Genomic DNA, 120,739 nt, shown 5'->3' with positions numbered 1-120,739 from the left:
GTGACTTGCCTAAGGAACACCAGATGTGCATGATAGAGCTGGATACTGAACACTAGTCTCCTATACCCAGGCTAGTGCCCTAACCAGCAGATCATGGTTCCCCTCAAAGGGCAAACTACACACATAGGGAACTTTTTCAGAAAGATGACCATTCTTATTTTGGTTTCACATAGCTAAATTGCCAAGAATGTATTGTTGATTCATGGATCCAATAAGAGACACAACAGGGGACAGATTAACGTGTCTGCCCTCTGACTTCAATGGAGCTCCTAATACAAGTACTAGATTTGGCAGCAAGTGTTCCCGGAAGACATATGCCAGATGTTAATCATGTTGCTTAGTGCACTACTGGCATATGCTCAGCTACAATGGTGATGAGGCTGGTATAAGAACCTGAATAAAACAGAATAGGATTGGGCAAATAGGTTGTAAATTGATTGGGACAGAGACTTATCAGTATTCAAAGCACCATGCACATGTAAGGTGCTCTATAAGTAAATAATAATATCCTAACTTAAAAAAAAGAGAGTTGTCCTCATTCTTTCCCTTTGCACTTATATACTTCTGAAATTTGGCCCCGTTCTGGATTCTAAATTGAAATGAAAATGTAGATGCAAAAACTGAACAACTGTCCTTATGTTAAAAAAATGTGGATTTAATTTATAAACTGCACAAGATATTTTAATACAGTTTCACTTTCTCTGCCTCTTATCTCCATCTTTGGCAGTGTGCTTTCAATAATCAGTATAAAAGTGCTTCTATATCTAAGACACACTTTGGTGTTAGGCTAGTTCCTAACTATGTGTATATACAGCAGCTAGCACAGTATGACCTTGTCCTTGGTTATGGATTTTAGGCATTACTGTAATACAAATGACTAAATAAGTATTTAAAGCAGGCCTGGTAATATTTTAGTAAATAATTCAAGTCAGATAGAAATTATAATTTGTCACTGCATAGGACACAGCTGATACAAAAGTACTTTGGACACTGATTTTGAAAGAAGATTTAAACCGGAGGAGCTGCCGGCATAGGGTTGCCCGTTAGCTCCATAGTCTGCTCCTTTTGCCACTGCAGTTCCTGGAAGAGCCCTGCCGTTGAGGGCTCTCCCGGGAACCACAGCGGTTAAAGGAGCAGAACGTGCAGCTCTAGGGTGTCCAGACGTCCCGATTTTATTGGGACTGTCCCGATATTTCCTTGTTTGTCCCGCGTCCCGACCGACATGCGGTCGGGACACTGGACAAACAAGGAAATGCTCCGGAGCCCGGAAGTGCTCGCACCCCCCCCGTGCCCCGACTCCGCCCCCTCCTCCCCCGATTGGCTCCCTCCCCGAATCCCCGCCTCTTCCCCGGGCTCACCATTCCCCCTCCCTCCACAAGCGCTGGAGGGAGGCCCGGGAGACACAGGGGAAGCGCGGGGCCGGGGTGAGTAACAGTCCGGCCTGGCCCCGAGCAGGCAGGACTCAGTTGGGTGGTTGGGAGAGGAGGGGGGCGACCCGCGGGGCCAGGCAGCGGCTGTTGTTGTCCCCCCAGGCAGCAGGACTCGGGAGCAGCCGCTGCTGCAGCTCCCACTGCCGCGGGGGAGGAAGCAGCCATGGCGCTCCGCGGCTGCGGCGCCTCCGAACCCCCCGAGCCGGGGCCTGCTGCAGGGACCCAGCAGCGCGTACGCTGGGCCCAGCCCCTGGCCAGTCGCATCTGGGCTGCTGCCCAGCTGGTGCTATCCCGCGGCGGCCCCGGGGCAGAGGCATCGGCAGCCCAGCCCCGTTCGTTCCCCTGCGGGACGGGGGGGCTGGGGCCTGCTGCCCCCACTCCGGGGCTGCCGCGGGATAGCACCAGCTGGGCAGCAGCCCAGATGCGACTGGCCAGGGGCTGGGCCCAGCGTGCGCGCTGCTGGGTCCCCGCAGCAGGCCCCGGCTCGGGGGGTTCGGGGGCGCCAGAGCTGCAGCCGCGGAGCGCCATGGCCGCTTCCTGCCCCCGCGGCAGTGGGAGCTGCAGCAGCGGCTGCTCCCGAGTCCCGCTGGCCAGGGGTGAGAACAGCCGCCGCCTGGCCCCGCGGGCCGCCCCCCTCCTCGCCCTACCACCCAACTGAGTCCTGCCTGCAAGGGACCAGGCCGGACTGTTACTCACCCCGGCCCCGCGCTTCCCCTGAGTCTCCCGGGCCTCCCTCCAGCGCTTGCGGAGGAAGGGGTTGTTTTTTTTTGCCCCCCCCCCGCCACGCCCCCCCTCCCCGCCCCCCCCCCCCCCCCGCGCCCCGATATTTGTCTTGGGTGATCTGGTCACCCTATGCAGCTCCTCCGGCATGGCTGTACCGCCCCTTGCCCTTCCATGCAGCTGCGTGCCTGTGTCTCCTGTCCGGGGTCTGTACAACAGCCCCACCAGAGGACAGGGCTGGGAGTAGTACAGCTGTGCCAGAGGAGCTGCCAGCATGGGGCCACCCGGTGGCCCCACTTCTGCTCCTTTTGCTGCTGCAGTTCCGGAGAGCCCTGCAGTTCAGAAGTCTCCAGTGCAGCGGGAGGACAGAGCCTCCCCCACTAGGTAACATGGGATGGATCATGGGAGGAGAGAAAAGCATGGGGCCCTGAGCTGGGGGTGGGGCGGGGTCATGTAGGGGAGGTCATATGCCTCCCCCCCTTTAGCTGGTGCAGCATACCGGTAATAAATGATTTCTACTTGCACCACTGATTATAGCCAATATTTATACACAGTGGAACAGCTTCAGCAAGAGAGCACCCCCACCTCCCCGCCTACTGATTAGGGTACTTTACTGAGAAGTGAAAGACCCCTGTTCAAATCATATCAGATGCAGGGGGAGGTGCAGTTGAACCTTGGTCTCCCACATCATAGGTGAGTGCTCTAGCCACCAAGCTGAAAGTTATAAAGGAGGTACCCCCTCCTCTGGGATTTTGAATGGTCTGATCCAACAGACATGGTCTGAGCACATCTACTAGGTCAGGCCCGACAAGAAAGACAGGAGGTTGGAACACCTATCTTCCCCTACTTTGAGGATCCCTCTAGTCCTTAGGTGTCTGGATGCCCCCTGAGGCTGCAGTGACTGTGCTCAGAGGCAGAAACTTAGGCACCTAAGGAACTTCTACAGTGAAAATTTAGGTGTTGAGCAAGTTTAGGTGACTACAGGTTTAGGCAGCAACCAAGCAGAGGTTTCGACACTTAAATCTGGGGATTAGGGACCTAAATCACTTTGGGGATCTGTTACCCCAGAAACTGACAGTACTGCAGTCAGCAATTGTGTATGTTCAGCCACTGCTGCTGAAGATAAACATCATAGAGGTAGGAAAATCTTAGGCCCTGACAGGCACGGCCACACAGCTGCATGTTTGCAGCATTGCTGTCAGAGTGGGAGGATGGAATAAGAAGTGAAGGTTTAATGACAATAGGAGCACTTGGACTGCCAACCTTGGTCTTGAGTGCTTTTGAAACCTTTTATATGTACATTTTATTATTGTTATGACTAGAACTATTTTGGTAACAGAAAATGAATAGTTTTGCTGAAATCAGGAGAACTGGTGACCTACTAGGAGTCACTATAGGTTATATGCTTTGTTTGAAGTCAGCGATAAAAGATTAGAGAAATGAATTTGCTTTGCAGCAGTCTGAGGAACCTTTCTTTGGGCAAGGATTTGACAGCTAAGTTCCCCAGTAGTCAGACAGAAGGAGAGGCCTCCCCAGAAGCCTGGCTACCAATCCCTCAGAACCATTTCAAACTTTTTGGATAACTGTAAATATTTTGAAATGCTCTAAACCCTACTGTGACAGCATACGTGTGTGCATGTGCTTGAGTTCTAATAAAAAGTAGTTTTAGGTGAAAGCACTTTTGCTTGTGCCAATTATTTATCAGAAGGATGGGTTCTGCCCCCATTGATTTATTCCTGACACTGCCTGGAGAGAAACAGTAGAAGTACCACTGCTTTGGGTTCTGAAAACCCTGGGTAACAGATCTGTGCTATAGTCCCTTCAGGGGAAAGTTGAAGCACACTGATAGGAATTTGGGGAAACTTACAATGACCTGTCCTGTGGGTAAACAGGATTTCTTAATGCAGATCAAGAAAGGAAACCCAATGGAGAAGTGTGATTTACCCTAGACACCATAATCACACCCCTCATTAACAAGCTCTGGATAGGATAATCACATAGCAGAAGAGCAGGAGTTATCAGCCTTGATGGACTATAAAATAAAGGGAGAAGTACAGAAAAACGGTCTCATTTAAACATAGGTGTGAAGACAAAATCTCAATCTCATAATCCTTTGAGAGCAACACTGTTGATGTTCAGGAGACCCAAAGCTTCAAGGAGCATGAAAATTCCATGGAAAGTGAGAATTTATGGTGCATGCCCTTTGGACCAGAGATGTATCACCACACCAAATATTTACAAAATACAAAACTGACTTGTCCAAGGTCACTCTGCAAGTTGGAATCAGTGGCCATGGTGTGTAGAGTATGGTGACAATTCTTAAGTCATGGCACCCATGAATGTATTAAAAGTATGTGTATTACACCTAAGTGGGGTGAAACAGCAGCAGTTGAAATGCTAAAATTGGTTTAAGAGGAATAAACCTTACCTCATAAACAATTAATTTGGTGCCCTATCTCTAGGATTCATTGCCGCCAATGATGAGGGAAAGGGGTGACTCAGAGGCTGCCCTTTATCTGGTGCATATCAAGGCCATTGCAAAGAAGCTAAATGAATTCTTTGCATTGGCATTATATTTAGGTGACAAATCTGAGGAACTGTCCCAGGTTGAGGTATCAATAAAGGAGATTTTGGAACAAACTGATACATTAAACAATGATAATTCACTAGGACCAGAGACAATTCATGCCAGATTCTGAAAAAACTCGAATATTAAATTGCAGAACTACTAGGTGTGGTATGTAACCTATCACTTAAATCAGCCTCTGTACCAGATGAGTAGACGGTAGCTACTGTAATGCTGATTTTTTAAAAAGGCTCCAGAGATGATCCTGGCAGTTACAGTCCGGTAAACCTCACTTCAATACCAGGCATATTGTTTGAAAGTATAGCAAAGAACAGAATGATCAGAAACATAGATAAATAATGTTAGGAAAGAATCAACATGACTTTTGTAAAGGGAAATCACGCCTCATTAGAATTCTTTGAAGTGTCAATTAGGGTGACCAAATGTCCCAATATTATCAGGACCGTCCCAGCATTAGGTGCATTGTCTTAGATATGCAACAATATCCCGCCTCCCCACCCCAAAAAAGTGTCTATTTTTCACACTTGCTATCTGGTCACCCTAGTGTCAACAAGCATGTGGACAAAGATGATGCAGTGCATATAATGCACTTGGACTTTCAGAAAGCCTTTGACAATGTTCCTCACCAAAGGCTCTTAAGCAAAGTAAGCAGTCATGGAATAAGAGGGAAGGTCCTCTTGTGGCTCAGTAACTGTTTAAAAGCTAGGAAACAAAGAGTAGGAATAAATGGTCAGTTTTCACAATGGAGAGAGGTAAATAGTGGTGTCCTCCAAGGACCTGTACTTGGACCTATGCTGTTCAACACATTCATAAATGATCCTGGGAAAAGGTAGTGACCAGTGAGGTGGCAAAGTATGCAGACAAAACAAAATTACTCAAGACAGTTAAGTCCAAAGCTGTCTGCACAGAGTTACAAAGGGATCTCAAAAAACTAGGTGACTGGGCAACAAAATGGCAGATGAAATTCAATGTTGATAAACGCAAAGTAATGCACATTGGAAAACATAATCCCAACTATACAAAAAAAATGTTGGGAATCTAAATTAGCTGTTACCACTCAAGGAAGAGATCTTGGAGTCATCATGGATTGTTCTCTGAAAATATCCATTCAATGTGCACCAGCAATCTAAAAAGCTAACAGAATGTTAGGAACCATTATGAAAGGAATAAATGATAAGACAGAAAATACCATAATGCAACTATATAAATACATGGTAAGCCCAAACCTTGATTACTGTGTGCACTTCTGGTCGCTCCATCTCAAAAAAGATATATTAGAATTGGAAAAGATGCAGGAAAGGGCAACAAAAATGATTATGGGTATGAAACAAGCTGCCATATGAGGAGAGATTAAAAAGACTGGGGCTGTTCATCTTAGAAAAGAGACGACAAAGAGGAAATACAATAAAAGTCTATAAAATTAGGAATGGTGTGGAGAAAGTTAATATGGAAGTGTTATTTACGCCTTCACATAATACAAGAACTAAGGGTCACCTAATGAAAGTAATAGGCAACAGGTTTAAAACAAACATAAGGAAATACTTCTTCACAAAACACATAGTCAACCTGTGGAACTTGGTTGTGGGGGGGTGTTGTGAAGACCAAAAGTATAACTGGGTAAAAAAAAAAATTAGATACATTCATGGAGGTTGGTCCATCAATGGCTATTAGCCAAGCTGGTCTGGGACACAACCCCCTGTTGCAGGTTCTCCTAAACCTCAAACTTCCAGAAGGTGGGTTTGGACAACAGGGATGGATCACTCAAAATTTTCCTGTACTGTTTATTCCCTTTGAAGCATCTGGCACTGGACACTGCCAGAAGACTGGATACTAGGCTAGCTGAACTATTGATCTCACCCAGTATGACTGTCCTTATAAATAGTCATTTTATACCTTGGTATTTCACCTTTGGCATTTACTCTGCTGAGCTCAAAGGGTGGCAGAAAAGGGGCACGACATTGAGGCATTTATGGTCTCAGTCCCACTCTTAGACTAGCCCAGAAACTGACCTCTCCCCAGAGACAGACTGCAACCCCCATACACAGTCCCCCACCACACTCCCAGCCTCCCAGGAACGTCGAGTTATACGGGCCCGTGGTGCCCGTACTCCAGAAATATTCAGGGCCCGGCTCAACCAACGTTCGGGGCTGGGTCCGTCCCCCATCCCCACCTGCCGCCACCGTGCGCCTCCCCCAGATCATCTCCCAGCCCCACCTGCCGCCCCCAGGTGATTTAAAAGGGCCCAGGGGCTGCCATCACCACCGCCAGCACAGTGGGGCTAAGGCGGCTTCCTGCCCACCCCCGCTTCGCACCACTCCCGGAAGCGGCCAGCACGTCCCTGCGGCCCCAGGGTGGGGGTGTCTCTGTGTGCTGCCTCCGCACCCCTCCCACACCCCAACTCCCTCCCAGAGCCTTAGGCAGGTGGGGGGGAGAGGGCAGGACTTGGACCCATTCTGGGCACCACCAAAAATTATATAAACCTGCCGCCACTGCCAGGAACCCCTCAGCACTGAACACCCTTCCACAAGACATGACCACCCTGACTCCTCCAGCCCATGCACCCTCGCCCCGCAAACTCCACACCCTCCCCAATGCCCGAACCCCTCCTCAGCCCCATTCCTCGCATACCCTGCCCCAATGCCCATACCCCTCCTCAGCCCCATTCCTCGCACACCACTGCCCGTACCCCTCCTCAGCCCCATTCCTCGCACACCACTGCCCGTACCCCTCCTCAGCCCCATTCCTCGCACACCACTGCCCGTACCCCTCCTCAGCCCCATTCCTCGCACACCACTGCCCGTACCCCTCCTCAGCCCCATTCCTCGCACACCACTGCCCGTACCCCTCCTCAGCCCCATTCCTCTCACACCACTGCCCGTACCCCTCCTCAGCCCCATTCCTCGCACACCACTGCCCGTACCCCTCCTCAGCCCCATTCCTCGCACACCACTGCCCGTACCCCTCCTCAGCCCCATTCCTCGCATACCCTGCCCCAATGCCCATACCCCTCCTCAGCCCCATTCCTCGCACACCACTGCCCACACCAACTCCAAGCAGCCATCACGCCCCATCTCGCCCTCACACACTGGATTGGACTCACAGGACTATACAGCCAACTCCCCTCGCCCCTCCCCCCCGGTCACAAGGTTTCTCCAGCCAATCCCCGCGGTGGAGGCAGCGACGTATACACAAGGACAGTCACTCCCCCCCTCTGACAGTTGCGGAAAGGAAACCTCCAATATCCCAACAATCCCCGCGCAAACACACTGACTGAGCAACCCCGTGGCGCAGGCGCAGGGGGCTACGATGGCGGAGCTGGCGATCGGGCAGCACTGCGGGGTGGAGCACTGCGGCCAGCTGGGTAGGTGAAGGGGCACTCGGGGTCCCCGCTACGCCCGCCTGGGGATGGAGGAACCACTTCCGCTTGGGCGGTGCCGCGAGCCCGAGCTGCCTGTGGCTGAGCTCAGGAGGCGGGACACGGCGGAGAGGGGCGGGGCTTGTCAGTGTGGTGCTATAAAGGGGTGTGGCCCCCCTCTGAAAGGGGGTACGGCAGGTAGTGAGGGCGTGGTACTAATTGCGAGAGGCAGGGCCTGGCGGGAGGAGGCAGTGACCATGTGCGAGCCACTGACCCTTGTTGGCTCATCTCAGCCAGGCAGGGCCCGCTCCAGGCACCAGCCCACCAAGCTTGTGCTTGGGGCGGCACCTGGAGGTGCTCCAGCTCCGGACGCCGGGGAGAGCGGAGCCGCAGTGGGCTCGCCGCCCTCCCCCAGCGCTCTGGCCGCCGGGGAGAGCGGAGCCCCGGCCGGGCTCTACGCCCTCCTCCTGGGGCTCTGTACTCCATCAAACGATAACTGGGGTAATGATCAGAGTGATCTTGTCATAAATAATAAATTGGCTGACACTGATAAAATACAGCTTGCTTTTATTCAGGTTTTTAAGTTGATTTTATATAAAAAAAACCTGTTAGCACTGCTTACAGAAGTACACTTCAAATTCCTACTCGTAGAATATACATGAATGCACTTCATTTGACCTCTTATTTTTTTAGTAGCAGTAGCAAACTAGAGTATACTGTGCTACAAAAAAAACAACAATATTGTTAAGTAGATTGAACTTTTTGAGTCTGTAGAATTAGCAAATAAGACTTGGTCCAAGTTCTTAAATATTAATGCAGGCACTGTATGAAGGGCTGAATGTAAATTGGTTTGAATGCTTTGGTAGGGAAGACATTTTTGCATTTATTTCTTTGTGGGCATTGGTAGTTAACCTTATAAATATTTAGATTAAAAACTATTAGCTAAATAATTACCTTAGCTAATTAAAAAAACCCTCTCTTTTGGTTTCAGATTTTCTGCCCTTTGTATGTGATGGCTGTTCAGGAGTTTTTTGGTAAGACATCATATAATATAAGACCTTGGACACACTTAAACTTGAATCCAACTACCAAAAAGGAAATGTTACAGTATTTTAAGCCGAATAGAAAAATCAAGGAGGTGTCACTTTTGATTTAATAAAAGAGGAGATTAAAAGTTATTTGTTGCATAAATTCAGGAACAGATATCATGAATTCTTATTAATGTCCTATTTTATTTCTGTGGGTCTTTTGTGAATGAGTGCAATTAGACAAAGAAGATGGCCATACTCCATAGGGCATATTTGGTCTTCAGCTTGTGCTTTTGGTACCTCCGATTTAAGTCAACAAGAAGACTATTTTTGTACGCAGCCAGATCAAAACAGAGCTGTCTCACTTAGAGTTCCCTACGTTGGAGTTAAAATTCTTGGAATGCGTACTATAAATTTAGCTCTTTTCTTTCCCAGTTAAGCTGTCAGATAAAGCAGCTCACTGCTCATAGGCTTCCTACGCTTCTTATTGCTTTCTGGTAATATATGGTCAAACGAACTCGTTTAACTTTCTGCTGCCAGTTCTGAGAATCTTGATAAATAAATGTTCTATATATATATATTTGATGGGACACTCAAATTAGATTAGATTCTGATGTGAGTCTTCCTCAGTCTCTCCTGTTGAAGATGTTCTACTTTGGAGAAATAATTAAATAGTCATTGGGTCAGAGAGAGGGAGTGAGAATGTCTCTCTAGCCTGGTAATCAGAGCACCCATCTGGAAGATGAGACCCAGGGTCCAGACCCTCTGCTCTGTTGACTGGGTCTGCTACATCCTGGATGAGGGCTCTAGCCACTGGGCTGAAAGTTATAAGGGAGGCACACACCTCCAGCCCCCTTCCTGGATTTTGAATGTGTCTCAGGCTGGTAGGCATGCTTAGAGCATGCTTACCGGATTGGACTATTCAAGAAAGATAGGTGCTCCTCCATTACCCCCCGTTTGTGGATTGCGCTGGGGTTTAGGCATGAGATTGGATGCACATGTCTAGAGGCAGAAACTTGGGTGGCCAGGGAATTTTTACAGCAAAAATGTAGGTGCTGAGCGAGTTTACGGTTAGGCAGTAGCTGAGTGGGATTTTATGGATCACTGAGGGGCTTAAAACTGGGACTAGATTGGGGGCTTAGCCAGCTAAATTGATTTGTGGATCTGGGCCTTAGTTTTAAGCATGTGAGTAGCCCCTTTCACTAAAAGTACTTTGCTGAATTGGGGCCTAATTTTTGAGAACTAAACCATCATACGCTGTCAAGAGCAATATGACACTTTTAGTTTTATAACCAATCCCCTTGGTGATAAAAATCTGTATGCTGGTACAAGTTTTGGAAGAGAATGGTGGTTATTTAGTTGAAATTTGATCATGATGAAAGCCATGCTACATTACAACTTATCAAACACTTATATGGGCTCATGTTTTCTTTTTGCTTTTTTGAAATTTGGATAGTGATGGGGACTTTTTTTCTTTTAACTTTAAGCCTTCAACATAGAAGCCGGGATTCTCATGGCTGTTCTGAGGTAAGTTAATTTGTGATTTCTTTGCAAGACATCAAAACCCCCACAAAATCTGGTTATTGGGGATGTTCAATTCACATAGCTGCAAGTGGAGAACTTTTGTGTTTGTTTGTTTAAAGCTTGCAGGTCTCCCTTAAAGCACTCTAAATTAATATCCTGTTTTTCTGTAATGTCAGAATCAAAGCACTAAAGCAAGTTGGATAAGGATGCAAATTATTTTTCATTACATATGTGTATTTACACTGCATGTTTCATAATAATGTTTAGGTGAATATAAAAAGCGAGAGCATGAAATTGGACGAACATCGATCTTACCCATGCACGTATAAGGGCTGCAATGGAAAAGAGCTTTTACCAGTTTTATGCCCCTATTGCAAGAAACGGTTTTGCTTAAGGTGAGCAGAGCAAAATGTTGAAACACCTATGCTCTGTTGTTAACATATGGAACATCTAATGAGAGTTTGCTGTTCTATTGTTTATAGACACCGTCATCAGTCAGACCATGAGTGTGAGAAACTGGATACCCCTAAACCTCGCATGGCTGCTACTCAGAAGCTAGTTAAAGATATTATAGGCAAGTACCATAGGATATTTATTTTCTTCAGTGAGCTGTTTTGATCTTTAGCACTAGTCTAGAGGTCTAAGCTTGTCAAAAGAATGAAGGCTCCTTGAATGGATAACGCCTGCCTGTGAGTCCCCCATGTATAGCCCTGCTCCTATATTTGGAGACATGATGCACTATGGCAGATGTCCCTAAAGTCCAGATGTGGCCCAGGCTGCCCTTTCCCTGCAAATCCAGGATGAGGACAAAGCTGATGGAGACTGGATTTTATTGCTAATCAAGTCTAAATAGCAGTTTCTGTTACGATGAAAGGTAAGTATTGTGATTAGGTGGATTAGTAAAAATATTAAGTAAAAATATATGCAGATTGGGTGCAAACCTTAGGCTGCTGGCATGTTGCCCGGGCAGCCCTCATAGTAGCAAAGTTTGGCCACAGAGTGGGCACTTTTATGGCCTTGTGGGCTAGACCTACACTAAGGAGCACTGCCAGACATGGCCACATCATGTTTGTGTAGAGGAGGGGCTGGAATAGTACCTCAGGGATGTTGTGGTGAAGCACATTTAGAAGTATCACTTACTACATCTGTTCAGCTCATGTAGCTTATGCTCCCCCAGTGCTGCTCTGCAGCCACAGATCAGTGCAGAGGACGTCGTCTCTGTCTGCTCCATCCCAGCACATTTCTCTAGCCCAGTTACTAATAGGGCTGTCGATTAATCGCAGTTAACTCAAGCGATTAACTCAAAATTAATTGTGATTAAAAAAATTAATCGCAGTTTTAATTGCTCTGTTAAACAATAGAATACCAATTGAAAATTATTAAATATTTTAGATCTTTTTCTACATTTTCATATATATTGATTTCAATTACAACACGGAATACAAAGTGTAAATTATTTTTATTACAAATATTTGCACTGTAAAAATCATAAACAAAAGAAATAGTATTTTTCAATTCACCTCATACAAGTACTGTAGTGCGATCTCTGTGTCATGAAAGTGCAACATACAAATGTAGATTTTTTGTTTGTTTGTTAAATAACTGCACTCCAAAGCAAAACAATGTAAAACAAGTCCATTCAGTCCTACTTCTTGTTCAGCGAGTTGCTAAGACAAACAAGTTTGTTTACATTTACAGGAGATAATGCTGCCCTCTTCTTATTTACAATGTCACCAGAAAGTGAGAACTGGCTTTTGTAGCTGGCATTGCAAGGTATTTACATGCCACATACGCTAAACATTTGTATGCCTCTTCATGCTTCGGCCACCATTCCAGAGGACATACTTCCATGCTGATGACGCTAATTTAAAAAAAAAAGTTAATTAAATTTGTGATTGAACTTCTTGGGGGAGAATTGTATGTCTCCTGCTCTGTTTTACCTGCATTCTGCCATATATTTCATGTTATAGCAGTCTTGGATGATGACCCAGCATATGTTCATTTTAAGAACACTTTCACTGCAGATTTGACAAAACACAAGGAAGGTACCAATGTGAGATTTCTAAGAAAATGCTTTTTAAAGCACTCGACCCAAGGTTTAAGAATCTGAAGTGCCTTCCAAAATCTGAGAGGGACGAGGTGTGGAGCTTGCATTCAGAAGTCTGAAAAGAGCAACATTCGGATGTGGAAATTACAGAACCCGAACTACCAAAAAAGAAAATCCAACTTTCTGCTCGTAGCACCTGACTAGAGGATGAAAATGAATATGCATCAGTCCACACTGCTTTCGATTGTTATCTAGCAGAACCCGTCAGCAGCATGGATGCATGTCTTCTGGAATGGTGGTTGAAGCATGAAGGGACATATGAATCTTTAGCGCGTCTGGCATGTAAATATCTTGCGATGCCGGCTACAACAGTGACGTTGTAAACAAGAAACAGGCACCATTATCTCCTGCAAATGTAAACAAACTTGTTTGTCTGAGAGATTGGCTGACCAAGAAGTAGGACGGAGTGAACTTGCAGGCGCTAAAGTTTTACATTGTTTTGTTTTGGAGTGCAGTTATGTAACAAAAAAAAAAATCTACATTTGTATGTTGCACTTTGACGACAAAGAGATCGCACTACAGTACTTGTATGAGGTGAATTGAAAAATACTATTTCTTTCATCATTTTTACAGTGCAAATACTTTTAATCAAAAATAAATATAAAGTGAGCACTGTACACTTTTTGTATTCTGTTATATTGATTTCAATTACAAATTTGAAAATGTAGAAAACATCCAAAAATATTTAAATAAACGGTATTCTGTTATTGTTGAACAGTGTCATTAATCGTGATTAATTTTTTTAATCACTTGACAGCCCTAGTTACTAATTCCAATAGGACTGGCCAGACTCCCTAGTACTCAGAGTACCAGCAATTGTATGATGGCTGCCCGGATGCATGGAAGAGAAGGGGATCCACTCACAAAGAGTATGTCTCAAACTTAGGGGGACAGGTGGGGTTGAGGGTCCGAGCTGCCATGTCCATACCGCTATTTTGGTGCGCTAGCTCAAGCCCTGCTATCGTGAGTCTGTCTACTTTGGCTGGGAGGCTCGCCTCCGCTGCAGTATGGGCACACCCATAGAGGCAGATCTAAATTATTCCAGTGCACTGAACTCTAAACTTTTGTGACAATAGACACAATGGTAATTTCGTTTGTAACAGAGTGAAAGAAAACGTGACCTGGAGTAACATTCAGAAATAATATTTTCCTCAGATTCTAAAAAGGAGGAGGCAGTAAGAAGCAAAAGACGGAAAGGAGCAAAAAACAGTGAAACAGCAGCAAAGGTGGCACTAATGAAACTGAAAATGCATGCGTGTGGGGATAAGTCCTTGCCACAGGTCAGTCATACACAGTTGCCTTCAAAGCACATACGTGTTTCTGATTTACTCTATTTATTTAAGGATATAAACAAATTTCTAGACTTTTGTTGTTAATTTTACTCTCTCATTTAGAGTAAAACAGAATATTAAAAAAAAAAAGTATTCTGTTTATTTATTTTTGTTTCTGAATTAGCCCCTGAAAACACAATCATTTACACTCCTGCTTAACTTCACACACAAGAGTAGTCCTATTAAACTCAGTGGAGTATTCGTGTGTAAAATTCAGCATATGCAGGATCAGGGCCTGAATCTCCTGCCTGAAAGCAAATTCTCTTCTATTGTGCGTGAGAGAGAAAATGGACATGTAGTTTGCTATTTAAACAGCAAATTAATCTGCGACACTAACCATGAACAAATTGCAGTCCAAAAGAAGGCCTGGTCTACACCACTAAGGGCTGTGAAAAATGTTGTGCCCTGTGACATAGTTAGTTCAGCTTAATCCCCACTGTAGACATAATTGACTTAGGTACTGCCTCTCAGAGAGATGGATTACTTACATTGACAGAAAACCCCTTCCAACAATAAAGGAAGCATCTATGCTACAGCGGCACAGCTGCAGTACCATAGCTGTGCCACTGAGGCATAGACATGACCTAAGTCTTAAAGCCGATAACCCCTGAGAGAGGCTCACAATTGAAGCACTGCCTGCCCTCTCATGTGGATGCAGTGACCCTGGTTGGTGCATAGAGGGTGCAATTTACATACCTTTGTGCCAGCCTGGAGAAAGCTAGCTCATACTTGGCCTGAGCTTTGAATGATAAAACAAGATTTGTTCACACTTCTTCTACAGTTTAGCTGAGCTACATATTTCACCATAGCCAAGGTCAGCAGCATCCATTACTTCACTGATTCTTCATTGTTTCTCACTATGATCATTCAGAACAACAGCTCCATTTTTTTTTTCAAGCCAGGGTGATTTTTAGTTTGTAAATGTCTTTCTATTTCCCTCTTGCAGGATTTGATTCTAGACCAATTTGTAATTTTATATATTGGCCACATCATATACAATGCATTTCATCATTTTTACCATTAGGCTTTGTCTTGGTTTACATTTAATTATTGTAAAACAAACGTAGCTCTTCCATCTCTGAATCCTATTATGACTTCTTTTTCTCTACTACAAATCTCCACATGCTTGGAGTACAAATTAAACATTCCTGTTTAGGTAGCAATCTTAATGTGAAGTCCTGCTTGCCGCACAATCCTTAGATTATGCCATTTTAATAGATGTACGAATGGAGACAGTGATTAACGTCTTGAGATGCAGGAGGTAACATAATGAGTTTGGGTTTTTTGGTTATAAGGAAATTAAATTGCTGTTCCCTAACTCTAAAGATTGTAACCCACAGCGCAAGTGGCTCTGTTAATTCCTTTCATTATTCATTTGCTTAACTGGAGTTTAATTGTTTAATCATGTAGAATAGTGATAATCTATCACAGATGTAATTAAACTCCAACCCACAATTCTACTCTCTTTTCAGTTCCCTTCTCAAACTCTCTTCCCAGCCCTCATTCTGTGCTATTCTCACCAACTCTCCCTTCAGCTTTGTGACAGATGTCCCTTGGATCCCTCTCTGCTGCATCACTTTTCACAGCTGGAAAGTTGGTCTAGTTAAGCCCTCAAATTTTTGTCGAACCCTTTCTAGATTGTTTCCCAGGATATGTCTTGATTTCAGAATAAACTCAAGTTACTCCTCTTGAGTTTGCCTGGCTTGAGTGAGAGTAGCCAGATTGTGAAATAACAGTCAAGTTGCTATGTCTGCCCTGGCACTGTACTCACTCAGCTGTTGCAGAGACTTATGGAGGCATATCTCATGATTAGTATAGCAATATGCTGAGCCACTGTTTGAATTCTGTCCCAGTGAATTGTGAGAGAACTTGTCTGTCCGTTCTTGGCACACAGTAGGAATTGTGGGAAAGCATTGGAGGACTATTGGCAGTAGAGTGGCACTATCCTGCGTCCAGCTATAGAGTGGTCATGTTAGTAGGTTATGAGTTGCGCTTGTTTGAGTTTCAGCCTATATCCCCTCTTGGGCCAGCTAACTTGAGTTAAAAACATCACCACGCTTGAGTTAAAGGTTTTTGTGTGTGGATGGAATTCAGGGTTAGGGTCAGTGCTCTAGTTATTACTTGAATTAACTGCAGTGAAGACAAGCCCACAGACTTAGGGGTGGTGAGGGTGGTGAGGTATGAATTCTTTCTAGGGAAAACCCAAGTAAAACCAATGAAAAGAAGAAATATTTTTTTATCTTGCTTACTTGCTTTCAGCTGGCCCCTGGCAAAGGCGAACCTATCTATTGTGTTTATAGAACATAAAATAGAAGTTGATGAAACCTTCCCCTAGCAGTATGAAGGGGAAAAAAACAGGTGGTCCCTACTTCATATTTAAAATATGCATCTTTTAGGCAATAAAGATGGTAATAGTACCCTCTCTTATAAATGTTTCAGTCATGGGGAAGGCCACAAAGCTTTTGGTACCTACAGGGAGGAGGGATGGGATGAAGGTTGAGAAGCTGGCCTAGACAAAAGTGCTGGCAGGCACCTCTGATATCACTGATTGCTCTTTATCATCAGAACTCAAGCACATCAGCTCCACAGTGTACATGACTACCAGTAGCCTTTTGTTTGCTTTCCACCTTGGGACTTCCACAATATTGTGACATATCGTATTCCTGACACACACCAGCACGGGAGCCCAACCAGCATTACCTCTTTAAACTACACCTCTACCTCTATATAACGCTCTCCTTGGGAGCCAAAACATCTTACTGCGTTATAGGTGAAACCGTGTTATATCGAACTTGCTTTGATTCACCGGAGTGCGCAGCCCCGCCTGCCTGAAGCACTGCTTTACCAAGTTATATCAAAATTCGTGTTATATCGGGTCACGTTATATTGGGGTAGAGGTGTACCTTCTTCCTCTTCAAAGCGACCATTATTGTCTGATAGCCAGGGCAGGGACTTTCTCTTCATAGGTATTTGTAACAGCATCTAGCACAATGGGAGCCTAATCTCGACTGAGGCCTTTGGGGAGTACTGCAGTATAAAGTGATTAATAATAATAATAATTAATAATGTACATGTCAGCTTAATTCTCTTCAGACCAGCAAAATTAATTGATGTGTGTTTGTGATTGTTCGTTTCTCCTGAGTGTATGTTTCTCTGTTTCTTACTGTAGACAGAAAGAATTTACTTTCAAGTGTTTTTACCTAAGGGAAGCAAGGAGAAGAGCAAATCCATGTTCTTTTGCAGTAAGTGGAGTATTGGCAAAGTAGTAGATTTTGCAGCTTGCTTAGCAGACCTTAAAAATGACAACAACAAATCAACAGCCAAGGTAAATCAGTGGTAGCAATTTTCATTTAATGTTATAATTTTTTTCTGTCTTTCATGCATGAATATGAATTAACAACAAGATTTTTTTTGCGGGGGGCATTTCTTGCAGAAATTAAGGCTGTGTCATACTGCATCTGGAGAAGCTTTGCCATTGGACCACACGTTGGCTACTTGGCTATCCAATCAAGAGTGTCCATTATATAATGGTGGAAACATTATTCTGGAATACCTTGATAATGAAGATCAGTTTATAGAAGATACAAATTCATATTTAGAGTAGCTAATTGGTGAACTGGATGGAATCAAAGATAAAGCCAAACACAACTTACATTTAGAATGGGTTCAGGCCTGATTTGGCCCTCAGCCACCCAGAAACAATTCCCACCAACTTCAGTGGGAGTTGCATCTGCATAACTGTGGGTAGAATTGAGCCCTATCTCTAAAAATAAATGTATATTTTTAATGTAGAACAGTTGTGGTTACTTGAAACAATAGTTTAACCCATTTAATAAATATTTGATGTCTGTCAATTTTGAAATATTTATAAGACAAAGTATTCCAGTCACAACTGGCACAGTATGCCTATGGCAAGTAAACTAACTAATCCACCAGCTACCAAAACTTGGGAGTGGTTGATACTGCTAAAAAGAGAATGGATTGGTAAGCGGACATCACCTCTGTGACATGAATCTTTCCATTTATTTTATTCTATTGCCATTATGCAACCAAATGAAATTTTTATCTTTGGTTTTGTATTTTAAAGGGTTTTTTTTGTACATTACAAAGTATTGATGAAAACAATAAATGAATTAATAATGTAAGCCAGCAGAGTGAACCATTAACTAAAGAGATAAGAAGCTGCTTATATTATTGGAGGGGATACCTGGTTTGACCTAGAACCCTTCTTCATTCTACAGCTCGCTCTTTTGTGGCTAAACAGAGTGACAGCCCTACAGAACAGTCCAGTACCTTTCTAAAGCATGACAGTAATGTATGTTTTATTCTCTATTTCTTCCTTTTAAGAATGTACAGGACAGAGTTTGAAAAAAAACCAACCCATGTTTTACAAGCTCACATGTGAGGCAGTATTGTCCAGTGGTTAGGGAGCTAACCTACGACTTGGGAGACTTGGGCTCAAGTCCCTACATGGTCACAGACTTCCTATAAGACCTTGGACTTAGTCTCTCTGTTCTTCAGTTTTCCATCTGTAAAAAGGAGATAATAGCATTTTCCTACATCTCAGGGGTATTATAAGGATAAATATATTAAAGATTATGAGGCACTTAATTACTAAGGTAATTGGGGCCATATAAGTACAAAAGACAAGCAAGTTTTCATAACATGTAAAATGCTATTTAGCTAATGAGAGTAGATATTTGAGTTTAAACAGGTGTCTTCTCCCAGACAGGGATCCATGTCCCATGCTGCACATTCAACACAATAATGTTACAGGCAGCACTGCAGGTTTATGCAGCAGAAAGCTCAGCTTTCTACATTTTCATACATATTGTGTTGTAATTGAAATTAAAGTGTATATTATCTTTATTACAAATATTTACACCGTAAAAACCATAGACAAAAGTAATATTTTTCAACTCACCTTATACAATCTGTAGTGCAATCTCTTTGTCGTGAAAGTGCAGCTTACAAATGTAGATTTTTCTTTTATTTTTTTGTTTTGTTACAAAACGGCACTCTAAAACAAAACCATGTAAAACTTGAGAGCCTATAAGTCCACTCAGTCCTACTTCTTGTTCAGCCAATCGCTAAGACAAACAAGTTTGTTTACATTTACAGGAGATAATGCTGCCCTCTTCTTATTTACAATGTCACTAGAAAGTGAGAACAGGCATTTGCATGGCACTTTTGTAGCTAGCATTGCAAGGTATTTACGTGCCAGATATGGTAAACATTTGTATGCCCCTTCATGCTTCGGCCACTGTTCCAGAGGACATGCTGATGGCGCTTGTTAAAAAAATAATGCGTAAATTAAATTTGTGACTGAACTCCTTTGGGGGAGATTTGTATGTCCCCTGCTCTGTTTTACCCGCCTTCTGCCATATATTTCATGTTATAGCAGTCTCGGATGATGACTCAGCACATTTTGTTCATGTTAAGAACACTTTCACTGCAGATTTCACAAAGTGCAAAGAAGGTACCAATGTGAGATTTCTAAAGATAGCTACAGCACTCGACCCAAGGTTTAAGAATCTGAAGTGCCTTCCAAAATCTGAGAGGGACGAGGTGTGAAGCATGCTTTCAGAAGTCCTAAAAGAGTGACACTCCAATGTGGAAACCACAGAACCTGAACCACCAAAAAAGAAAATCAATTTTCTTTTGGTGGCATCTGACTGGGATGATTAAAATGAACATGCATCGGTCCGCACTGCTTTCGATATTATTGAGCAGAACCCATCATCAGCATCAATGCATGTCCTCTGGAATGATGGTTGAAGTATGAAGGGACATATGAATCTTTGGCACATCTGGCACGTAAATATCTTGCAATGCCAGCTACAACAGTGCCATGAGAACACTTGTTCTCACTTTTTCAGGCGACATTTTAAACAAGAAGCGGGCAGCATTACCTTCTGCAAATGTAAACAAAGTTGTTTGAGCGATTGGAAGTAGGACTGAGTGGACTTGCAGGCTCTAAAATTTTACATTGTTTTATTTTTGAATGCAGTTATTTTGGACATAATTCTACATTTGTAAGTTCAACTTTCATGATAAAGAGATTGCACTACAGTACTTGTATCAGAGGGGTAGCCGTGTTAGTCTGGATCTGTAAGAAGCGACAGAGTCTTGTGGCACCTTATAGACTAATAGATGTATTGGAGAATAAGCTTTCATGGGTGAATACCCACTTCGTCAGACGCATGTAATGAAAATTTCCAGAGGCAGGTATAAATATGCAGGCAAGAATCAGGCTAGAGATAACGAGGTTAGTTCAATCAGGGAGGATGAGGCCCTCTTCTAAGCATCATCAGTGATCTACAACCCATCCTGGACAATGATCCCTCGCTTTCACAGGCCTTGGGAGGCAGGCCAGTCCTCACCTACAGACAACCCGCCAACCTTAAGCATATTCTCACCAGCAACCACACACCGACCATAGTAACTCTAATTCAGGAACCAATCTATGCAACAAACCTCGATGCCAACTCTGCCCACATATTTACATCAGCGACACCATCATAGGACCTAACCAGATCAGCCACAACCTCGCTGGTTCATTCACCTGCACATCCACCAATGTAATATATGCCAGCAATGCCCCTTTGCTATGTACATCGGCCAAACTGGACAATCCCTCCGTAAAAGGATAAATGGACACAAGTCAGATACCCCTCTACCTCGATATAACGCTGTCCTCGGGAGCCAAAAAATCTTACCGTGTTATAGGTGAAACCGCATTATATTGAACTTGCTTTGATCCACCGGAGTGCGCAGCCCCTCCCCCCCCGGAGCACTGCTTTATCGTGTTATATCCGAATTCATGTAATATTGGGTCACGTTATATCGAGGTAGCAGTGTATTAGGAATGACAATATACAAAAACCTGCAGGAGAACACTTCAGCCTCCCTGGAGACACAATAGCAGATTTAAAGGTAGCCATCCTGCAGCAAAAAAACTTCAGGACCAGACTTCAAAGAGAAACTGCTGAATTCAGTTCATTTGCAAATTTGACACCATCAGCTCAGGATTAAACAAAGACTGTAAATGGCTAGCCAACTACAAAAGCAGTTTCCCCTCCGTTGGTGTTCACACTTCAACTGCTAGAAGAGGGCTTCATCCTCCCTGATTGAACTAACGTTGTTATCTCTAGACTAATTCTTGCCTGCAAATTTATACCTGCCTCTGGAAATTTCCACTACATGCATCTGACGAAGTGGGTATTTACCCACGAAAGCTTATGCTCCAATACGTCTGTTAGTCTATAAGGTGCCACAGGACTCTTTGTCACTCACTACAGTACTTGTATTAGGTGAATTGAAAAATACTATTTTTGTTTTTTGTTTTTTTTTGTAGTGCAAATGCTTGTAATCAAAAATAAATATAAAGTGAGCACGGTATACTTTGTATTCTGTGTTGTAATTGAAATCAATATATTTGAAAATGTAGAAGACATCCAAAAATATTTAAATAAATGGTATTCTATTATTAACAGTGCAATTAATTGCAATTAATTTTTTTAATCACTTGACAGCCCTACTAATAAATATAGTTCATTGTATGGGGAATTTGGGGACCAGTCCTATATCTACTGAAGCCAGTGGAAGTTTTGCCACTGACCTCAGTGGAAACAGGATCATGCCCTTAAGGCTAGATTGTGGCTTTTCAGCTACTGGTCTGAGTAGGTGTCTGTGTGGAACAAGGGTTGGCAACGTTCGGCACGCGGCTCGCCAGGGTAAGCACCCTGGCGGGCCGGGCCAGTGTTATTTACCTGCTGACGCGGCAGGTTCGGCCGATCGCGGCCCCCACTGGCGCGGTTCGCTGTCCCGGGCCAATGGGGGCGGCGAGAAGTGGCGCGGGCGAGCGATGTGCTGGCCGCGGCTTCTCGCCGCTCCCATTGGCCCGGGACGGCGAACCGCAGCCAGTGGGGGCCGCGATCGGCCGAACCTGCCACGTCAGCAGGTAAATAACACTGGCCCGGCCCGCCAGGGTGCTTACCCTGGCGAGCTGCGTGCCAAACGTTGCCGACCCCTGGCGTGGAACAAGCAATCTGGAGAGCTCAGAGGTGGTTGTTGTAAGTTGCCCCAGCACAGCCATACAAGGAGAAGAAGCTTCTTGCTCACAATTTGGGCCTTACAATGTGGATTACTGAAGTCAAAATAGATCCAGTAAGTCTCACGGTGGATGAAGAAGTGATAGGTCAGGGAAGTAGGCAATATGAAGTTGTGAGATCTAGAATGTACAGGTTTTATCAAGAGGGCTGCTTTAAGTTACTGTTCATGAAACCAGAGGGATATATGGGGATGAGGGGGAGGGGAGAGAGGTTGGGGGATGAGGTGAGGGAGGCATGGCACACTCCAGCTCTGCCACTGCACCCCAGTCTTCATGCATCCACAGCTCTGCCAATGTACCCCAACCTTTTTCCCCCTCAGCTCAGCCAGTGTACCCCAACCCTGGACCCACACCTCTGCAGGTTCATCCCAATCCCCTGCACCCCACAACTCTGTAGGTGCACCCCAAATCCCTTCACCTATAGCTGACAGTGCACCCCAATCTTCCTGCACTTTACAGCTCTTCCAGTGCACTCCAACCCTGCACCCGAACCCTCCTGCACCCTCAGCTCTGCGAGTGCACCCCAACCCATGCATAAGCCCTGCACACATCCACCAATTCACGTTGACTGAATTCTTTGAGGCAGGGAGTATCTCTGTTATTATAGTGGTGTGGGAGTGCCACTATAGTTAAGGCTGCATCACAGCTAAAAGGACAACTTTTCTAAGTCCTCTAAAATCAACAAGCTTAGCTGGATTCCTTTGAAACGTTGACAGCAAGAAAAGGGACCAAAAGGAGAACGCGGCACACTAGAAAGAAGCCACGGACAGCTCCTAACAGTTATGGAGCACCAAGTAGACACTCTCCAGGCGATACTAACTCTTCAAACCAAGCAACTCTGTGCCCGCCCTCCCCTGCAGCCACTGTCGCAAAACTCTTTCCCATGCTCCCCACACACACCTGCCAACACACAGTTATCAACCTCCTGGCTCCACTCTCTACCCGCAGCATTCCATTGCTCCCTCCTCACAGTCCAGGAGTGTGGACTCCCACTACCCACTGCACTCAACACCCATCCCTCAGCAGTTTGGCCCTGCTGAAGTACAGTACCTGCTTCACTGTACTCTAAAGGAGAAGGTTGGATATGATAGGAGCTAATAGAGGAGGTATCTGAGCCTCTAGCTATTATCTTTGGAAAATCATGGGAGACAGGAGAGATTCCAGAAGACTGGAAAAGGGCAAATATAGTGCCCATCTATAAAAAGGGAAATAAAAACGACCCAGGAAACTACAGACCAGTTAGTTTAACTTCTGTGCCAGGGAAGATAATGGAGCAAGTAATTAAGGAAATCATTGCAAACACTTGGAAGGTGGTAAGGTGATAGGGAATAGCCAGCATGGATTTGTAAAGAACAAATCATGTCAAACCAATCTGATAGCTTTCTTTGATAGGATAGGTTTCAGAGTAGCAGCCGTGTTAGTCTGTATCCACAAAAAGAAGAACAGGAGTACTTGTGGCACCTTAGAGACTAACAAATTTATTAGAGCATAAGCGAAGTGGGCTGTAGTCCACGAAAGCTTATGCTCTAATAAATTTGTTAGTCTCTAAGGTGCCACAAGTACTCCTGTTCTTCTTTTTTTGATAGGATAACGAGTCTTGTGGATGTGGTATACCTAGACTTTAGTAAGGCATTTGATACGGTCTCAGATGATATTCTTATCGATAAACTAGGCAAATACAACTTAGATGGGGCTACTATAAGGTGGGTGCATAACTGTCTGGATAACCGTATTTAGAGAGTAGTCATTAATGGTTCCCAATCCTGCTGGAAAGGTATAACAAGTGGGGTTCCGCAGGGGTCAGTTTTGGGACTGACTCTGTTCAATATCTTCTTCAATGACTTAGATATTGGCATAGAAAGTACGCTTATTAAGTTTGCAGATGATACCAAACTGGGAGGGATTGCAACTGCTTTGGAGGACAGGGTCATAATTCAAAATGATCTCGACAAATTGGAGAAATGGTCTGAGGTAAACAGGATGAAGTTTAACAAAGACAAATGCAAAGTGCTCCACTTAGGAAGGAACAATCAGTTGCACACATACAGAATGGGAAGAGACTGTCTAGGAATGAGTACGGCAGAAAGGGATCTAGGGGTTATAGTGGACCACAAGCTAAATATGAGTCAATAGTGTGATGCTGTTGCAAAAAAAGCAAACATGATTCTGGGATGCATTAACAGGTGTGTTGTGAGCAAGACACGAGACGTCATTCTTCCGCTCTACTCTGTGCTGGTTAGGCCTCAACTGGAGTATTGTGTCCAGTTCTGGGCACCACATTTCAAAAAAGATGTGGAGAAATTGGAGAGGGTCCAGAGAAGAGCAACAAGAATGATTAAAGGTCTTGAGAACATGACCTATGAAGGAAGGCTGAAAGAATTGGGTTTGTTTAGTTTGGAAAAGAGAAGACTGAGAGGGGACATGATAGCAGTTTTCAGGTATCTAAAAGGGTGTCATAAGGAGGAGGGAGAAAACTTGTTCACCTTGGCCTCTAAGGATAGAACAAGAAGCAATGGGCTTAAACTGCAGCAAGGGAGGTTTAGGTTGCACATTAGGAAAAAGTTCCTAACTGTCCGGGTGGTTAAACACTGGAATAAACTGCCTAGGGAGGTTGTGGAATCTCCATCTCTGGAGATATTTAAGAGTAGGTTAGATAAATGTCTATCCGGGATGATCTAGACGGTATTGGGTCCTGCAATGAGGGCAGGGGACTGGACTCAATGACCTCTCGAGGTCCCTTCCAGTCCTAGAATCTATGAATCTATGAATCTATACCTAGACATACACAAATCTTTACCGACTCCGGGACCCCACCACCTCCTGAGACCCTCCCTTTCCCTATTCCCCTCAGTGCTAATGTGTTTTTTCGTTTGTCCCTCTCCTCCGGTTGTTGTTTTTTTTAAAAAGAATTGTTTTGATTTGAAAGCAATCTTTATTCCATTAATTGAAAGCAAACAGAGCCCTGCAAAGCAACAGGTAATTTTCTTAAACCTTCATAGTGCATCGTCTGCACCAAACCAATATGAAACGTACAGCACGCGGCTATAAGCATAGGAATATTGTCATCGACCAGGTCCAACCTCCCATATAGGCAGCACTAGCGGGCCTTTAAACGGCCAAAAGCACACTCAACAGTCATTCTGCACTTGCTCAGCCTATTGTTGAACCACTCCTTGCTGCTGTCAAGGTGCCCCGTGTATGGCTTCATAAGCCACGGCATTAAGGAGTAGGCAGGGTCTCCCAATATCACAATGGGCATATCAATTTCCCCTACGGTGATCTTCTGGTCCGGGAAGAAAGTCCCTGCTTGCAGCTTCCTGAACAGGCAAGTGTTCCGAAAGATGCATGCATCATGCACTTTCCAGACCAGCCTGCGTTAATTTCTGTGAAATGCCCTCAGTGATCCACAAGCACCTGGAGAACCATTGAGAAATACCCCTTCCGATTAATGTACTCGGCGGCTAGGTGGTCTGGTGCCAGAATTGGAATATGCGTGCCATCTAGCGCCCCGCCGCAGTTAGGGAAGTCCATTTGTGCAAAGCCATCCACAATGTCATAGACGTTGCCCATCGTCACAATCTTTTGGAGCAGGATGCGATTAATAGCCCTGCACACTTTTGTCAGCACCAGTCCAGCGGTCCACTTTCCTACTCCAAATTGGTTAGCGACCGATCGGTAACAGTCTGGAGTAGCCAGCTTCCACAGTGCAATCGCCACGTGCTTCTCCAACGGCAGGGCAGCTCTCATTCTCATGTCCTTGCACCGCAGGGCTGGGACGAGCTCATCACACAGTCCCATGAATGTGGCTTTCCTCATCCAAAAGTTCTGCAGCCACTGCTTGTAATCCCAGATGTGCATGACGGTGTGATCCCACCAATCAGTGCTTGTTTCCCGAGCTCAGAAGCGGCTTTCCACTGTGGTCAGCACCTCCGTGAATGCCACAAGCAATCTCGTGTTGTAGCTACTATAGGTGGTGAGATCAATGTCGAACTGTTCTTGCCTTTGTAGTTTAAGGAATAACTCCACTACCACTTGTGATGTGTTAGTGAGAGCGAGCAGCATATTGGTCAACAGTGCAGAATCCATTCCTGCAGACCGAAGAGTGTGCAGTACACAAACTGTTGAAAGATAGTGCCAAATGCGGACGGAAGCCAAATGCTGGGATGCGAAGCAATGCATGATGGGGACAGGACCCAGGATGCCCTGCAATCCCATTCACCTTCCCCCAACTCTTAGCGGCAAAAGAGGAAGAGATGCTCTGTGGGACAGCTGCCCAGAGTGCACTGCTCTGATTACTGCTGCAAGTGCCGCAAGTGTGAAAACGCTATTGCGCCGGCAGCTGACAGTGTGAACACACAACAGCGGTTTCCCTTCAGCACTCTGAGTGGCGCTGTAACTGCCGGTGCTGTAACTCTGCCACTGTAGACATACTCTTAGAAGTTCATTGTATTCAAAAGGCAAATTTTTGTTGTGGGACTGTATGTAATGTCTCCAGGGAGGAGACCTGACTAATGTAAACCCTAGGAAGTGCTGTGAGCTTCAACTGTTTGAAACTGTGAACTTTTAAAGTGAAGCGAGTTTCTTAGGAAATATCTGGAGGGAGGGAATGTAAATTTCTCACCTCTGAACCCAATCTTTTGATGCTACCTCTTGAGGAGGGGACCTTTTGTCTTCTGATCACCTGTTATGTGAGGCCAGATCAAATACCCAAAGGGTATAAGGAAGGGACTCTCAGATTCATGGGCATGATTGTTCCAAGGTAACAGTGTTATGAACCTGTGACCAAACAGAACCGCCAGTGTGGGGGTTGAAGGACTGTTCACCTGCTAGAGCCCTTGTTGAAGTGGGGAGTGATCTAGCTTATTGGCATGGGTGTAGGTTCTTTTATTGTTTTTAATGTGTTTTCTCTCTAATGCCTTTACCTTAATAATAAATGTGTTTGCATAGAAAGAACTGTGTGGTAAACTGTGTGGGCGATTACATTGTTTGTTATCTCTGGGAAGGCAAAGCAGGCCTGCTGAGGCAGTCTGATTTGCTGGGGAATTCACCTTGTAGGCAGGGAACTTTGCAGCATGGAAATACCCTGATTAGGAGGGAGAAAGAGACATGGATCTGCACCCAAAAGAGGTGCTGGCCGGGGAGCTTAGAGTGGGTGCCATTACTGGACCATGGAAAGGGAATACAGCAGCATTATCCCTGAATTGGGATGGCAATGAGGTAGGTAGACCATGGGAATGCACTACAGCAGTGGCGGATTAGCCAATGGGGCCTGTGCCCAGGGGCCCCAGCCAATTGGGGGTGCCCTTGTGCCTCAACCCACTCTGCCCGCCTAGACTCCTGCTAGGGAGCGGGGTTGGGGCATGGCCCCACTCCTGCCGGATTGGGGCATGGGGGCTTGCCCCACTCCCTGGCAGGAGTGCCGGGTGGGCAGAACAAGGTAACTCCCCATGCCTTAACCCCATTTCCCTGGCAGGAGCGCAGGGCCCCCACTTGCTCTGGCCCAGGGCTCCACAAAGGCTTAATCCACCTCTGCATCACAGAAGCAGGAATGAAAGCTAGCACAATGATCAGGAAGAGGGGAGGCCCGCAGAGATGGAGAGCACTAGTGGGGGTCCGCTGGGCCACAGGGAACAGCGAGAGCGCGCGCTGGATAAATGCCTCTGCCCCAAATCTGCCCGGCCCCAGAATCTGCAGAGTCCCCGCGTGTCATGTCCCCTGAAATCCCCACTGTCCCGCCAGTAACGTTACAGGGAGACCGGGTCTAAACCCCCTCGTCCTCCGCCACCGAGAACATCCCTCTCCCCGCTGTGCTGCGGGCACCGACAGAATGCGGGGCGGGGGCTGCACAGCACTTGCAAAGCGGGGGAGAGGGACGCCTATTGGCTGGGTGCTGTCGCCTCGCGCAGGCGCAGAGGGACAGCCGGTCAGACCGCGCGGGGAGGAGAGTAAATCGAGCAGAGGGGAGGGAAGGGTTAACACTTACCGCAGAGGCCGGCGAAGGGCTTCCGCCCGCTCGCGCATGCGCACTACCTCGGGATGGTTCTGCGGGGGTCACTGACTCACCACCAGCACGGATAAGGACCCCGGCACGGGCTGTGTGAGGTAAGGGGGGGACGGGACTCCTCGCCAGGGGCTACTCGGCATCCGATTGCTGCGGGCGGGTCGGTGTCGGAGCCGGCCCAGCCCCGCGTCCCCGGCAGCGGCCGAGCCCGGGGCGGCGCCCGAGGGGCAGAGTGTAGCGGCACAACCAGCAGCAGCCCTCCGCTTTTGCTACTAGTCGCAGTTCCCGCCACGCGGACGTGACCTTCTTGGCTACTTCCCAGGACTTGCTACCGCCTGGTCCGGGGGTTGCGGGTTAGGCGGGATGGGGCTTTGGGTTGAAAACTGTCACGATTTGCTTCCTCCTTGTGTGTCGTCACCCCGGCCCGGCGGTGTGTGGGAGCCCGCTCCGGGCGGGGGCTGCGGCGCTCCGGGGTTGCTCCGTAGCGAGCCCCAGCCGTTACTCGGGGTTTGAAACCCTTCGTGGCTGCTCCCCGCTGTGACTGTTGCCATCGGGCGGGCGGCACCTGGATCCGCGGTGGCTCCGAAGTGGATTGAAGTAAATCAGAAGAGGGCGCTCCCGTTGCACAACAAGTGCCCACGCAGGGACTTATGCCGAGCTCATTATCAGAACAGTTATTTTGGTCAATTCCCATTTGTAGGCAAGTCCTCACTCCCAGTAACACATGCACCCCTCTAGTGTCTCCCCAAATACCCCCTCCAGCTGCCCCCTGCCCGCCCCCGCCAGTCTCCTCTCTTGGGGAACCTGAAATATAGTAACTTCACCCATTATCCTGATCCATCTTTACTGGCTATATAACCTTATTCTACTTAATGCCGTTCTTACTAAATCCAGTAGCCTAACATGATTATTTGTACATTTCTACAACTGTTTTTATTATAAGTGCTATGATATTTAATGACAATGCCAGAATGCTCTTAATTCAACAGATCCTTCTGCCATGGAGAGAATACTTTGCATTGCATTGCATTGCTTTTTAGCAATCCCTTTTTCAGTTTCAGGAGCAGTATTGATGGAGTGCTGTGGTGGATCCATCAGGTTTAAAGCACTGTTCTCCAGAATAGGTTTTGGAGTACTAGGACTCTACTCTCTGTTTTAAATAAATAAATAATCCCTGGAAATGCCAGAGGTTCCTACAGTTCACTTAATCTAGTGGGTCATACACTAATTTTATGTCATTAAAATTAATCTTATCTAAAAATATTGCGTAGTACATTATATAGTACACTGCTTGTGCAAACTAACCTAAATTATAATATTGATAATGTGTTTTCATACTGGTGCAGAATATCTTGAGGATGTAAAAGCAAGTGTGTACTAAATAACTGTGATATTCTGTAACTTTTTCTATGTGGAATTAACCATTTTTGAGGGGTCTGAGTGTGAAATGTATCTCCAAAATAGGACAGTTACTTATTTTGCACTCTGGTTTTAAAATGTCTGAAACAATTTAACCCAAAGTTGGTTTAAAAATAGTCAGCCAGTTTTTCATCCAAAGCAAATTATAGTGAAAATTCTAACAATTTGACTGAGCATTAGACATTGTCTAAAAACATGATCATAACACCACTATGGCCCTGATCCTGCAAAGCCATATATTAGTGCTGAAGTTTACACATGGTGAGTATTCCCATCAAAGTTGCTGACTGCCCACCGTATGTAAAGTTAAGCACGCATGTATGTCTTTCCAGTTTCAGGGTCTATGCTTAATAGTGTCTTGGATTTAATCTTGCCTGCTTGTTTTTAAAAGTATAGAAAAATAATAATAATGATATAAACTTTAAATTACCCAACAATACACGAACAACGCAAAGCTTTAGTGTTTTCATGAATTAACCCCTGTACTGTGGAGAACAGGCAAGCTTTCATTGTCCAGCATTTTTGTATGAGCATAAATTCCAGCAGAGAGGGGATGTTGAAGTCAGAAACAGGTCAACAATTTTGGAGGACTTGTAAAACTTTCTATATATAGTAAGAGCTTTATCTGGCATGTTGGGGAAATGGCAGGTGCTGGTTAGTCAAAAATTCCGGTTAACTAAGAGTTATACTTACCAATGGAAGGAGGGAGTTTGGGCGTGGGAGGGTACTCAGGGGTGGGGGTTGGAGTGTGGAAGGGGTTTCGGAGTGCCAGATCCAGGTGATGGTCACCTCAAGCGGCGACATATCCCTAGGCAGAGGAGCGGCCTGGCGGCTCCGTGCGCTGCCTCTGCCCACAGGTGTCACCCTCACAGCTCCCACTGGCCATGATTCCTGGCCAATTGGAGCTGCGAAGCCAGCGTGTGGGGTGGGGGTAGCACACGGAGCCCCTGTGGCCGTTCTTCTGCCTAGGAGCAGCAGGGACAACCAGACCTCTGGCAACCCCATTGAAGATTTGTATTGGGAGATATCAGAAATGCCTATTTCTAGAGCTTTCTGGTTGATGAAGTGCCAGATGACACAGCTTTTACTGTATTAAGTATCTGTGTTAACAAATCTACCCAATAGGTACTGTACCGAGGATAAGATGGCTGATCCTTGGCAACAATGCATGGATTATGCAGTTACTTTAGCAAGAAAGGCTGGAGAGGTATGTAAACTTACTTACAAATTACTGTCTGTTTCTAGAGAAACTCATGTATGTCTTATAGGGGAATTTTACTTTTAGGTTTGCCCAGATATTCCACCTCTATATTTTGTCAAAAACAAACATAAATTAGCGTAATCGTCTTAAGCAAAATGACATTAAGTTCGAAATAGGAAGGTATCCTGTTCTCGATTGGGCTAATTTAGGAAAAAATCTTTGCAACGCCTGAGGCTGATACTGAGCAATGATTTGTGGTTTATCCTTTCTCCTTGTTGCACAAACGCTTTTGGTACCTTAAATTTGGTTAAAAGTGTTTCCCTTTAAGTTCCCTTGCTGCTGTAGCAGGCAGCATCTCATTTGTCCCTCATACCACTGTCTTTTTGTCTGAACAGTTTTGTACTGTACTTCAGTGTGCATGGCTACTGGCAGCATTTTCTGAGTGGTTTTTCCATAGTTCTGTGTCTCTTCTCACAGGAAGCCTGCTTCCACTATGGTGCCTCTCTAGCCCTTGGACAGACAATTTGCCTCCTCCTTCCCTCCTCTCCCTTTCATTGAGGCTCTCTCCCTTGCCAGGCAACAGCTCCTACTCTCTCACTATAGGTGGTTTGCCTCTCCGGCTGTGGTCTAACATGGCAGGAGAGCAAGAAAAAGAGCTAGCAGATCTCTGAGGAGCCATGGGGTAGGGTGGATGGCCAGGTCTCCATTTCCTGCCTCTGCTTCTATACAGTAGCCTCTTACTGTGTATCCAAGTAAGACGAGGGCATATACCAGCCACACAGTCTTCAGAATCACAGTAAATATTGAAGTCCCTTCAACTGCCTCAGTAAACATTCCCTCAAACAAAGGTTCATCTCATTTCATTAGAAGTCCTCAATAGGATTTTCTTGGCTGGGAGGTAGAGATTCAGTCACATGTGCATGGCCTGGCCTGAAAATAACTTACCTAGGTGCAGCGTTTAGTGTTTCATTACAGCTTTGTAGCATTGATAATACTCTTACAATATTTTAGCAAGAAATTTTAAAACAGCTCCTAAGAAAACGGAGCCGACTGATGTTCCATCTTTAAATGAGATTACTTGCAGTACATAAAGTTAAGCACGTGTGTAAATTAGGATCAGATTATTACAGTCAGAAAAGAATAATGATGTGTTGAACTTTCCTGGAAGCCGTAATAATAATAATAAATATTAAATAATAATAATAATTTCCTGAAGTTTCTTATAAACAAAATAATATTCTTTACAGGTAGTCCGGGAAGCATTGAAAGAGGAAATATCCATTATGGTTAAAAGCTCACCAGCAGATCTAGTGACAGTCACTGATCAAAAAGTGGAAAAAATGATTATTTCTTCTATAAAAGAAAAATATCCTTCTCACAGGTACATCTTCTGTTGATATTTTAATTGCTACTCATGGGAGAAGAGGAAATGGTGGGTGAAGGGCTAAAGTATGGAGTCTTTTTTTTTTTTTTTTTTTTTTTTCTCAAGGAAATTTAATATGAGATTGCCGGGAAGTTAAGGAAGAACTCCATAACTTCAGATGTGAAATATTTAAGTGGCACTTACTATAAGGTCCGTAGACGTACTTCTGATTTTCTACTTGTACCTGACAGTGTGTAGTCATAGTACACTTTGGCACAGGAAAAGGCCTTCTGGTCATACATGACCAATAGTTGAACATATTCTCTTCAGAGTTTTTAATTATATCCCTCAACCTTCCCAGTTCTTCAGAAATAAATGGTTTATTGAATGGGAATTTCATATATTTTGCTTAATTGACGATCCTCCCCAAGGCAGCCTCCCAATTGACTTATTGCTTATGTTTAGTACAGTTTACATAAAACAATTTTGCCAAAATTCCCTGTTGTCCTCTAGTTTCTTACATCCTTATGTGGTACTATGACCTCATGACACTGGATATATTGAAAAATGGTAAACCAGATTGCTCTAATAAGACGAGAAACTTCAATGTTATGTCTAAAATAATGCTAAATTTTGTAAACTAATATTAAAGGATAGAAACATTTTTACTAGCTCTACCATTGTGCCTCCTTATCTCTAATACCACAAATATCATTCCTCAACAGGCAGCCCTCTAGCTTGCTAAGATACCAGTTGCAATTTAGCTGTTTTCAGATAAATTTCAGATTAATAATTGCTGTTTAATTTTCAGGTTACATCTGGTTTTCTTTTAAGAATGATAAACATCACCCACTGCAAAGTTAAATTCTAGCCTCTTAAACTATTCGTGTTTTAAATATATTTTGGCTACTCTAGTTTCATTGGAGAAGAATCTGTTGCAGCTGGAGAAGGCAGTACCTTGACAGACAATCCCACGTGGATTATTGACCCTATTGATGGAACTACTAACTTTGTACACAGGTATATCTGTTTATTTTGTCCATGATTACTACTTAAATTGGGCAACATTTAGACTAGAATTTTTTTTGCTGTTTCTTTGGAACCATTTAAGTAACCATGTTTAATGGTGTTTCCAATTGTATTCATTGCATCTCTTTATAGATCTTGAGTTTCTTGCTTATATTTGATTAGAAACAGCCAGGCAAGTATTACCAGAGTAGCAGTGCTTCTGCAAGTACTATAATGCTCTCAAATAGAATGTTTTCCAGCTGTAACTAACAGTTGGCATGCCTTGAGAGACTAGCATTATATAGTATAATTAGTACAAAGTTAGAAGAAAACACCCATTTTGCTGCAAATATCAACCTGAAAGTTTGAAAGCAAAAGATGCAGTATTAACAAATAAACTCTATGTAATTACAGTTGGCATTGCTGAGCCTGTTTGGTGACGAAGGGTAGCTTACACCCTCCATATTTCCTCTGTTATTACATGGCTGGAATACAACTAGGACTTTAAAAAATGTATAGTAACAAAAGAAACATAATATCTCAATTATAAATTAGTAAAATATTTTGTTTTGTTTTGAAGGTTTCCATTTGTGGCAGTTTCGATTGGCTTTGTTGTCAACAAAAAGGTATATTTATTTTATTAACATCCAACAGAGAAATAAAATCAAATTCATAACCTATTATTAACCACTACTCTCTTTATGTAAAACTGGCATTTCCACACTAATGGAAAAGAAACCTTTCTTCTTTGCAGATTGAATTTGGAGTTGTATACAGTTGTGTGGAAGACAAAATGTACACTGGCAGGAAAGGAAAAGGTGCATTTTGCAACGGTCAGAAGCTTCGAGTATCAGGACAAGAAGGTGAGTTGAACTGAGTAGCTTATTTTGGGAAGGGGAATGAGGATGGAAATTCTTACATTTATTTTTTCCAAAATATAATTATTAGAAACCATTGATGTATAATGTCTCCTTTTCTCATAGCTATTCCTCACTCACATACCTGCACAAATGTACACTTATTTACCCATAGAGTGTAAGCCCTTTGAGGAAGGATCCCATATTTTGTTTTCTTTGAAGCACATAACATGCTTGTGAATGTTATAAAATAAAAGTAAAATTAAGAAATTTGGGAGTTTTATCTATATTTGTTAAACTGGTCTGTTTAGAAACAGTGACAAATCTACCAAAAAATTAGTCTTATTTCAGCCCTGAACCTGCGAAACATTTAAATTGTAGGCCTAACTTTAGTTGTACCACTGTTCACCTGTTTCTCAATTTACATGAAATTAAGTCCATGTTTAAATACTTGGCTGCATTAAGACCTTAACGATTTGAAAAATGTTCTGATTCTTACCAAGAATCGCAATTTGCGATTATAAGTAACCCCAGTGAACACACTCACAAAGTGAGACTGGATAGTGCTGCCTTTTTTTCTTCCTGTTAGTGTCTAGCCAAAAGTAGTTAATTCTATGCTATATTGAATATAAAGTGAACATGTGAGATGAATGTTTATTACAATGAGCAATCAGTGAAAGTGCATGATATGCTTAAATATTGTCCTTATGTAAGTCAAAGTGTTGGGAAAAAAATTGTCACTTTTTCCCTTCCCAGATATTACAAAATCACTTTTAGTAACAGAAATGGGATCTAACCGTGAACCAGAGACTTTAAAGATAGTTCTTTCTAACATGGAAAGGCTTCTCAGTATTCCTGTTCATGGGTAAGGTATTTTTTAATTTGTTTTTCGTCTTCTGCTTGAAGCTTACACCAAACATGATTTTTAGAAAGGAAAATGGCAGTCAAACTCAGCTTTCTTTGCTGTAATTTTAAAAAAAAAAAAAAAAAAAAAAAAAAAGGATGATACAATTTAAATCAAGCTGTCTTGTGGCTTTTACCAAGAAACTGTACGTAAGAGACAAGATTTACGCAACATTGTTATTTATCATGATGAGAGAGAGGCATGGAGGTAGTTTGACTTCTATATTTGGAGGGGGGGAGGCGGCTCCAGTCAGGCCAGTGGGGTTGCGCGTGGACAGGGAGCCATTTCCGATTGGGTGATTCCAGGGGCTACTTAAGCAGCTGAAAACTCTAGCTTTTTGCAGATAACTTAAAAATTAGCTGACAAGAGCACTATATCTAATTCCTGTATAAAGAAAGAAAATTAAATAAAGGGACAGTGGTTAGGTTTAAAAATTTTAATGTATATTCTTACTTTGTTACTACTCTTGAATACAGCAGTTGAAACAATTGTAGAAAAATCTGATTGTCTATCATTTATGCTACTTACTTTTTTGCAGTTCACCAAGCGTGGAATAGATAATTTAACTTTTGGAAACACCCTACTAGGGCAAGGCCCTGTGAGTTTATACTGCACCTGCCTGGAGCTCTAGATGTGTTACCCTAATACAAATAATAATAGACTAGAAACTGACTTTAAACAGGAAAGTGTCAGTTTCACTCAAGTCATTTTCATTTCAATTTAAAGTCAACTTACTTTCCAGAGGCTCTTAAACACAACGTTGCAGTGATTGAGTTGCAGTTCTCACAGGAGAATATTTAAAACCAAACACCGAGAAAATTCCATATTTTAAAGTTGAGAAAAAAACAGACTTGTTTATTATTTAGAGTTTGTGTATGTATATATACATTTTTTTGAAGTACCATTCTGTGTTTGGACACTGCCTCAGTTCCCATTGCTGTAAAATGGAAAAAACAACACCTGCCTGCCATATGGAATTAAAAGGATTAGATTGATATCTGTGGAGCAGGAACTGGGTGGTCTTAATGTTTTGTATGATGCCTAGCACAATGGGGGACTCCTACTGGTTTAAGGTCTTTGGGCGCTACCATAACATTAGTCAGCTTTTGAGATGCCCACTGGTGGTATCTGAAGGGAATTTACTTGGTGAGTTGGATGTCGGTGGAGTACAGGTCAATCTCTAGGTTGGCCCAAATAACAGCTTTCATCCCCCACAAGCTCAGCACCTATTAGCAGAATTTGCAGCATAGCATGGACACCTACGTGTCCTTGAAGCTGCAACCACTAGTGGACATGATGGCTCTGGACCAGAAGGGTCTGTTCCCGGCCTCTTCCCATGGAGAGGAGAGGTGACTCCCTGCTTCTCTGAGGGCAAACTGACCCCAAGACCCACTTAGCTGCTCCTAGCCCCCCAGCCTTCTGCAGCTCCCCCTCCCTCAGAATCCTTGCACTAGGGACTGTTCCCTCTCAGCTGCTCCTCCCTCAGGACACAGCCCTATGCCCTCTCCTCTCCCTTCCCCTGAAGATTGACTGCCCCCCCCCTCCCCACGGCTCCAATATCCCCATCACTGGAGGCCCTGTGCTTTCCGTTTCCTTCCCACCACTATGCTACCCCCCCACCACCACTGTAGACCCTGTGCTCCCCCTCCTTGCCTGCCCCACCCTCAGAGACCTGCTCACTGCCCCGCTACTATTGGTTCGGAGGATTGTCATTCCATATAGTCTCAGCTGCTGATTGGGACGGGATGGGTGAGCTAGTGCAGCAGAGGAGGAAACTGACAGGGGTGAATCCCCGGCTCCTGGAGGAAGGGACCTGACTGCACGGTGCTGCAGCGAAGAGCTCTTCCTGGGGCTGGGGTGTGCACCACGAGCAGACTTCTGGTACAAAACTCAGGGGTGAGCAGGTGTCCCCCCACCCACCCTGTCCCTCTTAAACGGTGAAAACGGTGGCCCTGTGTGGAGGAGGGAAAATTCTGCACCTACCTGATTTTGCAGTTTGGGGGGTGCAACGCCCGCACCTCCCCAAATTATGCCCATGGAGAGAAGTACTAAACTTTGTAATCTCAGCTATTCTTACAGATCCTCGTGGCTTTGTTTAAACCCAAGGCATTGAATGAAAAAAAAAATGAATAGGAATTTACCTTGAAAAACCCGCTTAATTAACTATTATTTAGAAAGTAGGATATATAGTACAAAACCATGCCAATCAAAACACCATTGAGGATTTAAAGACTTTGGTATATGCTTTGAACTAAACGTTAGTTCTTTGGTCTAAAAAGTATCATTTTATACTGGGTTCTAAAAACGAAGTCTTCTATTTTTTTCTGAAATCATGTTTTCTACCTTCTGGTACAGAGACACTTGAAAAAGTCATGTGAAATCATAGAAACTAGATACAAAGAAGATCTATCAGGTTATCTAGGTTCCCCTTCTCTGATGTAACTAAGGAGAAAAATCAGGAGGTAAAAAACTGTAACTATTATGTAGAGCTTTTCAGAGTTGTTTCTTTTTTTTTTTCTTTTTCCTGCAGACAAAAAAAATTCAGCCATGGACTGTATTTTTTTTGGTTTTTGGCCAAAAAAAATTTCCACAAAAATCCAGTTTTCCACAGCCAATTTTTTTATCATAAACACAGTTTCAATGGATACTTTTTGACCAGCCTTACTTGTGTGTGTATATATGTGGCTTTAAGGGTCCAGTCATGCACAGGGCCGTAACCCAGGTGGGGCAAGAAGGGCAGCCGCCCAGGGCACAAAACAGTGGAGGCAGAAAAATGATGATGGAAAAACGGTAGTGGTGCAAATATGCTTGTTCACCCAGGGCGCTAAAATGCCTAGTTACAGTTCTGGTCATGCAACTTTTATTCACACAAGTACTCTTACTGAGTTTAGTGGGAATATTTACATGAGTAAGGATTGCAGGATTGGGCCCGACGAGGAAATATCCTTTCTTCCAGGTTTCTTAGACTCCTTTCTGGTTCCTTGAGCACATATGCCATTCATACTTCCACAAAGATTTTTGATATAATGAAACAAGGTATCACCTGTCTATACTTGAATTCAGATTTTACATTTTCTGTGAAATGAAGAGTTAAACTACCTTTGCTCAGGGCACAGTAGTATCATCTGTTCCATTTTGAATCTTCACTTTGAAGTTCTAAGCTGCCAGCTATATGCTGTTTGTAAATCAAGGGTCACAGATGATTAACTGGCTCTTGCCATGACTTGAGCACCACCCTGCTTTATATAACAATTCAATCTATATTTTATTGATAACTGTCTGATATATGAAAATATGTGATGTCTTTTAGTGAACTTGTCAGATAATTGTACAACTTGTTCAGGGGCAGTAATGCTGATAAGAGCACTGTGAATATGAAACAGAAAAGAATATTGAAAATGTCCTCTTTATAGCTGATTTACATTGCATAGTTGTTTATTTTTTGTGAGAATTACATTTACGTTTTTGTAAAAGTCAAGAAAGCTGCTTATTGACTCAGTTGTGAAAGCTAAGTAACTTTTCCAATCAGACAACAATTTAAATTGCACATTAATTAGCACTCACAAAGCAAAGTGGACTATCCATTATTTCAAAGATGGATATTTTTAATAATGTTTTTCTTGGATTATTTAAACACACCTCAAGCTTTCACCTTGAAAGCAATTTTGAAAGTGATTTCCTTTAAATTACTTTATTACTCTTTCTTTTTAACACTAGTTAACTGAAATCTGGGAATGAATGCATGCATACTTGTTTGCAATTAGGATAAAAAATAAGCAGGAGAAAACAGAGGAACTGGCTTATGTCTCACAAGTAATATGCCTTAACATTAGCCTTAGTTTCCTTCTTTGCTTTATTCACGCTGGCTGGTATACACTGTTTGGTTAGTTTTAATATTTTGATGTTCCCGTAAACTACTCTCAATTAATGAATCTCGTATCTGTTTTAGGATTAGAGCTGTTGGTACAGCAGCTGTAAACATGTGCCTTGTGGCAACTGGTGGAGCCGATGCATATTATGAGATGGGCATTCATTGCTGGGATATGGCAGGAGCTGGAATTATCATTACTGAAGCAGGTGGAGTGCTGCTGGATGTATCAGGTAAATGAAGGGGAACCTTCAGGAAATTGTGTGTTTTTTTTTTTTTTTTTTTTTTTTTTTTTAAATCAACCACCTGGCAAACCATAACGATGACCCATATCAGTAAGATTTTCAGCCATCCTAGTATCTGGGTGGTTCTTAACTCTATTAAACAGTGTTTCCATCAAATTAATGCACAGAGATAGTTGTCACTTGTTTTATCCTTTAGTTCACTTAGCAGAAGTTCTTGCTCACTAGCATTGAGTCTCTTGCAGTAGAATCATTCCCTGTTAGGATATGAAAGTCAATAATAAGTCTGAATTCTTCTCCCAGATATTAATGTTAGGTACCAGCTGAACTCAATGAGACTTGTGCATGCTTATCCAGGGACAGAACTTGATCTGAACTAATTACATTAGCTAAATACACCTCTACCCCGATATAACGCTGTCCTCGGGAGCCAAAAAATCTTACCGCGTTATAGGTGAAACCGCGTTATATCAAACTTGCTTTGATCCGCTGGAGTGGGCAGCCCCGCCCCCCTGGAGCACTGCTTTGCCGAATTCGTGTTCTATCAGGTCGCGTTATATCAGGGTAGAGGTGTACTTACAATTTTTCTGTGCCAGTATAACAAATTTTTAATTCTGCCAAAGTGGTGCTATACATTCAACCACAGACAGTAAAACCCTTCCATGTTTGGGTAAGTGATGGCAAAAAGAGGCTTCAAAGAAAGTGGAGACTGTCTAGACCCACACTAAGGGATAATAGAGCTCCCACCCACCTCCATGGTCCTGGTGGTCCCCATTTCTGATGGCCATTCCCTGTGCAGTGCAAGGGTCAATTTCTAGTTTTACCTCAATGATAGGGTCAAATTGGAGGCATGCAGGATTTACATCAGCCACAGGGCTGAAGTCACCCCAGTGAAACATCTCTTCAGCCACTCTGTGGGTTCCGTGGAGGATGCCTTCCCAATCTCCTTCAGCACACAGCTTTGTTATTCTGTCTTTTCCCTGATTCATTTCTCACCAAATCCTTTACTGTTTCTCCAAACTAAAAATCAAATGTATGTGTTTTTTAAGTGAAACATGTTAAATGTCTGCTGCTTCCCTTATGCAACCATTAATATAACACATTTCTAGTATTGTTAGGGGGTGCGCAGTATAAACCAAGTAGAGTTAGGAGCCTGTCCCCTTTGGCAGCATTTCCTAAGGTTGGGTAGCATGAAGAATTTGGTTGCTATATACATGAATGAGCTACTGGATTGTGTTTTACATTGTTAGTGTTGAGAATTTGATTTTACACACTGTAAAATATTTTTTTTTAAGATTTGGATTTAATACAATTTCTGCTAGACTAAGTATTGCATTTTGACAGTTGATCTTAATTCTCATTTTTGTCAAGATTAAAATTCTTCTAAGACTATGAGCCAGTTACGTTGTTGACTTTGTTTCTAGGAGGACCATTTGATTTGATGTCACGAAGAATAATTGCTGCAAGTAGTCGAGCCATAGGAGAGAGAATAGCCAAAGAGCTTCAGATAATCCCCCTACAAAGGGACGATGCCACAAATTGAATACCACAACTACACTTAAGTGTGGTAATACTAAGTTTGTCAACAGTTGTCACATACTCTGGGAATTTAGAAAATAACGTCCCATGTAAGGTCACATGTTGCACTTAAATGGGTAGTAATATACTTCTGAATATATCTTATTACAAATTGATTTCTAAATAGGGTTTTGAAATCAGACCCATTTGAAACTGTTATAGAACTGGTTCTAACAAAGTTTGTGGTTTGTGTAAATAAAACATCAGTTTTGCTGTAAATTTTATTTCCTGTGTAGTATTATGGCTGCTTAAATGAGTTAAAGGAAAAAAGGACACAATCCCATAAAAGTGATATTTAAAATTTATATAGCACACTGGAAGATAGAGAGCAACTAATGCTCTAAGTCATATGTTACAAAGAGAAAGTTTATTGCTCCTGGTTCCAGTTTTCTCATGGTTTTCCCCCAATGTGATCAAGGTTGATTGTTGCTTATGAGATTTTCATATAAAGCCTCTAAATTGTTACAGTGCTATCAGTCTGTCCAGAAGTTCTCACCAGTGAAGGAAATGTAGAAGTAGATCACATGATCCCAGACCTCACTTTGGAGACAATCACATTTAGTTTTTGGCACACTTCAGGACACTTGTATGTTATCACTGTGCAAGAGTGATTCAACAATGATTTCAGTTGCTATTGCAGGGAATGTTTAGAGAAATACCTAGAGAAAAGAAGACACATTTATTTTTTAGACTTATGTGCCCATTACTTCTATAGACCTAACTGACTGCTGTTCCTAAAAAATAAGATGTAATGTGGAAGAAGAAAACTCTGTACGCACCTCCTGTCATGCCTTCAGGCAAAAGTCTGAGAAATGAAGTGGGTTTTATGCTAAATAGTTAAAAGCAAGACCATAAGCTAAATGGGTCCATTGGTTTCAGTTGATGCTGCCTCCTGCATATTCTCTACTTGATGTGTGTGTAGCTCCCATTAACTGTTTAGGGGATTTACTCATACATTTCCAGGAGAGAATCTACCTCAAAGTCTAAATACAATTTGAAATCCAAAAGATTCTCATAACTCATTGACCTACCTCCCAAAAAAACAACCCTCCCCACCCATTTTAATTAAAATTAAGACAGTAGTCCAGACTTTCATCTTAATTATTATTTGATAGTTATGACAGTAATGACCAGTCAGGATCAGGGTTCTATTGTGCTACATACTGTATAAGCACATATGAGGGCACAGGTCAAGCTCTAAAATTTACAGTTAAAGAAATTACAGTATTTTAAATCTTAATGCTAATTTTTCTAATTTCAAAGCCTAAAGGTTAGTTGTTCTTTGCAGTCTGAGTTATTTTTAGAATTATGTTGATATCAGTGGGTACATTGAACAGTTACTGTACATTTTAGAGTAAAAATTAGTCAGTTTAGGGACTGATTAGTAACTAGGGCCAAAAATTTCAGAAGTGTCCTCTAAATTTGGATGTCTAATTGAGACACCAAGTTATGATCACTTTTGAAAATACGTGGTTGTTTTTTATTTCTTACGCGCTGGTTCGGCGGCTGGCAAGACGCGATAAATCGAACCCAGAAGTGCTCCCCGTCGACTCTGGTAATCCTGCTCGGCGTGAGGAGTACGCGGAGTGGACGGGGGAGCCTGCCTGCCGCGTCTGGACCGCGGTAAGTTCGAACTAAGGTACGTCGACTTCAGCTACGTAATTCACGTAGCTGAAGTTGTGTACCTTAGTTCGAATTGGGGGGTTAGTGTAGACCAGGCCTTAGTGTGGAAAAAGGTGTTTTGTATCTTAAAATACAAGCACCAGCAGGTATCTTGATAAATTTCCTTGGAACAGTTATATTTTGCTAGTTTTACAGAAATGTTTAATTAGAAACTCCAGTGCCAGGCCAACTTTAAACAATTAGCCCTAGTGGAGAAAAAGAATTGCATGATAATTCAGGGGCTAAGGAGAAGGAACTCATTAGAGTTTCATTTCTTGGGGGCCCTGTAGGAAAAAAATAATCAAAACCTTTTGAACTTCACCACAGCTTCATTGTTTTTAAATCTAAGATATGAATGTGATGTCTTAGCAGGTCTGCCCAATATATTTTCTCTATGGGTTTTTGTGAGAAGTTTGAGTGTGAAATATGAACTGTGCAGAAGTTCTGATGTTAAACTGATTTGTTTTGTAAAATGGAAATGTATAAACTAGTACTTGATGTGAGAGATGTCTGCAATAAAAGAAAAAACATTGCTTTATTAGTGGATCGTCTGAAAAGTTTCTGTACATATTTGGTTTGTTAGATATTTTCATTCTGTCTTTCAAAATGCTAAAGGCGTTTAGACCATATTACACACACAATTGCTGCTGGCCAATTTTGATTAATATTAAAACTGTTTTTAATTATTAAAAAAATAAAAAGTCAAACTAGCAAACTTTGTATTCTGAAAAAGACAACGAGGAGTCCTTGTGGCACCTGATGAAGTGGATTATAGCCCACAAAAGCTTATGCCCAAATAAGTTTTAGTCTCTAAGGTGCCACAAGGACTTCTCATTGTTTTTGCTGATACAGACTAACACGTCTACCCCTCTGAAATTTGTATTCTGATTATACCTTTAAAACTTAGGGGTGTGTGTGTGTGTGAGAGAGAGTCTGCCTACTTCACACACAATCTATCACATATTTACAAGAGATAGCAACTGCCTCCTTGCAACTACCAAATTTGTGACTCCATTTCCTCACTCTTAGTTAGAAGGAATACACTTCTGTTCCCTCACTCCCTGTCCAAATGTCCCAGTTGCAGCCACAGACTTTCAATTAGGACTGCATGACTACTCCTTCATGCAAATATTTACATCTTACCATGGGTGGGTTCCTACACAGTTGATCAGTTAAGCATAATACCAATCAAAATCATTTTGCCTGAAATAAGCTTAAAGATGTTGCACAGCCCGTGCTTTTTTATTGGGTAACAGTTTCACTGTGGAGAACAGTAAGGCAAGTGAAGCATCCCTTACACTAGAGTTTCCCATGCCAAATGTGATGCTGGGTGGGGAACAAGACTTCCTCTCTCACAGCTGGGCAGGAGGAAGGGAAAACCAAAATACAACAGCAACACTGAGGTGTAGGAGCAAATCCTTTCTTATGAGAAGGGATGAGGTAGTTTTTATTTGAATATTCCTGGCTCGATGAGAGCCATTCTTCTCTCATGTGACTATGCAGGGGAAGTTACTTCAGAAGATGAAGTTCTGCTGCTGGAGGTGGAGGGCATAGAGCTATATACAAATTCCCTGTGTTAAATAACCCACTTCCCTATTTTCCCTTGGATGGTAGGCTGGTGCTATTCAACCAGCCTGTGTCATTTTGTGACCTCAGAGGTGCTAAACACTTTTTCTGGATTGGGTCATAAAATGACTTGCACCTGAAGAAAAAAGGAAAATCTTTATAACTCTAGCTCATGCTCTTTGTATACAGTATTTGAGTAATATATAGACAAATACTATGTGTTTCAATGTGCCTGCCTGAACGCTAGATGGCAGCTGGACCCAGAAAATCCACTATAGTGCAGGGTACCTTTTGAAAGACAGATTTTTCCTATTTCTGCTGTCCTTAAAGTGGTGGTGAATGGAAATAAGAGCATTTCTGAACCCGGACCTGAAGAAGAGCTCTGTGGAGCTTGAAAGCTTGTCCCTTTCACTAACAGCTGTTCAATAAAAAAATATTACCTCACCCACCTTATCTTTCTCATGATAGTTATTCAAAATACCTAGAAATCAAATAAGTGAGGATTTGGACCATGTGTGTTGCTGAGGAATATGGAAAAATAATTCTTTCGCAATACTAGCATGAACACACACATCCCCCTGCCTGTTTTAAAAAAGTACATGTATTGATATATTGAAAGACAGTGACTATTTTGCAAATAATCAACTCTATCTTAAAATAAGAAACACCTTTGATCCACACTGTATGTACATAACCTCAGGACATAGATCTAGGGACACAATGCAGATATAAATTATCAGAACTCAATTCATTATATCCCATGTGGAGATGTACCTGTTAAGTTGCCCAAAGGTCAATAGAGAGCATCAAACTCGAGAAATATTTAGCCAAAAATATGCTGTAATGAGTTAACACTAGTTCCTACTATCCTTGTCTGTGCCCCTTCATGTACCCTGTTTCTTGCTGGGCTGTCCCAGGACTATGTCTTTGGGGTTAGTTCTGAGCAATTTTACTCTTTCCCCACCCGGTAGTTCACTCTGAAGTTCAAGCCTCTGCAACTTGTAAAAATTTCTCCATGGCTATTTGAAAGCTATGAGGGAGAAGAGGTGGGCTGGGGATTGTGGGCTTAAGACCCCTTGGGCTCAGTTTGTCTGTGTCTGAGTGAAGAAATGGGCACAGGGTGCTAGTTATGGCTCCCTGATCCTGCACTGCCCAGCCTTGCTTGAGTTAGAGCTGCTCAAGAGCTACCTACACGACTTTAACCCAGTGAGTATCAGCATAGTGGAACTCTGTTCCACCACAGCCTCCCTCTGCCCCTAACTCTTCCAACAAGACCCCTATACTTGGGGTGGGAGTGAAGAGCTGGCACAGAAAGCAGCTAAAGCACTCCCATCAGCTTTTCTCCAGCAATGAGTGCTCCTAAGACAGGGAAATTAGTCGCTATTTCTGTCCCCTTTGCTCTCAGCCGTGTAAAGTGTAGATAGTGAATCAGAGGATCTGGCCCCTGGACTCAGCAATTGAGTATTTTTGGCTGAGCAAAGCATGGCCCTAAATTCAACTTGATGGCATTTGTGTTTGTATGTACGTAACAAAAGACCTTTTAAAATTACCTGTTTCTGAGTCACTGACAAGTCATAAGAAATGCTTATGAGTCAATGTCCTAACAGATAATGCACAAGAAGGGAAACACTTTTGTGTCTTGCCACAGACCACCAAATCACACTAAGAAATAAGATGACCAGTTCCATAGGGGGGAAAAAGTTGAGTGACCATTGGGGACTTTAATCTGAGTGATATATGTTGGAGGTCTCATGCTGCCAGTACTAAAACATCCTTGGAAATTGTAAATATTATAGATGACAGTGTCCTAACTCAAAAAGTGTTGCATCCAACATCGGGGAATTTGATATTAGACCTTATCTTGACAAATAAAGAACTGATCATAGTGGTAAATTAGTAGTAGCTTGTGTACAAGTGATCAGGACATGTGAATAGAATAAAGTCCCAAACCAGTAATATATGTAGAGAGAGAGAGAGAGAGATACTAGGTGCTTTCAAAATGCCAATTTCATAAAGGTGAAAACAACTATGAGCCAAATCATTGAGAGAGAGAATTTAAACAGAAAAATGTGAAAGATAATTGGGAATTGTTTAAGAACGTTTTACTAGGTGTCCCAAAAGCTAGAATCAAGAAGGAAGGCTGCACTGGTTAAAAAAAGCCAACCTGGCTTAGAAGACAGTTATTAAAAAACAAAAAACCCACCAATATATAACAAAAGAAATGGGAAATTAATGGTAATGAATATAGATCAGAAGCTAGGTACTAAAGCTAGGTACTTAAACAACAGGTACTAAAGATGGACATTTTTAAATCAGCACATCTGGATAACTTATGTCCAAGAGTTTTACAAGAGCTTGCCAAGGAACTCACTGGACTCTTAATGTTGATTTTCATTAAGTCTTGGAACACTGGGGAAGTTCAAGATGATGTTGTGCCAATATTTAATAAAAGGTAAATGGAATGATGAGGATAATTATAGGCCTGTCAGTCAAATCAATTCTGAACAAAATAATGCTGATGCAGGACTTTATTAAAAATAATTAAATTAGGGTAATATAATCAATGCCAGTTAACATGGGTTTATGGAAAGTAGAGCCTGTCAAACTAACAAAGTGTTTTTGTGATGAGATTACAAGTTGGTTGATACATGTAACTGTGTGGCCCTTATAGGCACTTGGCTTGGTATCACATGACATTTTGATTAAGAAACTAGAAAGAATTAGCATGGTACATGTTAAATGGATTAAAAGCTGGCTAACGCATAGCTCTTGAAATGTAACTATAAATGGGAAAATCATCGAGCCGGTGTGTTTTTAAAGGGGTCCTGCAAGGTTTTGTTTTTGGCCCTAGGCTATTTAACGTTTTATCAGTGACCTGGAAGAAAACATCACTGATAAAGTTTGCAGATGACACAAAGTGATAAAGAATGAAAAGAACAGGTCACTGACAGAATGATCTGGATCACTTGGTAAGGTGAGCACAAGCAAACATGACCCCGATCCACAAAGGTGCTTGGGGGCTAAAGCCCAGACTTTGGTGACTAAGTCTGGGGTTTTGGTCCCAAAGTCCCAGTTTTGGCTCCATTGTGATTTACGAAACTCCAGCTGCAACCTGTAAATGTCTAAACTCACTTGGCGCCTAAGTTTTCAGAGTAAAAGTCCCCTCAGCACCTAAGTTTCTGCCTCTGCATATGAGAGAATGACTGTGTTGTCCAGTGAGTAGGGAGTACTGTCCAGGGAGGACGAGAGACCCAGGTTCCAGTTCCCCTGCTGCAATCAAACTAATGAAAATTAGTTATCCACAGAGGAACAGCTTCAAGAGGAAAAACTGAGGGAGCCTCATGTCATGTACCTCTTGTACGCAATAGGTCTCAAGGCTGCTACAAGCAGGTCAGGCTCCTGTACAATTGATATGGACTGACTACAGAACTTCCTTGTCAGAGAGAGACACACCAGATGTGTTCAGTGTAAGGTTCTTCAGTATTCTGCCAGGTCTGGCTGCAGTTAGCTTACATAAGGCATGATGCACATGGCACCATCTAGTGGTGGAACAGTATTATACCATTTAGCATTCCATTACATCTCCCCCTTTGGCTACCTATGTGCTACATATCACTTTCGGCAGCATGCAGTGAATGTGCATCACAGTGAAAGCACACTGCATCCGTACTATGGTGTGAAGCTACATGTCACTGAAGGTTCTGGCAGAGGGGAGGCAGCGGGGAAAGGCTTCAGCTGCCCACCACTGCCAGAGCCTTTCACTGTGGTGAGGAAAGGTTCTGACAGGGCAGAGGCTGAGCCTTTTACCCACTGCCTTGCACCTGCCAGAGCCTTTCCCAACTGCTGGAGTATTTCTGAGAGTCTTTCCAGCAGCGGTGAGGTGGCAGGACACTGCACTACTAAAAATAGCAGTGTAGATGGGAGGCACGGCAAGGGTCAGTAGAGAACGTGTAGGTTATGTACACTGGGTACGTACCCACACCTTTCAGGTGTGTTTGTATTCTACTGGCTTAATCCATGACCCCCCATCTACATTGCTATTTATACCGGTGCTGCGGGGGAACAGGACACACAGGTACACATCTATGTATGCTACATACTGCTGAAAGAATTCTGCAGTGTAGTTACACCCTTTAAGTTCAGTATGTATCAGTTTGTTAAGTGTCTCTGAATCGTTTCTAATTACATGAACCAAACCCATAACAGCTTGGTCATCTGGCTGTCCATTAATTGCAATGACTGGCTGTGGTTGGTCTGGAATCACTGTGTCTTCTTGTTAGGCATCTGCCATCTGTAGCATTTGCTCTGTTGATTGTTCTTTCTGAGGAACAAACTGTAGGTGTTAATAGTTTCTTTTGAACTTTCCACACGATTACATATGATCTAGACGCTGAATTCTTTTTCTTTTCAACATCTGGAGTTGTCCTTTATCTCCATCCAATTTGATACAAACACGATCACCAGGTTCTAGACTCAGCAGTTCTCTGAGTGTCATCTGTTGTAGAAGTGATAATAAGCTCTTTTTGCCTTTTTATCTGATTTGACTACTGTCTTCATGTCTGGCCACTTTGTAGATAGATTCTTTCCAAAGGTGGAACACTAGTGCTGAGTTGTCTTCCCCTCAGGAGTTGTGCAGGATTATAGCCAGTAGCTACTATTGGTGCTGATCTGTGACTCAGAAGAACAAGGAATGGATCTTCCTGCCATAGGATTTTCTTGGCTGTCTGTACAGCTCTCTCAGCCTCTCATTTCGCTTGTGGATACTGTGGGCTGCTAGTGTGAGCAGGGTCTGAATGAATGCTTCCCTGACAGCTAGCTTGGTGGGGGAGAGACTTTGGCTGTGTTTATGTAAATACAGTTTGCTCCTGCTTTGCTCAGATACTCAGCAGACAGAGCGGTGTCAAAGTAATCAATTTTGGCTTGTGTTGGGTTACAAATCACTTTAGTACTGAATGCAGGGGTAGTGAAATATTATTGTAGGAATACAGGGAAGCAGGACTGTGCTCAACCTGTCCCAAATGAGGGGGTTACCCTCAGTGGAAAGAACCTCATTAAGCCAGGGGCTTGAATGCCAGAGCCCTGTGAAAGTAAGGGGAGGGGGAGATAGATGTCCTAGTTAGGAGGATTGTAAGCCTTCCCCAAGGGTTGTCTGGTTTAATCTGTTTCTTCCCACTGTTCAAAGAAAAAGCTAAATAGGTGTCATTAGGAGCCTCTTTTGTTATTTTAAATGCTCAATCAGAGCTGAAATCACTTGAGAGGGGGCAACATCTCTACCCAGCCTGCAAAGAGCTGAAAATCACCGAGAGACTGATGTGCAGAGGTCACAGCAGAGAGACAGGTGGCAGCAGAAGGTGACTGATAGTCAGCTGGCAAATGAGTGGCTGGAGAGGCACAGCAAGCAAAGTGCCTCCTTACCTCTACACAGGATGGGAGGTGAACTCTGCAGCTACACCTTTGAACTCTGGGTCTGTTCTGACCAAGGACAGTGACTGTGAGTGGGGTGCAGAGAAGGGACGGGCACGTTAAAGGGATGTTTGGGTTGATGGACTTAAGAACCTGAGGGAAAAAGGACACTGCCCAACTTACTTGGGGGTGGGTTTTTTGCTCATAGTTTATGACCCCTGTTTGCAGTATTTTCCCAAATTAACGTTGAGTTAATTCTCTCCTTTTATTAAAAGTTTCTTTTCTACACTCAGAGACTGTGCTTGCGAGTGGGGTAGTATTGCCTCTCAGGGGTGCCCGGGGTGGTGTGTAATTGTCCCAAATTACTGGGTGGAGGCTTGAGCCAGTTCTATGTTGTATCAATGGAAAGGATCCCCTAGATATTGAACCTGGCCCTGTTGCTGCTGACTCTGCCTGGCAGAAGGGTTACACTAGTAATATGATCAAAATCCTGCCTAGAATGACTTAAATTCTGTTGCAGTGAATTGTGGTCCATTGGCTAGCTTTGTTGCCCCCTGCCTAGCATGCTGAATTTTGTGGATCCCATTCTAAAGCGCCTATCTCTCCTCATTCATTATATAGGAAGCATATGTGCATACCTACGTACCTAGGTTATACATCTAGATTCAAAGAATGGAGGCCAGACTGACAGGACGGGCAATTCTATCCTGGGACACAGTGATTCTGAAAATGACTTGGGGTCATGATGAATGATCAGCCAAACATGAGCTCTTAGTGTGATGCTGTGACCAAACTGGCTAATGTGATCCTTGGATGTAAAAACAGGGGAATATCATGTAAGGGTAAGGAGGTCATATTTCTTCTGTATTTGGCATAGGTGTGACTGCTACTGCACTACTTTGTTCAGTCTGGTGTTCACAATACAAGAAGGATGTTGATAATTTGGAGAGAGATCCAAGAAAAGCCACAAGAACAATTCAAGGTTTGGAAAATCTGCCTTATAATGATAGACTCAAGGAGCTCAATTTATTTAACTGAACAAAGAGAAGAGTAGGGGGTGACTTGATCTCAGTCTTTAAGTAGCTACACGAAGAACAAAATTTTGATAATTTCAATCTAGCAGAGAAAGGTTATAATAAATTTATAACTGTGAATAAATCAAGAAGGCTTTACCAGTCTTGGGAATCTGTTATAAATGAGTAACAGACTCCGATTACTAGGGCTTTGCACTAGCCTCTGTGGGCGAAGGACAAAGAAATGTTTGTTGGGTTTGCACCAGTACCGAAAGGTGAACATTATAAAAGTTCCCTTTACTTCTGCTTCATTGTACATGTAATTACAACCAGCATTCTGAACTCTCACATAGGAAAACACATTTAGAAGATAGCAGTTCTTAATAGTGTTAGAGATTCCTGTTTCAATATTTACTCTAAGGCCATTAGTAATATATTAGCACAGAAGGGCCAATTGTACTGCCCCTTTATTCATGCACCTCAGTTGGCTAAACATGTATAAACGTGATTGTTAATGACAAACTACTATAGCAGAGAGAGAGAGAGAGGTTAAAAGCCCTCATTCTGTAGATACTTAGCTCTTAATATGCCTTTTTGTTGGAGACAGAACAAACACTAATGTAATGTTGCCCATCAAAAGCCATTTAGCTGTTTGAAACTGAAAAAACATTGGCATTCAGTCCGATAAATATCAGTTACAAAAGAAAATAAAATTTCCACTCTCCAGTATTTTTGTCTATATAGTCAACTGGGCCTCTTGCCCCCACTATGACCGGCCACCCTCCACCAGGCCCTCATCCCCTACTCTGCCCAGCATCCCCCACCTCCAGCTGTGCCTTTCATCACAGTAGCTAAACACCATGGAAAATGAATACATAGTGGAGTCTATAACAACAAGGGTGTTAGTTCTTTCTGTGCCCCAGTGTCTGAAGTGTGTAGTGCCATTCGGCACCTCCAGAAACTGCAGCCTAGTTCTAACCTGAACCCAGCCCTTCCTTGTTCATCAGATGGCATTGCCAGTGGAACTGGTAGGAAATTCTACAATCAGATGGTTTTCCATCTGCAAATGCTGATTTGTCAAAAGCAAAATCTTTCACAGAAATGTGCCGATATCGATGACTCTTCTTACAAATCACAGACAGGGTTTGAAACTTGCCTGCCTGGTTTTCTGCCAGCTTGCCTGTCAGGCTCATCAGCAACCCACCCGAAGGACTGTCCCAGGGCCAGGGACTCTGGGCTTTCTAGGGTCTACAGCTCTGTGGCAGCCCATCATGCCAGTTGCTTTGGGGTTGGAGACCCTAGAGCTTACAGGGCTCCCTGCTGTGGCTTCTAGGCTCTCTGTTGAAGAACTGGGAGCTTGGGTATCCCAGATCCCAGGCCTGCAGTTCAGACATGACTCCCAAGACATCCAGGCTCCCTTCTGTGAAGCTAAGAGCGAAGAAACCCTGAGGGGCCCACCTGAGTTTGGGTTCCCAAGTTTGTGAACCCAAGTGGCATTTCATTTTGAAATTTTCAAAATGAAGCATTTTGATTTTTATTTAAACATTTTTTTTCTTGCAACTTCCCTTCCCTGGGAATTTTAAAATTGCTACTTTTTGTTCTGAAACAGAACATACTGTATTTCAGAATTTCAGAATTTTTTGCAGACTGGGAATATAGCTCCATTAAACCAACATAGCTCCATTAACATCAATGGAGGTGTGCCAGTTTCTACCAGCTGAGGCGCTGACTAGAATCTTAGTTCATTTCAATCCATTTGGCATTTGTCAGTGGTTGTAAGGAAATAGGGTACACATCCTAGAAATTAGAGATGGAAAAGCCCTATGCAGTCATTATTCCCTTACCAATACAGAACTGTTCCCCATATTTTTCTAGTGTTGTCCATTTGTAGGTTTGGGAACGGGTACTGAATACATTCCAGACTGGAATATCATTAAAGTAATTTATCAGTTTGCACCCTTTTTATGCTGATGATATTGAAGATTGTGTAGACTATCCAAAAAGGATCTGAATGTCAGCTTGCAAATACTGTGAATGATTTTGTGATTTACTGCTACTTTACATGTTTATTTTTCTAGCCGTTCTGAACGAGGCATAGAACATGAAATGGGAAACTGCCTTGGGTATCTAAAGTCATTTCACCAAAGTTTACTCCTCGGCATTCTTTATCCACTAGAGCAGTGGTTCTTAACCTTTACTGCAGCCTGCACCCCTTTGGTTCTCAAAATATGTTCTCGCACCCCTTATAAAAAATCATTGAAGTAGGTCAGTTTTTTAAACCTAGATATATTTTTTTGTTTGTATATTACAGTAATCGTTAAAAATGTATAATGTTAATAAATACATAGGTTTGATGAAACAAAGTAGTTGTACTTACGTGCCTGTGCTTAATTTGTGGTTTCAATGAGATACCTTCTAAAAAAATCTGGCATGTCTCCCACCCCCAGAAAGGGCATCTCGCACCCCCAGGTGGTGTGTGCACCCCAGGTTAAGAACCACTGCACTAGAGGGATTCAGTTCACTACATTAAATTTTGGTGTTATACCAAAATACAGTTAGTAAATCACACCAATGCAATGCTATCATCTTTACATTTATAAAACTGATAACTTAAGTGAAAGTACAGCAAATCAATCTCCTTAATTAGCCAGTAACAACCAGCTTGCCAATAGCATCAGGATTCACATGCCAAGACAGATTTGCTTCCTTCCACTTATACAAACAAGCAGCTGTATTGAGTACAGCAGAGATGCCTACACTGCCACTCAGTGGTGCAGGTAGAGCATTATCTGTACCCATGGTTTGCAGAATAAATATAACATGAACTGTTGTGTGGTGGTGGGTTGTTGTTGTTGTTTTTTTTAAATGAGATCACCTATCTGCTGGGAACTGGAGCGAGATCACTATTTCAGGGCTTGATCCTGCATCATTGAATTTAATGGGGAGGGGGGATAGCTCAGTGGTTTGAGCATTGGCTGCTAAACCCAGGGTTGTGAGTTTAATCCTTGAGGGGGCCACTTAGGGATCTGGGTCAAAATCAGTACTTGGTCCTGCTAGTGAAGGCAGGGGGCTGGACTAGATGACCTTTCAGGATCCCTTACAGTTCTATGAGATAGACATATCTCCATATAATAAAAAAAAATGGGAACTTCTCCATTGACTTCAATGGGCACAGGCCCCCCTCCAATAAAAATTCATGCACATGCTTAATTTAAACTGATGAGTATCCTCACTGAAGTTAATAGTGCTACTCTCATGATTGAAGTTAATGTGCATAACATTGCAGATTAATTTGGATTGCATGCTCTACATGCATCCAAAGAAGTGGGTATTCACCCACAAAAGCTCATGCTCCTATATGTCTGTTAGTCTATAAGGTGCCACAGGACCCTTTGCTGCTTTTACACATCCAGACTAACAGGGCTACCCCTTTGATAATTGCAGAATAAGGCTCTTGTTTTACGGACTAGTGGTCTATGTGAAATCTCTTGGGAATTTTGTTATTATTTAATTTTAATATTATAGTGCGGTGGGACCTAAAGGCTCCATTGTGCTAGGTGCTGTACCAGTATGTACTAAATGACAGTCCCTGCCCTATGCACTAAAGTTTAGTTTTGAAAGTTGTAGGGTTCTTGTTGCGTTTCAAATTTTGGGTGGAACTCAGAGGAAGGATGAGCACCAGAAAAATACAATTACAAATAAAATGCACAGCCATCAGAAAGTAACAACTATTCAGCTCTCATCCTACAACAAAGCAGTCCCTCTACTCAATCTGAAGCTGATTGCTCTACTGAGGTACCTCAGCAGCAGTGTTGTAACCATGTTATCTAATCTTGGTATCTAAGATATTTGTAGAGTGTCAAGATTTCACCCACAGTCACCTTAGTATTTAATGTCAGGGCCGGGTCCTGGGTGGCCAGACCTAGTAGTCAGAGTCAGAGTTCAGGGTGATAAGACAGGAGTCAGCTGGGTCAGGACACCAGGAGGTCAGAAGCAGGAGACAAACGGGAGATCAGAACCACAAATCAAATGCCAGGAGTCATGCTAGGTCAGGATGCCAGGGGAGCAGGAGACCAGAACAGGGTGGAGCCCAGTTATTCAGACAGCTTCCTGTTCCTGATGCTGGCTTCAGTAGAGGCAGCCGGCCAATCAGCTGCTCCAGGACTCTGCCAATAGGACTTCAGGGGGCGGCACCTCAAACTGGGGTTAGGCTTCATGGGTGCCAGGTAAGCAAGCATCAGTATACTGCCAGATAGAGGGTTGGAGCATGGTTGCTCCTACAGACCCCAGTGTGAGACCCCTGGGTCATGGCATCACCCTCTCCTCTCTGGGTGACATGGGTCCAGGTTTCTCAGGGTGTCTCCTATTGAAGGCCTGAACCAGGGCAGGAGTATGAACAAGTGCATTCCTCTGGGCCATAACCTTCCTCATTGATCAGGTACCATAATTTGCCCAGTTACACTGGCAGACCAGGTGTCAGCTCCTGCCAAAGCCCCAGGCCAATACACTTGTTTATTAGTATAGATCACAGTGATTGTTAATTGTATAAGAATGTATTTGGTGTTAAAACTTAATGAAAATGAATGGGATGTTACATGCCCGGTTTTCACTTATCTCATTCTGTTATAATGTAATAGCAAACATTTACATTGTATATACACCTGTAAATAAATAGCCCATCAAATGAGAAAGAAGCCTTGTGTAATGCAAATGAAGAACTTTAGCAGGAAAGTGCTAATTGGTATGTATTTGAAGGCAAGTGGTCACTGTGTGTGATGATCAGAGATCTGAGGCCTTGTCTACACTGCCAGTTTACAGCGCTGCATCTTTCTCACTCAAGTTTCAGCACTGGAACGTGGCAGTGTAGACAGTGCTACAACGCTGGTAGCTACTCCCCTCATGGAGGTGGTGTAACAGGGCTTCTTCTCCACCTCAGTGGGTCCTGCACTTCCTTCTAGTGGTGGGTCAGGATAGCGTCTTGTCTCTCAGAATTCCCCCCCCCCTCTGTTTATAGTGGGTGGGGAAATTCTGTCTCCAAGTGGCCTTCCCATTTCTGGGCCCCTTATCAAAAATCATTGAAGTAGGTTAGTTCTTTAAACCTAGATATATTTTTTGTTTGTATATTACAATGGCCAGCTTGTCAGATGGAATTCCAGAGACGGAGATGAGTGTGAGCAGGTCTTGGAAGTAATTTGCTTTAAGAAAATTATGGCATTTGAGACTGTGGTCTGGTTCCAGACTGGAGCCTTCTGGGTCAGGCCCATATCTTTGGGACAAGGCACTGGCCTTGCCATTCCTGATTCCAGGGTGGTAGATCAGGGTAAATTGAACTGGGAGAAAAATAGGGCCCATTGGAGCTGTCATTGGTTTAAGGCCTTAGCCCTGCAAAGGTATTCCAGGTTCTTGTGGTTTGTAAACACTTGGACTGATGATAGGCCCTTTCCAAGTGGTGTCGCCGCTCTTCAAAGGCAGTCTTAATTGCCAGGAGCTCCTTGTCCTGGATCTCATAGTTTCACTCAGCAGGTGTGAGCTTCCTTAGGTAGTTGGCAATGGAATGCAGTATTTGCTTGGGTCCCTGGCTTTGGGAGAGGACTGCCCCAATCACAGTACTAGAGGTGTCTGCTTCCACAGCAAAAGCTTGAGCCATGTCAGGATGGGCCAATACTGGGGCGGTGGTGAAGGCAAGCTTCAGTTGCTCAAATGCTTGCTGGGCCTTGGGTGACCAATGGAACTTGGCATTTTTTTGGAGTAGGGCAGTAAGGGGCTTGGCTTGTTTTGAAAATTTTGGAATGAACCCCGGTAGAAGTTTGTGAAGCCTAAACAATGATGTAGGGGGGTTGCCCAGTTGCAGACAAACTAGACCTTGCATGGACCTTCCATCTTGGTGCCTTCTGGGGACAGGACGAAACCCAGGAGCTCTGTTGAGGTCTGATCAAATGCGCACATCACTAGTTTAGTGTAGAGACCGTGTTGTCATAGTCTCTTCAGGTCTGTGCAGACATGAGTGGTGTGTTGGTCCAGATCATCTGCGAATATCAATATATCATCTAAGGACACTACCACAAACTGGTCCAGTAGGTCTCGAAGCACATTGTTAATGAAATGCTGGAACGTTGCTGGAGTACTAGTCAGTCCGAATGACATAACTAAATATTTGAAGTGGCCGTAGGGGGTCCCTTGCCATGCTGTCAGCAGAATTCTGATGGGAAGGTAACTTTCTGTTCTCGCCAGTGAACAAAGAGGTCATGAAGGGTCAGCCAGGAGATGCCAAAGATTGATGGAAAATGCGGGGAATGGATCATGCCAAATTGTATCATTTTTCTGTGTCCCTGAATAATGGCCTCCAGGGGGACAGTCTCCTCCACAACTGGATCTGAAGACAGCAGAGAGCTGTCAATAGATTTGGTTGTGTCGGGCATGGTCTTGTGTAGCAAGGGGAACTGTAGGGCCTGAGCTGTAGCTGCATCCATGAAATTGTCTGCTGCTCCTAAATCGATGAGGGTCTGTTGGAAGGGAGTCTGTCAGGGGGTCCCCCAGGATGTGCAGCTGGATAGTCACCTGCTAATGGGAAGCCTGTGGATGGGGCTAAGGGTGTGCCTCAGTGAGAACTAGGGACCTTCTTTCAAGGTCCAGTCTGGTTCCCCACACCAGGCCTGGGTTGGCTTGTTTCCCCATGCTCTTTGGCATTTGTACTGGGCAGGCCGAGATGCCATGGACAGTTTCACCACAGTAGAAGCACAGGTGGTGCTGGTGGGACCGTTGGTTTTTTCAGGTGTGAGTCATTGGCGAGCTAGATTGGCTTGCATGAGTTCAGTGGGTGATACAAATATTGGGGTCATGGGTACATGATAAGGGAAGCTACAAACAACCCCCTTTCTCCTCCCTTTGTTCTCACAGATGATTATCTATGTGGATCGTGAGGTGCACAAAGGCATCTAGGCCCGTTGGCATCTCTATACGGGCCAGTTCATCTTTGATTTATTCCTGTAAGCCCCATCGGAACTGGTATAGCTGTGCTCCTTCGTTCCACTCTGTATTTGCTCTGAGGTAGTGGAAATGCTCTGCATAGGAGGCCACTATGCGTTGCCCCTGCTGGAATCCCATCAGTGCGGGTCATTGAAGATGGTGGACATCAATTGGAGAAAAGCATCCCAGTCTGACAGAACTGGCCTATTGCCTTCCAGCACGGGGACGACCCAGTCTAAAGCATCTACTGTCAGCAGGCTGCTATAAATCTATCGTAAATGAGGAAAAAATTGTATTGAATATTGTAATGAGTAAAAAAATGCTAGGATGGATTTCATTTCTGCCAAATGATCAATGACAGGGTAGTTGGAGAAGCTAAAATTCATGTAACAACGAGACTGATGAGTAATGGTTTCTGAGCTGTAGCATTGTATGACATAAAACGTTAACCAGCCCATCCTCTTTTGACAGCCTCACATAAATTTACCGATGGGAGTTACTGAAATTAGTTGCATGTCAAAGCTTTGCTTGGATTGTAGAAATGCTGTGGAAGTTTGGTTTTTTTGCTCTTGCTCTTCTAGGTTCTGAAGCATGTGTGTGAGAGCTTTGCTGAATCAAGGCCCTAATGCTAGCTTGAGATCACTTGAAGACAATTCTGAAACATTTCTCAGATTGAAATGTTTAGCCATTAATCTTCCAAATTTGCATGGTGGATTCACAGTAGCCATTCCCAGGAATTTTTGCTTCCTTTGGTGCTAGATATTTTTATCCAGCTATTACTCAGGGTTTGTCTATACAAACGCTTAGTTCGTGACAAGCTGGGACATAAATCTACCCTGCATTAAGTGTCTGTATGGAACCTGCTGCTGCACATTAAAAGTTTCTGAGGCTACATCTACACTATGGGGGGGGTCGATTTAAGATATGCAAATTCAGCTACGCGAATAGCGTAGCTGAATTCGACGTATCGCAGCCAACTTACCCCGCTGTAGGGACGGCGGCAAAATCGACCTCTGCGGCTTCCCGTCGACGGTGCTTACTCCCACCTCTGCTGGTGGAGTAAGAGCGTCGATTCGGGGATCGATTGTCGCGTCCCAACGGGACGCAATAAATCGATCCCCGAGAGGTCGATTTCTACCCTCCGATTCAGGCGGGTAGTGTAGACCCAGCCCTAGTTCACTTTAATCTACTTCTGTTTCAAAGCAGGTAGCTGAGTGCACACTCTAGAACTTTTTACAGTAGATTTACACCCCAGTTTGCCATTAATTAGGTGTTTGTAGAGACAACCCCTTAGCAGCTACCATGGAACTGCTAAAACCAATAACTTTAATTACATAGGATCAGCTTTAAATAGGCCAGTGAGTGACCTGTTGCTGCTCCACTGAAGTCAGTGAGTGTATTGTCATTGACTTCAATGGGAGCAGGAGCAGGCACAACATTTTATTATTTGTTCAGCTCTATCTGCAAACTGTAGATAATTGAGATTTTGATTTTAGAGGCTGACCCGCCAGCTTTGCACACCAGTTCTTTTCTGCTCTCCAGGGATTAACAGCTTGATGACGGAAGGGGACAGACTTTGTTCACTGGCCCACTGTTTTCTTCTTCACTGAGTTCTGAGGGTAAGATTCCAGAGTACAGAAGCCCCTGTAGCCCCGGCTGAACTTGGGAGCAGCTGCATGCTTACCAGCCAGCCATTGCTTTTCACTGTGCTCCAGGTTTGAGTGAAGAAGAGCACAGGACAGTGTCAGAGCATGTAACTGAGTTTTGAATAACAGGGGGTTCAGTTAACAGAAATTATAGTGTAAAATATTTTTATTTTGTTCTTTTTACCTGGATCAGTAAAGTTGCTTGTGAATGAGCTATATTCCCTTTTTAATCATCACCTGGGACCTAGTCCAGCAAAGCACTTTAACTCATGCTTTAATTTTATGCCTGAATCGTCACATGACTTCATAGAGTATTCTGTGGGACTACCCACATGCTTAAAATTAAGCATGTGCTTAAGTCCCATGTTAAATCAGGGCTCTTTGCTTGACACCCAAATGGAAATTCTGGACGGGCAGCTTCACTGAGTTTTAGGGCCTCATTAGATGAGACAAACATTATTTTAATAATTGGGTTTGTTGAATCCTCCTTTGTCTAATTCAGTAATAGGAATTATGTTCTCAGCCGCTTTTGTTGCTGACAAATCCCTCCATTTTGCTGCAGCACTTTATCTCACACAAAAGCCATTTACTGCTTTTTATACTTCTCCGCCACAAATGTTAGCCTTGTAATTAACAAGCTTTTGAGAATGATTAATGCCTCAGCTAAGATTCAGAGTGTAATACATCTCAACAGCTGTTTCTGGTATTGCAAAGCAATGTGATTTACCTTAATCCATATACAGAAGTGTTGAAGGTTAATTGCAATCACCATTAGGTCTGCTAGAAACAAACAAAATACACAATATAGATTAATAGATGAGTTCACAAACATTACTAGCATTTCAAGCAATAGAAATGATTATGTTTAGTATATTCAGCATATCTAGCAATAACTCATGCTGGCTTTTCCTGGAGAAAAGTCTGTAGCAAACTACCAAGATTAGATAAAAATTCTTATGACTAACAGTACAAGGTTATTTTAATTAAATTGTATCATATGCACAAAGATACAGAATAATAATTTTTAAGTAGCACAACATGCCTATGCTATATTACTGTATAATAGAGCAATGGGAGTGTTTTGGTTAAGACACTGGACTGGATTTTGGGAGACCTGGGTTTAATTCTCAGTTCTGCTACAGACTTGCTGTTTGGTCATGGGCAAGGCATTGAATCTCTCTGTGTCTCAGTTCCCCATCTGTAAAAAGTGGGGATAATAATAGTTGCTTTCTCCTATCCTAGATCTTTCTTGACTATTTAGATTGTAGAGACTGTCTCATCCTATGTGTATATACATACATCACCCAGCACAATGGGGTCCGGATCTTGGTTACAATGCAATACAAAACTATTGTATCATTTGTAGTCTCACACTTCACTATCAGCTTGAATAGAGAAGTTTATGTCTGGTCAACAGGACTGTACTGGAGAGCTAATCGAAAATTCCCATAACAAATGGATGTTAGTCCTGGGTCCAGGGAGCACATAAAGCCATACTGGAAAAGATAACTAAATCTGTTCAGCACTGGCAATGAAATTTTCAGCTTAGTCAGAGAAATGCAGACAATAACCAGCCACCTCCACCTTGATACAGCTGCTAGGACTGTTATCAGCCTTTCACTGAACTGACTGATTTATTTCAATGTACACGTTTCCTTTATCTGAACTCTAAGCACATTGCAAATTTTTACAACTTTTGGGCTATCAACAGAAAACTTCCAACTTCACTCAGTGTGGTCAGAACAAATGTACTCGCTGTGCAGAGGAAATGCTGGACTGCTTTAAGAACATAGCTGTCTCTATGTGGAATCTCCCCTATTCCCCAGATATATATTACAGGATCAGGCTGAAGCAGTACAATATGTCACCTAATCCTGCAGCCGTTACATCCACAAGTAATGATCCTTACTTATGTGAACAGCTGATTTCAAACTGCCACTGAATGTCTTGTCATTGTGTGTTCATAAGACTTCAGAAGGACTCCTCACATGTGTCCAGCAATCCCAGAGTCAGAGGCTTACATCTTCAGTGGTATTTAAGCTTCCAACTTCCACTGAAATCAAATACCTAAGAGTAAATAAAACTTTAGCCATAGTCACTCTGACCATACAGTTAATGCATGAGAAACCTGACTCTCCAAATCCCCTTTCAGCTTCCTGACAGTGATTCTATTTCTCCTTCCTACTTCTATGGGACAGTTTATTTTTTCTCTGACAGATTTAAGACAATGATACTTTGCCTTTACATCCTATTAGCAGAGTTAGGGGCCCAGGCACAGTATTGCTCTTCTTTCTTCAATTTGTTTTTAAATTTATGGAGAGTTGTGGGTGGTGGTGGAAAGAGCCATTTTCCTACAGCGAGGATGACAATGTAAGTACCTGGAAAGAAAGATACAATAACCAAGTTAGTAGCAATCACCTTGCTGAGAAATGTATACACTCCAATTTAAATTCAAGGGGCCGAGCACTCTGGCTCAGTACTTTGCATGCTCAAGCCTGATATGATTTAATAACATATTAAGTAATGACAATTTGCGTGACCAAGACACAAATGTAAAGACAGTCCCTGCCTAGAGGAGTTTATCAGCATCACCATATTTGTGGTGAGAAGGAGTTTTCCCCCAGGTCAGTTTTCACCTTCCTCTGCAGCATGGGGCACGGGTCACTTGCAGGTTGGCAAGTGCAGGGGTTGGCAACCTTCGGCACGCGGGCCAATGGGCAGCATCAAGATCAAGCCCTTAGATATTAGTTAAGCGCTTGTAAAACCTTGAACAAAATGTGTTGAATTGAGACAATATACGGTACTCAACATCCAAATCTTTTAGAAGGGCATAGTGTGCGATCCGTGAATTGTCTTTAGTCTGGTAGGAGTTGTCAACATTTTTGTCAGACGTTCAGAATGACAGCCTCAGGGGATCCACAGATTTTCACAGATTTCATTCTGATCTGTTAAACACACTCTTGATAGAACCAGCTAGGAGCTATTAGAGCTCTTAGTGCTGCTGTGTGTCTTCTTTGTAGTTGCTGCACGGTTCATCTCTAAGGGTGTAATAAACTCAGCTAGCCTGTTGAAACATGCACTGTCATATTCTGATCTCAGCCTTACAGATGTTCTCACAGATACTCTTTTCTCTCTCCACATTCAGTACAATCTGCCCAGCCCAAATATTTCACAGTGCACTTAGCGTGCTTCCTGCTTTGTGGCCATGAGAAGAGTAAAAGAGAAGTCTCAATTAAAAATAACATATTTCGACTAACACAACACTAATTTGAAAAATACACTTAGCTATTTCCTGTTGGTGGCACCATTAGTATTACCAAACCCCTGGGATGAGGAGGTTTCATGCTGCTCTCCCCAAAGTAAACAATCCGAGAAATAAGAAGCAACATACAGAGAACTACATGGACTTTTTCAAACATGCAAGGGGAAAAAAAGGAGAACAATTTTGAAACCACCCTGTAGAATTCTATAGCTGCAGTATAATCCTCTCTTAAACTGTATACGTGAATTTTAAAATTCTAAGAAAAAGATATAATTGCTATTAAAAGTCAGGTCTCTTCTAAGTCCTGTGGTAAGTGAGGCTCAGAAAAGCCTCCAGCCCCTGCAATTACAGGGAAATGATTAAATGATATATGTCCTGTCGTCAGATGTCACCGGTATGGTGCTCTGCTCTTGTTCAATGTTGATAACAGTCGGCTGTGTGCGTGTGTTCCCTCTGTGTGCTGCCCCGGCTCTGCAGATCGCTGGCACCGCAGACCCCAAGAGACCACAGACTCCGATAAGGTACGAGGACACCCGGCCATGTTTATTGTCAAACGAAGCACAGTAATAGTTTCCAGCAGACTCTAAGGCCATACTACGAATACGTGCTCCCTGACAATGGACAGAGCTCAGTCAGTGGTGGGACACTCCATTGCCCCCTAGGCTGGACAAAGACACTGACCCAGGGATGCATTCTTATACACAGGTACAAACAAGTTACACATCACTCCTGATGTATTGAGGTAAAACCCCTCTGCATATTGGGGTGCTGCCTTTCTCCTGGTATGTTGGTTTGAACAAACAAGTCTATCCATCATATTATCCTTTTGACCCTGTCTTTTAGGATGGGTCATTATTTCTGTGGAATGTGTTTGTACCGGACTGTTCTGGTGCCATCCTGGTCCATGTTTATCCTATTAGTGCTTGATACCCTTTAGATATGTGTATACATCCAATTAGCAGCCTTCCTCTTGCCAACTTTTGTGAGCAGGGCCTGCCTCTAGTTCACAGCTTAACTTTGCTTTATGTTAGCAAAGTCTTAACCATGCCTTTGGTTCAGGCCTCAGGCCTCATACCAGGCCTCTGATACCAAAGGTTTATGTTTCACAGCGAGGGTAATTATCCATTTGAACAACGTACCTAAGCTTGTGGTGGATTTGCCATCATTTGAAGTCTTTAAATCAACATTGGGTGTTGTTCTAAAAGATATGCTTTAGCTACATTAAAAGTTATGGGTTTCATGCAGAAATTACTGGTAAGGTTTTACGGTTTGTTTTATGGAGGAGGTCAGACTAGATGGTCCTAATGGTCCCGTCTGACCTTAAAAATCTATGAATCTTGTGTGGAAACTGACTGTTATATGTGGGTTGCACTGAATACAGTAAATTGTCGGTAGCTTTACTGTGTTATGTATGAAGCAACAGAGGGTCCTGTGGCACCTTTAAGACTAACAGAAGTATTGGGAGCATAAGCTTTCGTGGGTAAGAACCTTCTCTTCTTACTTGCATCTGAAGAAGTGAGGTTCTTACCCACGAAAGCTTATGCTCCCGATACTTCTGTTAGTCTTAAAGGTGCCACAGGACCCTCTGTTGCTTTTTACAGATTCAGACTAACACGGCTACCCCTCTGATACTGTGTTATGTATAGGTACAGCTGCATGTTAATCGGAATTTCCCTGATGAAATTGCATCACTTTAAGATTCTCACAGAACCATGGTTTTCAACCTCTGGTCCGCAGACCGCTGGGAGTCCACAGATTATGTCTAAGGTTGAAAAGGTTGAAAATCACTGTAATAGAACAAATATGCAACTAAAGTTTCAAAATGAACTCACCCCAGCTCTCACCCCACTGTGCTTTTTACTTGTCATATGTGATTTAATTCTTATATAACTTACTCATAACAACCCATGTCCTTTCCCTGTAACCTTGTTTTATGCCTCTGTTTGTGGTTTTATTTATTTTTTGTACATTAGTTTGAACTGTAAAATGACTGTTCTTCGTCAAAGGTTAATCTTGTTTTTGCTGAAACCAAGGGCAACCCTGCCTGTGGTGGAGTTCTTTTAAGAGTTGGCATCAGAATGTAAAGGAATGTTGTGATAAGCGAGATGCACATTGAAAAATACAGCACTACAAAAGGCATATTTCAAGTACTGTATGCAAGGGCAGCATTTGAGGTATGATTCCAGTGTTGCCAACTCTCACAATTTTATCATGCATCTCATGATGTTTGGGGGTTTTCTTGAAGCAGCAGCTCCTGGACTGTTGGGATTACAACCTTCTATTTGAGAAGAAAAGTAAGTGTCTAGCCCTCATGATGGCAGAGAACAACTTGGAAATTCAAAACAAGTGAACTTTAAGGCCTGGTCTACACTAGGAGGGGGTGTTGATGTAAGACACGCAACTTCAGCTATGGGAATACCGTAGCTGAAGTCGACATATCTTATTCCGACTTACCTCCCGTCCTCATGGCGCGGGATCAACGGCCGCAGCTCCCCCATCGACTCCTCTACCACCGCTCGCTCCGGTGGAGTTCCGGAGTTGACGGGGAGCGCGTTAGGGGATCGATATATCGCGTCTTAACGAGACGCGATATATCGATCCCCGATAAATCGATCGCTACCCGCCGATACGGCAGGTAGTCTGGACATACCCAAAGGCTCAGAGACGAGAAGGCAAATATAAAGTAACCGACATGCACTTGGTTTCAGCAGGAAAGAGGTTAATTGTTTTGACAAAAAACAGTCAGAAATATATATAATGATTCTTTCTCTGTCACCTTGCATTGTGCCTCTATGTATAGTTTTATTTATTTTTGTTTACATTGGTTTGAACTGTAACATGACTGTTTTTTTATATAATGATTTTAAGTCTATCTCATGATTTTGTGGGGCCTGATACATGATTTTTGAATACTTGGGATTGGAAATACTATGATTCATCCCACAGACCTAGTGCATACCCAGCATGCCATTTTAGACACAGTGAACATCTGATGGAAGCGAGTGAACATCTGATGGAAGCTCTTTCTATTTCTGAAAGTCCGGCCATGGTCTTTTCATATCCCTTTGAACATCTAAGAATACCTCTTCCCTTGATGAACGAAGTAGAGAAGCATGAATCTTGGGAATAGGACTCCAAATTTTGGTTTCTCATTCAGAACCAGACAGTCAAGCTTAACCAGTACAGGCAATATTTTTTAAGGAGCCCCCACAAATATTTCTGTATGTGTCATCTGTGCAGAGAGTGGAGGTCAGGCTTCTTGAGCAGCAGGGGGAGCCATTTCTACAAGTGCCAAGTGAAAGCTGTGGGCTGGTTCTGAACAGCAAGGCCCAGGGCCTAGCATAGCTTTGAGGAAGGAGACTAGCCCACAGGCTGCAAGAGCCATCAGCCCTTAGGCAGAGAAATCAGGGAGGTAGTCCTAAAGGTGAGTGATGCAATTTTCTAGTATCTGTGTCCCACTACATCATTCATATTCATGAACGGATTGAATTGTTAATCTCAAGGTTTGCAATACTACTGTTAAATTTAGACTGAGTCGGGCAGAAGGTGATTGTGATTTATAGAGACTTTTAAGGCTATTGAGAGGTTGGAATAATCTAGGGTTATGTTCAGTAGGGCAGAAGTACAGATACGTTTGCCATTTCAAACTGCAGAGGCTCATACTTTAGCTCTGGATGACCAGCTTCAGTCACCAGAGATAACTAAGATGATGGTCATCACACTTAAACAATAGCCATTTTAATGTAGTGGGACCTCTCAACATTTTCTTCTGTTTTAACAGGCAGCTCCGTATTGCTGCCACCAAGCATGCAAAAATCATGAGTCAGACCCCATAAGACTGACTTAAAAATGAGATTTTCAAAAGTAATAGATTCGGGGTTCTTTTATTTCCCTGCTGGTTTTTGAGTTTTTAGGGTGCCCATTTTCCAACGTTTTGTATAACCATTAGTGCTAGAAACTTTGTTTTAAAATGAAAGCGGAGAGGCTCATGGAATCATAGAAATGTCGGGCTGGAAGGCTGATACGGGGCTGCCGGTGGGTGCTCAGAACCCACACCCCTGGAGTCAGCACCTATGCTATGTGTGTGTGAGAAAGAGAGAAAGAGAATCTGTACTTTGTGCAAAAATGTCATGGTGGCAATTACTGGTTTTGTATGCACAAATGTGAATTTTCACATGTACTGTGATGAATATACAAATTTTGCAACTACATTTGTGCAGGCATATTGGAAATACATTCAGCTAAAAAAATTGTTTTCATAATAAATCATTATCTTTTCTGCCTCAGTCAGCCTGCAACTGAGCAAGATCTCTCCATGAATGTGTACAATGTCCTGTCCAGAATGGGAGAGTCACCTGGGATTTTTTTTTCAAAATAAAGGATATTTTGCACAAAATAATGTGATCCTATGACTTTCTGTATTTCTTTCTATATATTTGCGACTCCCAATTTTTTCGTAATTTCAGATGCCCTAATAATGATTAGCCCCACGCACCCCAGCCACCTTTTTGACAGCTTTCAGGCTCTACTAAATGGATTTTTAAAACATCGTATTTACTATTAATCACAGCCTTAACTGTTTCTCACTTTTAAATTCTCCATTGACCATGAGTAAGCTCTTAAGCCTACAAGCCCTTTCCCACTAATGGTACTTGCCTCCATAGAGGAGTTTCCCAATGTCTCAGACTGTCATTTTTAATCTTTAATAACTATTAGATGACACATATTTTAAATATGCATATGGCGACTCGCTCACCCATACACCCTCTTGTTCAGATTTATTTTAAAAGCTCTTCGGTTTCAGAGCAGTCTTGAATAACTTCACCAAGTCTCTCAAACTCTCTAAAACTAAACGTTTCGTTATGTATTTCTCATTGGTGGGGGAGGGAAGCCCTAGATAAAATATTTGCAGATTTTCAAATGTGGACCATTTTTTATCCTCTAATCCTGGTCAGCAGAAGTAAATCTGAGCCTTAGTGACTCTTATATCTGTGAGATATCTTCATTTTCTTCAGTCCCAGTTGGTTCATACACTCATTATTTTAATCCTGCTCTACCCAGTACCATTTTCTTTCCTAAGTAATTGTTTAGGAAAAGGATTTAGTGAAAAGAAGATTAGAGAAATGTAAAGGCACTGCAGACTGTGCCACAATAAATTATACATTTTTAGCCTGCATAACTGGCTAATAATATCGCCAGAGAGATATAGAGCATATGGTTTAAGCTTCAACGCACCCTTGATTCCCATGTCACCTCACAAAGAGTCATGGGGTGACAGTCCTGCAGTATGAAGTGTTAAACTGTTATAACAGTTCTTATTACACTCCAGAGATCCTACAAAAGCCAGACACACAGGCATGAGAAGTATGTTGGTGTACTGACATCGCAGAGTAATTGCTGAACAGGACCACCCACCCACAGCTCCCCAGTTACAAAATTAACACAAACTCCTAGACCTCAGAGCCGACAGACCAAATTTATCCTTGCTGTAACTCCAGCGAACTCAAGGTGTTACACCAGGGCTGGCCTGATGTGTTCTATGTGTTAGAGTAAAACGTCAAGGTAATTCCCAAGAAAATAGTACTGTAACAACAGCCTCAGTGATTATAAACAACCCTGCAGATTCAACATAGCATATAGGGAATGATAGAGTTTCAATGGTAGCAGAGAGCAAGGATGAATAAACAGCCTGATAGCAATAAAAAAAAATAACCCTCTGGATGTCTTTAGCAATCTACCACTAGTCTGGAATGACCCCTTGAAAACATCGTTGTCTATGTCAAACTTTAGAATGCAGCCAGTCTGGCCCAGTGGTGCACTGTTAGCACTGTGGCTGTCTCCGCTTTCCACACTGGCGTTGGTTAGATGTGTAGTACATTGGAGGTTGAGAGGTAGAGTTTCAGGTACTCTGATATTATATATTGTGTCAGCGGCCCTAGAGAGAGCGAAAACGGACTGAAGAGTCGTATGTGTCATGTGATGATGGTAAAGAATCACGGAGTCACTTTTTCCTAACAGTGAGCAATAATTTAGGCTAAAGAAAACAATAATAAAGGGTAACGTAGGTAATTGTATCTGGCAAATTTACTTTCCCTTCAGTCTGTTTTCATGAATCTCACTCACAAACCTGCTTCACTCGCCTTCTCAGCAGCCAGGCAAAAAGGTGAAGTTCAGAAGCATTGTGACTTAGAGTGCAGTGATTGGTTGGAGAACACCAACTGCTTGCCAATCCCATTGTACCACTGCCATGACTAAAGGCTCTTTGACAGTTGTCAGTGCCAACTGCCAGCTGCATATGGATGTGAGCCAGCACTTTCTCACCTACTGGTCAGTGGAGTTGTAGGCAGGTTCCCCGTGTCCTGCCCCTTGGATGCCTGCAGGGAAAGAGAAGCAGGCTCAGAACCCTAAATCAAAACACATTAGCAAAAGGTAGGTCCTGCTGTGTTATTTATTTTAAGCTTATTTTAAATATTTCAACCCTTAGCAGCAGCATCTCCAGGAACCGTGCAAAGCTGCCTCTCAGACTGGCCTCTACTGGAATAAAAGGCCCGTGGCATGGCTGACTTGAGCCCAGGGGGCCCAGGCTGCAGGGCTAAAAATTGCTGTTGACCCAATGTGAGGGTTTCAAAGATCAGGCTCCAGTATCCATGATTTACCTCATCTGTTTTTGGGCCTTCAGTTTCAGATCCTCAAAGGAATTCAGGATCAATATCAATGAGAGTTAGATATCTAAATAGCTTTGATTAGCTGGGCCTCAGCTACCATCTCTACCACTCTCCTTCCTCTCCTCAGAGCTTTCATCCTCTGTTCACTCTCATCTGCCACTGTCTTTCAGACATTTCTTCCTGAATGTCATCAGCATGAAGTCAATATCTCAAAAACATAACTTCTCCTCTCTCCCACCTCTCATTTCTACTCCTGTCCCTCTCTTCTGCATCACACCTCAAACTTTAAGACTTGATATACCACATCTAAACTCACAAATATGTGGCACACCAGCTTCACCTCCACTGTCCCATCGCTAAGTCCCTCTTACATTTTCCCCCTCTCCAAGGCCCTTTCCTCAAGGTCTCTCTCTTAATCCCCTCATTTCCCTGGGCCACCCAGGTCACTGATCCAGCCAGTGTAAATTAGAAGAGTCCCGAGTCTGCTCTAAATTACGTTCACCCCTATGACCAGAGGAGCACTTACCTCTGCTGAGAATCCAGCCCAATATATCCAACCCCCCCAAAGCAATCCACAATTAACCAATAAGACAAGACAAATGTGTGTTTCATTGTGAGATTTTATGCCGTTTGGGGCGAAGTGAGGAAGCAGGAAGCAGATCCATTCCTGCTGCAGAAACTTTGCTCCCTTTTGTTTTTGCAGCTGTGTTTCATTAGTGCTCAGCCAGGCTGCTTTTCCCTATTGGATTTGAAAAGTTCATTATGTGATGATGATTGTCTTCGCATGGAAATGCTGGGATAAATGTGAAGGGTTAGTAATGGGGGTTTCTGAAGACACTGTTCTGCCCTGATTAGCACATATTCAAGGCATATTAAAAACAAGATATTACTCCCTGTGCATTACACACCACATGCTTAGTGGCTAATCCAAACCCCACTGAAGCTATTGGAAAGACTCACATTGACTTCACTGGGCTTTGGATCAGGCCATTAAAGCAGTTGTTTTTTTTTCCCCTTCAGACAGAGCGCTCCACTAAATCGGACAAAATGGTTGATCATCTCCTGGGAACCTGGAAATCAACCTCATGTGAAAACTTTGATGCATACATGAAAGAATTAGGTAAGAAATATTACAGGGTTTGAATGCATTTTCTTTTAATTTTAAGTGCCCTTTCTCTCTTTAATATACACTGTTTTAAATAGAAATAATCTGGGGATCTGTTGCTTTCTTGTCACTTGCAAGCACAAAAGGGCGACCACTATGAGACAGTAGAGGAGGCTATGGGAAGTGGTGACACTCCTTTTTGATTAAGACTTTCACCACTATAGTGGACTCGAAATGACACTGCAGGTACTGATCCTCCATTGCCTGGGAATTGCCCAGATAATCTGTTACACTTGAAAAAAGCCTATGATATGTATAAAGTAATTTAATTAGTAATTCATTTGTGCATATTCTAGCCAGAGGTGGTTGTGTTAAAGATGATTCCCACTCCCTGAATCCTTTCTTGAGATAACATATAAAGATGTGGGGTTTCTGCATTGATTTTGTTTCAATGGCTACATTTTTGCTTTTGTCCTGGAAAATTGCTATACTTGTAAAATGTGGACATGATAGTACCATCAAAACCCCAAATCCTGTTAAAATACCAAGACCTCCTTCAACTAAGCCAAGAGTTGGAAGAAGCCACTGCAAATAAGAGGAAAAGTGATGGTACATGTTCAGTTGCCAAATAGAGCCAATCAATTAAAATGAGCATCATTTTTGCAATAACCTAATATTGGGTTCTCCTTAATAGTACTACCAAACACTTCTCATACCTCAAATATGACAGTATCATGACAGTCAGGGCCTGTTCCAGCTTTTTTGCTGCCCCAAGCGGCGAAGAGGGGAAAAAAAAAAGACGCGATCGACGACACTTCGGCAGCTGCTCTACTGTGCTGCTTCATTCTTCGGCGGCAATTCGGCGGCCGGTCCTTCCCTCCAAGAGGGACTGAGAGACCCACTGCCGAATTCCCAGCTGAACACCCAGACGTGCCACCCCTTTCCATTGGCCGCCCCAAGCACCTGCTTCCTGTGCTGGTGCCTGGAGCCATCCCTGATGACAGTGACATCACTGATTCCCTAGTACCAATTGACAATTGCTGTCTTGTTTCTACAGTCTGCCTCCAAGGCTGCTGACACCATTCTGAGACATGGCTGTTTGCTCTACATAAAACTTTATTAAAGGACTTGCAATTATAAGCCAAGCCCTCTCCCAAAATGTGGTGATTTAGGCACAATGTAACCCAGATTTGAACAAACCTATACGCTCCCCCCCTGATTGCCCTTTATGTTTTTTCTAGGAATGTCTCAAAAGCTCACCAGATCTCCCCTAATAAATTGTTTCAGCTTGTTTTGGTGCTGCAATCTTTCTCAAATACAGGCTTTTTGAGGCATAAACTCTGAAGGGATCGGTTTGTCTCTGTCCTTTGTGGGAACAAAGGGCTTAACTAATAATGATTCCCCCAAAACACAAAGCCTCGTTTGTGTTTGGCTTTCCATTCATTGGTCAGTCACTGGTAGAGCTTTATCCAACATAGGTAAGACTGCAAGCAATGAATAAATGAGCCCTTACCATGATCAGGTCACACAAAGGAGACTGTCTAAGCCATACTTTTAATTTTGCCTCATAAAGTGCATTCTGAAGTGCAAGGTACCCATGTCTATTTAAAACTCTTTCTGGGCACCTTGTAGTAAACTTTATGAGGAAGGTATTAAAAGTAGTGTGTGGGGAATGAGGAAGATGTCTGTATTATTTTGTATGAATATATGTGCCTGCGTTTACCTGCTGGGTATTATTCTGGCTGATTACTCAGAGTTAAATCACAGATTCATAGACCCATAGATTCTAAGGCCAGGAGGGACCATTGTGATCATCTAGTCTGAGCTCCTATGTAACACAGGACATAGAAAGAACATCCTGAAAATAATTCCTTAGGCAAATCTTTTAGAAGAATCATAGAATCATAGAATATCAGAGTTGGAAGGGACCTCAAGAGGTCATCTAGTCCAACCCCCTGCTCAAAGAACATCCAATCTGGATTTAAAAATTTTCAGCGATGGAGAATCCACGTTGGTAAATTTCTCTAATGGTTAATTACTTTCACTGTTAAAAATGTACACCTTATTTCCAGTCTAAATTTGCTAGCTTCAATTTGCAGCCATTGGACTAGGCTATACTTTGCTCTGCTAAATCAAATAGCCCATTATCAAATATTTATTCCCCATGTGGGTACTGGTAGACTGTAATCAAGTCACCCCTTAACCTTCTGTTTGTTAAGCTAAATAGTTTGAGCTCCTTGAGTCTATCATTAGAAGGCAGGCTTTCTAATCCTTTAATCCAGGCCTGTGGGCTGGAGCCGTCCCATTGTTTCATTTAATCTGGCCCATGGCAAGTTTCTGCATTGCCGGCCAGAGGCCCCGAGCCTTGGCGCCCCCCCCCCATTGGGCTGGAGCCGCAAGCGCCGGCTTGCCCCGCTGTGGGGGAAAGTTAGAGTTGGCTCCAGCTCCCGGAAATAACCGGCATGTCCCTGTGGCTCCTAGGAGCAGAGGCGATCAGGGAAGCTCTGTGCACTTCCCCCAGCACCAGCTCTGCAACTCCCATTGGTGAGGAACTGTGTCCAATGGGAGCTGCTGGCGCGGGCAGCGCGCACCGCACAGAGACCCCTGGCCCTTCCACCTAGGAGCCGGACATGGCGGCTGCTTCCAGGACCAGCATGGAGCCAGGGCAGGCAGGGAGCCTGCCTTAGCCCCGCTGCACTGCCGACCAGCAGCCGCCTGAGATAAGCACCGCTCAGCCGGAGCCCACACCCCTAATGCCCCATGCCCAGGTCAGAACCCTCTACCGCACCCAAACCCCTGCCCCAGCCTTGAGCCTCCTGCACCCCAAAACCCTGATTTCTGGCCCCACCCCAGAACCTAGGGGAAGCCCCGAGCCTCCCCCCCTTTCTCCCCCCACGGGACTGTGTGTGTCCCGTGACTAATTTTTTCTGTGGGCCAGTGGCCCCTGGTAGAAAAAAGGTTCCCCACCCCTCCTTTAATCATTCTCATGGCTCTTTTCTGAACCCACTCCAATTGATCAACATCCTTCTTGAACTGTGGACACCAGAACTAGAAACAGTATCCCAGCAGCAGTTGCACCAGTACCAAATTCAGAAGTAAAATAATTTCTCTGTTCCTACTTGAGGTGTCCTGGTTTATGCATCCAAAGATTGCATTAGCCCTTTTGGCCACATCATCACACTGGGAGCTTCTGATCAGCTGATTATCCACCATGACTCACAAATCTTTTTCAGAGTCACTGCTTCCCAGGCTTGAGTTCTCTATCATGTAAGTATGGCCTACATTCTTTGCTCCTAGATGTATAACTTTACATTCAGCCATATTAAAACACATATTTACCAAGAGATCCAAATCGCTCTGTATCAGTGACATGTCCTCTTCATTCCTTACCACTCCCCTAATTTCTGTGTCATTTGCAAGCTTTATCAGTGAAAATTCTATGTTTTTTCTGAGGTCATTAATAAACAGGCCCGCCGACCGGGGCGGGGGAGGGGGGCAACTGCCCAGGGGCCTGGGTGATTTTAAATCGCCTGGGCGGGCCTCAGGGCTCCTAGGCATGCGTGACTCCTCCTTTGGGGCCCTGCGGGCCAGCACAATTGGCCAGCGCGGTCAGTCCTGGAAGTGACAGGTCGGTCCCGGAAGTCACTTTCGCCCCGGGCCCCGCACCCCTGGGGCCCAGAATTGCTGTCAGCGGGCCTGTTGATAAAAATGTTAAATAGTGAAAGGCCAAGAACCAGTTTCTATAGGACCCCACTAGAAACATACCTGATGATTCCCTGTTTACAATTACAGTTAGCCAGCTTTTAATCCATTTAATGTGTGTCATGATAATTTTATATCATTCTGGCTTTTTAATCAACAGGTTGTGCAAAACCAAGTCAAATGCTTTACATAAGTCTAAATATATTATGTCAACACTATTACCTTTATCAACCAAACTTGTAATCTCATAAAAAAGATATTAAGTCAGTCTGATGGGTTCTGTTTTCTATAACCCATGTTGATTGACATTAATTATATTACCCTCCTTCAAGTCTTCATTAACTGAGTCCTGTATCAGCCCCTCCATTATCTTACCCAGGATCAATGTCAGACTGGCAGTTTACTCAGATCATCCTGTTCAGCCTTTTTAAATACTGGCACAGCATTAGCTTTCTTTCAATCTTCTGGAACTTTCCCAGTGTTTTTTTTAGGTGATTTCACTTCCCCTCTAAGCCAGGGGAATAAAATCAAAGAAGGCTGATGGTGGATGCAAGCAGGAAACAAAACAAGGACAGAGATAAGGTCTCTCCAGGGAGAATACCAGGGGTCCTTAAGAGAAACAACGGTTGAGCTAGTTGTTGGAAAACTCTTGCCTGCCAGTTGCCAGAAGGCAGGGATGCCAGAACAGGAGGGGCTAGAGGGCCATGGCCCCTCACTTTTTATCAGCCGTAAGGGTGAGTGATGGAGGGGAGGGGGCAGATAGGAATGAGCAGGGAGCTAGGCTTCAGGGGGAAGGGAAAGCATGAGGACAGGGCCTCAGGGAGAAGGGGCAGTATGAGGGCGGGCCCCCCGGTGGGAAGGAAGAGTGTGAGGCTGGGGGTTTGGGAGGTATGGGGGAGCAGGGCCACAGTTCGGCCGCTGGTGGCCTCCCCACTTTTAGGGCACTTCCATCACTCCTGCCAGAAGAGTGACATCCTATTTTTCCAAGACCAGAGACTAAGATTAAAGGAACAACATCATCAATCACGCATAGTCTACTGAGGACCGTTCTGCTAGTGACCATAGTTGATGGCATTACACCAAGCATCATGTAGTGAAGTCCCCATATCTGGTTAGGCAGAACATGCAGCAGACTGGGGACTTCCAGAGGCAGGGGCTCTGCAGGAAGTGCCTGAGATAGCTGAGCTCACCTAAGCATTGAGAGAAGCGATGGGCTGCAGGCAAGCCTCAGGCATGTGGGCCTTTTGTGGGGTTAACCTTTACCTCTGCTTGCTGTGTACCTTTGGGTGAATGGGCAATACGTCTGTTTAGAAGTAGCTGATTTGAGTCTCTTTAGTCAGGCACCTGAGAAGGAGCGTACCAATTGCACTTGAGCCTGTTGTGTTAACATAGTTGGGAACCAGGAGCGCTGCTGCCCTAGGATCCAGTGAAAGTGTGGTAGGACCATGGGGTTTCACCCAGAGAAAGTGTAGGTAGCATAACCTGTCCCTTGAGGGGTTCATTCATGAAGGATTGCAAGGAGGTATAAGACACCACTTGTCCTGTAACTGTGGGAAGAAGGTAGGAATAGGGGGTGTAGCCTGCAGATTCAGTCTAAAGTGCGGGTGGGGGTGAACCTCAGAGTTCCACTCTAGAAAGAGTGCAGAGAAGTACAGGTAAAGGCGTGGAACTGGAAAGAGTGCTCACTGGGGAGATGGGGAGAGATCATAGGTGCCAATTGCTCCTGAGCCATCACATATGCATTAAAGTTCTTCATTGTGATCATGGAAGTTTTTTTTGCCCTGATTTAAAGCCCATTGATTTCAGTGAGCAATAAATTGAGCCCAGTCCTCACTAGGAAATTGCTAATGACTTGAAATATAAAGACCTATGTAAGCATCTGAGGATGTTTGCCATTCCCATCAGTGCCACTGTTCTCCTTCCTGAGACACTGAAATCCATAATGTTTTTTTTTTCCTGGTAGTTTAAGAGATCTGAATTCTCTTGCTTACAGGAGTCGGCTTAGCCACCAGGAAACTGGGCACGCTGGCCAAACCCAGCATGACCATCAGTGCTGACGGCGATGTGGTAACCATCCAAACCAAAAGTGCCTTTAAAAATAATGAGATCTCTTTTAAGCTTGGTGAGGAGTTTGATGAAACCACACCAGATGACCGGAAAACCAAGGTGAGGATTAAAGCTGTTCTTCACAGTTCTCCCAATCTGCTGCAACAGGCACGGACAGTTCTTTTCCACATGGTAATAGCACATCTGCTAATTATCAGAGTGGATAATTAGATAAACACACCTGGAAAGCTCAGAGCAACTTAAGTAGAGCTTTTATATCCCCAAAAAAGGAGAAGAGCCAGATTCCATGAAGTACACTAGGAATTTTTTCCTTAGATTTATAGAGTTTAAGGACAGAAAGGATCATTAGATCATGTAGTCTAACCCAGTTACCTCTGTAACTTTGTACCTAGCTCAATAACTTATAGGTTATTCTAGAAGAAAGAATTCAATGTCGATAAATGCAAAGTAATGCACAGTGGAAAATATAATCCCAACTATACATATAAAATGACGAAGTCTATATTAGCTGTTACCACGCAAGAGAGAGATCTTGGAGTCAGGGTGGATAGTTCTCTGAAAACATCCACTCAATGTGCAGCAGCAGTCAAAAAAACGAACAGAACATTGAGAATTGTTAAGAAAGGGATAGATAATAAGACAGAAAATATTATATTGCTGCTATATAAATCCATGGTTCGCTCACATCTTGAATACTACATGCAGATGTGGTCACCCCATCTCAAAAAAGATATATTGGAATTGGAGAAGTTCAGAAAAGAGCAACAAAAATGAATAGGGGTGTGGAATGGCTTCCGTATAAGGAGAGATTAATAAGACTGGGAGTTTTCAGCTTAGAAAAGAGACTACTAAGGGGGAGTGTGCCTAAAAACCCAGAGCCACAGGAAGCTTAAAGCACATGGCACCACCATGTTGAGACCCAAACGCAGCAGACTGGTGAGTGTCCAGAAGGGGGAATGACTAGGATTGTGACAGCAGAGAATTAACAGAGAAATAGTGAGTATGAGTCGGAAGGTGATTTCACCTCTGTATAGGGCATTGGTCAGACCAATACTGGAATACTGGGTGTAGTTTTAAATTTTGTTTTAAATGGGCCCAGTTGACTAACCAATCCAGATTGCTCTGCCCTCATTAATTACTACTCTGGCAATCTGTTTCATCCATAAATGTTATCAGTAGTGATTTTATACGTATTGCCAAAACATGAATAAAAATGTTGAATAGCATTGGGGCTAGTACCTAGCATTGCCCATCTATTTTACATGAAAGATCCCCAGATACCCAACATGATGAGCTGCAGGGATGGGCGATAGGGGATGGATCACTTGATGATTATCTATTCTGTTCATTCCCTCTGAAGCACCTGGCCCCGGCCACTATCGGAAGACAGGATACTCAGCTAGATGGACCTCTGGTCTGACCCAGTGTGGCCGTTCTTATGTTCAGTGTAAAACCCCAAGATAGAAAGTGGGACTTTCTGAGTGTTGAGTGAATCACTTCTTTAACCAGCATGACAATCAGCTCTTCTGGACCCGGGCTATCTTTTAATATATGTTTGTACAGAAACTAGCATAACTGGGGTATTGTGTGTGCCTCTGCTCTATAAATAATAATAATCTGGGCAGGATACTCATGTTTTGCTTCTTTATGTTTTGTTTCTTCAGAGCATTGTGACCTTAGAAAATGGGTCATTAAATCAGGTCCAGAATTGGGATGGCAAAGAGACCACAATAAAGAGACAAGTGGTAGATGGGAAAATGGTGGTGGTGAGTGAATTCATTCTAGTTATCTGATCACTGAGTAATGCAAAGATGTAGAGATCATCTAAACAGTTATAGTTTTATTATACATTCCATTTTCTCTTTAAATAAATGTGGCTTATATTAGAAATGTGATTGGTTGCATAGGGCAGGAAGAGAACATTAGAAAATAGGTTGAATCAAGTTAATATTATAGAATATGGGAGAAGAGGAAAGATGGCCTGGTGGTTAGCATAGAACCCAGAAGACATGTGTTCAAGTCCCTACTCCACCACACATTTCCTCTATAACTTTGGGCAAGTTACTTAGACTTAGACCCAGACCCTCAAAGGTATTTAGGTACCCAACTCCTGTTGATTTCAATGAGATTTAGGAACCTAAATACTTTTAAGCATGTGGGCCTTAGACTCTCTGTGCTTCAGTTCCCTCAACTGTAAAGTGGGATAAAAGTATTTCCATATCTTAGAGGGGTGTTGTGAGGATAAATTCATTTAAGATTGTGAGGTGTTCAGATACTGTGGTTATGGGGGCCATATAAGTAAGACAGAAATGAAGAAGCTCAAAAGATGGCTGAATTCATATTAATATTAGTCTTTAACACAGGAATTGGCAACCTTTGGCAAGCACCCTGGCGGGCCGGGCCGGTTTGTTTACCTGCCGCATCCGCAGGTTCAGCTGATCGCGGCTCCCACTGGCCGTGGTTCACCGTCCCTGGCTAATGGGGGCTGCTGGAAGTGGTGCAGGCCGAGGGATGTGCTGGCTGTCGCTTCCCGCCGCCCCCATTGGCCTGGAGCGGTGATCCGCGGCCAGTGGGAGCCGCGATCGGCCGAGCCTGCGGACGCGGCAGGTAAACAAACCGGCCCGGCCCGCCAGGGGGCTTACCTTGGTAGGCTGCATGCCAAAGGTTGTTGATCCCTGCTTTAACATATATTTTGATTTTTTTGTAAGTTGGAAGAAAATGTGAAAAGGGGAAATACTAATACCAATAGCCTTATAATATACTTCAGTGCACATTTTTCTTTGCACAAACAAAATGGGTGAGAGGATTTTTCTTCTCCCTCTTTGTATTTAAAGTGGGATTGTCTTTACAGTTTTGCTGTGAGAAAGTACAACTGTTTCGGTGAACTCCTCTTTTGTCTTCTAGGAATGCACCATGAATGACATCACCTGCACTAGGATCTATGAGAAAGCCTGAAGAAACTCTGTTAGTACCCTGCTTGACTAAAAATTGGAGAATTAGAAACTTAACTGTTGTAGGTATTTAATAAAAAGCTTACACATGCAGTAAATACTTATTGCCTATATACTGGCATCTATAGGCTATTGAGTGGTTGGGTTTTCTTAAAAAAGGTTGACAGTTCCTGATGTTAAATTTGCCTCACTAGAAGAATCTGCCCCATGACACCATTGATCCTGACAGCATTATGTACTTGCCACCAGCCACTTTTTTAAAAAATTCCATTTTGAAAAGAATTGTATGTGAGCCCTGAAAAAGTTTTCTATTTATTGGGTAATGCACACTCATTTCAGTGTTTATAGAAGATTCACAGTACCTTAGACACTGCCATTACAACTGGACCAGCTGAGGGAACAACATAAGAACGGCCATACTGGGTCAGACCAATAGTCCATCTAGCCCAATAGCCTGTCTTCCGACAGAGGCCGGGGCCAGATGCTTCAGGTGAAATGAACAGAACAGGGCAATTTATCCAGTGATCCATCCCCTGTCATTCAGTCCCAGTTTCTGGCAGTCGGCGGTTTAGGGACACCCAGAGTATGTGGTTACATCCCTGACCATCTTGGCTAATAGATGAACTTATCTAATTCTTTTTTGAACCCAGCTATACTTTTGGCCTTCATAACATCCCCTGGCAGCGAGTTCCACATGTTGACTGAACATTGTGTGAAGAAGTACTTCCTTATGTTTGTTTTAAATCTCCTGCCTATTAATTTCAATGGGTGATCTCTGGTTCTTATGTTATGTGAAGGGGTAAATAACATTTCCTTATTACCTTTCTCCACACGATTCCTGATTTTATAGACCTCTGTCAGAACCCCCTCTTAGTCATCTCTTTTCTAAGCTGAACAGTCACACTCTTTTTAATTTCTCCTCCTATGGAACCTGTTCCATACCCCTAATATTTTTTTTGCCTTTCTCTGCACTTTTTCCATTTCTAATGTCTTTTTTAAGATGGGGATACCAGAACTGCATACAGTATTCAAGATGTGGGCGTACCATGGATATATGTACTGTCATTGTGATATTTTCTGTCTTATCTCCACCTCTTCTAATGGTTCCTAACATTCTATTACCTTTTTTGACTGCTGCTGCACATTGAGCGTATGTTTTTAAAGAACTATTTACAATGACTGCAAGATCTCTTTCTTGAGCAGTAACAGCTAATTTAGAGCTCATTTTGTATGTATAGTTGGGATTATGTTTTCTAATGTGCATTACTTTGCATTTATCAACACTGAATTTCATCAGCAATTTTGTTGCCCAGTCACCCAGTTTTGTGAGATCCCTTTGTAACTCTTTGCAGACAGCTTTGGACTTAACTATCTTGAGTAATTTTGTATGGTGTTCACTTGTGGCTCTGATAACTCTTTTCTTTGCTATAGTTTCAAGCAATTTACCCACTACTGAAGTTAGGCTTACTGGCCTGTAATTGTCAGGATCACCTCTGGAGCCTTTTTTAAAAATCTGCATTACATTAGCTATCTGCCAGTCATCTGGTACAGAAGCTGATTTAAGTGATAGGTTATATACCACGGCTAGTAGTTCCGCAGTTTCATATTTGAGTTTGTAGAACTGGTGACTGCTGCCTCCCGTGTTGTGTCGACACTCAAGGCAAAGCTGGAGTACCTCTCCAGGGCGCAAGGCAGGGCAGATGATATGGAGGCCCTGAGTTGCCCATGAACCAGGACCCCCCCTCTCGGCATCACCAGTAAAATCCAGAGGAGAGGAAAAACCAATATGTCTGGTACCTGATCCGCTGCAAGAGTTGCTAGAAAGATACTAAAATATTAGTACCTGACCGCCTTCGGTGCTCCACTCCAGATTTTCTGTCTGAGTTTACTCTCATAGCCTTACATTCTCCTGAATTCACCCACAAGGCAGTGGGGCTTTTCTGTAATAGTTTGCTCCCTTAGCCTTACACCCTCCTGGGCTACCCAGAAGGCAGTGGGTTTGGTGAGCCCCCGGTAGTAATGTCTACTGTCATTACCGTAGCAGGCATAGCCTGACCTGAGTAGGGTTACCATATTTCAGGTTCCCAAAAAGAGACACTGCCAGAGAAGGGGAGGCGGGGAAGGAGCATTTGGGGAGTGGTGGAAGGGTGTGTGTGTGTGTGTGTACTGTGAGGAAGTATTTGAGGGGTGCTGGAGGGGTGAGTATACTGGGAGGGGGTATTTGGGGATGCTAGAGGTGCATGTGAACTGGGAGGGGTATTCAGGGAGTTCTGTGGGGGTACTGGAGGAGTGTGTTTGTACTAGGATAGAGTTTTGGAGGGTCCTGGTAGGGTGTGTGTGTGTACTGGGAGAGACACCTGGAAGCTGTTGGAGGGGGTACCTGCAGCCTCACTCTCAAGGTGGGGGCCAGTGTCACTCCCTGTGACAGCAGCACGGTGGCTGGTGCAGGCTCCAGATGCAGCATCAGCCACCGCCTCCCTGCAGGCCCCCTCCCCACAGCTGGGAGCTGGGGCAAGGTCTGGCAGCTGGAGGGAAGGGGCCAATTGGGGCATGAAGACAGCTCTTTCTGAGCTGCAACATTGGCTCACAAAAATCCCAGCCATTGCATCTTATTTGCAAAATCCATCCAGAGGATCAAAACTGAGGTCATGTCTGGGGAAACCTGGACATGTGGTCACCCTATATTTGAGTTCCGTAGAACTCTTGTGTGATTGCTATCTGGTCCTGGTGACTTCTTATTGATTAATGTATCAATCTGTTCCAAAAGCTCCTCTGCCAACATCTCAATCTGGGGCAATTCCTCAGATTTGTCACCTAAAAAGAATGGTTCAAGTGTGGAAATCTCCCTCCCAGGATTTGACTTCCAATTTTAAGTAGTCATTTTGTCTTTTAATCTACTAAGAAGAGAGATTTTTAATGGAGGGTAGGTAGCCTTATAGCAACACCCAGCCATTGCTCTGTAATAGTCTACAGTTCAATTAGTAAGAATTTTAATAGGTTACTACAGACCTTTATGAATCCTCTACTAAAATCAGTTTTTTTTCCATTACACTTAAAGATAGTTTTGTAAAAAGACGCAACGGAGCATATTTAAATTATTGAGAACAACCACTGCTTGCAAGACCCAAACCTACTGATGTTTTGGTCATTCCTTTTTCACCATGGGTGTGTCTACACTGCAATTAAACATCCACAGCTGGCCCATGTGAGCTGATGCAGGCTCAGGCTACCGGGCTGTTTAATTGCAGTGTAGACATTTAGGTTTGGGCTGGTGGGTGGGCTCTAGGATCCCATGATGAAGGATCCCCAGTCTAGGATGCACTGTGGGCAGCTGGTATCACAGGCCAGGAGAGGCTGAGCCTCCCTAAACAGCCGGGCATGGCCCCACCCACACTCTGCCCCAAGCCCCCTCCCCCCCTGCTTCCTGTTCTCCCCCCCGTGACCCCAACCCAGGCTGCTCCTCTTCCCTGAAGCGGGCTGGGACCCAAGAGACCTGGGGCCAGCGCTTGGGCCACGGCCTCAGGCTAGCCTCTCCAAACAGGCAGTTCATGTGCTACCTATCAGGCTGACCATCTACACCACAGCAGCCCCATAGCCTCAGCCCCCTGTCAGTTGACAGAAGCACTTAAATGCACTTCAGCCTACTTGGCTTGTTTACACAGTTCACTATTAAGTACAGTAGGGCTAGGATGTTTGGCTTGCTTAAAATATTAGATACTAACTAGATCCCTCATGTATTCTAACCCCCTCTTGAAGTCTGTGGGCACAGCAGTCTGCCCCTCTCCCCATAAAAATCATAGAAACAAGAGATTTGCTAATTGTTGAAAGATGCACTCTTTTTCCTCATGGTCTAGAATTATACTGAGTTAATGGATAAGCAGAACTGAGAGACTGAGCTAGTGGTGATCTCAACTAGCAATTAAATAAAATTCATAGACTCAGAGTTAAGGCCAGAAGGAAACATCTAATCATTTGACCTATAATACCACCCCCACTCTAACCCCAATTAGACAAAAAGTATTATAGCCCACAGCAGTCTAAAGATCTGTTTAGAGCAGCATTTTTCAGAGTGGGAGGTCAAGGTGGACAGTTATGATACAATGACAAATATTTCCAAAAACCCAGCAGCTTCTAGGATCTCAGAAACATAAAGCGCTGTTCACTCCTTTTGTGTTTATACTTTGGCCTTTCCCTCCTGACTACACTGCTACAGGGTAACACAGCTTAAGAGGAGGGGAGGAACCAGGTGCTGTGACCTCTTGGCTCCCTACCACTGAATGCACTCAATTGCCTCCTCACCATCTTTATTCTTTGATTTAAAGAAAGTTCCATTTCATCGATGCCTTGGGGATAAGAAATAGGCCTTACGTGATGTGTAGAAGGTGGACTCTGCCAAAAACTAGAGAATTGAAGAGATGATTCAAGCTTGCTTTGACGAAGAGGCCTTCACAGAGAAAGGACCTACTCCAAAGCCCTCATGTAAAGGTGGAGAAGCTCCAGTTTAGTGCATCTACTGACCACAGGTGTGACAGCTTAGTCTAAAGAGCTAGTTCTTTATCTAATGAACTATATTCCAAACCATTCTGGGACTGGATAAGTTGGAGCCCAGTAGTAGGAGAGAAGGTAGAAATCTAGCCTCTCCTCCCAAAAACCAACCACCTGTTTTTTGTAGCAACACTGATCTCATCTCAGAGGACTGGGAACATAAGAAACCACAGCTGTTTTTGGAAGTCCTCATTGGAGAAAGTTTGAAGACTTCCTGGGTTAGAGCTCCAGTACTGAATACAGCTTCAGTTTTCAGAAGGAGATCTTATATCCCCACATTCTAAATACATAAGACTAGCACACCTCAATTAAGGCAGAAATAAAAAATTCAAAGTCTCTTTTATAGATAGCCCACAGAAGGGACAATCTAGCTTTCCAGTAGATCCCCTATGAAGTGATTGACTTCATAACAGACCAGGACTAGTATGAAACTTGGAAGTTAACTCACCCCAGCCACTCCTGTTGACAGACTAAGTCCTTTCAGCATTTAATTTTTATGTAGAATGGTATTACTGTATCTGTTACACCTCCAAGGAAATAACCACATTGTTTATAATTTAAGTGCAGATTGGCTGTGCACAAAAATGAGCATGCATATGTAGAATTATATTAACCGCATTGTAATCTACAACACATTAACATTTGGTCAGAGACATTAATTATTTTGGAAGATTTTATTGAGCAACCACATTAACATTTCTGGTTACATTAGTGTTTGGAATTAGGATTCTGCACCCATTAGGCCTTTTCTTCAGGAAACAAAACTAAGAAGCAGGAGAAGTGTAGTAGTTTCCTTGACCTGAACTCATTCTCAGACCAAGTTAGATGCACTCCTGGACATGGAGTTTACTCATGCTCTCTCATAGACTCTAGTGCAAGTGATATTGTTCATGGTGTATTCCTGTAAGAAAAAGGAGTTTATTGAAACTCATGAACTATCAGTGAGATTCAGACTGCTGTTGAAATAAGAGCCAATCTTTTCTGCCCCCTCAGAACTATAGTAATAGTATTTTAGTAATTCCCTAGATACATATTAGGGTTCTTTGCCTTTTTCTTCAATTTAAGCAGAAGAGGGAAGGACAGTTTGTCCATTATTGCAATAAGACAATGGAGCTCATCACTTCATCTCAGCCTTGACCATCCCAAGAGTGTGTCATGTTTAGGTAGTTCTCATTTGCTTCCATTTTGTTTATCTTACCCCACTTCCATTGGAGCATAGGTGCATTTTGACTATGCAATTCAAACAGGGTTTTTCTGGTTACAGCAGCAGTTTGGACAGTGCTGCCACCCATTCACCAGCTAATTCTTCCACACATGGGACTGAGCTTTGCTTCCCACCCCAAGCTGGTATAGAGATTTGAGGCAGGTGGGGAATAGTTCCACACTAAATCATAGTCTAGGCAGTCAGAAGGAATGCAATTAAGTGGCTTTTTAGAAAGCCCTGGGTTTGCTTGAGTCAGCCCTGATGCAATCCCATTAAGATATAGTTAATACCACTAGCCAGTAGTCAAGTGATTTCACTCACCACAATCATCTTCCCATCTGCTAGTTTTCTCTTTATTGTGGTCTCTTTACCATCCCACTTCTGCACCTGAGTTAGTGAGCCTTCTTCCAAGGTGACAATGCTCTGCAAAGAGAGTAATTGACCAGAATCTGAGAGTTGAGGGGTGGGGGAGAACAGTCTGAAGTTTAGAACTAGAGAAATCCCCCAGATGTTTCCAACTCAGTTATTTGTGTTTATGTTAATGCAAGAACATATGCTAGCAAAGTTGACTGCTCCCATTCTTGTTGTCCAACAGCAGGCACTGATGGTTAAAAATGAGTTTAAGAGATTTTAATGATATTTAACCCAGAACCAAGTTTCACATTCCCTGAACCCTTTGTTTAAATAGGGAACTTTCTCCCTTCAGTTTGTTTCTCCTCAATGGAGTAATGGGAATGAAGAATGAATGCTGCTTTAGTACTCACCTTGGTTTTCCTGTCATCTGCTGTGGTTTCCTCAAACTCCTCCCCCAACTTGAAGGAGACCTCAGTACTTTTGAAAGTACTCTTTGTTTCGATGGTTATCACATCACCATCCCTGCTGATGGTCACGGTGGGTTTGGCCAGGCTGCCCAGTGTCCTGGTGGCTAAACCCACACCTGCAGAGGCACAAGACACTTACGTTCACCATCAGGAACCAAGACATTTCTTTAAAGTGTCTATCCTCTCTGTGTGGGACATTCCAAACACGTTGGGAGTTCAGGCTCAATGCCTCATCTGATCTGAATGTTTCTAGCCACCTGACAACCAGGCTACTTAGACCTCTTATTTATACAGCTGACAGGCCTGTAAAAAGACACACACACACCGCATTGTTCCATCAGCAGCGGACAAACTCTGTCCCACATGGAATCTAGAAAGAGCTGGTGTAGGGAGGTCAGCTTTATGAGCTTTGCATTTTCAGTTTAAAGGTACATTCTGCTGCTACAGTTCTCTCAGCAAAGCAGTAATCACAGGGTAGAAGTCTTTAACCCAATCAGTGAACCCCAAAGCTATGCAGGTTTTAGATTGGAACCCTAAAAGAGGGTAAACTATAGCTCAGCTGTTACCCATCTACTGCTTCCCCTAAGCACTACACTCTGGTGCCCGGAATAATAAGTTATTGGTGATATTGCGGTCTCTGATACCAACATCCACATTTTGGTCTCTTACAACAGAGAATTGGAGACAATGCCATTGACTCCTTCCGGATGTACACCAGCATAGATCAAAACAAGATTTAGCCTTCAGTTTTTTAGCTTCCATTGCTTTATAGTGGTAGATGCTAGGAGCCAGAGCCTGCCCTTTTATGTCCCCATTATCAAGACAGAAAGTGGTCATCCAATATTAAATAAGACTTTCTCTACACATACTACTGAACAAGCAAATTACACCTACAGTGTTATAGCAGCAGCTTCTTCCCTTTCAATCCTAATCCCCTGCCTAAGAAGATGCAAGGTCAGAATCTTATAAAAATCTAGGAAGACACCGTAGGTATTTCTAGTTAACTGAAGCAACATTTCTTTTTTTAAAAGGAATTTAAACTTTGATACAGCCTCATTTTTTTCCTTATTGAGTACTAGGGAACTACATGAGCAAGAGTCCCTAAGAACAATGAAAGAAATCCCAAAACAGAGTATGTGGCTAGTTACACTTCCCTTGCTGAACAATGGGACATCCCCAAATATCACAGTATCATTTTTCTCACCCAGTTCTTTCATATAGTCCTCAAATTTTTCACTGGAGACAAACTTCCAGATTCCCACAAACAGGTCACACATTCTGTAGGGCTTGTTAAGTAACACGCCACAGGGAAAAGTCAGCAACTCTCAGTGAGAGGGAGCAAAAGAAAATGGAGAAACTACCTTAGACAGCTTCTTTATAAAGATGGCCTGAACATGTGATTATCTGGGGCTGACCAATGGGAACTGAAGTGTTTTTGGAGAATCCATTCCAGGACCAGATTACATCAGAGGCTCCATTTCTTTTAGCGCAAAACCCCAATCAAAAGTGGTAGCAACACCTTAAAGTTGAATGAATTATCCTAACAGGATCCTGACATTTTGATAACATCTTAAAGTCCAAACACACCATGTTTCATAGCTTCAAAAAAAATTTCCCCAACAGAAGAACTTCTGACCTGCTTTGCTAAATGAGAGCAGCAGTAGTTTTAAAGGAACACCAGAATTAACAAAGAAGGCTACAGTACACCAATAACAATAACAGCAAAATGGGTGTTAGCGGGTCTTTCCCGTATCAACATAACAACAAAAGAAAATGGGTATTTGAAAAAATAACAGAATATTAATTTTAAAACTACATTGTGTCTGAGATTATTTTACCTACTACAGAGACAATTACTCCTAAGATTCTTATAAATGAAAGAGGTTAAACTAATATTTTATCTGTTTATTGTTTGATTGCTTTGTTCATTGGACAACACTTTATGCATAGTCAGTTCCATTTGTTGTTTGTGTGCATCTCTCACAGAGCACCAGGGGAGAACAAGACATTTAAAAAACTAGGGACATGTGGCTTTAAAAGTACAAATGTGGCTGGGTGACCTGGGAATACATTGTAGCTGTGACAACATTTAATTTATTGTCAGGTAGACATTGTCCTTCCAACAGGTGACAAAGTCTACAGCAGGAGGCATATAAGGCAAGGCAGAGCAATGGGATCAGACAAACCCCTTGACTGCTTCAAATGAAGACTGCGGTCCCAGGGTGTCCAAAAAGAATACAGGTATTGATGTCTTTGGGACTGGAGACGGGGACCATAAAGATGCTGCTGCTCTTGCGGCCATATTAATGGAGCTAGTGACTTCAGAGTTCTGCCCCCAAAAGGCCCTATGGAGGAGGCAGATAGTACTTGGGGCTGAATTATGGTGTTTACTTCTGAGACCTGGAGCAACATCACTGGCAAAACTCCCACTGATTCAATGGGGCCAGGATTTCATGCTTGGTGTCAATGGGCTGCCTGCATTTCTGGCCCTGGTGGAGGGAGGTAGTGGGGCATGAAGATTTTTGATTCTACTGTATTTTAAAAACAGTTTTCATTTTTATGGGTGTCTTAGTGCAGGATTGATGGCTGTACCAGCAATATACACATGAGGAATGGAAGATGAGATGCTGCAAAATGTAAAAGGAGTAAGCAGTGGGATTTGGCACACACCTTGCTAGATCTGTACTTTCTTTCCTTATCTCTAAATCTTTTTTCTTTTAAAAAAATTCTATCACCAGTTTTGTGATCACTTTTCCAAGAAATGGAGTGATCTTTGCAGTTGCAGATGGACAATTTTTCAAATCACATCTAGGTGTCGTATGTCTCATGGCCACTCCTCTGCAGATTCACACATGGGGAGATTCTTGCTGTGTCATCTCCTGGTAAAATCCAGCATCAGGGTGAGCTGAGATAACACACTATTGGTTGCTTTTGGTGTTGGAAGCACCTTTCCTGCCTTGTACAAAAGGCAGAAAAATCATAAGAGGAAAAGGCGAGGGAGGCCACTTGCTGTCAAACAGCTACTAGATGAGTGTGTATTTTTAAAAAAACAAAATAAAGCATGAATGTGTTAGGGTGGAAGTAGAATCCAAGTGGTGGACTATAAAGGGAACAAAGGAAACTGGAGAAGCAGGGAACTGAAGCCTAGAGTTTGTGTTCTGCATTACCTCAGGAAATTTACTTCTGGCCACTCTTTTAAAAGACAACTGGGAAAGTAAGTCATAGCCTACAAGTTATCCTATCACCATAATGGAATGCTCTGCTGGTAAGGGGAGGATGAACACACTAGAGAAACACCCCTAAACAAACTTCTATGATCCAAGTATTTTACATTTAGTTGAAGTGTGATAGCTAAGAATCTTACAGTCCCATGACCTTTTCAGGATATTAAGTAACTCAAGATGTAAGAACAAGAGAAAGAATCACACCTGATTCAGATATAAATGCCAATATTCAGAGAATGGGAGGTATGGAAGTAACCAGTGTACAGTTCATTTTCCATAGCATTTTGGAAACTGATTGTTAGCTTTAGGGGATCTTGCTGCTCTAGTTTGGTTTTGGTTAGATCTAAGCTGAGCTGCAAACTGTTGGAATTTTACAGAGAATCATAGAAAATTAGGGTTGGAAGAGACATCAGGAGGTCATCTAGTCCAACCCCCTGCTCAAAGCAGGACCAACCCCAACTAAATCATCCCAGCCAGGGCTTTGTCAAGCCTGACCTTAAAAACCTCTAAGGAAGGAGATTCCACCACCTCCCTAGGTAACCCATTTCACCATCCTCCTAGGGAAATAGTTTTTCCTAATATCCAACCTAGACCTCCCCCACTGCAACTTGAGATGATTACTCCTTGTTCTGTCATCTGCCATCACTGAGAACAGCCTAGCTCCATCCTCTTTGAAATCCCCCTTCAGGTAGCTGAAGGCTGCTATCAAATCCCCTCTCACTCTTCCCCAGCCTAAACAAGCCCAGTTCCCTTAGCCTCTCCTCAGAAATAATGTGCCCCACTCCCCTAATCATTTTGGTTGCCCTCCACTGGACTCTCTCCAATTTGTCCACATCCTTTCTGTAGTGGGGGCCCCAAAACTGGACACAATACTCCATATGTGGCCTCACCAGTGCCAAAAAGAGGGGAATAATCACTTTCCTTGATCTACTGGCAATGCTCCTACTAATGCAGCCTAATATGCCATTAGCCTTCTTGGCAACAAGGGCACACTGTTGACTCATATCCAACTTCTTGTCCACTGTAATCCCCAGGTCCTTTTCTGCAGAACTGCCACTTAGCGAGTCGGGCCCCAGCCTGTACCAGTGCATGGGATTCTTCCATACTAAGTGCAGGACTCTGCACTTGTCCTTATTGAACCTCATCAGATTTCTTTTGGCCCAATCCTTCAATTTGTCTAGGTCCCTCTGGGCCCTATCCCTACCCTCCAGCATATCTACCTCTCCCCACAGTTTAGCATCATCTACAAGCTTGCTGAGGGTGCAATCCATACCCATCACCCAGATCATTAATGAACAAAACTGGCCCCGGGACCGACCCCTGGCGCACTCTGCTTGAGACCAGCTGCCAACTAGACATTGAGCTGTTGATCACTATCTGTTGAGCCTGATGATCTAGCTAGCTTTCTATTCACCGTATAGTCCATTTATCCAATGCAGACTTCTTTAACTTGCTGGCAAGAATAAGGTGGGAGACCATATCAAAAGCTTTGCTGGAGTCAAGGTATCTCATGTCCACCACTTTCCCCATATTGACAGAGCCAGTTATCTCATTGTAGAAGGCAATCAGGTTGGTCAGGCATAACTTGCCCTTGTGAATCCATGGTAACTGTTCCTAAACTGTTCTTTTCCTCCAAGTGCTTCATAATGTATTTGCTTATTGCAGCAGAGTTATACTTGCTTTCCAGTTAGCACCTTACATGTGTAACTGTGTTGGACTATTTGAATGATTACACTCTTAAAGTTCCATGACTAGATACTGTTTGGAGTAAAACAGGTGTCTGATCCCACAGCTCAGGTACTATGGAACTTAACTTGGAGGAGCTTCCCCACTTGTAGGTTGGGAAATTGATCTATTTGAGAACTGCCATCAGATAGCTCTTTGATAAAGATGACAATTGCTGAGGAAGCAAGTGTTTTTGCTTTAGCTAGAACAGCAGTGTCAGTCATTGCAATATTATGTGCCATTACTAGAATCACAGGGGTTAAGGCTAGAGGATCCACCAGATCATCTGATCTTATCTCTGCTCTATCACAGACCACCACTCAGCACCTACACACTTAACCCAAAAACTGAATAGTTTGGTCTGATTTACAGCCCTGAGGAGACTAGACTTATGTGCCACAGGCAGGAAACAGGAGGGACAGAGTTACACCAGCACCCAAGCCCCCCCACAATGCCAGGGAAATGAAGTGAGATATACCCAAATAATCCTGGCAAGCGACCCACTCCTATATGCTGCAGAGGAAGGCAACCTTCTCCTGCCTCCCACACCAGGTCAGTGCCATTCTAACCTCACATACGGCAATCAGCTAGACCGAGAATGTGAGCAAGAACCAGCCAGCCAAGCAGAGAGACTGCTCATCAGTGCTACCTCAGAGCCCTGGCCCTCCCCATCAAGCATCCCATCCCCAGTGTCCCCTGGCCATCCCTGAGGCTTCAGAGGAAGCAAATTAAAAAACAAAACACCCTCTCCAGAATACATTGTGGGGAATTGTGTAGAGGGAGGGAAGAAAAATCCCTTTTGACCTCTGCAGGCAGCCAGCTGAAACCCTGCAGCATGAGTTTAGGAACATAAAACAAACTGGAAGTGAGCCTAGGGCTGTTGATTCCCCACCCCTCTACCATCACTAGCAATGACTGTGACAGGGTTTATGGTCTTGGTGGGATAATAATAAAAAGAGACACCACACACAAAATTAAAAACCAAACCCAAAAAACCCACCACCCCCACACCAAACCTAAATCTCTACCACTGCTGGATAATGGTAGTTTGTATTTCAGTGCTATTTTAGACTGGCAGAGAGTCAGCTAAGAGTAGACGATTCCACCATGTGTTCAGAAGTGATTTATTTAGTAGCCACAGACACCAATATTTCAAGTTAGTTACAGAACTGCTTTGAATGCATTTGTTTCCCAACGTGAAGCAAGTGGCTTGCACAAGCAGACAGCAGTGTAGTGCAGCTACAGTCCCTGAACTGATTCTCAGCAGCAAGTTCTGATCCGGTGTGGAGATGGGAATTCCTCAGGCCCTCTCGTAGACTCTAGTGCAGGTGACATTATTCATGGTGCATTCCTAGGGCGGGAGAAAATAAAATGGATTGAAACTTCTGAAACATCACACCAGAATTTTATGAGTCTAAGTAGGGCAAGGATGTTGGTCATTTCTCAGAGTCAAAGGTGTTTATTTAGTGCCCATCACTATGATATTCATGTCATCAGAAAAAGAAACCAGACATTTCTTGCCTCCAGGAATTCTTTAGTGCTAGCTGCTCACTAAATATACTCTACTTCTCTGCCTAGTGCACTTGATTGGCAGGGCTCCTATCTTCCCCTACCTTTCTGTTCATCACTTAGCACAGAGGTGGGCAAACTACGGGACCTGCGGGACCCTCCTGCCTGGCCCCTGAGCTCCTGTCACAGGAGGCTAGCCCCCAGCCCCTCCCCTGCTGTGCTCCTCCCCTGCAGCCTCAGCTTGCTTGCTCTGCCGCCAGCACAATGCTCTGGGCTGCAAGCTCCTGGGGCAGCGCAGCTGCAGTGCCGGGGCCTGACCTGGTGCTGTGCGCTGTGGCATAGCTGGCTCCAGCCAGGCAGCGTGGCTGTTGCGCTGCCAGCCACCGGTACTCCAGGCAGCGTGGTAAGGGGGCAGGGAGCGGGAGGAGGATAGAGGGCAGGGGAGTTTGGGGTGGTGGTCAGAGGGCAGGGAACGGGGGGGGGGGTTGAATGGGGGCAGGCAGGGAGGAGAGGGGGGTTGAATGGGGCAGGAGTTCTGAGGGGGGCAGTCAGGAATGAGACCAGGGGTTGGATGGGGGTGACGGGGGCAGTCAGAGGCAGGGATTCTGGGGGCTCTCAGGGGACAGGGAATGGGGGGGGGGGGGGGAAGGGAGGGTTGGATGGGACAGGAGTCCCAGGAGGCCATCAGGGGGTGAGAAGCAGGAGCGGTTGGATGGGGGCAAGGGCCAGGCCACGCCTGGCCTGACTGTTTGGGGGAGGCACACCCTCCCCTAACTGGCCCTCTGTACAATTTCAGAAACCCAATGCAGCCCTCAGGCCAAAAAGTTTGCCAGCCCCTAACTTAGCAGCTAATACAATGACACAGTCCATAGGTGCTGGAAGTAGGGGTGCTGCTGCATCCCCTGGCTTTAAGTGGCTTCAATTATATATGGGGTTACAGTTTGGTTCAATGGGTCTCAGCACCTGCACTATACAAGTTGTTCCAGCACCCCGATACAGAGCTTGATTTGTGGTCTCTCCACCAGTTTTATTTCAAGTGAAACTTCCCTACATTGTATTTTTTACATTCCTCATGTTCCCCATCATAAGTCACAGCAGCATTTAGTCTGTGCTTTTCTAGTTCAAAAGAATTTAATGCTCAGATGAGGGGGTTAAAGAAAAAAAAAAAAAGAATTGAACTAACCATAACCATCTTCCCATCCACCAGCGCTCTCTTTATTGTGGTCTGTTTCCCATCCCACTTCTGCACCTGAGTCAGAGAGCCATTGTCCAAGGTTACAGTGCTCTGTCAAGAGAAGAGAAGCAAATGGACTCTGGGATATTCTGACAGGACACTCAGTCTCTCCTGTTGCAGCTATTCTACTTCAAATAAATATTAATTGGGACAACAGAGTGAGTCTCATTTGGCCAAGTACTTGGGGCACTCACCTGAGTGGTGGGAGATGCCTGTACAAAGCCCTTCTTCTCAGGCCAGGTGTGTGTGGGGAATTTAAACTGAAGTCTCCCACATCCCTAACTCCTGGGCTAAGGAAGGCTGCTGCCACCACTGCCACTTCCTCCTCCCCAAACCATTCTGGCAATAGGGCAGCTTGGGCACCTAAGCCATCAACTTTGGGAGAGGGGTTCCAGCTGTGGGCTGCAAGCAGGTGATAAGCACCTCCCTGACCCAGACATAGGCACCCAATTCTGTGAGAGGGAGGGACCTTACAACACACCCCTCTCATCATCGTTTCCCATTGGCTAGCTTAGGCCGTTCACTGCCTAGCATGCCAGTTTCTGTGGATCCCATTCTGAGGTGCTGGTCTCTGCTCTCATTATATAGGGAGCCTAGGTACTTAATTCCTGGGATTCACAAAGCCTGAGTTTTCTGGTTGCCTAGACGTTAGACCTGGATCCTCAAAGAGACTTAGATGTTGAAATGCCTTAGAAGATGGGTGGGATTTAGTTTGTGGGTTCACAGTGGGCACATGATTGCCCTAGGGTCAGCCATGGGATTCCCCCATACTTATGGAGATTGGGGAAAAGGAAGAAAGCCATATCAAGACAAAAATAATCATGAGGCAAGAAAGGGCACAAACCCAGGTGTCCTTTGCAGGACATCCTGAAGGATTAGCCCTCACCGTGGTTTTCCTGTCATCTGCTGTGGTTTCCTCAAACTCTTCCCCCAGCTTGAAGGAGATCTCTGTGTTTTTAAAGGTGCTCTCTGTCTTGATGGTTATTACGTCATCATTGATGCTGATGATCACACTGGGCTTGGCCAGGCTGCCAAGTTTCCTAGTCGTAAAACCCACCCCTTGAAAAGAAAAGCACAAGTTAACAGCTTGGATTTTACATGCATGTCCAGAAGGGAGACATAGCTCACTGCAACTTGCTGAAGAGGTCTGTGGATGTACTAGACGCTCTCTCACGAACACCTGAATGGGCTCTAACTGAAGTACCAAGGAGATCACGGAGATTAGCAGAAATACAGAAAGAGGGGAAATCTATGTGGTAAAAAAACCTGTCATACCTGGGTATCAGTCATTCACATAGTTACATTAGGGCCCTCATAACTTTTATTGCGTATTAGTGAGCATTAACCCACGGGTTCCACAAGCAACTCATTCAAAGGACTGATAGTCAAGAAAGCATTATCAGTAGATAACAGCCCCAGGCAGATTCAAACAGTATCTTCCCCTTATTAGGAAAAGGGAGAGAACATCATCATCATCATCTGAATCATTAGCTAGAAAGAAATATTTGTAAAATATAAAGAAAAGCCAGGAACTATGTTCTATTATCCCAAATAAGCATCAGCAATCTAAAGTGAAGCAACCATGAGTAGAAAACTAAGTTGAGTAAATAAATGGAATTAAATACATTCTCAGAATCATCTATTAGGAGAGAGATTTCCTACTTGAATTATAGTATACTCCTTACCCAGTTCTTTCATATAGCTGTCAAAGTTTTCACTAGAAATGAGTTTCCAGGTTCCTAAAAATAACTCACACATGATATAGACTGTAGTTGATACTATTACTAACCAAAAAAAAAAATTATTCTCTCTCAAAGACCTGAAGCTATTATAAGCTACCTAAGCTCAATAGCTTCCTTTTAAAGATGCCCTGAACATGTGATACTCAACAACATCCAATCAGGAGAGGCAATGCAAAGACACCAATCATTTCCCTTTTATTTCTTTGACCTAAACTAAAATCCTTACAGCTGGCAGAGTTCACAAGGGAAGTTGTTCAGTAAAGGATGTTAGTCCCAAAGGTAGCTTCTAAATAAAATTGAGTTTTTTCAATAGTGGGACACAGTAAAAAACAGAAGAATCAGCTTTCCCTAATCAGAGAGGGATCAGCTGTAAAGAGACCTGTCAGTTTGTGTAGATTTAGGAAGTCCCTTCCTGATTTGCCTGTGAGGCCGACACAAGGCTTGATTACTGCTGTGGTGATACTTCCTGACTCCTAGCAAGTACTTCCCTCTAAACCGATCACGTTCTGATTGCTCTCAAACCTGGCTCCACCAACATCTTATATTCTCCCTGCCATGAGTACAGTGCTCAAACAGTGTGTGTGTGTGTGTGTGTGTGATTTACTTCAACTTTTTGTCAATTTTCCCCCCACCTAGCTGCAGTGAAGAGGGCTGCTCTGCCATTACCACATATGACCCTCAATACTCGCATCAATTAGGAATTCTCTCAATCTCTCCAATTCATTCCACCTGCAAGTCCTAGCCACTACTAATGTCCTCCACAGGCCCTAGCAGTCCTGATTTGTCTTCAGCTGGTGTGTCAGAGGGGAAGTGGGGGTGGTTGCTCATTATTCAAAGATTGTTTGCGTTCCTTAAAACTCAGGTGATAAAGGCTGAGGTAGGAGGTATGCTAGGCAAGGTAGAGAGATCAGAGCAGAGTGAAATTTTTAGGACAAATGATTTATTTGCCAAAAATGCACTTTTGGTCAACCCAAAACTCTTGGTATTTGCCATGATTTCACCGAATAGTTCTGGCCAAAATAAAATTTTGTGGGGAAGTGAGTTGCCATTCACAAAGCAGTGGTGGGCAAGGAGGGAGGTGGCAGCAACAGCAGCAGGAAACACCGAAGTTAGAGCTTTTAGGCCAGTGATTAGAGCACTCTCCTGGGATGTAGGAGACCCAGCTTCAGTTCCCTGCTCTGCCTGATATGGAGCAGGGATTTGTACTTGGGTCTCTTCCATTACAGGAAAGTGCCCTAACCTCTAGGTTATAGCATAGGCTGGGGTGGGTCTCTCTCAGTGTCTCCTGTTGAAGCTGTTCCACTTTACAGACAATACTCGAATAACCAGTGGACCAGAGAGTGAGAATCTCTCTTTAACTAGCTGTTGGGGCACTTGGGGAGGACATATTTGATTCACCTTTTTTTTTTTTTTTTGGAATTTACAGTTTAGGTTGAACCAAATTGTTTTTTGGGGGGAATGGACAAATCCCTTGGCTGTTGCAAATAGAGACTGGAGTCCTAGTGTGTCCAGAAAGATGACAGGTACTGATGTCTGTGAGGATGGAGACAGAAACCATGAAGAGGCTGCTGCTACTGTGGTCACATTAGGGGAGGTAGTGGCAGATAGTACTGGGAGCTTAATTATGGGTGTTTGCTGCTGAAACTTGGAGCAATATCAGTGGCAAAACTCCCATTGACTTCAGTGGGGACAGGATTTCATCCCTGCTGTCTTGTCAGTGGGTTGGTAGCCTCTCTGGTCAGGATGGAGAGAGAGAGAGTGTGTGTGTGTGTGTGTAAAGAGGATCTTGGTTCTATTCTCTTTTAAAAACAGTTGTCATGTTTATGGGTGTTCTAGGGCGGGATCAAAGGCTGTTCTGGCAACATACAAATGAAAGGTGAAGGATGAGAAGCAACAAAAAGCAAAGGGAACAAGGAGTGGGGTTGGGAACACAGCTTGCTAGTTCTGGCATTCTTTCCTTTTTTCTTAGTCTTTTTAGCAATATTCTCAGTCACCAGGTCTGTGAGCTCTTTCCCCAGAACTGGGCTGATTTTTTGCAGCAGCTGATTAAAATCACTTCCAGGTATTTTATGACTCGGGGATATCCCTGTCCAGATTCACATGTAGGAAGATACATATGGTCATCTCTTGGTAAAGTCCAACATCAAAATGATCTACACTGAGCTAACTGGGCTGCTTTGAGAGGCTCTGCAGTGAGGGGCTGCTCTGTAGCAAGGCTTATCCCCAAGGGTCCTGAGACCCCAGACACACTGCTCCAGAGCATCCAGCCCATGGGGCTCTTCCCCCACTGCATCCCCCAAATAACCTGCAGTTTGTAGACAAGAAATACTGGCACATTCCCATAAGGAGCCTGCATGGTGGTGCAGCTTCACTGCTCTGGGACCTGAGCTAACCATCATGATTGCAGCTTAAGTAGATGTACCCTGGGATTTCAGTACAGACAGACCCAGAATTTCACCCTAATGAAATTTTGCTTCTAGATTGATGAGCAACATAGGAATGGCCCAGAGATTATCCATTAATTTTTGGAGTGTTGAATTGAGATGTGTAATAGATGGGGCCCAACTCCTACCACTTTCATAGCCATGAAAAATGTGTCACAGACCATGAAATAAGCCCCTCCTTATGAAATCTGATCTCCCCTGTGCTGCTGGGAGCACCCCAGCTGGGGGCGCCTAGCTGCAAGTCCTGGCCCAGCCTGGCTTCCTACAGCAGCAGGAAGGTACCTGGAACTGGGTCTGATCCCTCTCCCCAGGAGCAGCCATGCAGGGGAAAGAGCAAGTCCTGTCCCTCCCCAGCTTGGCCAGGATGAGCAGCTAGGACGCCCAGACTAGGTGCTCCCAGCAGCATGGGGAGATCAGATGCAGCTGTTCTCAGGGGGCTCAGCACAGAAGTGAGCAATCCTGTGACACCCCCTCTCCATAGCTCCCTTTTGGGTCAGGACCTCATGGTTACAACACCCTGAAATTTCAGATTTAAACATCTGAAAATGGTAAATTTACCAATTTTCAAATCATATGGCTGTGAAAATTACCAGAATGGGTCATGAATTTGGTAGGGCCCTAATAATAGGCTTCCAGTCACATACCGTTTCAAGTCCTGTGTTAGTAGGAAACTGAAGATCTAAACAAGAGACAGAATGATATACAGTAATGCCTTACTTAACATTGTAGTTATGTTCCTGAAAAATGTGACTTTAAGCAAAATAAGCGAATCCAATTTCCATATAAGAATTAATGTAAATGAGGGGTTAGGTTCCAGGGAATTTTTTTTCCACCAGACAAAATACTATATTATACACATACACTAAGTCTTAAACAATTTAATACTGGTACACAGTGATGAGGATTGTGAAACTTGGTTAAGGTGGAGGAGTTAGAGGGTGGGATATTTCCCAGGGAATGCCTTACTGCTAAATGATGAGCTAGCAATTGGCTGAACCCTCAGGGGTTAACTCTCACACTCTACAGGGCACCTGGAATGGAGGGAGGGGAGATAGCATCAGAGACAGACACACAAACACACAGTGTGTGAGAGATGCACATTTCCTCTTTAATTACACTGCCTTATTAATTAGATCAGCTTGCTGAGACTGCAGCTGCTGCCAGCAAACTCCCTCCACCCTGAGCCCTGTTATGTCCTCCCTGCTCTCTGGAAGATGGGGTACGCAGGGTGCAGGAGGACACTGCCGTTCCCCCCCTTCCCCCTCCACACAGAGCAAGCAGGAGTCTCAGGGAGCAGCTCCAAGGCAGAGGGCAGGAGCAGTACATGGCAGGGGGGGGGGGGAAAGAAAGAAGAAGAGCGCTACAATTGCTGGGCAGCTGCTGCACAGGGAATTTAAGGGAGTGGAGAGCTGATGGGGGTGGGGGCTACCAGTCCACCCTGCTTCCAAGCTCCCACCAGCTAGCTGCAACAGGCTGCTCTTCCTGCAAGCAATGGACAAAGCAGGCAGCTGCCAAACAACATTAGAAGGGCATATTGCTCATTTAAAATTGTGCATGTTCCTTCAGTGATCAGCAATGTTAACCAGGATGATTAAGTGAGGAGTTACTGTACCTGAATCAGGTGTATATATGCTACTATTCAAAGAACGGGAGGTATGGAAGTGGTCTGTGTGTAATGCTATTTACACTGATGTGTAGAAGACCAGTTTTGTTAGCTTTAGAGGGTCTTGCTGCTTTAGTTGAGTTTTGTTCTAACCCAAGTGGAGCTGCAAGCTGTTGGAATTTTTACAGGTACTTGCATAAGCCAGCAGCATGGTAATACTTGCTGTCTAGTAAAACTAGAACATGGACTATGGTCAGTTATTTTCACAAGCGTCTATTAGATTTCAGGGACTAGATACTGTATTAAGCAGGGTTCTGGGAACATCTAGCTCTTAAGTACTGTGGAACTTAAAATGGAGGGGCTTCTCTACTTGAGAGAGAAACTCAATCCATATCCTCAAACAATCATATGCGAAGAGCTGTCTAAGGACAGTGATGGCTAAGCAAACATGATTGCTTTAGCTAGGACAGCATTGGCAGCCCTGTTGAAATATTGTTCTGCCAATAGTCACTCTGTGTAAAGCAGCTGTAGTCAGACAATTGCTCTCAAAACCTATGTTACTCCACCACCACCGAGGTCACTATTAGACCGTTAACCTTCCTCTGGCAAAGAATAAACCAAGATTAGACAATCCGCACTATGTGCTCAGAAATGTTTTATTTAATAGCCGCAGTCACTAATTGCAAATTAGTTACAAGCATATTCCTAGTAAAGCTGCATCTCAAAGTGATTGACGCTTGCAGAATTGAACAGTAGTGTCATGCAGCAACAGTCATTGAACGGATTCTTAACAGCAAGCTCTGATCCAACATGGAGATGGGAATTCCTCAGGCTCTCTCATAGACTCTAGTGCTGGTGACCTTGTTCATGGTGCATTCCTAGAAGGCAAGATGATTAATTCAATTTCTGAACGATTACAGCAGAGTTCTAGGAGTCTAAATGAACAAGGATCTCTGTCATATCAGAATCCAAGGTGTTTATTTAGTATTTGTCACTCTGATATTTAATGTTAGCATAAGAGTCAAGCATTTCTTGCCTCCTGGAACATGTTACAGAGTGATCAGGATATCAGCTTATCAGCCAGCACTAGTATACTGGAACAGCAGGCTGCATATCTGCCTCTAACTTCCTGTCCAGCACTCAGATTGGTGTTTAGTACAAGAATACAAACTCTTGGGTTTTGGTCTCTTTAGCGGTTCTCCACTAGTTTTGTTTGAAGTGGAACTTTCCTACTTTGTATGTTATGGGTTGGGCTGAACCTTGTTTAAAATGGTGGGTATAACAGTCCACCTTCATTTGTGATAAGTGTAAGGAATAATTAAGTGCCTTTTTGGAACCAGATAGCTGAAACACAAGGAGCCTCCACCCAAACAGGTATAATCATCACCTAAGAACAGAGGTATGTTGCACAGTCCAGGTTCTTGTTTGGTGGAGGTTTGCATCTCTGTGCATGAAGAGATGCAGAAGTGGCAGAGAAGCAGAGAGCCAAGGATACAGCCGGAACCTTAGAACCTAGCCTTGAGAACCTCAAGAGACTGAATACTTTTGGTTTAAGTACTGGCAGGAGAGGGGCTTGGAACTGTGAGCAAAGATGCTGTCTGTTCAGGGAAACAGGACTTCGTGCACTGTAAATACTGGATGTCAAATCAACTCTTCCTCCTAAGCAAAGATAAACTAGGCCAAGTTTTGCCCATCTGCTCAGGCAAAAAAAAAAAAAAAAGAGGGGTAACCATATTTCTGTACTTCACTTTCTTCTTACATGCACCAGCAGCTCTTAATGAGCATTTCTGTTTCAGCTAGAGCATTTAGTGCTCAGATGAGGGGTTAAAAAAAAAAAAATTTGAACTCACCACCACAAGCTTACTATCCACCAGTTTTCTCTTTATTGTTGTCTCTTTGCCATCCCACTTCTGCACATGAATCAAAGCACCATTGTCCAAGGTGATAATGCTCTGCCAAGACAAAGGAAGCAGAGGGACTTTGGGTCAGACAGTCACAGTACACAGAAGATTTGCCTCTTCAATCATTTAAACAAATCCCATGTTCACAGCAGATATTCCATCTGGCTTTCAGGAAGCTTCCTGGGAAGACCCAGGTTTCAGATGCTTCTTTACCACTGCTTGCACAGCTCCTGAGAAGGCACAGATCCCATTGTACTGTAGCTGTGAGCCTTGACTAGCATGGGATACATGTGCCACCACAATACATCCATCTTGTCAGCCCCTCTTCCCCCCTGCTGGAAGAAAAGGTGTCAGGAGACACAGGTGGAGAGTGGAATTGGGCAGGGGTGAAAGTAACTTGAAGGACTTACCAGTACACTGAATCCTGAGCAGGGGTCAGGGCCTCAACAGGAAGGGGTATGGCCTTTAAAGCCCCATGCCCTTTAAAAATCAAGATTTAAAGGGCCCAGGGCTCCAGCAGTCAGGGCCATCCCTAGGTATTTTGGTGCCCTCCGCAGGCGGGCTGTGTGGGGGACGGGGGCTGGTCACTTCATGTGGGAAGTGGAGCGACCCGGCCCCAGTCTGCTCCGCTCCCTTGGCTTCTAGCTGCGCCACCGGCAAGTGCTGGGGGGCGGTTCCCCCAAGCCTGGGAGCCAGCAGAGCAGGATAGGGCCGGGTCACTCCACTTCCCGCAGGAAGTGGCCAGCCCCGCCCTGGTTGGCCTGGGGCCAGTCCCCCATGGAGGCCTGGGGCCCCAGCCTGCTCTACTCCCCTGGCTCCCAGGCTTGGGGGGAGGGGGAACCACCCCCCAGCACTTGCCAGTGGCACAGCTGGGAGCCAGGGGAGTGGAGCAGGCTGGGGTTGGGTCGCTCCACTTATGTGGTGAGTGCAGGGTCGGGCCTGGCCGCAATCTTCAGGGGAGTGAGGGCAGGGCTGGGGTGGAGCAGGGGCAGGGGCCTGGGGAAGAGCTGGAGCAGGGGTGGGAGCAACACACAGCTGCGCAGGGCACCAGGAAATTTGGTGCCCCACGGAGCTGCCTACTTTGCCTATGGGTAAGGATGGCCCTGACTGCAGTGGAGCCCCAGGCCTTTTAAATCACAGCCTGAGCCCCGCTGTCGGAGCCCCAGGGTAGCAGCAGTGGCCAAGGGCTCCAGCGGCGATTTAAAGGGCCTGGGGCTCCCGGCCGACACTACCACAGCAGAGCCCCAGGCCCTTTAAATTGGCCACAGATCCCCAGAGGCTCCCAGCTGCTGCTGCTACCTCAGGGATCTGGTGGAGATTTAAAGGGCCCACGGCTCCGCTGCAGTAGCTGGGAGCCCCTGCCCTTTAATCGCTGCCCAAGCCCTGCTGCTGGAGCCCTGGGGTAGTGGCGGCAGGGCTCTGGTGGTGATTTAATGGGCCAGGAGCTCCTGGCCACCGCTACCGCGGTGGAACCCCAGGGGTCCTAGCCACTTCTGCTACCCCGAGGGCTCCGGCAGCAGGGCTGGTATAGCAATTTAAAGGGCCCGGGGATCTAGCCACTGCTGAGAGCCCCAGGCCCTTTAAATTGTCACCTGGTGAAGCCGGTCCAGTACTGCGTGCCGACTCTTGCTGGTATGCTGTACCAGCTTACTTTCACCTCTGGAGTTGGGGCCAGTCCCAGCTACCTTGTGTATCACTTGTGATTTGATGTAGTGCCCTATGAGATAATGCATTACATGGATGCATAGAGGCACCATCTGCTTTGGCCCACCACATAAGCTCCTCCAGTAGGTGCAGCTGCATAAGAAAACATGGCAAGGAAAGGGAGAAAAGCCCTATTCCATCCTGACCAATGTGAGGGTGATTAGACATAGTATAAGGTGCCACTGCCAAGACTACTACATAACCCTCCCTTCACCCCAGATGCACTTGTCTTAGAGTAAGTTTCTGGGCCTCAGGCACCTTGAATTCAGTGAAAACATCCTGCTATTGAAATTTTGCAGCTAGTCCCTTTGAGAGAAACTCCTGTTCGACACCATGCAGCCGATAAGGAACATTTACTGGTCAGCCTTTAGAGGGAAGAGCTGGGCTTGTGCCCATTTTCTGCTTTATAGTGTATGAAGGAGGGCTGGATATGGTCAGTTTTTTGTTGTGTTTTTAGTTGAGTGTTAGCAATGCCAGTTTTTCCTACACAAAAAGGATAGGGCAACTTAAGTAGTCAAATTACTACACCTCTACCCCGATATAATGCAACACAATATAACAGGTTTGCGTATAGCGCAGTAACCCCGGGGCTCGGGCAGCACTTTAAAGGGCCCGGTGCTCCGGTGCTGTGGGGAGCCCCAGGCTCTTTAAATCACCGCTAGATCCCTGCTGCTGCTACCCCGATATAACAGGGTAGCACCAATAACACATTAGGGATTTTTGGCTCTTGAGGACCGCGTTATATCAGGGTAGAGGTGTACTTTAACAAACATTGAAAGCCAAGCCATTTATAGAAGGGATTTTTTAGAGTAAGCATTTTATTTACCATCTTAGTTAGTTCCAGTGACTAGTGACCACTTCAGAGAAAGGAAGTGGTTAGACCTTATTGTGGAAGCACAATGGGCATGAGGATTGCCCCAAAGCCAACCAGAAGTGCCGAGCATGACCTCCCCAGTTCTTATGAGGCAGGGGCAGAAGGGAACTATGTCTAAAGAAAGTCATCATGAAGCAAGAAAGGGCACAAACCCAAAAGTCCTTTGCAGGTCACCTTTAAAGATTAGCCCTCACCTTGGTTTTCCTGTCATCTGCTGTGGTTTCCTCAAACTCTTCCCCCAGCTTGAAGGAGATCTCTGTGTTTTTAAAGGTGCTCTCTGTCTTGATGGTTATTATGTCATCATTGGTGCTGATCACCACACTAGGCTTGGCCAGGCTGCCAAGCTTCCTAGTAGCTAAACCCACCCCTTGAAAAGAAAGGTACAAGTTACTAACTTGGATTTTACATACACCTCCAAGAGAGAGAGCTTGGTAAATAGGTCTGTGGATGTACTAGAAGTCATGGCTCTCAGTCATATAGACGCTGCAGTTCTAATGGTCTTTTTTGTGTACTTCTATCAGATACTATATAGACCTTTTCCCTCTGTATGTTGTAAGAAGGTGCCATTTTAATAGTCACCTTAGAAGTTGAAACAGTAAATTGAGTTGTACTAGCATGCTCTAGGAGACAACTAGATACAAGCAATAGATGTGGAGTTTAAATCTTAATCCAAGCTTTCCTAAATAATAGTGGTGTTTGTTTAGCTACATACCTAGTATCAGCCATTCAAGTAATTACATTAGAGCCCTCATAACATTTCCTGCTTATGAGTGATAATTCGTTTGTGGCTGCACAATCAATAGTTAAGAATACAATATCAGTAAACAGCTCCATGCAGATACAAGATAGCTCTTCCTTCTTAGAGGAGGGAAGATTAGCAAATTGACTATTCATTAGGAAAGATTTGTAACATATAATGAAATTGTTCTGTCACCCCAAATTCAAACATATCAATACTATAGAGCCATTCCACTCTGGTACCAGAGTGAACCATTCATAAAACAAACAAAAAAAAAAAAAAAAGAAAAAGAAAAACACCACCCAAATGCACTCTCGGTATCTTCTATTTTAAGAAAAAAAAAAACCAAAAAAAACAAAACCTGCTTAACTGATAATATAGTCCTTACCTAATTCTTTCATATAGCTCTCAAAGTTTTCACTGGAAATGAGTTTCCAGCTTCCTAAAAATAGCTCACACATGATGTAAAATATAACTGGAAAAATTACTAAGCAAAGAAGAAAATAGTCTTCTTCTAAGATCAGAAACTGCTATGAAATATAGGTGCTCAGTCACTTCATTTTAAAGATGCCCTAAACATGTGATACTCAGGGACAACCAATCAGGAGAGGCAATGTAAGGACTCCAATCACTTTCACTGTTATTTCATTTAGCACAAAAGGGCAATTAATAAAGGTCACTAATTCCAAATTAATCTGCTATTCAAAACTTAGTGTTTTCAATGGAGAAACATAATAAATATGAAGAATCAGCCTTCCCCAATTAGAGAGGGATCAGCTGTAAAGAGACCTGTCAGTTTGTGTAGCTTCAAAGAGTCCCTTCCTGATTTGCCTGTCAGGCCCTACACAAGGCTTGATTACTGCCTGTGGTGATGTTTCCTGGCTCCTAGCAAGTTCTGACCTTCCCCCTAAACTGAGCAAGTTCTGATTGCTCTCAAACCTGGCTCCACCAACATCTTATCTCCTCCCCTAAGTACAGTGCTCAAATTGGGGGGCGGGGAGTGGTGATGTACTTCAACTTTTTGTCAACTTCCCCCCCTGCTCCCACCAGCTGCAGTGCAGAGGGCTGCTCTGCCATGACCACAAAAGTCCCTCAATACCAGTGCTTCTATATTGTGATGCCAACTTTTCCCAACCTAACACTAAAAATTTCCCAAATCTGGTGAAAAATTCCCAGATAAAGTTTTTTACAGTGCTTCTATATCCTGGGAAATGTCCCAAAATCTGGGAATTTGTGAGTAAAATGTTTTGAATGAAAATTCTCAATTTCCCAAGTTGAAACATTTTACTCACAAATTCCCAGGGTTTGGGAAATTTCCCAGGATATAGAAGCACTGCTCAATACCCACACCAGTTAAGAATCCTCCCAATTTATCATTCCATCTGCGATACCGAACCCCCACTAATCATTATGTGCCGCAGAGCTCCTGACAGTCCCTGATATGGCTTCTAGGTCTGTTGGCTCAGCTATTGCTGGGCGGGAAGGGAGGCAGTTCAATTAGAATCCGAGGATTGTTCATTTCTTTAAAATACAATATTATATGCAAGGTATCATGGAGACTTTAGGAATATAATCCACTGTTTTTTAAATTCCACTTACTTTATGGGGGCTTAAATAGTTGACCCTGTCCCTTTAAGATAGATGCAACTCTTATTTTGGAAGGCTAATTTCTTTTCAAATGATCCCCTATAGTGTCAGGTGAAAGCTAAGATCATTATCCTGCAAATATGTACTTAACTTTAGAAACACTGAAGCCAAAGGGAATACTTAAGCACATGCATAAGTACTTGCAGAACCAGGGCCTGAGTTTGTGGATTCTTTCTTTCCTTATGGTTTTTACCATAAGCACCTTGAATTTCACTTTGTTACAAAAATGAAATACTGGTAATTAGGGGGCCTGACATAATTTTCTCCCATTGGTCAGCCCCCAAGTATCACATGTCCAGGAAATCTTTAAAAATAAGGGGAAGGGGGGTTATGATATATTGCTGGTTGGTTTCTTGCTGAAAGTTTGGGGGTAGAGGGGGGGTTTCCCCTCTAAGGATTATTGTCTAGTAAATATCTATAGAATGTGTGATCAGTTCTTAGGAACCTGGAAACTTGTCTCCAGTGAAAAATTTGAAGATTATATGAAAGAATTAGGTGAGAAATACTGTTTTCTTAATGAATAATCTTGTGATGCTTTTTCTCTTCACATAAACTGTAGTGGGTCTGGAGTTTACCCTTGTAACTTAACCAAAAAAACCCAAACTTATACTGATTTTTCAGGGGCTGCCAGTTAATTGTACTCAAGGGTGTTCCTATTTCTTGATACTGCATTTCCTAGAGTCTGTAATTTGTGTATGGCTCAGATATGTACAGGTGCTATCTTGTAGAGTGCCAAGGTATACAACAGTTACTTAATTAGTTCTCATCAGACTGTTCAGTCTGAAAATGACAATATGCTACGTATAGTCTTAAATTGCCACACTGGGTGGGGAGGCGGTAAAAAGGCATTGTAGAGATCCCTCATTGTATTTCAATAACTCCATATCTAATGTTCTCAGCTTACGAGTTAAAATAAAATTCCTTGGTACCAAACACAAGTTAGGTTCTGAGAGTTAAGTTGGATTTTTTTTTCTGTTTTGTATGTAATCAGCAGTGATGAGGGTCAGACTATGCTTTCTGTGGCTGCTGTGCAACTCTGCTGCATTCAATGGGCTTGTAGAGGGGTAAATGATCGCAACTTGTGAACCCATCTTGTGTAAACAGGACTGCATGAAGTCTAGCTCCCTGACTCATGTTTGTTCTGCTTCTGTTGGGTAAACAGAGTCAAACGAAGTAACAACTTATTTTTGTCACTAATGTAAGCAGCAATGACTAAATCCACAGACCACATATCTACTGAGTAAAAAGGTGCTTTCCTGTGGGTGCTCTTCAGACTACAAAGACTCCTTGAAAGATATGACTTAGGTAACTGACACACACTAGAGTAAATTCCATGCTCCATTGGTGAACCTGTATTCAAATCAGTTACACAGGTGTCACTGAGGCAACCTATCCAGTGGCTTATATGGGGAGTCATAAATGAAGTAGAGCCCATCTAAATAAGTGAGATGGAAAGGGGCAAGACTGTAGACTGGCTTGCATAATAATCCTGCTATTTAGCGAGACTTGTAGACACAAAACAAAAAAGCATGTATGCATAAAGGCATACAACTAAAGGTAAAATGGCAGCTGCCATGATGTAGTAACATACAATAATGAATACTGGGCTCTTGTATAGTGACTTTCACTGCTAGATCTTAAAGTCCTTTACAAAGGACACCGGTATCATTATCCCCATTTTATAGATGAGAAACTGAGGCACAGAGAGCTTAAGTGACTTGCCGAAGGTCACCCAGAAGCCCAGTGGAAGAGCTGGGGAAAGAACCCAGGTCTCTTGAGTCCTCATCTAGTGGTAAATCCACTAGAGAACACTGCCTCCCATAACTGTGCGCCTCTGATTCTCTCCTCTACCTGCTCCTTCAGTGTTTGGTTTGACATGGGAGATGGGGAAACCTCTTGACTCCCCAAAATGTGTGTATTCCTCACATCTTTAATAAAGATACCTGGAAATATTTTATCAAAAGGAAAACTTCTCTCTGAAGTAAGAGATGATCAGCTAAGGATCCTTTAAGCCTGCTGACTATCTGTTGGGTGGGGGGAAATACACATCTATACTTCTGATGCCTTTTCGGGGGGACAGGGTGTTTATCTGTGCATGTCCTCCTAATTGTCCCACTCTGTTTCCAGGCCACGCTTTGTGCTCTCTCCTTCATTGCCAGACAGAACTGCTGTCTTTCCTTTGTTTTCAGATCAGCGTGAACTCTTAGATGGTATCTTGTGTCTTCTTCAGGAGTGGGTTTTGCCATGAGGAAACTGGGCAGCCTGGCAAAGCCTACTGTCCTCATCAGTGCTGATGAGGATATACTAACAATCAAAACAGAGAGCCCTGTTAAAAATACAGAGATCTCCTTCAAGCTGGGCCAAGAATTTGAGGAAACCACAACAGATAACAGGAAAACTAAAGTAAGGGGTTGGGGCAGGGGGAGTGCTTGGTGTTACTGATCAGCTTGTGATGTGTGGATTTTCTTGCCCTCTTTGGGCGGAGGGAGGTGATAGAATAATCTACTTGAAAGCAATACAGTCTGAAAACCATCCGATACAGCTGTACCATGGATCTGGAATTTTGATTAGGACACAGAGCTGAGAACATGGTATGATACACGGGGTAAATAGCCCCTTTAACTTGCAAAATGCTGGCAAAATCGCTCACCTTGCTGTTATGTCTTTCCAGAGTGTTGTAACCTTGGACAATGGCTCAATGATTCATGTGCAGAAATGGGATGACAAAGAGACCACAATAAAGAGAGAGGTGGTGGATGGAAAGATGGTCGTGGTAAGTGAGACAGTTCCTGTTATCTGATCAATGAACACTGATCTTCACAGATAGCTGAATCCCCATGTTAATCTCTTTATTTTGGATAATGTGGACCAGTGTTTTTATTAACAAGTGAAAACCCCTCATGTTGTATCTTTGAACAGCGTTGGCTAAAACAATTTCCACTTCTAAGTACTGCTTAAAGACCATTGCTGTACAATAACTTCTTCTAAACTTTTGAGACCAGTGGATTACTAATGTAATTCAGTGCTAAAGGTGGTGACTTAGATTGCGGTCTATTTGAATGCCCTCTACCTTCAGGTGCATGCTAGACTTGCAGAACAGCTTTGTTGAGACATTTCTATTTTGTCTTGCTATTGTAATTTCATTGAACTCCTCTTTATCCTTCTAGGAATGTACCATGAAGTATGCCATCTGCACTAGAGTCTATGAGAAAGCATGAAGAAACTATCTGCAGTTAACTATAACTTGCTGCTGGGAACTGGCTCAGTTCCACAAGATAAAGGCTACTGTTTCCCTTCTGTTTGTAAAAGTTTTGAATAGTCATGTGCCCGCAATGTACCATACTTCAATTTAGTTAACACTTGTTTGAAGTGTGGCGAGTGAATAAAATATTTCCAGACTAATGTCCTAGAGTATTTGTGTGGTAGTGATGCCTGATCCCTTGGAAAGATCTGCTTATACTGCAATCAGGCCACAGCATGGGTCTCTCCCATCTCAGTAGCCTAGAGCAGTCTGAGACCAAATGTCTACACTGCAATTAAACAGTCCCTTAGCCCCAACCCACATCAGCTGGCACAAGCCACCCACAAGTGTCTAATTGGGGAAAGATATACCTGAAGTGGCCTACTTGACCTTGATTAGGGCAGGAGTGCCCCAAAAAGCCAAACCCTTGGCACAAGATTGGCTTCTTCCTATTCTGGGAATTAACAAAGAAATGGGGGTCGTGTAATTGAGGGACAGACACAAAAATGCATGGATGATAGTCAAAGGAATATGGTAGAGGGAACACCAACTGGGAAAACCCCCACTGCTTCAAGAAGAATGCTAGGAAGTTGGAGGTCTAGAATACCCCCTTGGAAGTCTGTCTAGGTGGGAGAAGGAATATAGTTAGAGGGCTTCCTGAGGGGGTCTTGGAAATGAACCAACGTCCTAAACTACTAAAAAATCACTTATCTCCTCTTTTCTGGATCTTTGTTACTGATGTCTCCTTCTCCTGAGATGGACACTCCGCGATGAGCACAATGCTCAAGATGAGGGTGCTAACAATTTTATATAGTGGCATAAGAAGTCTTTCTGCCTTCAGTCCCATCTCAATACATTCTGGTTTCTAATTGCTGCATCCTTTCAATGACACTTGTCTTTGAGTAATTGTTGTTGACTGAGAATTCTGCAGTGTGTGTAAGTAGCTCAAACTGATAGGTAACTGCTACCGTACCATTCACTCATCACCAATGATTTTCACCAGCATTTGTGCTGCTCATTAGCCTGCTCTGCAATTCCTCAACAGCAAGGAAAACAATCTTCCTTAGTCTCACCTAATCAATTTTTAAATTACTGGCAAATTGTCACATCTCTAAACCCCCCTGTTCAGGATCGTTAACAAACATAAGACTCATCTTATTACCATTGGAGCATCTCAGGGATGTGTACTACTTTACAATGTTCAAAATTGCATAACCTTCCTCCTTTACCAGTTGCCAATTATTTGCCTTTCCCCTGAGACTAATTATCTTCCAACCTCGTCTCTTGAGAGAGACTTACAAAAAAGCTTTTTTTCAAAAGACAAGTCAACTGTCTGTCTTCATCTACTTTAACTGGCACACGATGCTATTGGGAAGATAACTTACCATTTCAAAACAGGTTTTGGCTTGTTCCTTTTGCTTCCACCTCTGGCTTTTAGAGCTCTGCCTTTAGTTATTCGGGTGCTCACCTTGCCAGATGCTGAAGTAAGGTTTGTTGGCCTGTATCTTCCTAGATGGCCCCAGTGCCTCTCAATTTAGGTACAACACTGTTCTCCTGCTATAGGAATGGACTGTGTGTCATCTTTTATTAAAGAGACAAAGTGGGTGAGGTAACTTTTACTGGACTAACGTCTGCTGGTGAAAGAGACACGCTTTTGAGTTTTTCCAGTATGTAAGAGTTCCAGTGATGCATTCTAGACCTCTAACAGGAATGAAGCAATAGCACAAGAGTTGGAGAAAATCTCATTCTGCACCCCTTTCTGATACCGAGAAAGTGCATGATATGAGAGTATCACTTAGCCATCAGTAGTAGTTTGAGTATTAAACGGATAATTATGGTATTGCCTTAGGGGTGAAGATGGGCCAGACTGCGCCAAACTTTTTCCAGGAAGTTCTGCTCTGTCATTGAAGAGCACTATTTGTTTCCTGTTTCTATCACTCTCAGAAACCTAGATTTCCCTTTCCTCTTAATACAGGATGTTGACTTTAGTAGAGATTGATAAAATCCAGTGGTGCAAGTAGAATTCATTTCTTACTGGTACGCTGCACCAGCTAAAGCTGGGGGGGCACATGACTCCTCACGTGACCCCAGGCTGGGGCTCTGTGCTCTCCTCTTCCCTCCCCTCGATCCATCCCATGTTACTTGCAGGGGGGAGCGCCCCCAGTGAGTGGACACGGCACAGCTGCTGTGTGGGCTGCTAAGAGAAGAGGGCTTGCTCTCTGGAACAATAGCCAGTTCACAGTCACACCTGCTTTGGGAATTGCCAGCAGAAGAGCTTCAAACTAGCTCCCTCTGAGAGCAGAGAATATTTTTTTCAAACATGCTGGCAACCGAGCCCCATGCTGGTAGCTCCTCTGGTGCGGCTGTATAGCCCTCAGCCTTGCCCCCAGCCCTTCCATGCAGCTGCATCTCCTGAGTCCTGTCCAGGGTCTGTAGAGGGAGACTGGGACGGTACAGCTGTGCAGGAGGAGCTGCCGGCGTGGGGTTCTGCTCCTTTCACTGCTGCGGTTCCTGGGAGAGCCTTGAACCACAGCACTCTCCCGGGAACCGTCGCGGCGAAAGGAGCACTGGCAGCCCCATGCCAGCAGCTCCTCCGGCGCAGCTGTACCATCCCAGCCCCGCCCCCAGCCATGTGCTATGACAGGGCTGCTGTACAAATCCCGGATAGGAGACGCAGGCACGCAGCTGTGTGGAAGGGCTGGGGGCAGTACAGCCACGCTGCAGGAGCTGCTGGCATGGGGCTGCCCGGCGGCCTGGCGTTCTGCTCCTCCTGTGTCTTTCCAGTATGCCATACCGGCTATAAATAGCTTACTTGTATGGCAGACTGGACCGGACTGCCCTACTTACACCACTGATAAAATCTAACATAACTCCCCCTTTTACTTCGTCCTTGAAATCTACCATGGTGATTATAGCTAAAGAGTCCCTGCAGCTGGCTCATCATCAGGTGCCATAACCTCTGGGAGTTATTTGCAGCCAATGCAAGATACAGCAGCCTGTAGGCTGCTCAAACCTGTGCTGGGACCAGGGCAGTGCCTGATGGCCCCAGGATCAGCAAAATGTGAAGGTGAGTTAGTCACCTTTCCTTCCAGCCCTTCTCTGGATGTACACCAAGTACAGCTTTGCCACTTTAGAGAAGCAGAGGAACAAAGGACAGACTCAGCACCTTCTCTCTGAAGGCAGACACATTTCCAGTCCCCTGTCAAAATAATAATGTCTCACCCAGTTCTTTCATGTATTCCTCAAAGTTTTCACTGGAAACGAGTTTCCAAGTTCCCAGGAATAGCTCAGGCGTTGTGGGAGTTTGCTGGGCATTGACAAGGACAGCTGCTGCTACCAAGGAGAAAAAAGAAGGTGTGAGACACGTAAACTCTGACAACTTCTCTTTAAAAATGGCTTGAATACGTAATACTCAAGGCCAACTAGTGACAGATAGTGTAGGGATAAAACAGTGCTAGGAACCAGATTCCAGTCACCAGCACTTTTATTTCCTTAGCCACAATACTGAAAGCAGAGCTAATTACAGTAAACACCCTACAATTTGGTAGTCCCAAACTCTATCACCCATCAAAAATATAAATCTTATGCTAGAGGGCCATATCTAAAAGTGGGGACCAAAATGAGCAAGATAAAAAATACCTAGTCTAAGTAACAATGACATTGGCAGCTACAGATCCTCCCAAGCAATCAACCAATTGTTTTTTTAACCATGACTTACTTATTTGGAAATAAAGCTTGACAGCTGTCTGTCCTTTCAACAACTTAGAAAGCAAACATGCTAAAGTTCAGTCAGGAATCCCATTTCTCTGCAGCCTTGCCAGCAACTCCTACGGCGGCAGTGCTGCAACCTGACGGACATCTACCAGTCCCATAATGATTGTATCCATGGAATACTGTGCAGCAGCTTGGATCTCCAGTCATTATTGTGGCAAGCTGGACTCAAGTATCAACTATGGCCTTCGTATCATCTGGTGCAACCCAGACAACTCACATCTCCACCCTTCCACTCCCAGCTCCCCTTGCTGCCCCAGCAATTAGGTGTGAGGGCAGATCCAGGGCTGCATTGTTGTGCACAGTCAACCACCAAGACAGCTTACATCACAATTTCATCTCAAAGCCACATCCAAAATGCCAGATAATGTGACCACTTTTTTGAAACCATTGAGCTTCCCAGACAGTACCTCGGACACAAACTTTCTAAGGAATGGCAGCAACAGGAGGCTCAGGGCTATGTTTTGCATTGATGTAGCATTTCTTGACAGATAGACAACTCATATCTGCAGCCTCTAGTGTCTCTGGATATGCTCTTGCATGCCCCCCAGACAACCATATGAGCCAAAAGATCCTTCTTCGTTACAACAGGATATGTTGGAGTCATGGGCAGTTTAACTTATATCTTTACTGTTAATCTACTTGAGCTCCCCATCCTGCCCCCGTGGAGCTCAAGAACAAATAGCATACCATCTGATGATGGACTCCCCTCTTTATCATCTTGATGGTAGATGAATGTGCTTGATGTCTCTAGATAATGCTGCTGTGATAAATTGGCTACATCACTTACCCAACCTCCAGTTCATTGTTTGTGCTGTCAGAAGGCATATGCCAGATGTAACAGTGGATCCAGTTTCTACCATCCCATCCGATTTACAAAGTTTAAAATGTTTTCTAATGAAATCAATTCCTTTGCTCCTGACTCACCCAAACTTGGTGTGTGTTTGAGAGAGAGAGAGAAAGCAGCACTAATGGGCCTATGCAAAGCTTCTGGTAGTGTCTGTTTCAAATCTTCATTTTCTGGCTTTCTTTTCCGACTGTTATGTTTTTAATCAAACAATTATTTCAAAAGCCTCGTTTCTGTACTTGTAATATTACTGACATACAGATGCTCCAGAGACGCTTCTAGACTTTACAAAAGTGGACATACATTTTCCCCTCTTACATACCTTTTGTTGTGAGTAGTTTGTTACAATAAACCATGTTCGTTTCTTAAATGCAGATAAATTAATACCCGTGGGAAATTCTCACCAAGTTTTAAAGCCTGCTTGCTGAACTACACTCTCATTAGGGCTGTCAAGTGAGGGATAGGGCCTTGTCTGATCCCCATTAAAGATTTCACACCTCAAGAAGGGAAGGGTTTATAGTCAATTATACTTTGGCTTCTCATTATGGGTCTGACCCAAAACCCACTGAAGACAAAAAGACTCATATTGACTTCAATGAGCGCTGTATAAATTGGGCTAGAGAATGCCTCTGTCTGTGAAGCATTCCTTTCCAACAAGGTGGTACAGGAAAACTGGATTGCCTGGAGAGACCCACTGTGAACATCAGCAAGGATTGGCTCACTGAGGAGAATAGTGTTTCAAAGATGTTCTCAGTCTGGACAATCTGTCCTTCAAACTGGCAAGAGTTTGAAGAAACCACACTAGAAAAATAGAAAAACAACCTGGGGACTAAAGTTTTCCTGATCAGCTGGAAAGGGGGATGGGAGCATTTTTAAAAGCAGCAGTAATAAATCTCCAATTCAGCAGAAGGGACTGTTCTGCTGAAATCCAAAAGCAGCTGTGGGGTCAGGGATGAATCATCTCTAATCTGGAAGGCCCTGTGCCACGCTGTCACATACATAACAGTGGGGGACAATTCAGCAAGATAGTTAAGGGAGAAAAGATTACTTCAGCTGGGAAGAAGTTGGGACTTGCTGGGGCATGAGTCTGGATATACTGGGGAGTCAATGAAAGAGGTGAACTAAACTGGGAAGAGGAAACAGGAGTCATAGCTTAGTCAGTGGCTCTCAAACTTTTTTACTGGTGACCCCTTTCACATAGCAAGCCTCTGAGTGCGACCCCCCTTATAAATTAAGAACACCTTTTTATATATTTAATACCATTATAAATGCTGGAGGCAAAGTTGGGTTTGAGGTGGAGGTTGACAGTTTGTGACCCCTCATGTAATAACCTTGTCACCCCCTGAGGCGTCCCGACCCCCTGTTTGAGAACCCCTGGATTAGATCATACTATGGAAGTGAGTCTGAAGAAGAGCTGCACTGGTGCTAGAAACCAGATTACCACAATGCCAGGGAAAGAGAATTGGGCCAGAGAACTGGAAGTTGGGAAGTAATTCTTAGGAATGGGAATTGGCTCCTTTGACTGTGTACTATGATAGTAATTTAGGATAAAAAATAATTAGGAAACATACCATCAATATAATATCTCATTAATGTCCACACTACAGTTAATAGATTCAAATCTCTTGTCAGTTACACCCATGCAAACTTAAAGTCAGTTGGGCTGCACTGGTGTAATTAATAGAATTTGCCACAATAACTTTAATTACATATTACATTTATTGAGTCTTCTATCTGATGATACAACATTTCAACTGCCAGGAACACTGGAAATAGAAGAGAGTTGATATAAGCTTCCAGAATTAACATGTACATGGAAATATAGCATGCTTGAGTCCAGGAGAAGCAACTGGAAAACCAGCATTTGCAGATACAGCTATCACTGGGGTAATTAGTTGGGACATAGTGATCTTTTAATAACAATTAGTGAAAATGGACCATGGTATTAAAATAAAAAGTCTCCATTTTCACAATTAGGAGAAAAAAATTATATGCAAACTGATTGCAGTTTCATTGGTATCATATATGCTTTATCCACTGCAACTGCCATGTGGTAAAATAGCTGAAGTATCCCTTGGAACACCATACCAGCACTCCACAGAGGATGAAACAGGTACATGGTGGAACAGGTATCAGAGGTCAGGCTTCTGCTCAGGATCAGAGTTCACCCAGGCATAAGCAGGGATCTTTACTGCCACATCATCTATTGAGAAATAAAACCAAGATATCAAACACACAACATGCTGTATTTCCAAATGCATAGTCTTAAAAGGCGCAACCAACAGCGAATGATAGCATTGCTGAGACTGCAGCTGCATGACTTTTCCCCCAGCCATGCTGCACAAAACATTTAGCTTCTTTAAAGCAACATAACTAGAAAAGCTGAAACGCACACATTTTGCTTTGGGCCTGATCCTGTTTTCCAAAGCCCTTGGAGTCATGAGACCCAGGTTCTATCACAGCAGTACCCCGGGGACCCTGTGTTAATCTCTTTATCCCACATTTTCAGAAGTGGTGTCTATTTCTGGGTGCCTTGGTTTTTGAGTGCCCAACTTTAGACATGAGGAGCCTGTTTTTCAAAGATGCTAGGCACTCACAATTCGGTCTGAAGCCCGTCTGACTGTGACTGCTCAGCATCTCAGAAAATCAGGGCTCAGGTGTCTGAAGTTGGGTAATCAGCCCAAATTAGGGCCATATTAGCCCCGTTAATTTCTCAGGACCACATTGTGAGTCCCTTACTCACATTGCTGAGTGATTACTTACACGAGGTGTCTCACTGACATCAATGGAAGTATTTGCATGAGTGGTACCTGCTCCCACGAGAAGGCGTTCACAATGTGGCCCTCTGTCGCTCTGGTCCTTCTCTAAAATGCGGACAATACATACCTTCCTCACAGTGACTGCGTAGCTAAATTCACTCCCCGCGATCTAGAATTCGTATGTTCCAGCAAATCAGTTCTAAACACACCGTACTTGAAAATACTGCTGCTGTTTTTCTGCCCAACTCTCCAGAATCACACATCTTACCTACCCAGGGGTCCGCACAAAGTGAATTACCCTCCCTGAGCAGGGTTAAACCACCTTTGAGACATAGAAACCAAATATTAGTAGCACAGAGTTTTATATTTACAGTTATCCAGTGGGCTAAACATGTGCACTATGTGTATTCAGTCTCAGCTCACAAACAAAAAACATTTGACATTTAAAACAAGAATCTCAACCTTTTCCCATCCCTGCCGCTTGCTGACATTTAGTACATTCCTCTGACCTATTAAGTGCTGATTCTCCAGCTCCAGCAGTAGGTGGCACTAGAGAACACTGACCCCAATGCACTGCAGCAGAAAAGATACAGCAGAACATTCACACTGTAGACATGACTGTTCCACCGAGTCCGGGGTGAAGTTCACACCACTGAATAAGCATCAAACTTTACAAATCAGGTGCCCCTAACTGATTCATAAATTTGCTGATGTTATGGATGCAGCTGCTCAGCTATTGCTCTAACCAGCTGCTCTGTTCCAGTGAGCTACCAGGGGGACTCTAATTAATGAACATCCTGAAGTTCACTAAAGCACAGAAGTCTCATCAATTGCAGTTCCATGCTAGGTAGTACATCGAAAGCCTATAGTTAAACTATCGCACAGAACCTACTCACCTTCACATAGGTGGATTATATAGAATGGGCTGAGTTTATTCTGATAACGGTGGTGCTGCAATTCTTCTGTAGGACCTGATGTTGGTTTGGACCATTTGCAAATTTAACATTATTAATCTTGGCTTGAATAGGGACTGGGAGTGGCTGGCTCATTACAGAAGCAGTTTTTCCTCTCCTGGAATTGACATCTCCTCATCTATTATTGGGAGTGGACTGATTGAATTGGCCCTGTCAACACTGGTTCTCCACTTGCGAAGTAACTCCCTTCTCTCCATGTGTCAGTATATAAGGCCTGCATCTATAAATTTCACTCTATGCACCTGCAGAAGTGAGGTTTTTACCCACGAAAGCTTATGCCCAAATAAATCTGTTAGTCTTTAAAGTGCCACCAGACTCCTTGTTGTTTGGACTCCTGTAATTCAAATAATAAATGAACTAACCAAGTGTCTTGCTTTTCCCCCCTCAAGACAATTCCATTTTTCAATGATCTTGACTCTGTTCTGGAAATTTGACAGTTGTCCCATTTTATGCACAACATCTCTCCTCACTCCTTTACGTAGCAGAGGGCACTGCTACAAGCTGTGAGAAGCCATACTCCCCATCCCCCTTCTATTGGGAGAGCAGCAGCAGCAGGCAGAGGACCATGGCAGTGGCACCAGTTCACCCCCACAACTTGACCATCACCAAACCCCAGCCAGTGGCACCACCACCAGGCCAGCAGTAGCAGCAGAATCACCACCCAGGCTGCAAGAGTAGAACCCCGCAGGTGGCAGCACCAACCCCTAAGATGAGGGAAGAGGATGAGTGTGAGAAACTGGCTTCTCAAAGGGGTGGGGAGTAGGGGTGCCACCTCCAAAAAAATGGGACATCTAGGATTGTTCAGAGCCCATAAAACTGGACAACTGGCCATGTGACTGAGCACCTTTATATATTTCCCAGGCAATTACCACAAAAAAGGGAAGATCCTGGGAAACCTGGACTGGTGGCAACCCTCATGGGAAGAAATGACAGTTTTACCTTTTCTGTGTTGGGGTTTTCCCCCGAATTTTGTGAATGTGGTCACTTTAATAACAAATAATAATAAAGCTGTCATAGGCGCTATCTGTAGTGCATCCCCCTAATGGTGACTTTAGTTCACATGTTAGCAGCCTGTGGTCTTTGAATAGAAGGGAAGGAGTTCAGTCCTAGCCCCAGGTTTCATCTTGAATGTTGTGTCTTCTTGTCTGTGGTATCAATGGCAAGGTTTCTCTGAAGTGATTATCCATCATTTGGGCTCCCCAAGGAACAAATTGCTTCAGGAGAAGCTAATTTGTAGGGGTGACTCCTTAAGAACCTTCTGCCTGAGGTGAGATCCAGTGGGGGTGGATTACAAGTGCTAGAACTACCAGCTCTGTTTATGTAGTGCTTCTGCAAAATACCTACTGTTCAAGGGTGGAATCAGGACTGCTTTGTTCCTGGAAAACGCCTTGTTACTGGGGAGGTGTAGAGAACAGGAAAACTGGGTGACGCTTGTTGGCCTGTGGGCCGAGGGTCTTGATTCAGGGATGGCAAACAAGTAGTGAAGTGCTGGGAAAACGTGGTGTGTTCCTGTGGCACAGACACTAAAGCTCTGACTCTTCAAACTCCTATGCATGTGGGTAATTTTACTGGCAGTACTGGGGCCTAAAGCAGGAGAGGAGCCACAGTCCCCTCCAGCACAAACACATTGGCTTTACTCTTTTGGAATCATTCAAAGAATTTAAAGAACTATTCCACATATAAAAATGTATGCAACTCAGTTCATTTCAGTGAGACTGTATTATTGAGGTCTGCTCGAGCCTAATTTTAAAGGATCCTAGATCTGAACCCAACCTGGACAGAGCCGACCTGAATCTGATCCAAGGGCGTTGAGTCCTATTCAAATCCAACCCAACTTGGACCCAACACTTTCCCCTAGACCCATATCAGAGCTGCCACCTCATCCTTGGGGCTTGGCCTGCTGTGGGCTTCCTCTTCCCCATATCCTGTGCCCACAATCCATCTCTAGCAACCTTCTGCCCATGAGGTGGGCAAGGCAGCAGCTGCATGCCCCAATCCTGCCACTGCCTCTCACTGCCGTGTGTGCTGTGGAGGGAGACTCGTCAGCACACTCACTCCTCAACACACACAGCACAGCACAGCAAGGCAGCAACTGGCAGGACCTGGACAGGCAGCCGCCACCACATCAACCCCACAGGCAGAAGGAGATGATCAGAGATGACCCGCGCCCAATAGGGTCAGGTTATTTTCTGATCCTTCCCAATCCCAACACATGTAGTCAGGTCACATCAGGTTTGGGTCAGATTTGAAGGCCCTACTCTATTAGAATGGCAAGCTATAGATGTGTAAAAAGAGAGACTCCCTAAGGTATCTGTCAGAGGTAGGTAAGAACCACCCAGGAGAGGGCTACGTGCTATGTTAGCCTTTCATATCCTGTGTCCCTAATGCAGACGGAGTCATGGTGTCCAGAAAAATGTGACTACCATATTTCCTCAAGTAGATACAATTTCTGAGCATTCACATGCCCCTTTAAGACTATCACAGTTCTTCAAGACTGTCACAGTCCTTCGTTTGAGAAAACCATTCTCTCCTTTACATATTATAGGTGGACTGGTAGCACCACCTATTATTAACATTACCTGACTCTTCCCATTATAAAGTTAAGTCCCATTTTTAGTTGCTTATAACTATTTGGGCTGAAATTTTCCATGGCAGATGTCTGCTCAGGCTGAATTTTTTTTTTGGAAAATTTCAGCCAGACCTTTCGGACGAGGTTACAGAAAAAAATATGTTGCTTTACCCAAGTTAAAAAATTCTAGCACCCTTTCCTTTGACAAGTTTTACTGTCCCGTGCGCTGGAGCAGAAATGTGCATGTGGTGAGGGGAGGGACTGGTTGGCCATTGTGCTAAGAATGTGTCACTTTTTGCCATCTCTGTGAAAATCCACCCAACTTTGGCCAGGTTATAAATCTTTGACAATCACAGTTCACACGTGCTCTGTAGAGTTTTGCTAGACCTTCAGAGCTAAATTCCTCAATAATTCCATCCACAATGAGCATGCTCCAACCCAGGGCTGCAGGAGCTGAGCAGGACTTGCCCAGCAATCGCAGGTCTGAGTCCAGGCACCAGAACTGAAAGCTGGGGGACTGTCTCCCTCCTGCTCTCAGTGCTCCCACTGCTAACACTCTGTAGCATCGAGGAGGAAGCTGCATGATTCAAGGGGACAACAGTCAGACTGAGGAGGTGGGGGAGAGTATATTGGGACAAGGACCCTGGGGTTTGGGAAGACTGGGACTGGATGCTAGCAAAGAGGGAGAAGGAAACTAGGGCTAAGTATTGGGGGTTGGAGCTAGGGGGGAGGGAAGAGGGGAGACTGGGACCCTGGATGGACACCAGGATTGGCAAGGCAATGTGATTGGGAGTAATGAGGGAAACAGAGAGAGGACAGTGGGCTAATAGGAGTGGGGAAAACAGATCAGATGAGGATCCAGAAGGGAGACTGGCAATGGCTTGGCAAGGCCAGGAATCAGTGGGGTAGGAACAGATAGAGGAGGGGGACAGATTTGACAAAGAACTAGGATGCAGTGAAAACTGGGACTAGCTGGGCAAAGAGACTGGTAGAAAAGGATGAAAAGAGTGGAGATTGG

The 120,739-nt window shown here is 43.8% G+C and overlaps 7 protein-coding genes across 16 annotated transcripts; 4 read left to right on the top strand and 3 right to left on the bottom strand.

The window, feature by feature from the left end:
* The first annotated feature begins 7,904 nt into the window (after positions 1–7,904).
* ZFAND1 (zinc finger AN1-type containing 1) lies at positions 7,905–27,145 on the top strand. Of its 5 annotated transcripts, none has more exons than XM_065585812.1 (9): positions 7,922–8,098; positions 9,084–9,126; positions 10,608–10,647; positions 10,912–11,039; positions 11,127–11,218; positions 13,907–14,031; positions 17,252–17,407; positions 18,324–18,397; positions 26,204–27,145. In XM_065585812.1, the coding sequence occupies exons 1-8, from the start codon at positions 8,044–8,046 to the stop codon at positions 18,381–18,383; spliced, it is 699 nt and encodes a 232-aa protein (XP_065441884.1). In that variant the 5' UTR covers positions 7,922–8,043; the 3' UTR covers positions 18,384–18,397; positions 26,204–27,145. The 5 variants fall into 5 exon arrangements, with proteins under 5 accessions (XP_005301561.1, XP_065441884.1, XP_065441883.1 ...); XM_065585811.1 differs by having other exon boundaries at positions 25,964–27,145; XM_005301504.5 differs by lacking the exons at positions 18,324–18,397; positions 26,204–27,145 and adding an exon at positions 17,516–18,227 and having other exon boundaries at positions 7,905–8,098.
* A 963-nt stretch (positions 27,146–28,108) lies between these two features.
* IMPA1 (inositol monophosphatase 1) lies at positions 28,109–42,839 on the top strand. 2 transcript variants are annotated; one of them, XM_005301503.5, is made up of 9 exons: positions 28,109–28,297; positions 30,741–30,822; positions 32,064–32,197; positions 33,095–33,199; positions 33,768–33,813; positions 33,942–34,050; positions 34,801–34,909; positions 38,898–39,049; positions 40,483–42,839. In XM_005301503.5, exons 2-9 carry the CDS (start codon positions 30,760–30,762, stop codon positions 40,599–40,601), a joined length of 837 nt encoding a protein of 278 aa, XP_005301560.1. In that variant the 5' UTR covers positions 28,109–28,297; positions 30,741–30,759; the 3' UTR covers positions 40,602–42,839. The 2 variants fall into 2 exon arrangements, 1 of the variants encoding a protein (XP_005301560.1); XR_006173081.2 differs by lacking the exon at positions 34,801–34,909 and having other exon boundaries at positions 28,127–28,297.
* Positions 42,840–58,621: 15,782 nt separating this feature from the next.
* On the top strand, positions 58,622–79,987 carry LOC101936919 (myelin P2 protein-like). Of its 5 annotated transcripts, none has more exons than XM_024102798.3 (5): positions 58,622–62,675; positions 69,840–69,939; positions 75,620–75,792; positions 77,358–77,459; positions 78,598–79,987. In XM_024102798.3, exons 2-5 carry the CDS (start codon positions 69,867–69,869, stop codon positions 78,646–78,648), a joined length of 399 nt encoding a protein of 132 aa, XP_023958566.1. In that variant the 5' UTR covers positions 58,622–62,675; positions 69,840–69,866; the 3' UTR covers positions 78,649–79,987. The 5 variants fall into 5 exon arrangements, with proteins under 5 accessions (XP_023958566.1, XP_065441885.1, XP_023958565.1 ...); XM_065585813.1 differs by lacking the exon at positions 58,622–62,675 and adding an exon at positions 62,701–62,859; XM_024102797.3 differs by lacking the exon at positions 58,622–62,675 and adding an exon at positions 64,872–65,578 and having other exon boundaries at positions 78,598–79,986.
* A 3,861-nt stretch (positions 79,988–83,848) lies between these two features.
* Positions 83,849–86,574, bottom strand: LOC101944657 (fatty acid-binding protein, adipocyte-like). The gene is made up of 4 exons (XM_008165311.3): positions 86,419–86,574; positions 85,158–85,330; positions 84,715–84,816; positions 83,849–84,090 (listed from the first exon to the last, which is right to left on the bottom strand). Exons 1-4 carry the CDS (start codon positions 86,489–86,491, stop codon positions 84,040–84,042), a joined length of 399 nt encoding a protein of 132 aa, XP_008163533.1. The 5' UTR covers positions 86,492–86,574; the 3' UTR covers positions 83,849–84,039.
* Positions 86,575–91,273: 4,699 nt separating this feature from the next.
* LOC101937212 (fatty acid-binding protein, adipocyte-like) lies at positions 91,274–94,784 on the bottom strand. Its single transcript, XM_065585804.1, has 4 exons — positions 94,592–94,784; positions 93,793–93,965; positions 92,856–92,957; positions 91,274–91,514 (listed from the first exon to the last, which is right to left on the bottom strand). The coding sequence occupies exons 1-4, from the start codon at positions 94,662–94,664 to the stop codon at positions 91,464–91,466; spliced, it is 399 nt and encodes a 132-aa protein (XP_065441876.1). The 5' UTR covers positions 94,665–94,784; the 3' UTR covers positions 91,274–91,463.
* A 4,549-nt stretch (positions 94,785–99,333) lies between these two features.
* Positions 99,334–104,460, bottom strand: LOC101937473 (fatty acid-binding protein, adipocyte-like). Its single transcript, XM_065585803.1, has 4 exons — positions 104,302–104,460; positions 103,369–103,541; positions 100,546–100,647; positions 99,334–99,573 (listed from the first exon to the last, which is right to left on the bottom strand). The coding sequence occupies exons 1-4, from the start codon at positions 104,372–104,374 to the stop codon at positions 99,523–99,525; spliced, it is 399 nt and encodes a 132-aa protein (XP_065441875.1). The 5' UTR covers positions 104,375–104,460; the 3' UTR covers positions 99,334–99,522.
* Positions 104,461–105,687: 1,227 nt separating this feature from the next.
* On the top strand, positions 105,688–115,618 carry LOC101937756 (myelin P2 protein-like). Its single transcript, XM_005301513.3, has 4 exons — positions 105,688–106,055; positions 107,791–107,963; positions 108,232–108,333; positions 108,728–115,618. The coding sequence occupies exons 1-4, from the start codon at positions 105,983–105,985 to the stop codon at positions 108,776–108,778; spliced, it is 399 nt and encodes a 132-aa protein (XP_005301570.1). The 5' UTR covers positions 105,688–105,982; the 3' UTR covers positions 108,779–115,618.
* Positions 115,619–120,739: the final 5,121 nt, after the last annotated feature.

Source organism: Chrysemys picta, chromosome 2 (genome assembly GCF_011386835.1).
Source record: "Chrysemys picta bellii isolate R12L10 chromosome 2, ASM1138683v2, whole genome shotgun sequence".
Lineage (NCBI taxonomy): Eukaryota > Metazoa > Chordata > Testudines > Emydidae > Chrysemys > Chrysemys picta.
Note: the sequence above shows the minus strand (reverse complement) of the source record. Positions and strands in the feature narration are given on the sequence as shown.

Bases quoted from the DNA above. Each gene is read 5' to 3' on its own strand.
- ZFAND1 (XM_042844663.2), top strand. From the start codon at position 8,350: ATGTGCGAGCCACTGACCCTTGTTGGCTCATCTCAGCCAGGCAGGGCC. The intron at 10,648-10,911 runs GTAAGTTAATTT...AATAATGTTTAG, and splicing joins ATTCTCATGGCTGTTCTGAG to GTGAATATAAAAAGCGAGAG. The intron at 14,032-17,251 runs GTCAGTCATACA...TTCTTACTGTAG, and splicing joins GGGATAAGTCCTTGCCACAG to ACAGAAAGAATTTACTTTCA.
- IMPA1 (XM_005301503.5), top strand. From the start codon at position 30,760: ATGGCTGATCCTTGGCAACAATGCATGGATTATGCAGTTACTTTAGCA. The intron at 34,051-34,800 runs GTGAGTTGAACT...TTCCCTTCCCAG, and splicing joins TCGAGTATCAGGACAAGAAG to ATATTACAAAATCACTTTTA. The intron at 39,050-40,482 runs GTAAATGAAGGG...CTTTGTTTCTAG, and splicing joins AGTGCTGCTGGATGTATCAG to GAGGACCATTTGATTTGATG.
- LOC101936919 (XM_065585813.1), top strand. The intron at 75,793-77,357 runs GTGAGGATTAAA...TTGTTTCTTCAG, and splicing joins CAGATGACCGGAAAACCAAG to AGCATTGTGACCTTAGAAAA. The intron at 77,460-78,597 runs GTGAGTGAATTC...TTTGTCTTCTAG, and splicing joins TAGATGGGAAAATGGTGGTG to GAATGCACCATGAATGACAT.
- LOC101944657 (XM_008165311.3), bottom strand. From the start codon at position 86,491: ATGTGTGACCTGTTTGTGGGAATCTGGAAGTTTGTCTCCAGTGAAAAA. The intron at 85,331-86,418 runs GTGAGAAAAATG...GTGCCTCTGCAG, and splicing joins GGACTATATGAAAGAACTGG to GTGTGGGTTTAGCCACCAGG. The intron at 84,091-84,714 runs GTGAGTGAAATC...TTTTTCTTACAG, and splicing joins CAGATGGGAAGATGATTGTG to GAATACACCATGAACAATAT.
- LOC101937212 (XM_065585804.1), bottom strand. From the start codon at position 94,664: ATGTGTGAGTTATTTTTAGGAACCTGGAAACTCATTTCTAGTGAAAAC. The intron at 93,966-94,591 runs GTAAGGAGTATA...TTTCTTTTCAAG, and splicing joins CAGCTATATGAAAGAACTGG to GGGTGGGTTTTACGACTAGG. The intron at 92,958-93,792 runs GTGAGGGCTAAT...TTCTCTTGACAG, and splicing joins CAGATGACAGGAAAACCACG to AGCACTGTAACCTTGGACAA.
- LOC101937473 (XM_065585803.1), bottom strand. From the start codon at position 104,374: ATGTGTGAGCTATTTTTAGGAAGCTGGAAACTCATTTCCAGTGAAAAC. The intron at 103,542-104,301 runs GTAAGGACTATA...TTTCTTTTCAAG, and splicing joins GAGCTATATGAAAGAATTAG to GGGTGGGTTTAGCTACTAGG. The intron at 100,648-103,368 runs GTGAGGGCTAAT...TTGTCTTGGCAG, and splicing joins CAGATGACAGGAAAACCAAG to AGCATTATCACCTTGGACAA.
- LOC101937756 (XM_005301513.3), top strand. From the start codon at position 105,983: ATGTGTGATCAGTTCTTAGGAACCTGGAAACTTGTCTCCAGTGAAAAA. The intron at 107,964-108,231 runs GTAAGGGGTTGG...ATGTCTTTCCAG, and splicing joins CAGATAACAGGAAAACTAAA to AGTGTTGTAACCTTGGACAA. The intron at 108,334-108,727 runs GTAAGTGAGACA...TTATCCTTCTAG, and splicing joins TGGATGGAAAGATGGTCGTG to GAATGTACCATGAAGTATGC.